Consider the following 144179-nt stretch of genomic DNA (forward strand, 5'->3'; position numbering starts at 1 on the left):
GCCCACAAACCAACCCATAAGCCCAGAGGGCTAGAAGAAGTGAGCCCTGCCCTCCATAACTCTATGGAAAGCGGACTCTTCATTGTTTGGAGGATTGCACAGGTCATTGGAGATGTGACGACACCAAACGTGTTTTTTTTATTTTTTATAAGCAAAGAGAGGGAAGTGCACAAAAAAGTTTTTTTATTACTATATTTATGGGTTTTTTAATGTCCCTGTAAGGAACTTGAACCTGTGAAGTTATGATCACTATGATAATACATTGCAGTACTTATGTACTGCAATGTATTATCAGTATTATTTGCAGTTATAGGCTATGGCAGACCCGGAAGCCATTAGAATGCATCAGCCCTCCGCGATTACATCACATAGGAAGCGCCTTTACACTACACAATCAACATTGATTGTGGCAGGTAAGGAGTTAAGAGCAATTATTGGTGTTCTCACCTATCTCTGCTATTGCCTGATGTAATGCTTTATTTCCCCTGTGGTGGTGCTGTAAAGGAATTAAACACTTGTTACCAAATAGTATATCTTGACTTTAGTAAAGCATTTGACAAACTATCTCATACCATCCTTACTGAAAAAAGTGACCAAATCTGGGATTGACAAGGAAACTGTTAGGTGGATTCACAACTGGCTGAGTGATCGTACTCAAAGAGCGGTCATAAATGGCTGCACATCCAAGTGGAAGAATGTATCATGTGTGGTACCACAAGGCGCTGTCCTAGGCCCAGTGTTGTTCAATGTCTTCATAAATGCCCTAGAGGGGGAAATTGAAGGGAAACTGATCTAGTTTGTTGATGACACAATGGCTAACTCTGGAGAAGAGAGAGGATTCAAAAAGATCTGGGCAAACCTGAACAGTTGGCAGCGATTAACAGAATGGTATTTAACAAGGAGAAATGCAAAGTCCTACATCTGGGCAAGAAAAAAAGACTTAGGTATACTAATAGATCATAGACTGAACATGAGTCAACAATGTGATGCAGCAGCCAAAAAGCCAAACACAATTCTGGGATGTATTAAGAGAAGCATAGAGTCTAGATCACGTGAGGTCATTATCCTCCTCTACTCTTCCTTAGTCAGACCTCATCTGGAATACTGTGTCCAGTTCTTAGCATCCCACTTTAAAAAAAGACAGACAAACTGGAGCAAGTTCAGAGTAAAGTTACCAAGATGGTGAGCGGTCTGCAAATCATGTCCTATGAAGAACGGTTAAAGGATCTGGGAATATTTAGCTTGCAAAAAGGAAGGCTGAGAAAAGACCTAATAGCTGTCTACAAATATCTGAAGGGCTGTCACAGTGCAGAGGGATCAGTCCTATTCTCATCTGCACAAGGAAAGACTAGAAGCATGGGATGAAACTGAAAGGGAGGAGACACAGATTACATTTTTCTGACAGTGAGGGTGATGAATGTGTGGAACAGGTTGTCACAGGAGGTGGCGAGTTCTCCTTCAATGGAAGTCTTCAAACAGAGGCTGGGATGATTTAGTGAATCCTGCATTGAGCAGGGGGTTTGACCAGATAGTCTCTTCCAACTCTACCATTCTATGAAGTTCTCCTATAGAAAACAGCTGAGCATCAGCAGTCCCAGTGGTGGGACTCCCAATGAGTGGACATTTTTCCTCCCCCCCCCCCCCCCACATATAGTGTTATTAGTGGGAAACCACTTGTAAGATAATACACAGAGGATGTATTAAGCTGTCAGAACTTGAATCCGGGACCTCTTGCACGCCAGTCAGAAGCTCCCTTCCCTGGGCTAGCCAGGATTTGGACAGTTCCTTGCTGAAAACCAGCCTTGTTCTACGTTTCCTTGCTCCTTATAAATCCACTTCCTGTCTCCCTGTTCTGGCTTCACCCTGCTACTAATTAAGACTTTCTATAAAAGCCTGACCATGCCTCAGATACAGTGTGTGATTATTGTGCTCCACCACCTTGATCAAGCTCCTCTTCCTTCTGCTGCTCTGCGATTGTACTGATACCTACTGTTGCTGACCTCTGGCTTCCATTTGACTATACTCCATCTCATTCCATTGTACTGCATACTGTGACTTCCCGATAATGACTCCTGGCTATCTTGACTACTCTCCAGTGACTGGCACGGCTACGATATCTGCAGCTCCAATCCAGCATCGGTAAGGCATAACAAACTATAATCACCATATTCATGAAACATGGAGCCACTGTGTACATGCATTAGTTTTCCTGCACTGCTCCTGAGTTACATCCTGTATTATACTCCAGAGCTGCACTCACTATTCTGCTGCTGGTGGAGTCACTGTGTACATACATTACTTATCCTGTACTGATCCTGAGTTACATCCTGTATTATACTCCAGAGCAGCACTCACTATTCTGCTGCTGGTGGAGTCACTGTGTACATACATTACTTATCCTATATTATACTCCAGAGCTGCACTCACTATTCTGCTGGCAGATACACAGCGAGATGTACAAAACCAGGACAACATCCCTGAAAAAGAGTAAAGGAAAGACAAAAAAGTGGGAACAGACTCACCTAGGTGTGGTGAAATCGCTCCCAAGATGTGGGGGCGTATCACATCACCTAAACACCTGGGTAGCCTTGTGTATATGCCTCAATAGGCTGAAGGAGGATCCTCATCGAATGTAGACATCCACTGCGGAGAGCGTTTGTCATGTCTGTCCAAACCAATGGTCCGGGGTTAGCAAAATTCAGAAAAGAGGAAGCATTTGTCAGAGAGCGCTCGAGGGCGCCGACTGTGCTGTAACTGGGTGAAGAAATGAATAAAAACTAGTAAACTTACAGGGAGGTGCGTCGGCCCTCTATGTCCAGATGTGCGCAGATCCACATGAGTGTTTCACAAGGCAGAAAGCTGGATGGGGTATCATACACGTGGACTGTATAGTAGAAGGGTAGAGTCACAATTATGTCAATTTGTAAAAAGGTATTAAAAATACTAGCATAAAAGAAAAGAAAATATAAAACCATAAAAAAAAATAAAAAGAAGCATAAACCATATAGATATAAGGACAATAATACAACGTGATTTCACGGTAAACCGTTCCACCTTTATCAAGCATTATATATGTGACAAGTATATATAGAGATAGGGAGCCATCTGAATTGATGCCAAAATTGGCGGGAAAATGGCGTGTTGATCTGACGTGACTCGTGGCCTGAAGCAATGCGTGCTCCGAAGCCGCGATGGCAAACTTGAACGTGGGCCTTTCATTAGTGGGAGAAAGTCCCGCTGATGCGTTCTAATTAACGGAAAAGCCAATATTCCTTTTGGCCGGACCCAAACGACTGTCCAGTAAAATGCTGCATATCCCTGTGTATTAGCACGTTTTTGCCTTCGCATGAACAGCGTATGCTATACAATACAGGAGTGGTCAATATATATACACATGCATTAACAATAATGATTAGTCCGGAAAGCTGCTAACAAAAATATTCAGCAAGCTAATATACATAAAGAACAAAAAGAAATACAGAAGTGAAAAGAAGAATAAAAAAATGTAAAATAAAACAATAGTGTTGCTTGTCCCAATTAATAACCCAATATAAAACAAAAATTTAAAAAAAAGTGGGAGGGGAGGAGTTTGTGTGTTAAAACGGAGAGAAATACAATTGATAGTCTAAAAATAACACTTACTTTCCTCGATGTCCAATTATTATAGAGGCACCGATTAGGATTAAAAAAACTTTAGTAAAATGGCTTGCCAGATGGCCGAATGCTACTCATAAAATTAATATATTTATATCAGAATAAGGGAACCCAACAGGAACAGAAAAAAGGTAATATAAATTAAAAAAATAATATACGTATATTTTTCTTTTATTTTATATTTATTATATATATATATATATATAATTTTTAAATACATACTAAACTATAGGACAGAAAAACTGCAAAAAAAGACAAAATGATAAAAAAGATGTTAAAATATAGATAACATTATAACATAAAGTATATATATAACATATTAAACATATTATAAAATAAAAATATGTATACCGTGTATATATATATATATAATTAAAATACAATAAAAAGATAGACATAAAAAATAGATAATATAATAACATAATATTAAAAAGCAGATACAATGGAGGAGGCCCCAGGCAAGTCATAGATATTCTCTAATGTTTAATTCAGGCCATATGGGTCAGGTTGTTTAGTTGGTAGATCCGATGCTCTTTTATCCCTCATTTCTTTATTTCCCCCACCAGGATTTGTTCTATAGGGCTGATCTGCATGTCAGATGGATTTCTATTTTGTTTGTCATAGCCGTTCATGATATTCGATTGATGTTTGTTTACCCTCGCCCGTAAAGTATTTCTGGTCCAGCCAACGTACCTCATATTACACAGATTCCAGGAGATATATTACATAGTTTGATCCACTATGTAGATGTCGTTGGATCTTGAAGGCGGCCTCCTCCTCATAATAACAACTGACCTCTTCCCATGATAAATCCCATATGGCCTGGATGATACATTAGAGAATATCTGTTAAACGCCTGCCGCCTCTCTGTTTTATCTACTTTCCATTTTAGTTTTATATCTATTTTTATTCTTTTATTATGTTTTCATTTTATACTTTTGCATTATAAATATTTTAAATATAAATTATATATAGATTTTTTTTTAGAACTCTTTTTTTTTAGCGTTTCAAAGACGATATACAGAAGTAGGCAGTAATTGTTACGTAAAACTATGACCACATAATACACATTTCTATTACAGAGGCGTTTGGCTTTTCTCGCCTGATCTGGCAATTGGTAAAGTCCAAAAATTTGTTAACTGTAGGTGCTGACTAGAGATGAGCGAGCACCCAAATGCTCAGGTCCGCGTTATTCGAGCCGAGCTTTCGTAAAATTCGAGAGCTCTACTCGAGTAACGAACCCTATTGACTACAATAGGAGACTCGAGCATTTTTGTATGTGGGATGCCGGGGGCTGAGCTTTTTTCCCCCTAGGTCTCTGTCTCTCTCTCTCTCCTCTCTCCCCGCCAAAAGATTTTCCATTGAAGTGTGCGCTGCGTCGCGGCGGGGAGGGGCCAAAACAGGCACGTCACAGAAAGGAGGGGCCAAAAACTGGGGTGGGGTCGAACACGGCTTGATGCTCGTTTGAGTAACGAGCACCATCGAGTACGCTAATACTCGAACCAGCATCAAGCTCGGCAGAGTATGTTCGCTCAACTCTAGTGCCGACCTCCCATGTCTTGTATCAATTTTTGGGTTCTCACCCAGTAGTTTTTAATCTTAGCACAATGCCAGATACCATGTAGGAATATATAATATTTTTATTGTCTTTTCTAATTTTTTAAATATTTTTTTCCTATTTTAACATGCGTTTTTAATCATCTTTATAATTTTTTTCGCCTTTCGCCAGTTTTTTTGTCCTAAATTTTAGTATGTATACATTTTTTCATATTTCCTTTATTTTTATCTTTTTTAATGCCTGGTATAATTATATTACAATTTTTTCATGAATATTATTGGGTAATCTTACAAGCCGTCCTACCAATGTTTTAAAAAAAAAGCAAAAAACAACCTCCCCTTAGGGCTAATGCCCACGGCCGGATTTCTGCCGCGTTGTACACAGCGGAAATCCGCGGCATTATGCCGCAGCTATTAGGTTCTATTGAACCCAATAGCTCAATGTTTATAGTGCGGAATTCAACAGCGTAAAATAAACCGTGGCATGTTTTAAATGCCGCGGGAATACACACGGCCAGCTTGAATTGTAGTCAATGTCCACAGCCGTGACGGACTCAACCAGCGGAATATCCACCATGGCGTACCCCTAGCCCAAAACCCCCATACTTACCACTCTGGATCCTCCGTACACGTCCCTATAGAACCTAATAGCTGCGGTGCAATGCCACGGATTTTTGCCGCTTGCAACACGGCAGAAATCCGTCCGTGGGCATTAGCCTTATATTGTTGTTTTATATTGGGTTAATAATCGGTACGAGCAACACTATTGTTTTATTTTCCGTTTCCTATTTTTATTCTCACCTATGTATTGATATTTGTTCGTTATGTACTTTGGCTTGTGGAATATGCTTATAGATTTTTGTCACTAATCACTATTGTAAATCTCTATTGCCAGCTCCAGTATTGCACCATCACAGATGGTTGTTGAGGTCTGTTGGCTCTTCCGGTAATTGGAATGCATTGGAGAGTTTCTGCCGTTGATGCAAAGACCATCTCCGGGCATGCGGGGCGGCTTCGGGAGCGTGGGTTGCTTCAGGCCACTTCGGCACGCCACTTTCCTGCCAATTTAGATGGCTCCCTATCTTTATATATACTTGTCACATATATAATTTGTGTTAACGCTTGATAAAGGTGGATCGGTTTACTCCCGACATGTGTTACATTGCTGCCCCTATATCTATTTGGTTTTTGTACCAGTTTAGGTTGTTTTCATGCTTTTATATTTTATTTCACACTAGTATTTTTTAATACTGTTTTACAAGTTGACATCATTGTGAATAAACCGTTCTACTATACAGACCACTTGCATCGTGTATTCCTGCCTTGTGAAACGCCCACATGGATCAGGGAGCCGACGTTACCTAGTAGAATGAGTTCACTGGTTTTTATTCATTTCTTCACCCGGTTACAGCACAGACGTTGTCCCCGAGCGTACTCTGCAAATTGCTTCTTCTTTTTCAGAATTTCGCTGACCCCAGACCATTGGTTTAGATGGACAGATGTGACTGACATTCTCTGTAGTCACATCCCCCCCCCCCCCCCCCCCCCCCACACACACATACACACATACCTCTTGGGGGTAATTCCACCACACCTAGGGAAGTCTGTTCCCATTTTTTTCACTTCCATTTACTCTTTTTCGGGGACATTGTCCTGATTTTGTACGTCTCAAAGTGTTTCCGCCAGCAGAATAGTGAGTGCAGCTCTGGGGTATAATACAGGATGTAACTCAGGATCAGTACAGGATAACTAATGTATGTACACAGTGACTCCACCAGCAGAATAGTGAGTGCATCTCTGGAGTATAATACAGGATGTAACTCTGGATCAGTACAGGATAAGTAATGTATGTACACAGTGACTCCACCAGCAGAATAGTGAGTGCAGCTCTGGAGTATAATACAAGATGTAACTCAGGAGCAGTACAGGATAAGTATTGTAATATATGCACACAGTGACTTTACCAGCAGAATAGTGAGTGCAGCTCTGGAGTATAATACAGGATGTAACTCAGGGTCAGTACAGGATAAGTAATGTATGTACACAGTGACTCCACCAGCAGAATCGTGAGTACAGCTCTGGAGTATAATATAGGATGTAACACAGGAGCAGTACAGGATAAATAATGTATGTACACAGTGACTCCACCAGCAGAATAGTGAGTGCAGCTCTGGAGTATAATACAGGATGTGACTCAGGATCAGTACAGGATAAGTAATGTATGTACACAGTGACTCCACTAGCAGAATAGTGAGTGCAGCTCTGGAGTATAATACAGGATGTAACTCAGGATCAGTACAGGATAAGTAATGTATGTACACAGAGACTCCACCAGCAGAATAGTGAGTGCAGCTCTGGAGTATAATACAGGATGTAACTCAGGATCAGTACAGGATAAGTAATGTATGTACTCAGTGACTCCACTAGCAGAATAGTGAGTGCATCTCTGGAGTATAATACAGGATGTAACTCAGGATCAGTACAGGATAAGTAATGTATGTACACAGTGACTCCACTAGCAGAATAGTGAGTGCAGCTCTGGAGTATAATACAGGATGTGACTCAGGATCAGTACAGGATAAGTAATGTATGTACACAGTGACTCCACCAGCAGAATAGTGAGTGCATCTCTGGAGTATAATACAGGATGTAACTCAGGATCAGTACAGGATAAGTAATGTATGTACACAGTGACTCCACCAGCAGAATAGTGAGTGCAGCTCTGGGGTATAATACAGGATGTAACTCAGGATCAGTACAGGATAAGTAATGTATGTACACAGTGACTCCACCAGCAGAATAGTGAGTGCATCTCTGGAGTATAATACAGGATGTAACTCAGGATCAGTACAGGATAAGTAATGTATGTACACAGAGACTCCACCAGCAGAATAGTGAGTGCAGCTCTGGAGTATAATACAGGATGTAACTCAGGATTAGTACAAGATAAGTAATGTATGTACACAGTGACTCCACCAGCAGAATAGTGAGTGCAGCTCTGGAGTATAATACAGGATGTGACTCAGGATCAGTACAGGATAAGTAATGTATGTACACAGTGACTCCACCAGCAGAATAGTGAGTGCAGCTCTGGAGTCTAAAACTGGATGTAACTCAGGATCAGTACAGGATAAGTAATGTATGTACACAGTGACTCCACCAGCAGAATAGTGAGTGCAGCTCTGGAGTATAATACAGGATGTAACTCAGGATCAGTACAGGATAAGTAACAGAATTGTAATTCTTTAAAAAACACACTTTACATTTTGGATCATACAAATGGAATTTATTTCAATTTTTAGGCCATATTGCACATGAATTATATATAGTAATATTTAAGTGACTTTCTACAAAATTTACTTTGTGACCTGTATTATGTTATTTATGCAGATTGGACAACTATATAAAAGTAAAGCTCTGCTCTTCAGGACATGTAAAGGTCATAGATGGATGTAATCAACTATTTCTTCTAAATACTAACCAATTCTCCTACTGAACCTGACTTAGATCTCCATACGGTTCTATGTAGATATAAGTTCAGTCCAGTAGAGTCAGGAGGCTGCTGTGCCTGAAATGTGACCCTAAAGCGCGGCCATCTGATACCAGCCTTACAACGTGTGCTTTCACTGTGGCATCTAGTAACCTTTACATCACTAATCTTCACTCATATCTTGACGGAACTTCATTTCTGAGAACTTAAGGGAGTATTGAACATTCTTAAAGGTTGACCAAACGACACCTCCCTTTTTATTGTGCGCTCCTCGTAGGTATTCGCCATTTAAGGAGGAGTCATAGCAAGATGTGTGCCACCAGGCAGCAGAATAAATGGCGGCACAATTCGCCTGGTTAGCGGAATCATTATCACTGTCGATGGTCGAAAACTTTTGGTTTTTGTGAAGAGACAGAGAATCATCTGTGAAGAGATGGAAAAATTGAGTGTGGGTATCAATACTTCCCAAAAGGAGTTATTCAGTCGGGAGACGTCTTGTGATTGACTCGCTCCACTTCTGGTCTTACGGATTTTCATTACAAGAGACAAGTAAAAGGACATTACCTGCAGTACCTCCAGTGTAACCCCCCAAATGTAAAGTATATTTCTCGGAGTCTCCACCAAGTCGGAAGTTGCTGTACGTGGCATAGACACGATTGTTATCAAAGTCTTCCAAGTCGATTCGAAGATCAAAGTTACCTGCGGGGTCACATACATATGTATTACGAAAGAGTGATAAAACTTTATAGCAAATTGACTGTCCGTAAAATGTCATATCCTCGGCCCAGAGCCTACGCAGAGGCATTGAGCCAAGGTTGACTATGTAGTTGAGTGGATGTGCAAACATTATGACAGTGTTTACAGGGAAGAATGGCGGCAGGGGTGGAAGAGTAAATACCTTTACTTTCCTGGAAAACCCCTTATAATAGATGTCTGGATTGTGGGGGTCTGGGTGGGGGCTTACCAGTATGGAGATCAGTATTATGGAATGGCCAGTGCACTCCGACCGCTGTTGCTTGGAAGCCTCCACCAACCTGCTTCCTCGTAAATTTGCATCATGGTGATGACTCTGGTGTTTTATTAGGTACTCGATAGCATTATTATTTGAGCACTACATAGCAACATTATTCCAGCTGCTAAAGTTTGCAGCCGCCTACTTACCACCTATGGCGGTTGTGTCACATGGTACTTCAGATGTCACCTCTAGAATTGTCCCTAAACCCAACCAGTATGTGGCATAGTAGATCTAAGTTTGCTGATTCTGACACCAGCAAAGCATGGGATTGCTAGGTGTTCACTGTATGGTCATATGATTGTAAGAGGTTAACCCTATTGATTACTGTCTTTGCATGGTTGTGTGTTTAGGGACATTAAAAGAGCATAATAGTCTTTCTTTAACTGATGACCTATCCCCTGGACAAGTCAGAAGTTGATGGATGCAGCGGGATGGACATGGTCATCAATGGTCAGAGGAAGCAGGGGGAGCACCGGCTTCACTCCCATTGGAATAAATAGGAGTGCAGCGCTCTCTTATACTTCCTGCTCAGGACAGGAAGTGAAGCAGGAAGCAGCACAGCGCTCCCAATGATTTTAATGGGAGTAGAGGCAGAGCTCCTCCTGCTTCCTCTGACCATTGATGACCACTTCCAGCTTACTTACTGCAGAGTGTAGTTGGCTGGACGATGAGCTGATGCACTGGGGTTCCGATGACCTATACATGGAATAGGGTGGGGAGCCGTACCTGTAGACGTCAATAAATGGATATTTTCATTTCCCAGCCAAAATTCACTCCACTGATTCCCAAATCCTCTCTTGAAGGAGTCCCAGTTTTGATTAAAGTCTACAGAACCGTCCGAGCGTCTCTGGAAGACCTGCAAAGACATGACTTAGATGTGATGAGCTTATAACAGCCATCAATACTAAGAACACGGACTCTACTGGGTTACGTAGAAAAGTGACCAGCATTAGAAAGGGCATGCGACTGAGTGCCCCGGACTGACGGGCGTCCTAGTAGTAGTCCTACTCTCTTGCTTTAATCCTTTGGCACTTCCCTTTGGAGGGATTCAGATGGTGACCTCCACTCCTTTTTTTTCCCCCAGGGGTGGGGCCTCAATAATTTGGTGGTGGCCCCCTTCAGGGGTCTAGGAGCTTTACTCCTCTCCCAGAACCACCTCGTGTGGTTTAGGAAGAAGCTGGGCTGAGATTGGAAGGTGGACTTGCCCAGGCTTTAGATTCTGGTTGGTATTTTGCTTCCGAGAAAATGGAAGTTTACACAATTGTACGTAAGTTGTGTTCATGCTCGGGTATAAAAGTTAATGAATGCTGTGGCCAACTCCCAGCCAGCAAAAGAATAATGGTTGTATTCATGGCACTTATGGGCACAGGTAAACAGGGGTTTAGATGGGCGCTGACATCCCATCAGTGTGCTAACACGCTGAATGACTTACTCTACATTACATTGTAATGCATTTGGCAACATCAGTAACAACATGGGGTGCATTGCATTTGCAGTGCGGTTCAGGGGCGTAACTAAAGGCTCAGGGGCCCTGATGCAAAATGTGAGCTGGGGCCCCCCCTCTATCTGTTTCTGTACCCGTACCCATACCTAAACCATGCTGCACAGAGACATAACTTGAAGCTTCTGGGCCCCAATGCAAAACCTGTAACAGGGCCCCCAACTATAATGCTTTATTCATAGTACTGGGCTCTCTTAATGGAGAAGAGAGGCCTTATGGGCCCCCTGGGCCCGGGTGCAACCGCATCCCCTGCCCCCTCTATAGTAACGCCCCTGGTGCGGTTGCATATTGTGCTCCCACCCAGTCCCAGTTCACAGTTCATAGCCTGAGACTTACGATCCATCCGCCGCCGTCAGTTTCCATGTCACACATGACTCTCATAGGATTTCCATCTGGATATATGTAATACCATCCAGTAAGGGTCAGTCCTAGATCTTGTAGGTCTCTACAGTTCCTGGCAGCTATGACCAAACAGAAATCCATCATCTTTAACCTTGATAGATTGTTATAGATTAAGTGGGCAACAATAGTAATAGTCACTAAGCAGTAAAGTTTTAAAGAGGTTTTCCCACTTTTAGCTGTTTTACTGCAGGAAGCATACAGCGCCATACATCATGCAGTGGCCGGGTTTGGTACTGCATGCTCAGTCCCATTCGCTTCAATAGGACTCAGTCTGCAGTACCAACCCAGGCCACCATGCAATGTACAGAGCTGTATGCTTCCTGCAGTGAAACAGCTAGAACTGGGGAACTCTTTTAATAGGGTCCAAAATGCATATAAATGTAGAGATTTCAGCCACAAAGAACTCTTTACGGGGTGATATTTGAGCAGCATGTTGCGACTAAAAGGGAAGTGGCCTTTCCAAGCAGTGTGGCTTATAATAAAAGTTAGCATTATATATATACAGAGCCGTTACAATAATTTAGAACCCAAGACCAAACCTATAACTTTAATATTTAGAGCCTAGAGAAGCCCAAAAAATACTATTCAGTACCCAAGACCAGACCTTATACTTACCGTCTTCTCTCTGGGCAGTGCTACACTGGATCCTGACACCGTCCAGCATAAAGATGTTGTTGCATCTCCACATGCTGGATGCTGGTTGACGTCAGGACCCAATGCAGTAGTGCCATAAGCTGAACAAGAGCTGGGAGCGAGGAGGGTGAGTCTACAGGCCGCTACTGGACTAATCCAATAGATAATGGCCGATTTTGTTTTCTGTCTTTCTCTTGCTGCTCCTATGATCTAGTTTGAGCTTCCCTCCCCAGCAACAGTATGAAGACCTTATATCACAGGGTGACTTGGTGATGGAGGCTAAAATTAGGGCGACTCCCTGTAAACCCGGGTGAGCTGACACTTCTGTACATATGAGATTCAAAACACGTCCCCTTTTTTCGACATTTTTCTAAACTGGTGGACAGAAGTGTAAACCAGCAAAAAGTTGTGCACCAAATGTGACATTTTTTTGACACCACATTTCTGGCACAGGTGAGTTCTTAACTTCCCCCTTCCCCTCCACCAAGGGGTTTTAGTTAAGTTGTTTACCTTTACCTTCTGCGGGGTCACCTCGTTTTCCTATAGAGATCAGATAAAAAATACATGCAGTTAATAAGTTGTGAACAAAATGTGATGGAAGAATATATGCACTCCTCACATGTCTATAAGTAAAGCCGAGCATTACATATCATACATATAGGCTAGGGGTAGACCAGATTAGGCCCATTGTCTTACCTTTTGGCCCCAGTGGCCCATTTTCTCCTATTTCTCCTATGAAGACACAAGCCGTATTTCAGATAACTACAATAGATAAAAGAGTAAGGCTGCTGTCACACCTGCGTTGGGGTCAGGTCAGGGTTTTCATCTCTCTGCTCCGTTTTTGGAGGAGAGCAATGGATATAAAAATGGAAAAAACGGATCAGTTTTTTTCCCCATTGATTTCAATAGGGTTTCAAAAAATGGAAAGCAAACAGAAAGGCTTCCATTCCGTCAGGTTTCTGATTTTTGGGGGCAGAAAAATAACACTGCACACTGCGCAATTTTTTAGTTAAGAAAAGGAAATCTGACGGAATGCAAGCAAACGGAAGCCTTTTTTTTTTTTTTTGAAACCCCATTGAAATAAATCGTGAAAAAAGATCAGTTTTTTCAGTTTTATTTCAGTTTCTCTCCTCTAAAAATGGAGCAGAGAGCTGGAAACCCAAACTGACCCTAACGCAGGTGTGAAAGCAGCCTAAGATAGTTACCCATCCAGTAGACGTTACCTTGTGTCCCGGGTGGCCCTGGTTCCCCAGGACTTCTAACCTCACCAGAATCTCCTAAAAGAAAAGAAAAATGAGCCTCAAAAATCAACATCCATGGATATTAGACATAATGGGAACACAATAAGCAGGGAAAAGCTCTGTGGGCCCCTAACGAAGTCCAAAAGCTGCCACTACGCTGTTTCAAGTCTTGCCAGCTTGCTAATGCCACAGCCACCAGCTTGTCCATCTAGTCTGCGCCTTTCACAGCCTGAATTGCCCACCATCATCCGCATCTTTCCTTATTTCCATACTCTGTGCCATAGATGCCCCAAGAACAAATCCAAAAGACTGATATTGGTACTTGAGTATGAGCAAGTTTAGCATCGGGTTCTCCGTTCTATTGGTCCCCATATAATTGCCTTTGTGGACCATACCATATGGACCCATCAATCACCAGCATTGAAGGATTTAGCAAAACTTTATTTCTTACATTTTATTTCAAACCTGACGGTTTTTCAACAAATGACTCCTAAGTGAACCAATACAATGACATACAACACCTAAAGACCTTCTTCAGTGACAAGAAAGACGCATTCAACAGTACCCAAAGCGCCGTCTTCATGGACCAGACTAATGAAGAGGCACCCCTTCCTGATTGTGGCTGACACAATTTAAGAAAATCTCTCTACGCACAAATAAAAATGTATATTTTATGTCTTTCATTATTGTTTCACTTTAGCTGTAAATATCGCACTCCTCTCAGCCAATCATTAAAGTCATCTTTCTTGATAGATATACCCAAAGGTAGGAAAACGCGACTCCCATGGTGAATCGTAAATGATTTGAGTCCCAAGCCTCACTTACCTTTTTGACCCATGGGGCCTTTTTCTCCTGGACTCCCATGATCCCCTATGATAAATGAATGGAGAAGATGATTTGTTTAAAGCCCGAAACCCCAGGGTAACAATGACAACCATTGGGCCATCATTTCACTTTTGCTAACTCAACTTGTTCTAAATAATGAGGAAGAGTCTGAAAGTTCTTTGAGAAAACCAAATATATATATATATATATATATATATATATACATACATACATACCTCTTCAGATCTTTTTTATTATGCCTGAGGAAGAACCTTGAGAGGTTCTAAAGCTCGCTATAACATCATGTATTTTGTTAGCCACTAAAAGGTATCATATCTACAAGATTACGTGGTTCCTCTTGCTGGGAACAGTCACACTTTGCTCTACTGGCTAACACCGTACCAAACTTTTTTGATATGAAGATGAAACACATCTTTATAAATGGTACCATCTAATCCGGGCTCTCCTGGTTCTCCATCTGGTCCCTGTTCTCCATCAATGCCTGGACATCCTTGCAGAAGGTTTAGACTACTTTTCCATCTGTCTGCAATGGCCGTTACATCTAGACCTATAAACAAGAAAAACTCCAATGGGCTCCTGGTAAATATACATTTCTACGAGTCTGACAACCACCATGTTTAAAGGAAAGAATGGTTGTCACAGCACCCATTAATAGAGAATAGCATGAAATGAGCTGACCTGAACAGGAGTCGTCAGTAGCGTACACCGCAGCAATGGACCAGAGAAGAGAATAAAGTGTGATCCGGACAGACGTCCTCATGACTGCTGCAGCACTCTTACAGTCCGTCCAACAAACTTTGTCCCGTTACTCAATATTCTACAGCGCTGGATGTGATTGAGAGGTCGTACGTCTCAGTTAAATTTTTTGCTCTAGCATATGAACCATTGAACCAGGAAGTCGCAGAGCGGGCCATTTACCGGAGACTCCAAAATAAATATTTCCCCATTGCTTGTAGCCCAGGTTTACCCGCGCGGTCATTATAGATTTACGCTTTCAGAAGATGCGCACAGCTACTACTACCTCTCCTATGCAATAATTATCATCGACGGTTTAATATCATCTCTGAATAACTTGTTGCTTTAAATCCTGACAGCAAGAATATATGTAAAATTATAGGGCAATTCCTACTGACACAAGGCCTTAGAACAGGGGTGTCAAACTCATTTTCACCAAGGGCCACATCAGGCTTATGGTGACCTTCAAAGGGCCGATTGTAAGGCTGCCTGCAGACGTCTGGGTCGGATCCTGCTGTGAGAATTTTCACAGCGGGACCCGACCCGAGCCCCTGCAGGGACCAGCGGGTCACTCACCTGCTCCCGCGGCTCCAGCTCTTTCATGTGCTGGCTCCTGGGCAGCTGGCGCATGCGCAGAGCGGAACCAGCGGCCAGGGAGTGACATTTCTGTGCGGACCTCTGCGAGCCCCACACAGAAAGAGAGCATGCCGCGAGATTTCACATGGAAATTCTGCAGGAAATCCCGCCGCCGAATTTCCGCCCGTGTGCAGGGGGCCTAAGACGGTATAGTGAGGACTTGATCACACAAGCGTATTTGCGTACATAACATGCAGTGAACAGAAGCCATTGATTTCAATGAGTTCATTCACATGATGTATATTTTCACACTGCATGACGTATTTGTTGCGTACTGCGCACCCCAATAGGCCATTGAAGTGAATGGGCCACGCAAATACGTGGTGAATGCGCAGGAGACCTCTGTATTCACTGCATATTTGCACCCCATTTCAATGGGCCCATCTGCGTTCTTTTTTGCGTACGCAAATATACAGGCATAAGCGATTTTCAATTGCGCAAATACGCAGCGTATTTGTGTGACCGAAATACAATTACTCCCGTGTGAATGAGCCCTAATAGTGACCCTGATAGTGGCCCCAGTAAAAATAACAACTCCCACAGTGGCCCAATTAGTAATATTAACCCCCTCAGTAGTTATACCCCCAAAGCAACATTAACCCCCCTCAGTAATAAGCCCCCCTCCAGTAATAATAAGCCCTCATCAGTAATAAGCCCCCCTCAATAATAAGCCCTCCCCTCAGTAATAAGTCCGACTCAGTAATAAGCCCCTCTCAGTAATAATAAGCCCCCCTCAGTAATAAGACCCCCCCTCAGTGATAAGCCCTCCCCCTCAGTAATAATAAGCCCCCCTCAGTAATAATAAGCCCCCCATAGTAATAATAATAAGCCCTCACCCTCAGTAATAATAATTCTCCCCCAACCCATATACTTATCTCCTCGTTGCTGTCAGTGCCACTCCCCCTCTGCTCACGCTGAGCCCGGATGCACACTGACATCAGTGTGTAGCCAGGAACACTTCCTCCCCGAGTCCTCTCCTGTGGAACTAATGAGCAGGACTCTGTAAGGCCATATCATCACTTCCAGGACTGCTTGTTCTTCCTTCCGCTGATGAAAGCTCTTAATGACATTGGCTGGATGGATGTTTGGGGTCGCCAATCAGATGGTATTGTATGATGGATAAGTATTTGCCGGTATTGCTCAGCATTGAGGACACAATTAATCCTGACCAAATCCACACCTCCATTTACTGAAATGCAGCCCCAAACTTGCAAGGAGCCTCCACCATGCTTTACTGCTACCTGCAGACACTCATTATTGTACCGCTCTCCACCAAGCTTCACTGCTGCCTGCAGACACTCATTATTGTACCGCTCTCCACCATTCTTTACTGCTGCCTGCAGACACTCATTATTGTACCGCTCTCCACCATGCTTCACTGCTTGCTGCAGACACTCATTGTACAATTCTCCATCATGCTTCACTGCTGCCTGCAGACACTCATTATTCTACAGCTCTCCACCATGCTTCACTGCTGCCTGCAGACACTCATTATTGTACTGCTCTCCCCCATGCTTCACTGCTGGCTGCAGAACCATTATTCTACAGCTCTCCCCATGCTTCACTGCTGCCCGCAGACACTCATTATTGTATCGCTCTCCCCCATGCTTCACTGCTGCCTGCAGACACTCATTGTACAATTCTCCATCATGCTTTACTGCTGCCTGCAGACACTCATTATTCTACAGCTCTCCACCATGCTTCACTGCTGCCTGCAGACACTCATTATTCTACAGCTCTCCCCCATGCTTCACTGCTGCCTGCAGACACTCATTATTGTACTGATCTCCACCATGCTTCACTGCTGCCTGCAGACACTCATTATTGTACCGCTCTCCACCATGCTTCCTTGCTGCCTGCAGACATTCATTATTCTACAGCTCTCCACCATGCTTCACTGCTGCCTGCAGACACTCATTATTATATCACTCTCCACCATGCTTCACTGCTGCCTGCAGACACTCATTATTGTACCTCTCTCCACCATGCTTCATTGCTGCCTGCAGACACTCATTGTACAATTCTCCACCATGCTTCACTGCTGCCTGCAGACACTCATTATTGTACCGCTCTGCCCCATGCTTCACTGCTGCCTGCAAACACTCATTGTACAATTCTCCACCATGCTTCACTGCTCATTATTCTACAAGCTCTCCACCATGCTTCACTGTTGCATGCAGACACTCATTATTGTATCGCTCTCCACCATGCTTCACTGCTGCCTGCAGACACTCATTGTACAATTCTCCACCATGCTTCACTGCTGCCTGCAGACACTCATTATTGTACCGCTCTGCCCCATGCTTCACTGCTGCCTGCAAACACTCATTGTACAATTCTCCACCATGCTTCACTGCTCATTATTCTACAAGCTCTCCACCATGCTTCACTGTTGCATGCAGACACTCATTATTGTATCGCTCTCCCCCATGCTTCACTGCTGCCTGCACTGATTATTCTACAGCTCTCCCCCATGCTTCACTGCTGCCTGCAGACACTCATTATTCTACAGCTCTCCATCATGCTTCACTGCTGCCTGCAAACACTTCTTATTGTACCACTCTCCACCATGCTTCACTGCTGCCTGCAGACACTCATTATTGTATCGCTCTCCACCATGCTTCACTGCTGCCTGCAGACACTCATTATTCTACAGCTCTGACCCAAGCTTCACTGCTGCCTGCAGACACTCATTATTGTACCGCTCTCCACTATGCTTCACTGCTGCCTGCAGACACTCATTGTACAATTCTCCATCATTTTTACTGCTGCCTGCAGACACTCATTATTCTACAGCTCTCCATTATGCTTCACTGCTGCCTGCAGACACTCCTTATTGTACCACTCTCCACCATGCTTCACTGCTGCCTGCAGACACTCATTATTGTAGCGCTCTCCACTATGCTTCACTGCTGCCTGCAGACACTCATTATTGACCGCTCTCCCCCATGCTTCACTGCTGCCTGCAGACACTCATTGTACAATTCTCCATCATTCTTTACTGCTGCCTGCAGACAATCATTCTACAGCTCTCCACCATGCTTTACTGCTGCCTGTAGACACTGATTATTCTACCACTCTCTATCATGCTTCACTGCTGCCTGCAGACACTCATTATTCTACAGCTCTCCATCATGCTTCACTGCTGCCTGCAGACACTCCTTATTGTACCACTCTCCACCATGCTTCACTGCTGCCTGCAGACACTCATTATTGTAGCGCTCTCCACTATGCTTCACTGCTGCCTGCAGACACTCATTGTACAATTCTCCATCATTCTTTACTGCTGCCTGCAGTCACCCATTCTACAGCTCTCCCCCATGCTTCACTGATGCCTGCAGACACTCATTATTGTACTGCTCTCCACCATGCTTCACTGCTGCCTGCAGACACTCATTATTGTACCACTCTCCACCATGCTTCACTGCTGCCTGCAGACACTCATTATTCTACAGCTCTCCATCATGCTTCACTGCTGCCTGCAGACACTCCTTATTGTACCACTCTCCACCATGCTTCACTGCTGCCTGCAGACACTCATTATTGTAGCGCTCTCCACCATTCTTTACTGCTGCCTGCAGACACTCATTATTGTACCGCTCTCCACCATGCTTCACTGCTTGCTGCAGACACTCATTGTACAATTCTCCATCATGCTTCACTGCTGCCTGCAGACACTCATTATTCTACAGCTCTCCACCATGCTTCACTGCTGCCTGCAGACACTCATTATTGTACTGCTCTCCCCCATGCTTCACTGCTGGCTGCAGAACCATTATTCTACAGCTCTCCCCCATGCTTCACTGCTGCCCGCAGACACTCATTATTGTATCGCTCTCCCCCATGCTTCACTGCTGCCTGCAGACACTCATTGTACAATTCTCCATCATGCTTTACTGCTGCCTGCAGACACTCATTATTCTACAGCTCTCCACCATGCTTCACTGCTGCCTGCAGACACTCATTATTCTACAGCTCTCCCCCATGCTTCACTGCTGCCTGCAGACACTCATTATTGTACTGATCTCCACCATGCTTCACTGCTGCCTGCAGACACTCATTATTGTACCGCTCTCCACCATGCTTCCTTGCTGCCTGCAGACATTCATTATTCTACAGCTCTCCACCATGCTTCACTGCTGCCTGCAGACACTCATTATTATATCACTCTCCACCATGCTTCACTGCTGCCTGCAGACACTCATTATTGTACCTCTCTCCACCATGCTTCATTGCTGCCTGCAGACACTCATTGGACAATTCTCCACCATGCTTCACTGCTGCCTGCAGACACTCATTATTGTACCGCTCTGCCCCATGCTTCACTGCTGCCTGCAAACACTCATTGTACAATTCTCCACCATGCTTCACTGCTCATTATTCTACAAGCTCTCCACCATGCTTCACTGTTGCATGCAGACACTCATTATTGTATCGCTCTCCCCCATGCTTCACTGCTGCCTGCACTGATTATTCTACAGCTCTCCCCCATGCTTCACTGCTGCCTGCAGACACTCATTATTCTACAGCTCTCCATCATGCTTCACTGCTGCCTGCAAACACTTCTTATTGTACCACTCTCCACCATGCTTCACTGCTGCCTGCAGACACTCATTATTGTATCGCTCTCCACCATGCTTCACTGCTGCCTGCAGACACTCATTATTCTACAGCTCTGACCCAAGCTTCACTGCTGCCTGCAGACACTCATTATTGTACCGCTCTCCACTATGCTTCACTGCTGCCTGCAGACACTCATTGTACAATTCTCCATCATTTTTACTGCTGCCTGCAGACACTCATTATTCTACAGCTCTCCATTATGCTTCACTGCTGCCTGCAGCCACTCCTTATTGTACCACTCTCCACCATGCTTCACTGCTGCCTGCAGACACTCATTATTGTAGCGCTCTCCACTATGCTTCACTGCTGCCTGCAGACACTCATTATTGACCGCTCTCCCCCATGCTTCACTGCTGCCTGCAGACACTCATTGTACAATTCTCCATCATTCTTTACTGCTGCCTGCAGACAATCATTCTACAGCTCTCCACCATGCTTTACTGCTGCCTGTAGACACTGATTATTCTACCACTCTCTATCATGCTTCACTGCTGCCTGCAGACACTCATTATTCTACAGCTCTCCATCATGCTTCACTGCTGCCTGCAGACACTCCTTATTGTACCACTCTCCACCATGCTTCACTGCTGCCTGCAGACACTCATTATTGTAGCGCTCTCCACTATGCTTCACTGCTGCCTGCAGACACTCATTGTACAATTCTCCATCATTCTTTACTGCTGCCTGCAGTCACCCATTCTACAGCTCTCCCCCATGCTTCACTGATGCCTGCAGACACTCATTATTGTACTGCTCTCCACCATGCTTCACTGCTGCCTGCAGACACTCATTATTGTACCACTCTCCACCATGCTTCACTGCTGCCTGCAGACACTCATTATTCTACAGCTCTCCATCATGCTTCACTGCTGCCTGCAGACACTCCTTATTGTACCACTCTCCACCATGCTTCACTGCTGCCTGCAGACACTCATTATTGTAGCGCTCTCCACTATGCTTCACTGCTGCCTGCAGACACTCGTTGTACAATTCTCCATCATTCTTTACTGCTGCCTGCAGACACCCATTCTACAGCTCTCCCCCATGCTTCACTGCTGCCTGCAGACACTCATTATTGTACTGCTCTCCACCATGCTTCACTGCTGCCTGCAGACACTCATTATTGTACCACTCTCCACCATGCTTCACTGCTGCCTGCAGACACTCATTATTGTACGGCTCTCCACCATGCTTCACTGCTACCTGCAGACACTCATTATTGTAACGCTCTCCACCATGCTTCACTGCTGCCTGCAGACACTCCTTATTGTAACGCTCTCCACCATGCTTCACTGCTGCCTGCAGACACTCCTTATTGTAACGCTCTCCACCATGCTTCACTGCTACCTGCAGACACTCATTATTGTAACGCTCTCCACCATGCTTCACTGCTGCCCGCAGATACTCATTATTGTACCGCTCTCCAGCCCTTCACCAAACAAACTGCCTTCTGTTACAGTTAGTATTTTACATTTTGACTCATCAGTCCAGAGCACCTGCTGCCATTTTTCTGTAACCCAGTCCTTATGTTTTTATGCATAGTTGAGTCACTTGTTTTATATTGAACGTATAGATTTTTGGACGCAATTCTTCCATGAATACCACGTCTGACCAGATTAACCCGAACAATAGATGGGTGTACCTGGGTCTACTGCTTTCTGCCAGTTCTAAGCTGCTGGCATTTCTGAACATCTTTTGATTTCATTCAAAAAGCTTTATTGTGACAAAGGAGTCAATGCATAGATGACAATAATAAACATCTGAACAATGAGAGAATTGTAACCCAGAAACCGTGTAAACATCATACATCTTATATCATAGAACCTTGATGGACAGCTTCCGATTTCAAAGGGAAGTAAGCATGATGTGTCTTTCATCTGCTGCACTAAGTTTTCTTGGCCGACCGCTGCATCTAAAGTCGTCAACGTTGCTGGTTTCTTTGTGCTTCTTCAAAAGGAGCTTAAGCAGCACATTCTAAAACCCTAGTGAGCTCTGAAATATTTGCCCAGGAGAAACCGTGATGATGCAGTAACCTTGCTGCTGTTTTCAATCTTGCCATGTTGTATGACTGTGAAATAAAACTGTCTTCCACAACCTCACCCTTGTAGCAGAGTTTGGCTGTTCCTCAAGCAGTTTTCAATCTCTTACACAGCTGTTTCTGTTTCAGTTAATGACTGTGTTTCAACCTATATATGAAAAAAATGTTCTTTATTCTTTCCTGCTTAGTATAATTGGTTAATCATACAGCTGACTATAATCCTGCAAAATACCCGATTTTGTACAAGAGTACCTAAAAGAATTGACGTTGTTTTGAAGGCAAAGGATGGTGATGAAGGCAGCCCCTGGGTTTCATCAGGGCTATGATCAGGTTCTGACCTACGGCTTGCCTTGGGTAAGTCTTGCTCAGCAGGGGGGGCGGCTTCAGCGATGATGCAGGACCACTTTCTATCTAAGCGGTCGTCTGAAGGGCTACTGTTTGAGCAGGAACCTCTTGTTCATACCAGAGATCATCGGCATGATCACACAACTGAAGGACTGCAGCCCAAGTTTTCAGCAAAAGACAGGAACTCAGCCATTGGGCTGGTAAGCCTTAATGAACGGCCGGCAGTCATCAATGGGCTGGAAAAACAAGTTCGGGATAGAAACTGAACACTGGATGATGTTGCACAGAGTTCAGTGAGGTTGTGGAACCACATGACAAGGCGGAACCACCAGGAACGGAGGCCACAAAGTGACTGTCGTAAATTTCATCTCTCATCTCTGATCTTGGTCCAACAGTCCAGCATTCCTTCATTGAAATTTAAAGAATACCGGCTGTTTTTGGCTCCTTATGGCAGCTGACAACGGCCCCATATAGTGCTATATGGAGAAGTTATATGGACTAGTCATCAGCTGATGGATGGAACTGAAAATGGCCCAAGATAAAAGTGCAGGTACTCTTTACCTTTGTATATCCAAATCCGGGGACCGAATACTGTGGTGCTGGTGAAATGTACATCCGAAACCTTTCTGCATTAATAAGTCTCCATCTGATGCACCTAGCATAACCTTTCTGTATACAGTGTAACACAACCTGCGTTCCCACGCTCAAATCACGACTCCTCTGAACCAATGAATAGAAAATTGTTGCATTATAAAAACACAGAAGATTATGGTTGATGTCTGTATTTCTAGCATTCTTCCACCAGAGGTCAGTATTGTCCAGACACATCAAATTAGTTGACGCTACAATATAATAATGATATAAGTAATTACAATATCAGAGCAAAAGGATCATTTATTATGGAGAACCTACCCCTAGTAGGAAGGCTCTGGTACCCTGTTCTACCGCGTCTAGCCTGGATACAAGATGTGATACAGGGGGCATGGAGGCTCTAGTACCCTGTTGTACCACCTCTAGCTTGGATACAAGATGTGATATGGGAGGCATGGAGGCTCTAGTACCCTGTTGTACCACGTCTAGCTTAGATACAAGATGTGATACAGTGGGCATGGAGGCTCTAGTACCCTGTTGTACTGCCTCTAGCTTGGATAAAAGATGTGATAGGGCAGGCATGGAGGCTCTAGTACCCTGTTGTACCGCCTTTAGCTTAGATACAAGATGTAATACGGACGGGTATGGAGGCTCTAGTACCCTGTTGTACCGCCTTTAGCTTGGATACAAGATGTGATACGGGCAGGCATGGTGGCTCTAGTACCCTGTTGTACCGCCTTTAGCTTGGATACAAGATGTGATATAGGTGGGCATGAATGTTCTACTACCCTGTTGGGCCACCTCAAGCTTGGATACAAGATATGATATGGACGGGCATGGAGGCTCTAGTACCTTGTTGTACCGCCTCTAGCTTAGACACAAGATGTGACATGGGCAGGCATGAATGTTCTAGTACCGTTGGGCCACCTCTAGCTTGGCTACAAGATGTGATATGGGCAGACATTGAGGCTCTAGTACCCTGCTGTACTACCACTAGCTTGGATGCAAGATGTGATAAGGTGGTCACGGAGGCTCTAGCACCCTGTTTTACCGCCTCTAGCTTGGATACAAGATGTGATACGGGCAGGCATGGAGGCTGTAGTACCCTGCTATACTACCACTAGCTTGGATACAAGATGTGATACGGGTGGGCATGGAGGCTCTAGAACGCTGTTGTACCGCCTCTAGCTTGGATACAAAATGCGATACGGGCAGGCATGGAGGCTCTAGTACCCTGTTGTACCGCCTCTAGCTTGGATACAAGATGTGATACGGGCGGGCATGGAGGTTCTAGAACGCTGTTGTACCGCCTCTAGCTTGGATACAAAATGCGATACGGGCAGGCATGGAGGCTCTAGTACCCTGTTGTACCGCCTCTAGCTTGGATACAATATGTGATACGGGCGGGCATGGAGGTTCTAGAACGCTGTTGTACCGCCTCTAGCTTGGATACAAAATGCGATACGGGCAGGCATGGAGGTTCTAGTACCCTGTTGTACCGCCTCTAGCTTAGATACAGGATGTGATACTGGTGGGCATGGAGGCTCTAGTACCCTGTTGTACCGCCTCTAGCTCGGATTTAAGATGTGATATTGGTGGTCATGGAGGCTTTAGTACGCTATTGTATCCTGCAGCATATCGCTCTATATTTGTTGTGCAAATTCGTAGACTGTTAAAGTTGGCGCCCCAGATGTTCCCATAAATGTTCTATTGGTAAAAAAATCTGGTGACCGGGCAGCCACAGAAGTGTGACAATGTTGTGCGGGCTCCTGTGACCCCCTGTGTGCGGCCGAGCTCCACAGTAAAGGCAGGATTGAGGCGCTCACCCTGAGTTCTCCAGACACAAACACAGCCGCCATCAGCGCCCAAACTAAACCTGGATTCATCGCTGAAGACAACCCGGTTCCCCACCGTAGCGCCTAGTTTCATCATTTATGACACCACTGCAAATGGAAGCAACACTGGGTGTCAAAGGCCAAACACATAATAGGCGCTGTGAGACTAAATGTCCTTCAACCAAGCGTCTGGAAATGGTTCAGACAGACATGGGTGTAATGATGGCGCCACCTGTCTCGGGATGGCGGACAACAAAACAGTTGGAGCTTCTTATGCTTGTTGGATGATGAGATGCTTTCTACTGGCGGTCTGTAGGGGGCGTCCTGAGCCCGCTCACCATGTGTGCCCTCACACATCCACCGGACCCAACACCCCCTAACAGTCTGTTCGGATGCTCTTCTCTAGTGGTGGTCTGTAGGGGGCGTCCCGAGCCCGGTCACCCTTGTGCCCTCACACATCCACTGGTTTCAACACCTCCTAACAGTCTGGTCAGAACAGCCGGTGGGGGATAATTCATGGATACGACCATCCAGCTTCTCACATCCTAATAATGCGCCCCCATTAAAGAATGGGGAACCCAAAACAGAACCTTATACTCTACAGGTGGTTTCACAAGGAATTTAGGTGGCGGTTACATAGAGATCAGCGTTTCTCTGTTATGCACCCTAAAATCTTATTTGCTTTTGCAGTTGCTGCCTGACATTAAGTGCTGCCACATAGTGTACTTGTAACAGGAATATCCAAGTTCTTCTCTTCCTCTGCCATCCGGCTCGGAAACAGAAGGTGGTAAAACAGTAAAACAGCAGGGTTGTCGGCATCGGACCACTGTGGACCTACCAGGTTTAAAAAGAAAATTTAAAAAAGGGGGTGGTTGAGCTCCGAGTCATTCTAATTCGGATCTCTGAGACACGGGGGCAAACCACACCGGTTGTCCCTGCCCACTGCATGAAAACTTTTGCGGTCACTGTATATTCTGCAGACAGGGAATCCCTTTAAAGCCAGTGTTAAGGTAAAAGGTAACCAGTCAGATAACACCTCTGGTTGGTTTCAATGGGCACCATCTTGCCCAATATCACGGCAGCCTAAGAGGCGTTTGCTAGGAGCGCTCTGGGGTCCAGTTCACCATAAGCAGGTCTTCTCCATTCAGGACACGAACGCCATTTAATTGACTGAATATGTTTATTCAGAAAGAAACAAAATTTTATTTCCAACAAGATGAAATCATTTCAGCAACAGAATGGAAAGTGTAGCCCCCCTGACCTGTGATGCATCACCCAATAAATTATAATAACCCCCCCATATTAATAAATCTCCAATCAAGAGGACAGACCAGCTTCTATAGAAGCTCCATCATATTATAGTACAAGATACCTGCAGCGAAAATGCTGCGGAGGTCCAGCGTCTGATCCAGGAATATACAAAATGTTACACTCATACATTATGTACAGGAACTGCTTCCATGTTCAAGTCAGGAAGAGATGTAGGAACTTCTACCATGTCCGCCCCCCCCCCCCCCCCAACCCAGGTAACTTGTGCAAAAGAAACACCCACCAGGGCGAGAAGATTGCCATGCGGAGGCTCCTTCTCCTGTGCTACAGGATGCGGCGGCCTCTTGCAGCACAGAGTCATGAAGAAATACTGTAAACCTCCTGGCCATAGACTCATCGGATTCAACGTCATGTAGAGTAATGGGACTCGGGATCATCATCGTGTTCATAGCACAGCCTCAAAAAGTGCTCAAACTTGTCTGTATATAAGGATAGAAAACGCTGTTGAGTATAAACCAGACACAAACCGTTATATCCAAAAGGAGCCAAATGTAAGAAGGACCCATAATAAAGCCATCATGTCGCCAATAACCATGAACGGACATCGCGTGCCTCCATGTGAAACTAGTTTGTAGTAAGCCAATAAACTGTATAGAGTCCCAGCATGGCTGCATATATTGGAGATAGGCTGGGTACATCTTAAAGAGGTATTCCCATCTCGGCAAGTTATCCTCTATTCATAGGGGATAACAGGATAGGGGATAACGTACCGATCAGTCGAGTCCGATAGCTGAGACCCTCATCGAACCAGAGAAATCACAACCGGCGAGTTTGGAAGTTTTGACAGCAGTGGCTATGACTCTGCGCAACCGTGCTATTCACTTCGATGAGACCACCGATGAGAACAAAGTTCAAGCAATCACTGGTAGTCCTAGGAAGGTGAAAAGGACAGCTAGAAATCGCCGAGCGCTTGAACTCTGCCATCTCTAGCAGTTCTCATTAAAGCGTATGGCACAATGGGGCACATGTGAGGCCACTGCTTTAAGGGATGCGCTGGGGGTGATTTCTCAAGTTGGGAATATTCCTTTAAATCCCTCCTGAAAAATCTGATTAATAATGCAGAAGTGACGGCTGTCGATCCGCTGCAGCACTGTTGTGGGAGACAGACTGGTTGCTAGCGTCAGGAAAATCTGATTACTAATGCAGGCAGAGATGGAAAGCACACAATGTGATCGCTGCCAAGCTACTGCCGCTCCTCTGCTGCTAGCACAGCGCCAATCCAGCTTTATCGTGAGACAGACTGGGTGCCGGGGATATACTGCCTGACTACCGCAGCTTTACTTAAGTGTTGTCACGCAGGGAATCCTTAGCAACAGGTGTCTCAGAAAACTGAAGGCCAAAGTGGCACAGAGCAGGCCAGGAGCCCATGCTGTATTAATCAGATTTTTTTTAATATTAAAGTGGAGGATTTTCTTGAAAATCTAAAATGTATCATTTGTAAGTGTCTGATAAACTATATATTCTGCAATGAAAAGTTGTGGCGCGACATTAAAAGGGGTTTTGTCACAACCACTGGGCTTGATGTAAAATACTAAATAGACTGTACTCCAATCTCTTCTGCTTCCCTGGGACACAGCTGATAGTCTCCCACAGCCATGCCTCATGGTATGTACATCCAGTGGAAGTCAGGTGACCACTGTAGCCAATCAGAAGCTCCAGTGTCACAGTCCTGAACTCCTGGCATCACGGAGACCAGGATGTGAGCGCTGATGCCAGGAGTTTGAACCGTGCCGCTACGGCCTCTGATTGACTGCATGCTCACCTGACGTCTACCGGATGTCTACAGCGGCGCCAGGGATGTGGGAGCTGAGCAGCTGTGTCATGGGGTAGACGATAGTAAATATAGTCCATTCTTTAATTTTACGCAGGGCCCAGCCATTAGAACTTTTTAGTGGTAGTGACAACCCCTGTAAACCAAACCTCCTTCTAGAACAGTATTACAACTTCAAAAAAGGAACAGATTCCATCAGAGCTAGAAAGTGAACCCCAAGAGGAAAACCTACAATGTGTCCTTTATTTCATATGCTGTAATGTGACTAAGCAACCGGGACCCTGTTAAAACTCTTATCTAAAACCTTTATATACCTGGTCTACTGCATGGCCGCCAAAGACGGTAAACGTAGCGCACTGCACGGAACACACTACTCGGGTGCCACCACGTTTCGTTGGCATTGACGAGATTTTTGGACATTTACCGGGCGGTGCTCATAAGTTTTAGTCAACACTGCATAACATCTTCACTATCCTTAATTGTTCACCTTCCGACTAGCCCCTCTGTGCCCTTTGGTAGCCAGTCTTTATCCTTCTGCGCCCGTAAAACCACCATAGTGTCAGTTTCTCTCCTTCATTCTTGATCATTTCAGGTCTATTTCACATTAAACATTAGTATTAGGGCGGTTTAGAAAAAAAAAAAAAAGGGAGGCAGCGGTATATTATTGGCAAAGATTAATTTACCTAACCCCAATGAGCTTAAGAAAACAAAGCAGTGTGTAGTAATCTAGTAGCCCGGGCTACATGCCTTCTGGGTGGACTGCCTTGGACAATGCCATTTCAAACTGATAACATCCCTCCATCATTATTGCAGATACAAACCCGTCCCTCCTTAATGCCGCAGCTCAGACAATAAGGTAGACATTGTCCCAGCCCGTTACAATCCCCAGCAGCTGAAGACCCAACCGTCCCATCCCCAAGTGACCGCATCTCCTGTGCACGTGGAGACCATCAGTCACAGTCCAGAGAGGAGAAGGAAAGGAAGTGGTGGATTGGATAAAAGGGACTGTCCATCTCAGACTACCATAATCCGGACCTCATCATTCTCATCCACTCGGTAGAAGAAAGGGATGCAGGGATTGTGGAGTAAGGAACCGGGACGTTCTTGGGGGTTCTGAATTTCACGTAGAAGCTGCATGATCTGCTTGGCCGTGGGGTCTTCGGAACTTGGGGCAGCGTTTAACCCTTCTTGAACAGAAGACAATGGAGAAACTCTCTGAGCTTTCTCCTCTTCTGCATCCTCTAATAGACTAACTTCCTCCAGTGCTGTGAAGAGAAGACGGGCCATTAGGAGTTACAACACGACAATCAACTGCATTAGAAATCTAATGCTTCAATACTTGGCATGTGTTCATTATTAAATGGGGTTTTCAGGACTAAACCTCTTCCTGTCATCTATTTGGCTATACATGTCCCAAGTGAACACGTGCCATGCAGTTAGGATGTATATAGACATCAACAGCCGAGCCGGCTCCATACACAGCAGATAGCAGCTGTCTGACAGCTGGAAACTGGCCATGACTGGACATCACACAGATCGCAGCTGTTTAACGTTTAAATGCCGCCGTCAATGCCAATAAGGGCATGTCTACCGCAATAAGATCACGGGGGTGCCGTCTGGGTGTCATGGCAGATCCCTGGGATGCCGCGATTGTTTGCTTATTTAGACATGCCTGTGGTACGTATTTAATAGGAAGCCTGTTAATATACAATATAATGCAATACTATAGTATTGCATTATACTGTATTACCGATCCAAACAGTGAAAGTGAGAATACCAGAATTGCATAATGTGACCTGGACACGGGCACATCAGCGACCCTTGGTCATGAAAGGGTGAGCCTAGCCGTGTCACTTACCTTCCCCGGTAATCATATCCAACTCCATTGGCCTATGTGCACTCTGTGCCATCTGCCCCAGCTCCTTGGAATCCCTCGTAACCTCCACGTACTTCTTGTACCATTCATTCCTCTCAGCCACCAGTCTCATGACCAAGACCTGCAGTTCCAACAACTTGGCCTGGGCAGAGAGAAGACAAACAGTTACTGGGACTCTGTTCTTACAGTCAGGGCTTCTCACTGAGCCCAACACTTGTGTTCTTACCAACCTTCATCTCTTCTTTGTCCTGGGCCAGCCGACTGATGTACTCCTCCTTCTCACTGTGTCGCTGCTTCAAGATGGCTCTCTGACTCTGATAAAGTGCGATATATTCCCCTGTGAGCAGAAGTGAGAAGAGCGTCATTCAATGCCTTGTAGATGCGCTAGGACACACTTTATAGATAGAACACACTTAGGATCCTTTCAGACGGGACGCTAAAGAGCCAGACAGTCGTTCCAGCGATAATCGCTCCTGTGCTTTCCCACAGTGGCGATGATCGATCACTGAATGGAGGTGAAGAGGGCTGCAGAACACTCTGGCTGACCGCCTCCATTCAGTAAGCTAGGAGTCATTCATAGTTTACATGGGCCTGCTTCTTTACACGACCGATTTTATTTTTTCTGCCTGCAGAAACTGAACGACGAATGGTAAGCCAACAAATAATCATTAGTCGTTCAGTCACTGGCAGCAGTTAGACTGAACAACTCATTCAGGTTCCTGCCATCCAGTGAGAATCTGAATTAGCCCATGTAAAAGGGATCTTAGTCTTAAAGGGGTTGTCTCACAAATAGACATGCATCACCTACTCACAGGAAAGGTATTAAGTATCCAATTGCAGGAGGCGCCACCACTGGGAGCCGCACAATCATTACAAGAGAGATCCCCCTATTTCTCCTCACTGCGTCCCGCCATTCTATTCAGAGTGTACAGGGGATTGATGTATAGCACCTCAGAAGGGTCAGAAACGGGGAGACGCATGTCCTCCATTTTAGTGATCAGTATGGGTTCCAGCAGTGGGGTCTCTGGCAATAGGATCACATATTCTGTGACCAGGTAAGAAATGACGACTGTGAAACAAGTTACTATATAAAAAGGTTCTGCATGTAAAGTGTCTTAGAAAAAGGTCATTAACACGGTGGCCAGATGCCATGACTGCTGCCAAGCTGCCGCCCTCTTTCTGTGCCGGCAACAAAGGGCCAATGGGTATACTGCTTAGGCCTCATGTCCACTGGGAAATGTTTATTTTAAATCCACAGCGCTTCTCCCGCATGCGGATCCGCGCCCCATAGGGATGCATTGGACACCCGCAGGTAGTTAAATACCTGCGGATGTCATTTTTCCCGTCAGGCGCGGATCCGCGTGCAGGAAAAAAAATGGACATGCTCCATTTTCTTGCGGGTCTCCCGCGGGCTTCTTTTGAAGCCTATGGAAGCCGTCCGGATCTGCGGGAGACCTAAAATCAGAATAAACTCACCTGCTGCGGGCCGTGCATGTCTTCGCTTCTTCGCTGCCGGATCTGCTTTCTTCGGCCCGGCGCCGGCGTGTCGAGCACATCCGCCGGGCCCAAGAAAGAAGATCCGGCCGCAAAGAAGGGAAGACATGCACGGCCCGGAGCAGGTGCGTTTATTCTAATTTCAGCCCTCATGTCCGCGGGGAAGGAGGGACCCGCTGCGGATTCTCCATGGAGAATCCGCAGCGGGCCTGATTTTCCCCGTGGACATGAGGCCTAAAGGGCGTTTTCCCAAGTGGCGTATTCTGGTGCCAATTTAGGCCACAGGTGTAGGTATTGAATCCATGACCACAAACCTATAGTATCAGTTTCCCCAGAAAGCTGTATACACCGGTGCTCCAACTCCTCCACCCGATCCTTCAGCTCCACTCTCTCCTGCATCAGGTCAGTGAAGCGGAACTAAGACCCGATAACAAAGGAGAAAAGAAAGACTATTAGGAATCGTTATACAACCTACAAGAGTAACATCACTGGACACGGTAATACAACTTACCTGCAGCTTCTCCATAGCACTCTGCAAGGCATCATAGACTTCTCTGGGAACACTGTCCATACCGAGTTCTGTCAGCAAGACACACAGGGGACATCAGCGAGTACTAAGCAAGTAGCAATGTTCATAAGTTGTACTACAATGATATTAGAGGCACCGTGGGATTATAGGGGTACCTACATGTCAACATATACTGAATGGCCACTTTATTAGGGACTAACACCTAGTACCGCAGTGGGCCTCCTTCAGAGGCACAGTAATTTGTCATGGCATGGATCCCACTAGGTGTTGAGATTGTTCTACAGAAATATCGGCCCCTGCGGACAGGAAGCTTCTTGTAGTTGCTGATAATTAGATGGAGGTGCTGACATGTTCAGCTAATCCCACCTCGTCTTAGAGATGCTCTATAGGATTATGATTTGGGGACAGTGACAGCTGTGGAAGGAAAACTTGCCACCATGTTCCCAGAACCAATCCATGGCTATAACAGCCTAGTGCATTGTCCTACTAAAGGTGTCCTTCTGCCATAGGCTAAACAGCTGCCAAGAAGGCATTAACTTGGTCGGCCACATTGCTCAGGTAAGCCCTAGTGTTCAAATGTCCATCAGCAGGCATCAGAGGACAGGGGTGTGCCAAGAAAACATCCCCCACACCCCTACTGCACCTCCACCAGTCCGACAGAATGGGGGTCATTGGTTCATGCTGCTTGCAACAAATTCTGACCTGCCATCAACACGGGGCAACAAATCTGGATTCATCTGACCAGGCGATGCTTTTCCACTGCTCAGCAATACAATTTTTGCTCTCTTTTGCCCACCTTTGTTCCTCTTACAGTGCCCAGACATGTTAGTTGGAGCACTAGTGTTGTATTTTGGCTGCCGTTTGCATGACTGTGCTGCGCCTGTTCAGAGCAATTCTTGACATCTTCCTCTGATCCCTTTTCGGTGACTAGTGATTTCTGTCCAAAGGATCCCCTTTTGCCGGATGTTTCCCTCAATCATGCTGTTCTAGATATACTCTCCACAGTTCTGCATGAGACTGTGGAGAGTTCCCCACAAGGTTGGCAGTGAGGCCCCGGCTAGTCTAGCACCGATGACCCGGCCTCGTTGGAAGTCACTCAGATCGCTGGATTTTCCCATCTAATGTGGATTCACCTTGAAACTGATCCATGGAGAACTTGCCGCGCGATTTTCTGCTGCACTGCGGGGTCACAGGCATAATTTCTGTACAGGGAAGCACCAATCGTGAAAGGGCTGGAGGTCTAATAAAGTGGCCAGTCAATGTATATAAAGCAGCAGTTAGAAATTCACAAAGTGCCCCCTAAGGGAGCTGAATGCCCCCCTGTACATGTGAAGCATGTAGTGTTTTAACAATTAGAAGTATACCATTTGGGAACACTACTTTTTGTAGTTCCCTGAAGGATCTTAACCCTTATGTAATACTTTACTATACAAGTGTGGACTGGGATATCAGACGCATCCTCTACCTGCGGAGCGATGGGGAGGCATGGACATTTGCTGCTGTCTCAGCTCCGATATCTCCTGCAGGAGCCGCTTACAATTCCTCTTCTGCTCGGTGAGCTGCCTCTCCACTTCATCTCGCTCTCCCTGTAACTTAGAGAGGGCAGAAGACAGGAATGCCATCTGCATGAGAAAAAGCAAAAGCATGGCATGGTCAGTGGCACAGATCTAAAAGCTGGGCATGTCTGATCACTAACGAGAGGCCAGTCTGAGCTGCAGCCATAAACACCAACCATTTCTTCTCTACTTTCAAAATCTTCAGGAATAACCAGTGACGATTTAGGGATTTCATCTTCATATTCTTTGCTCTCCACGCCGTCCCCTGAGGAACACAGATATGCAGTTGGTTCCAACTCTAGCACCACAAAGAGTAACAAGAATACTACATGACACCCATTACCTTCCATGCGGCTCAGAACTCTGCTTTCTGGCTCGTTGCGAATCTGCATCATCTGCGCTTTTAGCTCTTGGTTTTCTTTGGTAAGAAGCTCCAGGTTTACCTGGAAAGTAAAGCAAAAGGTCAAAATAGGCTTCAAAAGAAAGAAAGACATTGGTTTCTCTTGCTGGGAACAATCACATTTTGCTCTACCAGCTAACGCGGTTGCACGTTTTTCGTTTTACTGCATACATCATGACCGGGTATAGTAATATTTAACGGGTGCACAACCTTTTCTGATTTGAGTGCCACATTGTCAGATTTAAGAATTATTGCAACCCTTGAGGATGCTTCGAAGGGGTATTACCATCCAAGACATTTATGGCATATGGTAAGTATACCTGATAGGATAGTGTTCTGTGAGTAGGACAGTGGCAGACCCCCTCTTCCCAAAGAGGCAGTAATCGTCCATGCGGCTCTCTACTGTAGCTTAGGAGACTTGCTAGGGAAGTCAAGTGTTTCACTACTCTTGCAAACTAGAATGAAGGTAGCTGCACTCACACATGACCACCTATATAAATCTACTCTTTGTGGTGTGTCAGAGGGGTCAGGAGACCTCTATTCTGGCAAGATATAGGGGTCCCAAAAATGGCCACAGTGCACAATTGGCACCAATCTGTCTGTTCCCACACTACTCGTCACTCTTCTTCAATAAAGCCTCCAGACAGACAAGCATGGAGGTCAGGCACACAGAATGATATGGCAGGCAGTGCACCCCTGACTTAAAGAGATGTCACCTCCTCAGACATACTGGTTTTGATAAAAGGGGTTGTACTACAGTTTACGTCTTACAGATATAGGCTAGATAAAAAAAAAAAAAAAAATCTGATCAGTGGGTGCTCACCCACTGAGGACCCCCCCCCCCCCCCCCGCCCCCCCCAACTGTTCCGGATTATGGGAACCCATGTCTCCCCCCTCCGCCCCTTCTCTTCATTGCACCAAACAGCAGTGACCTGGAGATTAAATGAATTGGCGGTCTAGCATCGGCAGGCACCGCTTCATTCATTTAATTGGGGTTGATGGAAACAGCCAAGTCAGCTACCTCCGACACCCCAAGTGAAGATGAATGGAGCAGCACCATGCATGCATAAATGCCACTCCAGTTAATCTGCCTCTTGATGGGGGACGATGGGGTGCAGTGAGCCCACAGCAATGAGGAGGAGACGGGACACTTGCTGTAAAAATTGCCGAGGGTCTCAGGAGAGAGACCCCTACTGATCAGACTTATTTACCCGTTTATTCCTACAATCAATGCAATGTTCTGACCCCAATGGTCCTTGCCAAGCATAGATGAAAGACCATTTGGTTGCATTGAAAGAAGAACACGTATATTTTCCCGCACCCATGCTGCTGTCACAAATATGTTGAATTCCAAGCTCTGGTGACTATTTAAGCGCCCACATAGCGAGTCCTGTTTTAAATATACAGACACACATACATATTTTTTTCCTCAGATTGACTAAGCAGTGCTGCTGTAATATCAATTTGTCAATTTCTGAACTCTTTTCCGGGGAGAGTAACAGGACTGGCACAACATACAAGCTCAGAGATAAGGTTGTCCACCATTGTTATATTATGAAGAATGCAAATATAATGTTTAAGAGGTCAGGAATCATGTAAAGAAAAGGTTAAGAGCAAGAACTAAATCTGAGATGACTGCGCCTTGGTGATAGAATAGTACTTAGCAGTTTTTATAGTATTTTTCCCGCAGCTCACCCTGCTTTGCTGTAGCTCCTTCAGGTGCAGTTCTGCACTGACTTTGCCCTGCACCTCGTCGTGCTGCAGCCTGTCCATCAGCTGGGCCTGCAGCAGGTACTGCCTCTGGAATTCCTCCCTCTCAATGGTTACTTGTTGGTACGCTGCAGCGTATTGCTGGAGGTGAGCAGAGATCTCATCCCGCTGACTTTGCAGTAGTTGCACGTCCTGTTCTCTTGCTGCAAGCTGGGAGACAGAACTCAGGTCAATGATACAATGCTGAAAACACTGGGGGATCTACTAGTCACCCCCAAACTGTAGGCTCACCTGCTCTTTGAAGTCCCCGATGCTCTCCTGCAGCTGACCCAGCTTCTTGGCTAGTTCTTTCTTCACGTGCTGCTCGCTCTGAAGCCCATTTGTGAGCTCCAAATTTTCGTTTGTCTGCAGGACAATCGCAGTAAAATAATTAACACGAACCTCCCGTGCTCCGTGATCCGCAGCGCCACTGGCCCGCATAAACGTACTGCAAACATGTGACATACCAGTTTGACAAATCCATTCTGAAGTTCAGCAAGGTGTTCCTTCAGCTGTCGGTTCTGGGTCAGCGCCCGGCTGATGGTGGCTTTGTCGCTCTGCATGTTTTCCAGGATCTGCTGTTTATCCACATTATCCTCGCTGTGCCTCTGCAACGTCTTCTCCAGCTCGAGGATCCGCTCCTCCTGCTCCTGGTTCAGGCGGCTCAGCTGGCTGTTGTCCTGCACTTGGGCCTGATACCTGGATTGCAGCTCCAGGAATTCCTGATGTAGTTTTTCAACCTCTTGCTGAAGTGCCACCTCCACTTCTGAAGGGTCTTGGGGTGCGGAAGGTTCCGAGTCAGCCGGTTCTACTGCTGTAAGACAGAAGGATTTCAGATATAGGATGGTTAGGCGGGAGGGAAGGAAATGGTTGGTACATCAAAGCATGCATTTACCTAGATGTAAACAATCTGTATAGTAAGTCAAGTGCTGCATTCAGAAATTCAGTGGACTATAGCGAGTGCAGCTCTGGAGTATAATACAGGATGTAACTCAGGATCAGCACAGCATTAGTAATGCTAATTAGATCTATATACACACACAATGGTAAATGGTAATTTAAGGCTTAGGTACATTTTAACTCTACATACCTGATGCCAGAAGTAGCTCTGTCACTCTGGTCTCCAACTGCTCAACCTGTACCAGGGCGCTCTCTTTTTCTTGACTAACAGTTTGAATCTACAAAGAGAAAAGATAATCAGTTTTGCATATCTGAATGTAAATTAGGGCAAAATAACAGAGGCGACTCCCCAAAACAATTTACAATCTGAAGTAATACAGCCAAGTGTTAGTGGGCCCTGCGCACCCCTTCTGAGTGCTCCATTTACAGGATACAGTTGCTGCAATCTCCTATATAGTGAAAAGGCATTGCATACTCCACAGATTATATGCATTCCGCTCCTATATGCCATTTTACAGTTTGCCAATTCATAAGGAATCTTACTTGCTCGGACAGCTGGCGGACTCTTTCTTGCCAAACTGCCCCTTCTTCCTTCAATTTCTGAACATACTGGTCCCGTTCTGCCTTCAGTTGCTGGAGAGAATCCGACATCTGAAACATGAAATAAAATAAAATGCCCCAAGATGAATGGCTTGTGGTCTTTGTGAGCCGGTATTCCCACAGCTGATCTACTCACACGAGTTCTGTCCGAGAGACCAAACTTGCACAAAAAATGAACTCAATTCGTTTGAATGGGTTTATTCACGCTCGTGTCCCCCCATCGCACAACACACGGACAGAACACCCAAGTGTTGTGTGATGCAAGTTGCGCCAAGTCGCTTTTGGCCATGCTGCGGCCATCTTTAAAGTTTCTGCTGTTTCATCTATATTTGGATCGCTTTTGGCCATGTAAATACAGCCTTGCATGGCGTTTTGAAGACAGTGAAAAACCCAGGACGCACCATTCACGTCATCAATGGACATAGTATCACATATCTAGAATATGAGCGCATATTATATCATGATAATTAATCCCGCAAAGACCTCACAAGCCCTTTTAACATTGGCAGTCCAAGGTCCCAAGCCCAGGGCGACATGTTTTAGGGGGTCAGTTGACTAGGACCCCCGCTGAACTGTTCGCTAGTTCAGCGTGCTTGTGCACAGAGTTGATTTCAGCAGGAAGCAGACAGCCCTGTTCTTACTGCAGTGGCCAAGCTTGGTATTGCAGATTAAGTTTCCATTCATTTCAATAGTAAATTAGCTTGCAATACTAAACCTGGCCTCTATCATAAGAAAGGAGATCTCTGCTTTCTGCACAAATCAGCTAGGCATACAAGTACACTGGCTCCATCTACTATTGATAGGATATCCTTAGGAATAGGTTAACAACTGGACAATCCCTTTAAGGCCAAAGCACTGTGAAATTACCTGTGTTAGCTGAGTGCCAAGTTGGTCTCGCTCTTCAATGACCATCTGTAGCTGCTTGTTCATATCAGGAGCGCCTGTCTGATTGGAAAACTGGGAAGAAACAAGACATTTAGTTAAAACAAATTATATATATCTCAAGAAGTAAAGAAACAAGATCTATAGCAACTAAAGAACGACAACTGGCTTGGAAAAGATGTACAGATTTTTCCGCTGGGGGCTTACCCTGCCAAGCCTTGATCAGCACTTGGCATCTACCTATGGCTTCCAATGTAAGTGTATGGCTTGCATTTTTGACTACAGCCTTCCTACCTGTTGTATCATGAGTTCAGCCATTTCAAGTTTCTTATGCAGATCTCCAAGATCCAGTCTCATGGAGGCATTCTCAGATAGAAGTGCGTTTAGTTTCTCCGACAGTTCAGAGTTCTGCTGCTTCAACTCATCGCTACTCTTACTGCAGAAAAAAAGATGGAGAGAGTGGCATCGGTACTGAAGGACATATCAGAGCTTGAGCGGGTACAAAGGGGGGCAACTAAAGTAATAAACGGAACGGGCGGACTACAATACCCAGAAAAGGTAGTAAAATTGGGATTATTTAGTTTAGAAAAAAAAAGACATCTGAGGGGCGACCGAATAACTATGTATAAATATATCAGGGGACAATCCCATCATCTATTTATACCCAGGACTGTGACAAGGAGGCGCCCTCTACCTCTAGAGGAAAGAAGGTTTCTACACCGACATAGAAGGGGGTTCTTTACTGTAAGAGCAGTGAGACTATGGAACTCTCTGCCTGAGGACGAGGTGATGGAGAACTCGATAAGAGTTCAAGAAGGGCCTGGACGTGTTTCTTGAGCGATACAATATTATATGATATCAAGAAGGAATTTTTTTTCCTAAAAATTGGGAAAATTGGCTTCTACCTCAGTTTTTTTTCCTTCCTCTGGATCAACATTGGGGAATAGGCTGAACTGGATGGACAGATGTCTTTTTTCGGCCTTACATACTATGTTACTATATTAGTGTTACCTATGGAAGGTCAGAGAACTCCATCAAACAAAATCAACTCCCACCTGTTTTTTAAGGATTCCAGACGAAGGCTGTCCCTCTCTTTCTCCAGTTCTTTGTTCAGCTAGTAAAGAAAGTCAAGAGTTTATGACCAGTATGAGGAGGAAACAGATTAAAGTTTTGTAGCACCAGTATGGCAGATTGTTCACCCCAACATAATGTGTTCCTTTTCATGTCTTTCCTAAAGCAAGGAATGGTTTTAATCCGGCATTAATTTCTTAATAAAATCTTTATAAGGATCACAGCTCAGTTTTTCTGATATGGCGCTCCAAAGGCCCTGTATAGACAGAGTTAAAAGATAAAATTCTGGCTGCCTCCAGCTACCACTAGGGGGAACTTTATACAGTGAACTCAATATGCATTAAGAGTATTCTACAAGGCCCAGGGCTCCCTCTAGTGGTGGCTGCAACCAGTCATGTTGTCTTACAATTACACCTTTACACCAATCCATAGAATTGGTGATGTGTTTGATTGGTAGGGCCCGACCGTTTAACACACAACCGCCTCAAACAACTCCTGGAGGAAAAAGAAGGTCCTTTTACATGCAAAAGATGATGATTAAAGTGTTAATGGACATTAACACTTTATGCAAATACATTGCTAAATCTATCAATCTTTCGGACATCTAAAAGATTATCTTTGCGTGTAAAAGGACCTTAAGTCTGTTTAGGAGGAGGGGGTTCTCTATTAACCCATTTCAATTCAATTTCCCTGCCACCCGCACACTCCCTGAATAGAGTATGTAGGACAGCGCAGCTCTGTCAGAGGCTGTTCTGTAAATGTAGATTACATATGTACAACCGCCTCCGAAATCAGAAAACTGTCCAGCCTTGAGCTAGAAATGGGTGTCTGGTCTCGCCCGACATCAGGGCTATGCAGGGAAATCTGAACGTCAAACGACATCCGACACTGGATTTGAAGTGATCCTCCGGATCTAGACAAACAAAGATGGCTGCACCAGCTTCTCCGACTACCTGAAGCACACTGTGCACTAGTATGCATCATTAGTCCAAGACATTATGTGTTGCTCTAAACTGGCCTCTGCTGGTAAGATGGGCAGTACTGACCAATCAAAAAGCAGTCTGTCGTGTCTTAAAATACCGATACATACCAATGTACATCAGGTAATTGGAGAAGCAATGCGGCTTTCTTTGTATGTTCCGGAACAGAGTGCTTTTAAGGGGTTAACCATTTCTATGCAGGCGGATAGACATTAACAAAATTAACTGGCACAGAATTTTGTAACAAAAACTGATATGCTCATACAGCGGCTTCCAAGGCATCCTTTTCTGCGTGGAGTCCACCTCTAAAACAGCGGCTATTCTGACACTTCTTTTGCAGCGAATTCACAGGCGGATTTAGCTCTTTCAACAGGCAAAATCCACATGCGGAGCCTCCGACATGGTTCCGCATGAAGAGACATGAGACGTCTTCACGTGGAAACGCTTTAGCGATGCCGCACGCGGATTTTGCCTATTGACAGAGCTAAATTTCGCAATGAAATATGTGGCTTGGCCCCAGATCTCTGCCGTGGTTTTAGAGGTGAAATTAGTTCAGAAAAGTCTCTGTCGTATTCCGCTGTGTGAACATACATACCCCAAGGGTAAAACACACCATTATAAGGGTGACTACCCACTACAGTTTTTTTTTTCCTGTGAAATTCGCATATTTTTTTTCTGCAGGGGTCTATGGGACTTGTAATGTTACCGCGAAATCGCAATTTTGCGTGATCGCGATTTTAACATTACAAGTCCCATAGACCCCTGCAGAAAAAAAATGCTGCAAATTTCGCAGGGAAAAAAAACAAACTGTAGTGGGTAGTCACCCTAATACCCCAAAAATGGAACTTTAATCAACCCCAAGGTTTGTTCACATGCTGCTGATGGTAAATACTTGAAGTAAGAGGAATAAGTGCATACAGGTGATGAGGAATGGACCTTACCTTTTCTAGCTGCTTCTGCTGAGTAGAAATAGAGGAAAGGGTGCGCTCCAGCTCGGTTACTCTCTGTCGGGTTGACTGTAGACGCATGACCAGATCCTCCACCTCCGCTGCAGCAACACAAAAAAAGGTCAGTGCGCTATAAGGGTTTGCAAGGACTACAAGAAGCTTATACGTATGGTTGGAATTCAATCACTGCCCGGGCGAGAAAAGATTTGATTTGTGGGTTGTCCATCATGTTTGCTGCACTTCTTGCACAGACAGTATATATACACAATGAGATGAAGGGAGAAGATATACCTCCTTTCTGCCGCGCTGCTTGCTGGGTGTAAGACAGGGCAGTCTGAAGTTCTGATTTTTCCGATACCAAAATCCCAATTGTCTGGATGTGAACCTGGATACAAAGCATAAGCGGGTTGAACATTAATGGGAAGGGGTAGCGTTACATATTGGGTGTCCCAACAATCACTGCTGCGCTTTCACATAGGAGTGATGATCCCTCACTGAATGAAGGAAGAGCGCCGGAGCTCTTGCTCACTTGTCCTGTTGGGTCTGGTGTTTACAAGGGATGACAGTTGCCCATAATTACCCTTTTGAACAACTAATTAGACGCTTATCAGCCCGTGTAACCAATAAGATTATAGCTTTAATGAAGTTGCCAATTTTGGATAATCTCTTAGTGAGATTTGCCCCCCTGTGTGTCTCTGAGGCTGGGGTAATTGGTTATTAGCTGGAATCTGTGGAGGGATATGGGTGGACCAAGCAGCAAGTGTTCAATACAACTGTAGGACCAAGTGCCATAGTTGTACCTGTGTTGTCCTGGGCTTTAAACCCTTGCCATTGTAAATGTACAGGGCAGGTTTAAAACGGAACGGGTCACTGGGTTCATGCGGCCCAAACCACGCACAGCATGAACCGGGGACAGATCTGCACGCTGCCCTCATAGAAGCGTCATTCTGAAACGCTGCAGGGTTTCCAAATAAACACACTTTGAAGTTTGCCTTAATCAAACAGGCAAACCTCAAAGTGTGTTGATTTGGAAACCCTGCAGTGTTTCAGACCAGCACATGCGGGCACCGTGCAGATCTGTCCTGATTTATGCTGCCCGTGGTTCAGGGAGCATGAACCCAGTGATTGACTTCCTCCCACTATATTGCAGGACCCTCAAAAGGAAACTTAATATCTGGCTGAGACGAGGAAAGAAAGAAGTAGTTTTGTAACTACTCCCGCCTTCGCTTTTCCAGCCTACATAATTCCAAGTTAGCTCTATGTAGTAAATGATGGACTAGGCGATAACGCGATGGTCATGTGTCCCCTGGCAATGCAGTGATGCTGGGTCTTAGCAGACCAGGATCAGCTCCATTAGCGATTATGTAACACCTATGAATGCCCCCACTACAGTGGGAACTGTAAAATAAAATAGCGAATGCTGTCTGGAGGTTGTTTATAACCTCAGAGGACAATTAAAGTAAAAAAAATAAATACAATTAAAACCCCCCATTGCCCATACCAACCCAAACAGTCATCACGGCGCCATTTACCTGAGACTACACATTATCAAAAATGACGAAAACCAATACTAAGAAGACAAGCCCCGCCGGGTCCTCCAGAGTGATAAATGCTGTTTGCACCCGCTCTTGGGTCATGAACGGTGGATTCCCATCTAAGTGACTGCTAGGAACACAAGGCCAGTATTCTTGGCATGGAGTCTTTCTAGAAGGCCACTCACCTGCAGCTGTTCTCTAAGCGAGCCCTGCTCCTTAGAAAGTTTCTGTTCAAAGTCTTTCCTCTCCTGGGGAGAAAAATAAATGCGGGGAGGACAGGTGAGACAACCTGGATAACCTCATGAGGCCGCCTTCACACAGGCTGTAAGTGCTGCAGAGATTCCACAGCACTTACGGTCCAACCAGCCATGTGGTCAAGTCTTAAGGTACGTTCGTCTGTGCCCAATTTACAGTACATGTTGGTGCAGATCTGCAGCAGATTTAACCCTTTTCAATCTAAATTCAATTGAATCCGAAATCTGCACCAAAATCCGCAACAATTCAGCCATGTGTGAACGCAGCCTCAAACTTTAATCCACATGGTGCGGAAAATGTGCACACTGAATCTGCAGCGTATCTGAAATACGCTGCAGATTTAGGATCCGCAGCACGTCGGCTTCTGCTCAGCATTCTGGAAGCGGATTTCAACTTCTGAAAGGCAAAAAGCTTGAAACCCTCAGCAAAATCCACATCAGTCAGACGTAGATCTGCTGTATATTCGCTGTAGAAAGACCGCAGCGAATACTGCAGCAACTAATGGTTATTTCCACACCTGTCTATAGGATAAAGAACCTTACCTTGTCAAGTTGATCCAGAACATCCTGGTTCTGCTGTTTCTATTAGGAGGGAGAAATGTAGACATGGATCAAATCAGAACACCAAACCACCACTTGTCGGATAAAGAGATGGAAATTCTGTCAGTTTCTGCCTTACGTTTTCACATCCTGCTAGTAATGACAGATATTCCCAGCCTCCCAAAAGTTATGGAGCTTAAAGGGTTAACATCCCTTGCTTGAAGACTTAAAGCGACCCTCTGGTTTTGGGACAAACTTCTGCTCCAGGCCCGGAGGAGGGGTGTATATTGCCGGCAGCTGTCGTCCTTCCGATCTGCCAGTTGAGAGTCCTGTTTTTTTTTTTGGACCATCCACAATGGTCGACTCCTTCAGACTACCTAAGCCACGGAGTGCATCGCTAGTGATAGAGTACTAATGTACCTGCTTTCTAATTGGCCACATGATGAGCAATGGCCAATCAAAGAGCAGTGCATAGTGCGCAGTAGACAGACAGTTGCTGCTGCCATCATGGAAGGCTGAAAATGGGGTCTGAAACTATTGAATTAGAGGGCCGGCAAAGATGGACAACTGCAAGCAATATACACCCCAATATACACCCGTGCCCAGAGACAGAATGTGGTCCTGAAACTGGGAGGGTCAATTTAAGGCCGCATTTACACGGGCGAGTGCGATATTGGTCCGAGAACCTCAGATTGAGATCACCCTTGCAAACCTGCAATTTTGCCTACGAGTGTGGCGCGTTTTGAAACCTGATTTTTTACGTGCGTGAAACTTCCATGTTTCAATACGGAAAATACTTTTTTAAAAATTGCACATGAAAAATCCCGTCTCCATGACAGCGCACCACATTTTTTAAAATGCTCAAATAACAGGCAATATTGTTGAAAATAATAGGGCATGCTGCTTTTTTCCCATCTCTCTGCCCGAGCGAAATATTGCCCAAGTGTATAAGGGCTTACTCAGATGATATACGGCGTCCCTCTCTGCAGGGGGAGGAGGCTGGAAGAGCCAGGAGCAGTGCTCTGAGCTTCCGCCCTCTCACTGCCCCTCTGCACTATTTGCAATGAGGGGAGACGGGATGGGGGGGGGGGGGGGGGGGTAGCTAATTCCCGACACTTAGACCCGCCCCGCCTCCTCTCATTGCTAATAGTGCAGAGGGGCGGAGAGGGGGTGGAGAGGAGGCAGAGAGGGGGGGGGGGGCTCAGAGCACTGCTCCTGGCTCTTCCAGCCTCCTCCCCCTGCAGAGAGAGACACGTATATCAGCCGGCGTGAATACCCGGCCGATATACAGTTGTCTCAATAAGCCCTAAAATAGACAAAAAATATTAAGTCATTTTCTCGTGCGAGTCCCATCCACATCGCTATCAGATGGAAATCGCCCGTACAAATAAAGCCTTCAGGGATATTTTCATCTGAGACATTCGCGTCCCGAGGATCTGTCATAAAAGTGACAAGAGTAGGTACCACCTATTGGGAGAAAAGGGGCCCTATGGCCCCAATTCACCAATTCTGCGCAGACGACTGCTCCCATGGAGTTTAACGCTAAGGATTTCTGGGTCTACAGGAGACGTCTTTGGAAAAAACAACTCCCTACATTGTTAACTGCAGAAAGCTGCACACAGCAAAGGGCTAAATGCAAGATTACAGAAGAGACTGAAGTAGAGGGGGCTGCATGCATGTAGGGGGGCAGCAGCCGGCGCAGCATGCACAGCCTGACATACACATCCCGGGCCATGCCATTATAGAGATCGCAGCACTCGGCCTCTTACCAGTTCCTCTAGCTTTGTGCTGAGCTGCTTGTTTGTTAGGTTACTGGAGTCCAAGGCTGCAGCCAGATCCTGGGAACGAGCCTGCGGCGCATGCATTCAGAGGAGGGGAATAGAGAAGAGGCCGGAGGAGAGTCATACAAAAAAGGAGACACATTCAGATATTAGTGACGGTCTACTATACAGCGAGAGCTGCAGCCTTAATATATATGGCACTACATAGCAGCATTTACCATAGGAGTATAAGTCGGCGTATGTTTCAAAGTTCTCTAAGACTGATGTTTTATCTGTAGGATAGGTCATCAGTACTAGAATGGTGGAGATCTGACTTCCTACCCCCCCCCCCCCCCCGCCCCCCGCCAAACAGCTCTAAAAAGGGGCTGTGGCGCTTTAGGAAGTGCCGCATCCTCTTAGTAACGGTGGTGCCTAGCATGTAGGTACAGCCGTTGGTCTACAATGAACGGATAAGTGCTGATTTTGAGGGGGGGTAGGGGGGGGGGGGTGATATTGAGAGTTGGACACCCACCAATCTAATGTGGATGGCTTATCCCAAAAACTAGCCATCAATTTTAAAAGCAGCAGAAAAATCTTTGACATTAATTATTCTGCTTAAGGCCCAATGCCCACGGCCGTATTTGAACTGCAGGGTCCAGAGCGAGCGTTCACCTCCGGATCCCGCAGTGCAAATAGTGCCCACGAGCGGAAGTCAACTGTTTCCACTCGTAGGGGGGGGGGGGGAGATCTATTTTTTTTTTTAAATCAGAGCATGTCCTATTCTGGTGCGGGCCTTGCACAGACGGCTTCCATTGCAGTCAACAAAAGCTGCCCGTCCCACTGCGAGTTGCGGCGGATGTGGCGCGCCAGTCAGCACATCTGCAGAGCAGGAAGAGAAGAGGAGCCAAGTAAGCCGGGAGTCAATACTGGGGTACAAGGTCTGATTCCGCTGCGAGATTTTGCAGACTGAATCCACGTGGCCGTGTGCACTCAGCCTTAAAGGGACTTTCTGCACAAATTACTATTGACAACGATCTATCCTGAGGATTGGTCATCCATGGTTGGTAGGCAGGGGTCCACCACTCTGGATCACCAATGATCAGCTGATTCTTAGGGCTGCTGTCTGTGCAGCTGAGCCAGAAGACATCCACATTGGGGTCGGAGCTGAAAGTGTACCAGAAGGCTGCGCTCCTACCAACTGTAAATACCCATAAAACACCTTTAAAAGGGTAAATAAATTTTGACATGTCAGAGGTTTTGATCAGTGGATTTCCGGGTGCTGATACTCTCAAGATTGCTTAAAATAAATGGTCAAAAGTGCTCAGCTGAGCCCTGTGCCTGTACAGGCATCACAGAACAGCACTGCCTTCGTCCATAGGGTTGTGTGTGGTATTACAGCTGAGCTCCATTGAAGGGAATGGGAGATGAGCTGCAGTACCAGACACAACCTACAGACAAGGGCGGCTCTGTGTTTGGAAGAAAGGAGCCATGTTATTCTATCTCTGGACAAGACCTTTAAGAAATTTGACCGGCTTTACATTTGTTGCAGCGATGACAGTTTTCCCCATCAAGTACACCGCACACCATACACCTTCCATAGAGGCGCACAGGCATGGCTGTGTATGTCTACCACTGAGTATAAAGTAGTCTGGAATGATCGATGTCCAATCATGCATTCGTTTTTCTTCCAGGTAACGTCACTCACCTCCAGTTCTGGGCTTGCGGATGAGATTATGTTTTCCCCGTTTACATAAGAGTTGCCCTAAAATGAGAAGATCATCATGTGACTTGGAACATTAATGGGGTATTCCGATATCATAAAATAATGGCATCACACTTGGATCAGAGGGGGTCCAACCTCTGGGATTCCCATGAATCCAGAAAACTAAGGGAGAGGGGGGGGGGGGGTGCAGGGTAGATTTAGCAACGGCTCTCCTGCACTGGTTTTTCTCGCTACCCCAATGTCAGCTAATCAAAGTGTTGCAGTCCCCAATGCTGCGACCCCTTCATTTTCAGGATCAATGGTGGTCCCAGAGGTCAGGTTATCCCGACGACTTTGTAAGATGGTAATAACCTACTTATCACTCAAGAGGTTTCCATACACATACATATAGCAATGGAGAGAGCAAGGAAGAAGCCACGGCCAAACATCACTCCAATCTCAGGAACATATCTAACATGCCTGGGTCTTCTCCCAGACATCTGCTCAGGGTTTCCCAAACTGAACCCGATCTGTATAAATCGCTACCTACCTGCGACACCAGGCCATTGAGTTGCTCAGACAGCTGCCGGAGACTGTCGGTGGAGGAGACAAACCTACAACACAGAGTCACATGTTATATGCTAAGGGGATATCCGGCATGCATTATTCTGAATATTGCACCCACCTGCCCATATACTTCCAACATTTACCCTTCTGTATAGCACAAGGCCCCAAATCCTAAATATATACCTGATCCACAAGCCAAGGATGCAGCGGTCTCCACAATAGGGCAATAAGCAGTGCAGATACCTCCCGACAAAGCACCAGCCACGTGGAAACCCGGCCTACTCGATCCTTCTCCTCCAGCATCTGCCATGAGGGGCGAGCCGTAACCCCCCATACACATTAGATAGTCAACATTTTCTAAAAGCTTTGCTCTTACGTGCACGGGCATCTTAAAAAGGGAATCTGCTCCGGTGGAGGCTTACCTAAACACCTAAGTGACCGGCCTATTTGTGTGTTTTATGGACCAAGAAATTATCACTCAGGCACTGCAAGAGCCATAAGTCATTTACATAACCGTACATCGGCTTGTTTTTGTGGGGAAAGCTGTATTTTTTAATGGCACCACTCTGAAGTACATATGTGCTGTATACCCTATTGGCCCAATGTCCAATGCGCGTGGCCCCCACATGGGAGATCCGTGTGTCTTGCTGCCCATAGGGATGCATTAGCATCTGTATGGCAGCTAAAAGCATGCGGATGGGATTTCTTCCTGGCGTGCAGGTCGCCACACGGAAAGAAATCGCAGCATGCTCCATTTATCTGCGGGTCAGCCGCATGGACGGCTCCCGTGGCTTCCATTGAAGCCGTCCGTATCCGCGGCACATCTGCAGCTGAATTTCTGCTCTGCCGCGGAACAGCAGGATTTTAAAAAAATTTTAAAAAAATGTGCTTGGCACGCCGACCATTGGGCCGAAGAAAGAAGATCCAGCCGCGACGTAGGGGAGATCCACAGCGTCCGGACAGGTAAGCAATAAGGATTTTCTGGCCTCATGTCTTGGGATCCGCGGCGGGATTCAGCATGGAGAATCCACGCGGGACCGAATTTTCCCGTGGACATTAGGCCTTACACGGGGGCTCGAAATTAGATGATGGCTTGTTTGTTTTTACGGCATTCATCACATGATAACGTTCTCACCTGGACCGACACGATGACCGCGATGCCGGGTTTATAGAAAGGCTTTTATTTACTAGTTCAGCGCAAAACAAACACGTTTATAAGGAAGAAACAATCGCGTCTCCATCGCTGCATCCTGAGACCCAGAACATTGGGATTTTTCTGGCAACGGAGTGCTGTGAGGGCGGGTTTTGTTTTTTTGCGGGAAGTGTTTTTAAATCGATACCAATTTTTGGGGAAGGCAAAAAAAAGTAGAAAAGCAAAATCAGGCGTTAGTTTTTTTTAAAATTATTTTTACGATGTTCACTGTGCGAGAACAACAACTAAATATTTTCATTGCCTGCCTGGTAACAGGGGGCGTAATATCCTTTAACCGGCTTACAAACAGATTTTTGGCATTTCATTTAATAAATTTAAAAAAAAAACAAAAAAAAAAATCCACAACAACAATCTATTTGCCTTTTTGAACTTTGACACAATTTCTTTTGTCCCAAAAGAATGTAAAGATGCGATTATTAGATGGCTAGCATAGTACACTGCATTACTTGTGTCATGCGTTCTACCAAGCCTATGACAGCGGCCTACTAGACCCCATCTCTGGTAGAGTCCGAGTTACATGGCAGACAAGGAGGCCTTTGTCAGACCTCTGGCTGCCATGGGAACCCATTGGTACCCTGCGATCGCACTGTGGGGTGCCGATGGGTGACAGGAGGAGCCCCCTCCCCCTGTAATCTGCTTATGTACTGCAGTTGCTATTGATTGTGGCATGTAAGGGGTTAAACTCCCGGGTGAGATTTCTCCGTTCCTGGCAGTTAGAGCAGGAGCCTGGCTGTCAGTACTCCGCCAAACCACCGCCATAAAACAATGCATGTTCAGCCCATTAGTGAGGTCAGTAAAGAGGCGAATTGGCTGTCAGCAAGGAGTTAAGCTAAAGGAGAGGTTCTAAGACAAGTCCAGACAGAACACTATTAAAGGGGTTGTCCTAGGAATAACTACCATCACCCATCCCCTCTCCTCACTGAGATCCAGCACGCTGCCCACCATTCATCGCATTGCCGCACGTAGATCGCACTCACCTCTTGCCATCCGCTGCCATCTTTGTACCATCGTATTCATTTTGCTGAAGAACAAAAAGGAGATGAGCGTGAGCAGAGATAATACAGGGGCAACAATGGGAGGAGATCAGCGTGGCATCTAGGCGGCATACAGACAGGGCAACATGAAAGCCACTACAGGGAGGCCAACACCAAGACGTGAGGTGGGGGGGGGGGGAATGGTTAAATATCATGTATTTCTTATAAACTATATCCATGGCAAACACCGGAAATATTTGTCTCATGAAATGGACTTATCCCCCATCCACAATATCTGATCATTAGGGGTCCGACCACCAGGACCTCCACCAATCATCGGACGTCTGGAAATGGCCAAGTTCAAGCGCTCTGCTGCCTCCAGCAGTCCCACTGATCCATTCACCTGGGATCCCCCATGAGTGGTGGGGTCCCAGCGGTTGGACCTCAGCAGTCAGATAGTTATGTCCCATCCTGAGGAAATAACTCCATTTTGAGGGACAACCCCTTTAAGCAAATCACATACTGAATGCAGAAGAGCGACTATACCTCCGGCAGACCTCGCTCATCCATGCATCACATGGTCCCCCATTCATTAGTGGGAGGGGGCTGGACCCTCAGTGATGAACTGATCATCAGCCCGGCTTCAATTTACCAAGAGGTCATCTTAAAGAATCAACCCCTTCACTTTATAAGGACCTCACAAGGAGCTGAGAAATACATGATATTGTATGTATCTTAGATCTACCAAGAGTGCGGAAGCAAGTGAGAACCAGAAACCTCAAGTATCACCCTTCATTAAAATCAGCACCTATAATATATAACTTCATTAGGTTTCTTTTTTTATTGTTTTTATACAATTTTTAGTTTTAACCCTGCGGCTACCATGAAAATCATCAACAAGCAGGTTAATGGCTGCTGTTGGCAGATCTTACTTGTATTCCAGTCATAGGTTGTGTACACAGGCTGACGTGCCAAAAGTCATGGGATAGGAATTAGAGGTGCAGCAACTTGACATGGTATTGACAAAAGGCGTCTGGAGGGATGTTGAGCCGTCTGGGTAATTACCCACAGGATCTCCGATATGAATGGATCTCTCCACCCCATCCCACAAATGCTCGGTTGGCCTTATGTCCGGTAAATGTGCAGACTACACAATTCATAGGAACTCTCCAGAATGTTCCTTGAACGAGTTCTGGACAACGTGGGCCCGATGGCACAGTGCATCATCCTGCTCGAATATCCCATCATTGTGGGGTACATGAAGTCCATGAAGGGCTACAAATGGCCACCAAGCAGTGAAACATATTGGGCTTCGGTCAATGACAGGTTTAGGTGGACCCAGCCCATGCCATGAGAACGCACCCTACACCAGTATGGAACCACCATCAGCCCGCACAGTGCCTTGTTGACAACCGGGGTCCATGTCCTCATGGGATCTGCGCCAAACACGAACCTGACAGTCAGCAACTAGTAACGTGACTCATCAGACCACGCCACACGTTGCCAGTCCTCTAGGGTCCGGTTACAACCTCACAAGCCCAGGTGAGGCACTGTGTCTGGTCTTATGGGGGTAATAGAGGGGTCTTCTGTTCCAATATGCCATGGAAGGTAAAGAACGCTGCACTGACCTGCGGGCTACCCGCGTGTGGGTCCTCCCGCACTGAATGTACTGATTTCTATCGGAGTATCTTGCCTGTTTGCAGACAATTCTAATTAGACACCAACTGTCACGATCACTAAGCACCTGTGGGCAGCAATGCCTTCTATGACGTACTCCCGATACACAGGTGACACAATGAATCGAGGAATGATTAATGCCCGCACAACTTTAGAAAGGGAACGCCCTATCCATCTGGCGCCCACTATCACGCCTCGTTCCAAGTCCGATAATTCACGTTGCCTTCCCATGAGCATGTGGCCGGCGTTCAACCTCACACCTTTTACAGGTGGGGGCGCTCCTGAGCATCACCTGCGGTAACACCGTTTCATAACCAATTTACATATTGCCATCCCATGACTTCTGGCACGTCCGTGTACTCAGGGCAGACCACACACTACTGCAGTCAGACCCTGTGCACTCAGGATGCTAAATACTGATGACGGGAGAATCAGATCTGACAACAGCAGACTGCTGACTATTTCCATATTATCCAAGCAGAAGATTTCACCCAAGAGTTTTTGGGGAGAGATTTCGTCAGGGAAGACAAGAGAGAGATTAGCAGAGAGCGCCTATATAATCTATAGTGTGCGGCGGCACACACCTCGGACAGGGGGTTAATAAACTGGGTGTCTGTTGGGGTTATAGAATCATCTAAGACATCTTCTGTTAGGATTTCAGCGTCAGGATCGTCTCTCTCCAAGAGGACCTGTTAGAGCACACAACACGGGGTTAGCGGGACGCACGGGGGCACACGGTTATAAAGGGCATCGGTCACCAGACTCACCATATAATATCAGAGCATCGACCCTCCTAAGGTGCTACTAGCTGGCTGAGGGGTCGGGAACACTTAGGGGCTGCTGAAAAGTTTTGATCGGAGATCAAGTAGAAAAAAGTTGCCCCAACAGTTTAGTCCGTGATCTTGGTTCAGTTTCATCCCCCGATTTTGGTGGATCAGACTAGCTGAACTTAGCTTAGCAGCTGAAATCCAAGATGGCGGACTGGACCGATAGGCTTTTCCTGGCTGGTGAAATTAGACCCACTTTTGCTGCTGGTTGCGGCCATGTTTTTAGCAGCAGTATGAATGCTGACTACAGCCACCACCGTGCGCGATACATTTCTTCTAGGTTCAACCTCTGATCGCAGATGAAGTGAACTTGCTTTCGCACATCTTAAGTCAAAAAGTGATGGTGCATCGAGTTTTCCTTAAACCACGTTCAACAGCCGATCGCAGTTTAACGAAGGCTCGTTCGTACGGCTGCACGCGGGTAGTGGTTGCGTAACAATGCTGTATGTTTAGGGGATCGAAAAATCACATACCTTACATTTTTCGGCATTTCTTGCGGGTTTTTGTGAGCATAGACAAGCAGCGCATTTACACGTGTAAAAATGACGGCGAAGGCCCCGTTGTGGTGGTGTTTGAATACGCAGGTTTCCGGTGTATTCTTACTGCTCCATTTATGCACCAAAATAGGAAATTCTACATATTTTTTTCATTTGACCAAAAGACGCATGAAAAATACACATGTGAATGAACCCGCTGAAATCAATGGCTTCCATTTTTGCGCGGTCTATATACGGCCGTGTGGACGAGCCATAAACCTGAATCCGCATCATGGCCGGTGCAACCAGCCCCAAATCATATTTTGGCCTTCACTTAGAAGATGGTTTATTGGCTACAGAAGCATCATGAATTCTATTGCGGCAAAAAAGTTCTTTTAATTAAAAGGGGTTGTCGAGTCCTACTAAAGCGAATGAGGCTTAGGCTAACTTAACACGGGCGAGTGTGATATGGGGGTGTGAATCCCACCCCCATATCACGCTCGCCATCTATGTGAAATGCCGGAGGATGCGAGGCGTTTTCAAGTGAAACCAGCTTCGCACCACTTCAGGTATGAAGGGTACCTCCGCTGCGGTGGAGGCTTGCAGGGTTTCTCCCGTTGTTTTCAATGGGAGACATCACATCAGTGGAGGTCCGACCTTTGGGACCCCCTATCGATCCCAAGGATGAAGTTCGCCTTGCATAATGGTGCTCCCAGCCATGTGGCCGTGCAGGGTACTGCAGCTGGATCTCTGCAGTCGAGGAGCGCGGTTATGCAGGTAAAAAACTTGCAAAGTGGATGCAGTATTAAAGGGGTTGTCAGAGTCATGTAAAGTGCATCTTAAGGAGTCCAAATGGTATAAAAGAAAGTAGCCGATACTCACCGCTCCCTGCTGGCAGCTCCAGTTCTCCCGGCTGGCGTCATCTTTACTGGTTGCAGTCAACCTGGGACGTCTCCAAACAAGCTGCTGCAGCCAACGACAGTCTCATTGATAATCTCTCAGCTCTGTCATTGGCTGCAGCAGCAGGTTTATGAGACGTTAGCCTATAAACAAACACAGTGGAGACTCGGAGCTGCCGGCGGGAGACAAGCGGAGAGTATCAGCTGCTTTGTTATTTTATACCATGGGGGACCTATTAACATGCACTTTACACAACCCCTTTAAACCAAAACTGCAGCCTCTCCATTTTCAGGGCTGATGGGAAACGCAGAGGCCGGACCCCCACTGATCATAGAGCGATGGCATACCCTAGCGATAGTCCATCATTTTAAAGGAGTCACCTACTTTTAGCCCTATAAACTACTTTAAGCTGAAAGAAGGTGATCAGAGGAATTCAGGGATGTAGGTGTTGTGCTTACCTCCCCCATCATTCCCCCAGTGCGAGCGCTGAAAGCATATAGCGGCTCTGCCAAGTAGTCCGCCCATTATAAAATTAGAACGGGCGGACAATACACTGAACTGCGGCTTTGAGCGCTGACAGCAAGGGATTGACGGGGAGGTAAGTATAACACATCTGCAGACTCAGCAGATCACCTTTCAGCCCATAAGCTTAGCTTGTAAAGCTAAAAGTAGGCGAAAGGAAATGCCCCTTTAAAGGGCGAGTCTGGTTATAAATGTCTTTAAAGCACAAAGCAAAACAAACAACAGAATAGAACATTAATCACCAACTCTAAAAATTAATACAAATGCAACGAAAATTGCAAACAAACCAAAATAATCAGATGAACACGAGGGATGAAGACGAGCCGTCCGCTGGATTTATACTCTGAATACATTGATGATGTGACGAGTCTCCGTGAATATCTACGACTCTCCTGCCGGGACGACCGACGCTCCACTTGACCAACCATAAGTCGGCATTATTGTATCTTGACGCCACCGGAAGCTAGGAGTTTGACAGGGCTTGGATGGAGGAATGCCCTTGTCACACCCCTAGCTCCCGATTGGCTGAATTCAGTAAGGTCCTCGCAGCAGCGTGTGTAGTGAGTTTTGCCAGGGCTAGAGGGTTAGGGATTAGTTTTCCTGTTAGGCTTACATTATTAGCTCTAAATGCAGAAGTCTTTACAGCTATAAATCTAAGCCCAATAGGAAAACAAACCCGAACCCTAATCCTCCAGGGCAGGCAAAATTCACAGCACACACTGCAGCTGTCCCAACACTCCCTCAGTGGTCCGTGCGGCCACTTTTTTTTGCAGAAGCTGTGTCGGCCGTCAGCTCCGTCCTGGCCAGCAATTGCTCCCCTCACAAGGCTGCCTGTGCACGGGCGTTGCGATACTCCGCGGCGGATCTCAGCCGCCGCCGGGGAGCAGGAGCCTGCTGACAGATCTCCGCAGTGAGCCTATCGGATACAGAATCATCCAGCCAATAAGCTACGTTTCGTTTGGGAACTGGTATCAATAATGTAGTCACTTGGTTAAGATTAAAGGGGTATTCTTGTGGCTAATATATGGCATCACTTTATTATGCGTGGCGGTCCAACTTCTGGGACCCCACCATTCCTGAAAACGAAGCGGCGGAACTGCTGGTATAATTTTCTCTGCATGGCAACGCTTCTGGCCGCCCGACTGTGCAAAGAAAAATAATGAAGGGCACGATGTGTGACAGCAGCGCAGTTCCCAATATCCGCAGAGGTCCCTGAAGTCGGACCCCACGATCATAAACAGATAGCGTAACAGATAACGATAAGCGGCCTATTAATCTGTACGGTGTATACCCATGTGACTGCATCAGCGACTCATCACCCACATTTGCCCTACTGGGTGCCCAGCAGTAGATGGAGGTAATATTTAGGCCCATTCTATTTAATGTAAACAAGCTGGACGCTCCTGTAATTATGACGTCCAGTAACGTTAATTGCTTAGATTGCAGTCACATGACCAACGTCGCACATCCCACGTATTTCAAGTGTTCTTTACCCGGCTCTGCACACTTGGAGTGTTAGCTCCACGGCCGAGCCCGAGCACAAGCCCAGACACAGCAGATAGGCGGCATCTCGCCGTGACTCATCTTCCTGATGAGAGCTTCCAGTTCGGCTAGTTACAGAGGAGTGGAAATGCAGGACGGCAAGGGCGGAGGGAAGGGACGCCTATGAGAGTCACGTTGGCCTTATCACTTCCTGCACAGCTCTGTACTGCAGCCTCACTGCAGAGGAATGGCCGATAATGACCCCTCACTGTGGTGCCGTCCAGGTCTAAGGGAAGCTTAGAAATGCCCTACTGAGGCTTCCGAATAGCCAGAACTACTCTATGAGGTGTTACATACATGTACAGCAGGATTCTAATCCCCCCCCCCCAGTGTTATAGCACTACGGATATCATAGAAAGGGGGTCCCACACCAAGAAGCCCCCCTATGGAGTGCAGAGCAGCTAACTATAAGCAGCTCTGGCAGACTCGGCACGTCCGTGTATCATGGCACCCCGCGAAAATCAATCGGTCGTATGAAAGCAGGTTTACTGTAATTCTATGCAAAGAAATAAAGCCCCGCAGTCAGCAGCTGCGCCCATTGACTGACACGTGATAAAGTGGAAATAACTCCACGGCGCTGCCGCCTGCCCAGGGGAATGCCAGCAGCTGCCGGGACAAATGCCTCGAGACAAGCGACACCGATATGCTTGATGTCAGACAGGCTTCATATCCTGCCGGACAGCTCAGAGCCAGGAAGCAACAAATGGCTGGAACGGAGCCCGATGATACCCGCCCGTGCAAAGTGCGTGCAGCAGGAGGCGCCAGGGAGCCCACAAAACGGACACTTATAGACCGGTCTGTTGACGAATCCCTTTGCATCATCGATCCAACTCTTATATGACAGCGGAGTAAGTCGTCGGCTCTACATAAATACAGGACTGGATGCCCACGGGAGGCTTGCCCAATTAATGCATCTTCCGGAGGGCCAGCAGTCCGCACTCATGTAGTGCCGGTAGCTTCCCACCTGCATGAGTACTAGTAGTTGTCCTACCGCAGCAGGGTACACCGCAGTAAGGTACACTAGCTCAATCAAAAGACCATTAAAAGGGTTTCTCAAGCACTAAACTATTGATGAGCTATCCTCAGGCTGGGTCGCCAATAGTTAATCATGGAGGGTCCGTTGCTCAGGATCCCCACTGATCAGCTGATTGCAGTGACAACGGCACTTAGGTGAGAGTCGCTGTCACTTCAATACATACCAAGCACAGCGCCGTTCATTATATAGTGGCTGTGCCTGGTATCACAGCTCCGCCACCCTTTAATGGGATGTAGTTGCTCTCAGGCCACATGTTGTCACTGGTCTGAGAAGAGGCTGCGGCACCAGTGTCTCTTCAGTCAGTGATCAGCAGGGACCACAAGTGCCGGACCCCCATGATCAACTATTGATGACCCATCCTAAGGCCAGGACAAGTCATCAAAAGTTTAGCATACCCCAAAAGTCATCCGTTGGGATTCCTTGATGTTGTCTGTTGCTAATAAATATAAATATATTATTTTTTTTATATACAGATTGACCAAGAATTCATAAAAAATATGGTTAACACAAGAGTGTCCCCTTCTGGTGACCCCTTTCCTTTAATGCACCTTACAGATGTTTGATGTGGGCACCGCTGGTGACGAGGCAGTTGTCACGCCGGTAGTCCAGTTCTGCCCAGAAGCGTCCAGCTATATTCTCTGTTATCAATCCCTCTGCAGCGGAGTTGTATTGTTTAGTGTCGCCCGCATTGAACATCTGTAAGGCACAACTTTTTTTTCATTCTAGTGACTGTTCACAACTAAGGGGGCGGCCATCTTGCCTGAACTGTTGTTAACAGCATTTAGAGTTTTGCTTTTTGGTGGAAACCATGGCCCAGTCCCACAGTGGACAAGTAATGACCCGCTGACGTCTATGGGAGACTGTTCTAAGCATGTTCTGCGACTTGTGCAGGGGAGGGGAAGAGGAGAGCTGTGACCAGCTCCTACTGTGAATGGTGGATCCCGATGTGTATATTGTAACCCCGCCTGTGATAATCAGATGACTGCTGAAAATTTCTCTCTGCAGGACAGCAAGTATCACACTATTAGGCCTGGTGGGGAATGTGAAAACCGCAACATTTTAGAAGGTCCCCCCCCTTTAAATAAATATAGATCCGGACACTGAAAAGTAAAAAAAAAAAAAAATTCTTTAAAAAGTAGGTGTGATATAACTTGATTCATAGACTAGATTTTCACTCAAAGGGAAAGTACTGCTTAGTTCACTCTTTTTGTTATTTTCGCCCCTTTCTGGTCCTTACAAACGTTTTGAAAACTTCTGGAAAATGCAGTTAACATTTAAAGGAGTTGCCTTATTAGGACAACCCCCCCTCTCCACGGGTCATAATGAGGCACATGGAAGTTGCTCTTATTAGTCAAGGTGGAGACATGCTCATGTAAGAGAACTGTACGATTGCAAAGTGAAAAATATCCTTCAAAATGTCGAGAGTCCCATCATGCAGGAGTGATGCAGAGTAACAACATAACAGCATGCGGATACAGCAAGACGACACTATGCGATACCCCGTAACATTGAGGGGGCTCATTCATCTTTCGAAGGGATAGCACGTGGCTAGGATCTGCCATCACCTTCTGATCTGTGTGAGCAGGACCTCTAGAGCGTCCACTGATCCACAGAATGATCGGTTCAGATTTAGCGCTGGATCCCCTTCAGGGGCTGCAACCGACCTACTTCACTAGACTGGAGCGGTGTTGCAGCTCCCAGGACAGTGAATGGCTGGGCAAGAACCAGTAGGGGGTGCAGCACCCTTAGGGTACGTTCACACTTGGCAGAACTAGTACTGATCTTCCGCAGCGTACAATCCACCAATCGGTGCGGATCGGCAGCCGACTTCATCCCTTCTATTGAATGGTTGACATCAGCTGCAGAACTGCAGCCAAATCCGTGCCAAAATCTACACCAACAGTGCGCATTCTGATGTGGATTTGGGTGCGGAACAGCCCCACCATCTCGGCTCCACATGAACGTCCCCGTAAACACAACTGCACTCAGTCCTCTGTGCATTCTAGTAGTCGCGGTTTATCACAATAGTTAAAGCAGTGCGATCCTCTATGTAGATGTAAAAATCAGGAGCGCCGCATCCGGTCTGATGAAGAATGAACTACGACAAGGGGGGACAATGAGAGCACAAGCGGCAAGCATCGGGGGGCACAGAGAGGAGAAGCACAGATAAAGCCAGCAGCGTCCTGTATAGCTCACCTTCATGTCTCCCAAACCAGGGATGGACACCCCATTGGATCTATGGAGATCTGATACCAGCCCCTTCAAAATGGCCTCAATCTGAAGACAGTGAGAAAAACAGAGAAGGAAGGGGAAAAGGCAGATAAGCAGAAAGAGGGGAGCATGTACCCAGCACCTCGGTGACCCCCACCGCCCGCCGCTTACCCCCGTTCCCAATCCGGTGATAAGACTCCTATAAGACCGAACGAAGCTTCAAAGTGGAAGCGATACATCCGAGCCGCAACAGGCGTGTACCCATCTAGTTATAAAGGAGTCCAGGAAGCTGAGATCTGGGGGGCTGTTTTGTTGAGGTCCTTCAGCTGTCTGTGTACATTGAGGAGGGGGCGCTTATTAAAAGGGGTTCTCAGGAACTTTTCCTATTGACGACTTATCAGGTTAGGTCACCAATAGATGATCAGCTGGGGTCCACTGCTGGGGATCCCCGACAATCAGCTGATCCTCAGGCCCGCTGTCAATGTGGACAGCGCTGGAAGCAGATAGCTCCCAATGAACTGAATGAGAGCTGTGCCTGTAGTAACAAAGCAGGCCACTGCAATGTAGACAGCGCTATTGCTTATAGCCAGCAATCAGCAAATTGGTGGAGATCCTGAGCGGCAGACACCTGCTGAGCATCTGTTGATGAACTATCCTCAAGTTCCAGAGAACCCCTTTAATTTTCATTCCTTGACTAATGATATAGCAGGTCTGCAGGGTTAACAAGTCAAAAGTTAAAGGGATTTTCCAGTTGTGAAATGCTGTTTGCCTATCCTCAGGATAGATCATCAATAGTAGATCAACAGGGGTCCGTCACCCAGGACCCACCAATCAGTTGTTGTTTGGGTTAGTGCACTCGTGTATGGAGCACCAAGCATGTGGTGCAGGAAGCAGACAGCTCCGTTTCCACTGCAGAGGCCAGGCTTGGTGTTGCGGGTTAAGTTCTTATTCACTTCAATGAAAAAAAAACAAAACGTTGCCTGTAATACCAAGCCTGACCACTGCCATAGGAGAGGAGCAGCCCGCTTCCTACAGAAATCCACTGGTGCGAAGAACAGCTAATTGGTGGGTTCCTGCGCAACTGACTCACTCTGATCTACTATTGGTGACCTAGTGGACCACCCCTTTAACTTGTATTTCTCTATGCAGAGAGACACCAAACAGCTCCTCATATCTCAGCTTCTAAATGCTTATGACTGTGACACAGGGGAAGTATGAACGCTACCATGTCCTAAACTTTTAGAGAAAGGGAGGAAGGCTTGGACGATTATTTTTATTGTTTGCAATCGCCTAATACAGTGTCATTAGCTGAAGTGCAAAGCGTTCCTGCAGAGAATTCCACACTTCCCATTGTCCAGCAGGTGCCACTGCAGCGTAGGCTTATACATATAGGGGGCACTGCAATGCCCGTCAGCACAGTTGGACACAGTCCAATGACAGAAAACAGACCGCCATGAACAGTGCCGGTATTCTGTATAGCACGACAACCGTGGAGATTCCTCACAGCGTTATTATTGGAACCTCGCTGCTGGCAGTAATAACATTCTGTCTGGGGTAATCGCTTCTTATAGGAGTCATTAAAGGGGTTCCAAGGTACCGTATCACTTTAGTACCCCCCCCCCCCCCCCGCGCCCTACACTTGCAGTAAGTAAGGAGCATCCAGAACCCGCAGAATGGAGTTTGTTGCAGGAGCCGCTGCTGAAGTATTCAGCATGTCCGGTTCTCATGACTACCCCAGGGTGTAGCTGCAGAGAGACGTTTGGCATTTCTACAGTAGGTGGCAGTAGTCGTCAGTTCTACAATACAGTAGATTCAAGCAGAAGGAAGGAATTCTACATAGAGGTTTATGGAGCCAGGTAAATTCCAAGGACTACTTATTCTTACCTACTGATATCAATGGATGCTCATTTAAAGTATAAACAAACTTTAAAAAAAACTTTTTGGACATTTCAGAAGTTTTGATCGGTGGAGGTCCGCGTGCCGAGACCCCCCACCCATCGTTAAAACACACAGGCAGAAAGCTTCATTTGCTTCCCATTGCAGGCAGTGTATGGATTCCATGCGCCACTCTTAGCGGTGATTGGATCACTACTGCTGATATGTCACTACGACAGGGCAAAAAAGTTTTTAAAAAGTTTAGTTACACTTTAAAGTACGGCTATTGGAGTTCTGTCCATTGCATATTCTTTGCTTCCTCCTGACCTCCTCAGAACCTCCTGCACATCTCTAGACCTGGAGCAGGGGAACATGTCTACAGCTACCAGAAAAGAGGTCATGCAGCAGTAGATCCTACGCTGACCCCCGAGCACGGTATTCGGAGTCGTTATTGCTGTATCCCAGCTTTGGGAAATTGGCGTCTCAAGATCAGCAAATCTCACCCCTCCTGGTTTTGAAATCTGTCAGCAGAGCACAAGTGTCATTTATGGCAGCTTGCATCCTGAGGTCTCTTGGGTACAACTCACTTAAGTAAGGACCCTGTAGGAAAACGCTACAGATCTGGTTAATTTTTGGCCAATCAGGATTTTCAGGTTGCGTTGGTTCAGCATGTAAAAAAAACATGCATTTTGTGAAAAGGTAAGCAGACGAGTCCGAGAAGCATCTTGTCATTCAGAAGAGCTGAAGGATTGGGCAGGGTCACACTAAGCAATAGGAGAAAAGTAAAAAAAAAAAGAAGGTTGTTCCCAACTTACGACATTTATGGCATAAACAAAGATCCAAAAGGATCCAGGTGGAGCGTGAATGGAGAGGGGGGCTGTACATGTCCTTGGCTCTCTCCATCCACTTCTAACGATAATACGGCTGCGGGGAACGCAGTGCACGCTTTCCATAGCGTTGCTGAGGGAAAGCGCAGCCCCCCCCCCCTGTCCACGAGCAGAGAATCATAGCGATTCTCCACTGGGGGCAACAAATAGCAGCATGCTGCGAATTGGCGCGACTCTCCGCGGTGAGCCTATCTGTCAGATAGGCTTACCGCTGAGATCCGTCAGCTGACTTCTGCTCCCCGGCGGCCTGCAACGCGTGTGGACAGGCAGCCTAAACGGCTTAGCCTTCCCCAGAACGGATATATCCCTTGTTCCTACATCACTGCACAACAAGGCAGATTTACCATTCTGGAGTCTAGGAAAGCTGGGTGGTAACCTTTAGTGGAATGTAGTTTTAATACCTGCAGGAACAGATCTAACCGAGAAAGGATTAAATATCTGGAGCCTGAGTCTACGAAGTTTAGGAAACACTTGAAGACACAATGAAATGCCTGCAGAGCTGTAATCAAGATGCGATCCTACAAAAGGCTTCATTCACGTTGGCGTTTTTGTTTCAATTTTCCTGCTGGCCAAACACATCCATCTTATGACAGAACCGAACAGCGCTGAACAGACCCCAATGACCATAAGGCGGGGTTCCCACGGGGCGTAATTGCCGCGGAATTTTCATGCAAACATTCGGCATGGACATACCACCAGCGGGGATAAAGCAGCAAAGTGGACGAGATTTTCAAAAATCTCATCCACAGGCTGTGGCTTATCCGGTGTGACCAAGCCACGCTGAAATTGACGTGCCGTGGCATGTCAATTCCATCGGCGTTACCACGGCAGCCGCTCCGTTCTCTATGGGGAAGAGATGGCCGTAGCAGAATGCAGGCGTCCAATCTCACAGTATTTCTGTGCGGTCATTCCGCTGGATTTCGGTCCCGTGTGACCCCAGCCTTAAGGGGTCGGTTCGGTTTCCGTTCAGCAGTCTGGCGGTTTACAGGTAGACGTAGCGCAGCACGCCGCACTACTCAGTCCTGTATGTTTAAGGAAATCAGCGATGAAGGCTTGAAACGTAACCTGCAACGCTGATCTAAACGAGCCATTACATGTATTATGACTATACGGCCCATGAGCTCACGCGATTCTGTGACTTACGGGGTCTGGAGAGAGGCGATTGGGGGTGTCAGGATGGCTGTTCGACTCTTTTCCCTTTTTCTTCTTCTTGCCGCTTACAGGAGCCAGAGGAGTCTTCTGTTGAAATTCCTTTAACTACAATGAAAGGGTTAAGATCAGCTTATTATTACCGGCTGCAGTTGTGCCAACCAGAGGATTACTTCTGTATCTTTACATGCAAACAGAACAAAGTCTGTACTATATCAGTTTACTGTTCTCTGTTATCAGCCGTTCTTCAAGGGGGATGACTGACAGGAAGTGAAGAAGAGTCTCTGCCGCCCTTATCTGCACTTCTGGGGAGCTCCACAGATCCTTACAGACAGATGCGACTGATGGCAGCAGCTCCTCTTTACAACCATCATCCAAGTAATTGCTCAATGATCTCTGGATCACGGCAATCCCAGTACTTGCTCCGTGTGAGCGCCGCCGGCGGGGACTGACCGGTGAGCGGTTCCAGCCTGTCATTGTCCGTCGCTCAGTATGCATAGAAATCAAACAACGATCAACTTGTGTAAAGCGCGTTATGAACGACGGCCTGTTAACGGTGAATGGGGGCGAGCGGGCGGAGCGATCCCAACCGCTCTGCCTCATCGGGTGATGACCCCCCCTGTGTGAAAGTACAATAGCCATTATTACAGGGACGACAATCACTCCGTCTAAAAGGTCCCAAAGCGATAGTTTCGTGTAAACACAGCCACCAACTGGGTGACGAGTGAGAATTCATTGACCAATCGTTAGTCGTTTCAGCTCACCTACAAATAGTCACTGGATAACGATCGTCTGATATAAAACATATAATTGTTGTCTTTCAAGGACTAGCCAATGAGATGTGACTGAACACGTGTAAAGACACACGGCCATCCGTACGCCGAGGACTCGCTGCGCCAATTATTTCCAGCAGTTTAGGTAATCCCACCTTAACACGGTTCTGTAGTATAAGTTTAAAGGGGGTTGGTTGACCAGGAAAACATGGCTGCTGTCTTCCAGCGCCGCACCTGTCCATTGGTTGCGTCTGGTACTGCAACTTGGCTCCATTGAACTGAATTAAGCTGGGCTGCAATACCACACACAACCTGTAAACAGGTGTGGTGCTGTTTTAAGGTACCTTTACATGGGACTGCCCAGGTATCTCTCTGGTATTCTACACAGGAGCGGTAGTCGTTCAAGTGAATGGAGATGAGCGGGTTTGGTTGTGTGTGTGTGGGGGGGGGGGGGGGCGTTTCGTCCGCCTCCATTCACAGTAAACAGGGGTCGCTCTAACATTGAGCGGCTCCTGTTTCCGCGGCCCGACAGCCGCTTTAGTACCGCTAAAAGCCAAGCAACCCGACTTTGCCGTTTCCAGGATGGTGGCCCCGTGCAGAGGTACCTCTAGGAAGAAAGCAGCCATGTTCCTCTAGTCCTGGCCATTATCTTCAAGGGTCCTTCTCAATCTGTACATGAATCAGAAATTTTGGGGCAGAAACAAGACCGATCCCATCAGGGGATCATCGGAAAGAAAAGCCCCCGCGCTCCTCCTCCGCTGATGGGATCCTTTACTCCTCCCAGAAGGTAATACCCCCAAATATCGCCACCGCCGAGTCGTTAGCGCTCATGCAGAGACGCCGCTGGATGCGAGGCGCTGAGCGGTTACACGCAGCGAGGAGTCAGCGGCCATTTATATACAGGTTACATGTCAGCGATAACAGACAGTAAACGCCGCCGTGCGTTCAGACGGGACCATTAGCGCACGGTCGTGTTTGTTTGGACACATTTTGTGCGATAATCACCCGTGTAAACGGCCCTTCAGATATCGATGGTCTGTCCTTTCGATAAGTCATCATCATCAGATTGGTGGAGGTCTGCCTCCCGGCTCCCCCGCCGATCAGCTGATTGAAGGGGCATGGCGCTTGGCGGTCCCATCGTTAGCGGCGCGCAGTGTATTCCGTAGCGACTGTCGTGTCCCGCAGAGATCTCTACCCCTCATTACTCCTACAAGCGGACTGAGCTGTGAAACCAAGGACTGGCACCAGCGAGGAGGTCTGGTAAAGAACGAAGGGACGCTGCGCCTTCCATCAGAGGACTCCTGGTACCCCGCCGCTTAGCAAGACGGGCCATTAAAGTCCCAGAGAGCCCCTTTATTATATCTTAAAGGGGCACAACTTACGCAGTATGCATCCCAATGCAAAGCCTACAAATATGGCGACCGCTCTGGATGAAACGGCTCGTCCAAAGGCAACATCGATGTCCACAGGTTGGTAGCCGGGCAGTTACAATAGGTAGGTAGGTACAGGAGTCACATGACCAACTCCGGCATTTTCTAAAGCCTCTGCCTTCCCTTCTCCACAGAAGAGACATTGTGTTCTTCCCCAAGACAATAGGCCGATTGTAGCGAGCCGGCTTACCAAAACGTGACCGCGATAATCCAGCAAACTACAACTTGTACATGGAACGCACCCCGCAGGTGTCTGCACCCTATGGCGTCCGTCCGCAGCGCACCCCGACGACACCATCCACAGCCCCAACTTCCTCCCCTGCCCATAGCCTCCAACATCCTGTGAGCAGTGCATGATGGGAGGACGGTCTGGTCTCCCTCCTTCAGCGGCTTTCTCTGGCTCAGAGTGGGAGGGAGGTTGGTGCTGGTAAGTTGTAGGACCTGTAAGCTGGGGGCGGAGCTACAGCGCTGGTCAGTATACAAGCTCTGTGCATGCTGGGAGTTATAGGTTGCAGTCTGTTGTGCTGCGGCAGCATAAGGCCAGAGCAGCAGATAAAGTTGCAGGTTGCCACTTCTTATCCGGACCTCTTGGACTTCACCATTTTAATTATTTACCCGGAAAACCCCTTTAAGGCGCTAATTGTCAAGTTAAGCTTTGCTACATCTGTAAGTCACACTTATATCATCTTTATACTTCGAGATCAGCTGCACTTTCGAAAAAAACTTCTGACACGTCAGAGCAACACATCAAAAGTTCTGATCAGTGGGGGTCCGAGCGCTGAGAAGGAGGGGCTGCAGTACTTATCCGAGCGCCGTGCCCCTTGGCAGCTAAAGACGAGCGCACGGACTTCTATAGACATTGATGCGTCTGTCTTCAGCTGCCGAGCGGCGCAAACAATGGGCACAGCACTGCAATCAGTGGGGGTCTCAGCACCCGGACCCCCACTGAGCAAAACGTTTGACATATCACTCCGACACGTGAAAAGTTTTTTAAAAGTTCCTATTTAAAGGGATCTGTCAACACGGAAACCAGGCCCAGAGCAACCGGGGGGCCGCAGATTCCAGAGAGGGCATGCTTATCTCTGAACTCGCTTTCACTCCTCTGCACTTTAGATGGCAGCTCGGTTGCCCATATAAGTGGCGAATGCCAAGATAACAGTCGATTGGCGCCCCTATAAGATTTACACACAGAATGAAGATCGCTCAACCATCCGCACCAACAATCGGTACCATCTGTGTGCTCATTTGTTTCCATGTCCGCCGGGGCCGACTGCTCATTTCAATAACTATCTCCGCATCGACCCTCACATAGAAGGGGGCTGCTAAGGGTGGTCTTACACAGCAGCAATAGTCGTTCAGTGAATGGAGGCGCAGTGCGCCAGAGATCTCTCCCGGCCGCCTCCATTCACTGCAGACGGGCCAACACTTAAAGATGAAGGACTGCAATGTGTATACAGAGCGGGGAGTCTCTCACAAGACGATCCGTTTCAGTGACTACCGGGCGCCTTCTCGCTCATCGCCCTGTTGGGTGACATCTTTAGGCGGTCCAACAGTCGGCCGTAATCGCTTGAGTGATTATTCGGGCAGCTAACGTCCCGCAAAAAAGTAAGCTTAGTTGTTATTGAAAGGAGCCGCACAGCCATCCGCTTGTGATGACATCACAGACAACGACCTGATGGAGGCACCGCCAGCCCCTTGTGATGACATCACCGACAAAGAAAGGTTCGTACCACATGACCTGGTGTGGGCACAGAGCTTCTTGTGAGGTCATCGCCGACAACGACCCGATGCGGGCAGAGCCAGCCCCGTACTGTATCAGGTGAGCATTTCCCTCCCTGGATCATCCCTTTAAATTTCCGGGTGTTCTGGTCCTGGAAGCGCCATCACATGACTTTTATAAAGGCAGGACGGCTGAGGCCCACTGATTGGCTGCAACGATCGGCACATGACTGCTGCAGTAGCTTCAGGGAGCGACGGGGTGTTTAAATGGCAAGTACAGCTTTTCATTTTTCTTCCTTTTATACAGTGGTCTGCCCCTGGTAAACAAAACTGGAAACACCCTTTTTAAAGGGGAAGAGTTACCCGCAGCACATTAGACGGTCGCCCGCTGCCGCCAACATCAATGGGTTCAGCTGACAACGTGTAGGGCCGCTCAGAGGGACAATGCTTCTCCAGGGACTGGAGCGAGGATAGATCACATACAGCAGCGCCGGCCAATCAAAGCAGCCCGTAGAATCGTAGCGCACATTTACATCTGCGACGGAGGTCGTGCATAGAGGAGGACTACTTAAGGTAGTCCTGTATATGCATGAGCTGCAGACTAGCCACACCCACCCCGCACTCCAGCCAATGATTGACAGCTGTCAGCCTGTTACTGTGCCTTGGAGTGAGCGCTGCCAGTCATTGGCTGGAGGGCGGGTGGGTGTGGCCAGCCTGCAGCTCATGAATATACAGGACTATTTCTGGCTTAGGCTGATAATAAAAGGCAAGTTTCTCCCAAACTCCTGCACAGATCCCCCCGGCAAACGCTACATAATGGCGCTGTCAGAGATGGCGACGGTCCCTGTAAGTGCCTGACAGTCGTCCGCTGTAAAGGGACCCCCAGCCTACTGCTGCACCACCGGGGGGCAGTGTCCATTGGGTCGTCTAAGAATCGCCCCGCCATCTTTGAACCCTGCAGGCCGCAGGAAGAGGAGGAGAGAGGACGGCGCCCGCCCGGGTGTAGCATCCCTCCTCAGGTCCTCGGACGGGCTCTGGCCCCGGGCGGCTTTATAACGTACCCTGCGGGAAATTGTCGCGGTTTTGCCATAAACTCCATCTTGGATTGTCGCGGTTTCCAGCCGATGTTATTTTTTTTCCCCCGTGGATGATAAACGCTGCAGATTAAGCCCCGGCGCTGCGAATCACTTTCACAGATCGCCCTCCGCGCACCGAGTACATTTGGCGCCGCTGCGGACTTCCTGCCGCCAAACCGAACAAAACGACACAGAAGTCACGGACAACCGAATCCACGGACAACCCCGCCAGTATCGCCCCGAGCGCCTCGCCAACCGCAGGGCGTCACCTCTGTCACTGGCTAAGACCTCCTACAGGATCACACAGCGCCCTCTTCAGGAGGCGGGGCCTAACACATCTACAGCGGCCGCCATCACATAGGCTCTGATCGCGAAGAGCGACGCAGCGTGGAAACGGCGTCCGCCGACCTGCGTACAGAGGCCGCGGCTCCAGCGTTACCACCTGATGGCGAGTTACGTGTAACTATAATACGCTGCAGTGCGCCCCCCGCTGGTCACATGTGGCACCAATGTACGTGCCAATCGCTCTCCGGAGATAAGGGGGCGCCGGACGCGGTTACGGGACACTCACTGCGCAAAAAAATAAAATCGCAGTTAAAGTTGCACGACGGCGCCGCATTCAACGCAACTGGTGCAAGATGGCGGCCAACATGTCACCCGTTAACCGTATAATACACCTTGTCATCCCACAGATGGCCCTGGCAATGCCAAGATGCCCCCACCCACATAACCTGCGCCCTACATCCCACCCTGCCAGCCGGACAACTTGTCACGCCCACATCCTGCTGCTGACACCCGCCCCGCCCCCTCGCCAGTCTCCATGACAACGGCGAGCTGACACCCCGTAGTCCGTGTCCCGGTGCTATCCGTTACCTTCCGCCGGGCCGCCGCCAGCTTGTGTTGTCTGTCGTCTGCCATCCTGGGTCCGGCCGGGGGGAACACGTCACCGCGTACCCACAATGCACCGCGCCGCGCGCTCCCGAGCAGGAGAGCGCGGCCTCCGTGACGTCATTGCCAGCTGTACCATCCCAAGAGGCTAGGGGGGGGGGGGGGAGTGGGCGGTACCAATGCGCTGTCAGGCAGTGGGGCGTGTATGTGGGAGCTGGATAGCAACTGACAGTCCAGAGGGGACTGAAGAAGTCTTCTAGCTCATTCCAAATGTCTGGGGAACTACAAATCCCAGCATGCACTGCGAGGAGTAATTAGAATGCACTTGCAGGGCGAACTTTGGTCCGCGAATGCGCAGTTACGTGCGAAAAAAAGGACGCATAAAGTCGCATTGATTTCATGTGAAATAGCAGGTTTCCTACGTATTTTGCAAGTATTTGCACACGCCCATCCGGCCTTCCGCGATACGTAATGTGCACCAAGATGGGACGCGCCGCGTTTTTTATCGCATCGTTTTAAAAAAAACACTCAAGTGAACGAACCCAATGAAATCAAGGCGTTCTAGTCACTGCGTAGGACGCACGCAAAAACTGCGCGTAATACGCTGCGATAATATGTGTCAATGAGCCCCAAGGCCGGCGGCACACGGCGTGATATAGAACTCATTAGTTTCAATAAGTTCACATTTCGGTTGCGCCAAACAAAATATAAAACATGTTCTATTTTTTTGAGTATTTGTGCGCCAAAGGTAGATACGGGAAACATGGCGTAATTCAGCTGGAAAAAGAACACACCTGGAACTAATTAGCTATTTCAATTGATGCGTGTTCGCTTGCTGCGCGCAAATGAATACGCCCCGCGAGCGGAAAATAATACAGTGAAAGGTGACGGGAAAAAAGAGCCTTATTCATAGCGCAAAAACACGGCTCAGGCGTGAGCAAACGCGTTCCGCACGTATGAAGCCGGCCTCAGGGCTTAAACACATGACTGCGATTTTAGATTGTTTTGCGGGTGTGAACACCTGCCGCCAAACGTGAAGAAACAAAACCATTGGCTTCGATGGTTTGTTTTCACTAGCGTGAATCTTGCGCAATATTAGTACGCGCGATAATAGATCGGCCTCGCCCTATTTTTTCATGCATAGTTTTCACGTGTGAAAATCGTCTGTGCGGCGACGCGATGCGAAGCGTTCTTCTGCGAAAAGGCCGGAAAATCGCAGGTTTACAACAGCGATATCAGCCTGAGTCCGGCCGCCTGCGCACCGGCGGCGATCTGCGTTGTGACATCCGGAGCGGGATTCCACCTCCGGATTTCAGAGCAAATCTAGCCCATAGCATGCTATGGCAAAACGCGATTTCCTGCCCACAAGCGGAAATCTTTGTCGCGGCCTACGCATTGCCGGCTTCCATTGCCGCAGCCATTCCGCAATCATCATTGCAAATGGCCGCAGGAGCCACGTCATTGCTATGGTGACGGTGTGGCATCCTCACAACTGCGCATGCTCCAGCCGGCACATTGGCAGCAGAGAAGGCCGTTTCATCGCCATAGCGACGGTGCCGCGTCCTCTGTATTGCGCATGCTCCAGCCGGCACATTGGCAGCAGAGGAGGCTGCGTCATCACCATAGCGACGGTGCGGCGTCCTCTGTATTGCGCATGCTCCAGCCGGCACATTGGCAGCAGAGGAGGCTGCGTCATCACCATAGCGACGGTGCGGCGTCCTCTGTATTGCACATGCTCCAGCCGGCACATTGGCAGCAGAAGAGGCCGTGTCATCGCCATAGCGACGGTGCGGCGTCCTCTGTATTGCCCATGTGCCGCTCAGATGAATGAATTTTAGATGTGTGAAAAACATCTGAACGTTCCCATAAAAACCATTGGTTTTGTTAGCCGCCATCTTTTACGCACATTTTGGTCCCCGTGTGAAAGAGACCTTACAGTAAAACACGCACACACAAATATGCCAGTAAATGCGCTTATGTTCGTGTGACATCAGCCTTAAAGGAGTATTTCGGGACTTTGTTAGGTTTTTCTATTGTTGGCGACCCACTGCTCAGATCTCTTCCGATCATCTGATTCCCAAGACTGCTATCCATACGATCAGAGAAGGAAGCAGAAAGTGCTGACCATAGCGCAGTGGCCAGGGGTGGTATTGCAGAGCAGGTCCTGTTAAATTCAATGGAAACAGCTCTGAAATATCAACCTGGACCACTGCGCTATGGTCAGCACTTTCTGCTTCCTCTGCTGTCCGTATCAGTAGCGGCCCTAGGCATTAGATGATCGGTAGGGATCCTAGCTCCATTCAGGGAGCAAGAAAAGGGAAGCCCCGTGACCGAGCAGCTCCGTCTCTGGAGGAAATTGAACAACGCCGGACGGACCCCACTGACTATAATGGGGTCCATCCGCTTTCCGCCCAGCTGCCTGGCTTTTGGATGGAAGCAAAAGCCCTGCGTTCTTTTACTCCCCCAATAGAACAGGGGAGATCAGCTGATGTTACATCTACTTTCTGAGAGAAAACAGATACAAAATAGGAATTTTAAAGTTCAGCCTTCCCAACATCATTCTTAACCAATTCACCATTTTCATCTTGTAAACATCTGATAGCATCTTTGACTTTTCTTCTGCTTTTGACATACCCCCAAATCCTTTTTTATTGCTTTTGGCCTCTGTTGAAAGCCTCAATCCATTATTAACTTTAGTTTTCTGACACTTGCCCTACGGTTTGTGCAGACTACATTTTTACCATCCTGGTAGCTCTTCTCTGAACTTGCTCCAGTTTGTCCATGTCTTTTTTAAAGTGGGGTGCCCAGAACTGGACACAGTATTCCAGATGAGGTCTGACTAAGGAAGAGTAGAGGGGGATAATGACCTCACGTGATCTAGACTCTATGCTTCTCTTAATACATCCCAGAATTGTGTTTGCCTTTTTGGCTGCTGCATCACATTGTTGACTCATGTTCAGTCTATGATCTATTAGTGTACCTTTTTCACATGTGCTGCTGCTTAGCCCAGTTCCTCCCATTCTGTATGTGCTTTCTTCATTTTTCTTGCCCAGATGTAGGACTTTGCATTTCTCCTTGTTAAACACCATTCTGTTAGTCAACGACCACTATGCAAGCTTTTCTAGATCTTTTTGAATACTCTCTCGCTTCCCTAGTGTTAGCCATCCCTCCTAGCTTTGTGTCATCAGCAAACTTGATCAGTTTCCAACCAATTCCCTCCTCTAGATGATTTATAAAAATGTTGACCACCACTGGGCCCAGGACAGAGCCTTGTGGTTCCCCACTTGATACATTCTCCCACTTGGATGTGCAGCCATTTATGACCACTCTTTGAGTACGATCACTCAGCCAGTTGTGAATCCACCTTGTCCATCCCATATCTAGCGCTTACATCTGGAACTTTCCTAATGTACGCACTAAACAGTCCAAAAACACGACAAAAAGTCGTGGTGTTTTCCACATTTTTTAGGAGGAATTTGCAGTGTAAATCCACTGTGATTCCGCAGTGTGAACGCACCCTGAGAACAGCCTTGTGATGGAACCCCGAAACGGAGATGAACGCAGCCATCCACTGTCATTAGGGAAGTGAGCTCCGCTTCACAAAGCTAACAAAGTTTTAATTTCTTACCATTATATTTGAACTATAGAATAATGACTACAGCATAGTAAATGCCCCCCTAACACTAGGGGGCGTACATGTATGTCCTGGGTTCATACATACAAGGAAGGTGTCGGCTGTCTGTGATAGCAGACACCCGCCGATAACGGCCAGTGCTGATCACTGCTGTTAACCCTTTAAATGTCTTGGTCAATTCTGACAGCGGCATTTAAATGCCCCAATCTTTCTTTAGGGTTCCCAAATGGCCCTGGTGATGCCGTCATGGGGTGCCGTTCAGCTGCCATGGCAGTCGGGGGCCCACTGAAGGCCCTCAGGTGTGCCACGAATAAATGCCTGTCAGAATAGAGTATAATGTAATATTGTAGTATTACGTTATACTGTATGAGGATCGCAAGTTCAAGTCCCCTGTAGGGACTAAAAAAGAAAACATCAGTTAAAAAAAATTTTTTTTTTTTTAATTATTGGAAAAAAATAAGGGATGTAAAAAATTAGGAAACATTTCCCATATTAGTAATAAAAAATAAAATCATGTTTGGCATCGCTGCGTCCATAAATGTCCAATCTGTCAAAGTAACACATTATTTACCCCGCATGGTGAACAGCGTCAGAAAAAAAAATGCATTTTTGGTCACGCCATCTCCAAGAAAAAAATGCAATAAAAAGCGCTAAAAAAAAAAATCACTCAAATCCCAAAATAGAAACTACAGGACGTCCCACAAAAAATGAGCCTTCACACAACCAGATCAATGGAAAAATAAAAGTATACAAGTTTGGTAGCGGCGTAATCGTACCGACCCACAGAATAAAGATATTATGTCATTTTTGCCACAATCTGTACACCATAGAAACAAGACCCTCCAAAAATGGCGGAATTTACTTTTTTAAATTTCACTCCACGAGGAAATTTTTTAAAGTTTTCCAGTAAATTATGCGGTATATTAACCCTTTGCAATCCAATTTTGGATTTAGGGTTCTCTAGGGGGCTTCCTCCTTCTGTCATTATACAATGGCGCCATCCATTGGCTAGAGCCAGTACTGCGGTATGGGACACGCTGGAGAGGCCCCTGACAACAGAGCGACCTGTAATCTACAGTAAGAATACCCTGCCAGACGTCTTCCGACATCAGAAGCTGTACAGCCTTCAATCAGAATGTCTTCAGACGTCAGACAGTGGATTGGAAAGGGTTAAATGTTACCATTAAAAAAACACAACTCGTCCCGCAAAAAACGAGCCGTTATGTAAATAGAATAAAAAGTTGCAATTTTTCAAAAGTGAGGAGGAAAAACCGAAAATGGATTAAAAAAGGGCCGCATTCTTCAGGGGTTAATGCCCAGTTCTCATCTATTGACAGCATGGCATCATAGAAATCCATGCTAAGCTTCTGTCTGCAGCCTCCACCAGGGGGAGCGCTCATTGAGACTTATAGAAATTGACGTGCAGTTAGCTCCCTCTAGCGGTGGCAAATAAATAGGACTCAGGCTGGTAGTGACGACACGCGTTATGTGGCAGGGGGCGTGTCCTAGAGTCTTTTAGACTGAGAACGTAGGCAGCTTAGTCATGTGACTGTGACCATGTGACCTGTCAGCTGACAGAACCTTTCAACGCCTTACAAGTGCCCGGCTCTGTGACCATGTGACTTGGGATGCTCGGTGGCGGCGGCACAGTGGAGTCCCCCAGCGGCGCAGGGGTTCCCCTGGCGGTCGGCTGTGTAGGTGCACAGTGTCCATCCTCCTCCCTGACCCCCAGACCCAGGAGCGCCCTCCGCAGGTATACAGCTTCCCTATGTACTCTGTGCTCCACTTTCCACAGGGGCTCCTGAGAGATGGAGCGCAGCTCTGAAGCACAAACCACTGGCTTCCTAACTGCCCCAGGTCTACAGAGGTGGAAGCTTCTAGAAAAGGCCGCCCTCCTCCACAGGTGCCTGAATCCCTTCACACCCCATGACTTACATATCGGGAGGGAGCCGGCTGACTGCTGGACTCCTGCTGCAACAGTGGGGATCAGGGAGACTCTGATCCCAGCTGTTAACCCCTTACATACTCATCATGGCATGAACGAGTGGGCGCTCCATCTGTGAGGTCATCGGCCCTTCGCCACATAACTGCGGAGGGCTGATTGTCCGCTAGGGTAACCGGATGCCAGTCAATGCCGTCCGGGTCTGCCATGGTCTGTGATTACTATATGTGATAATGCACTGCAGTACAGAAGTAGTGCAGTGTGTTATCTGACCAATCATAGCATCGCAGACCAAGTCCCCTACAGGGGCATCAATGTTATGGAAGTTGCAATTACCAGCATCGGCCACTACAGGGAGTCGGAGCAGTGGCTTCCGCTCCAATCCCGGCGCTGACAGTTGGCGCCGCCTGGAAGCAGAATCTGCCCCTGTGCCGGCTGGTTACCCCCGCGCACCTATCCGCAGTCTTCATCCTGTATGCGGATGTGCGAGCCGGCGCACACACGCAGTACATATTATGACGCGGATCCCGCGGGCTCTCTACAATGATGATTGCGGACGGGCCGCGGGTCGGACGGCTTCCATTGACTTCGATGGAAGCCGTCCGCACGAAATCCGGCTCAAAATAGAATATGCTGCAACGTTTCCACTGCCAGCGGAAATTCGCAATTGATTTCCGCTCGTGGGCGGAAAAATCTATTTTCCATAGCGTGTTATTGGCGGTAATTCCGGCACTGCAGCCATCGCACAACCGTTCCATTTAGTTGGGGGGGGGTCACTATTTTTGATGATGTCATCTGTTCTGCTCTCTTCTTCCTAGAACCCCCCTGGGAATTAGAGGAAGATGCAACAGCGGGTTTAAGTCCCCGGTAAGTATGATGATTCGCGCACCGCTATGATGGCCGCCGCTTTCTGTTGCAGTAGATATATTTTAAACCAAAGAGGTAACCAGAAATGTTCCTACTTGGGGTATGAATTATGGCTGCCTGCACACGGGTGGAGTGGCATTGCTGAATCTGGAGTGGGCGCCCGCCTCTGGATTCCGCAGCCAATACTGCCCATAGCATGCTATGGCAGAACGCTTTTTTCTCTCCACGAGCGGAAGTCAATTCCGCTCATGGAGAATCAGTCGCAGGGTGCTCTATTTCTGTGCGGGTGACTCAAGGACCACCTGCATTGAAGTCCATGGAAGCCGTCCGACCCGCGGCCCTTCTGCAATGACATTGTGGAGAGGTCACCGATTCTGCATCATTGCCTAGCGACGGGGTGGGAGAAACGGGAGATTTAACCCCCCCTGTACTGCACAGGTCTGACGGCGAGCCAGGCGGTCCATCCGCTGTACAGAAAGAGAAGAAGAAAAGCAGGTACACTTATCTTATTTTTTCTGACCTTGTCCCAGTCAGTAAGGTTAACCCTTTCCAATCCACTGTCTGACGTCTGAAGACATTATCATTTAAGGCTGTACAGTTCCCATGTTAGAAGACATCCGTCGGGGTTCTCTTACTGTATATTGCCAGCGTCTCTGCTGTTGGAGCCTATCCAATGTGTCCCCTCATGCAGTACTGGCTTTAGCCAGCAGATAGCGCCGTTGTATAACGGCAGAAAAAAGTAAGCTCCCTAGGAAAACCAGGATACAAATTGGATTGGAAAGGGTTAAGCGCACGAGATCTGAGACCAGAATCTCCATATCCAGTATATATACATTTTCACTTTCCCTGTCAGGTGATTTAGTGACTCCGTGGAAGAGTTTTCATGTAAAGTAAGCCTGAGAGAGATGAGATCCGCCACGGGGATCAGCCTTCCAGCTAATGTTTTTGGAGACTGGCTGATAATTCCCCTTTATCTCCCATCATGGGAAAGGTTGGCTTTCAAGCTTTTGCAGAATGAGTTCGTCTTTAGGAGATAAGCGGCGCCCTGTTGTTTGACAGCTGCTCATTTCTCCTGTATTGAAATAACCTGTTTCCTCGAGTTGAACATACAGAGGGCTAATAGATAGAAAGCGACATGTATGATACATGTAACCACAGCTCTTACACGCTGATGTATCTACAGGTCCAGTCTCCGAGCGTTGGTGAATCATCTGCCGCTCATGACGGCAGCCTGCAAAGAGAGATCCTGGATCTGAAAGACAAGGAAGTCTCATTGAACAACGAGATTGAGCAACTGGAAGCCGAGTAAGTATGGAAGACAAAAATACATGATGTTAATGCGAGCTTTCAAACCTCTCGGGGTTCTTCTTCAGGCTTAAATGGATTAGATCTGAAGAGGCAGAATGTACCGTACATGAGTGGAGCTCAAACATCTTCTAAACCTCTTGAGATATATCCCATTATACCGGAAGAAGAACCCTGAGAGGTTTGAAAGCTCGCCGTAACATCATGTATTTTTGTTAGTCATTAAAAGGTATCATATCTACGAGATTACTTGGTTTTTGCTTACTGAGGACAATCACACTTTGCTCTACTGGCGACACCAGACCAAACCTTTTTTTATTTTATGAATGAGGTTATTAATGGTTGTCTGAGGAACCTTCTGCCACACTGAATGCACTTGGGCTCACAGATCATCAATATGCTCTCAGGCAGCTCCCTTTACAGTTGCCGACCATTGACATCCCAGATGTGCTCGATGGCAGACAAGTCCGGATACCACGCCGGCCATTATAGTAGGTTTAGGCTATGCAGGCTACTCACAGTTGCATGAGCGACATGCGGCCTGATGTTGTCGTGTTGAAAAACGGCTCCTTTGGAGAAATGGCCGTACTGCTGGTTATACGACCCAATCAATATAACACTGAGCTGTTAGCGTATCTGGAATGAAGACTCGAGGGGTCCGGCCACCGTACATTATGCTACCCCAGACCCTAATCCTGGGAGTAGGACCAATGTGATGTTCCCTCATGAAGGCCTCTTCATGGTGCTACCCATGTGGTCTCCAGACCAATCTCCGGCTATCACTGTGTCCGAGGCAAAAGCGGGACTCCTCACTGAAGAGGACAGACCTCCATTCCAGCCTCTACTGCCATCTTGCTCTGCGCCACGATGGCCTCTGGAAGCGATGATGTGTTGGTCAGTGGAGCGCCTGTCGCAGGACGTCTGCTGATATCTAATACGTCTGTGCGAGGCGTCCTGTTCAATCATAAGACTTGAATCAATTTTTTTAGGTTTCGTGTATCTGAAAAAGCCCACTTTTAACCAATGAAGCCCCTCCCCTCCCTAGTAGGAAATATTAGGGGTTGATCCAGGGATTAGTCTGATTGCCATTAGGGAGTCGGGAAGGAATTTTCCCCCAAAAGGGCTAATTTGCTTCTGCTCTTGTTTTTTTTTTTCCTTCCTCTGGATCAACAACACAGGAGGCTAGACAGGCTGGACTAGATGGACATTGTCTTCATTCGGCCTCACATACTATGTTACTATGCCACGAATTGGAGCGAAGTGCTTAAAATTTAGCGTACTTGCATATCTTAGTGACCCCTTCAGCTTCCTCGATTTGCATAACCTTACAGTTTGTCCTTCTTGGTGTTGCAGTTCAATGCTCATTCACATGACGGTGTTTTTTCACATAATGTGACCTATTTTGTGCGCATTTGCAGACCATAAGAGCCCATTGAAGTCAACGGGCTTGTGTAAATACAACATATGCAGAAAATTTTCATATTACAGGGGTGTGTAGACTTTAGCTATCCACTGTATATAGAGGTAGTACGACCCCATTAGCCCTGTGCCATATACCTGTCACAGCTTCTGCCTCCACCGGATGCTGTATGAGGGTCTCCGCTGGTGATCACCGCAGGTGTAGGGCCTGGACAGCGGGACGCGAGCGCCATGTTGCATCGTATGGTATGATAGATCAGTGGTGGCGTTATGATTTATGAAGCCGTCTCTTATATTCTTTTCTCCAGAGGTTACTGTGTAGAAGAATTGGACAAGCACATCTCCCTTCTTCATGAATACAACGAGCTGAAGGATACAGGACAGATGCTACTAGGCCGGCTAGGTAAGGATTCCCCCGGACATGACACTCTACTTACATTAGTGGGCCCCCTGTCGCCCCCTAATCAGCCATTCACCGCAGTGATAGAGCGTCTCTGTATTTGATGGCTGCATTCAATGGGCCAAGTTTGCATGTCTTAGATGAAGACAACTGGAGAAGAAGTGCTCTGAAGAGCTCCACGGCCTCTTTTAGGTGTGCTCACATATGGCGGAATTTGGTGCACCGCAATCCGCAGCATAATTTGCGCTGTAAATTTTGATACGGATCCACAGCAGATTTAACCCTTTAAATTAAAGGGGTGACGTCTACTGCAGAGCCGAGGCAAAATCCACACAAAATTCCGTTTTGTGTGAAGGACCATTGTGGCGCTTTTACATATATTGGAATGTTCCGCCATGGAAATGTGCACAAATTCCACTGTCTGATATGCGGATTCTGCCGGGGGTTTGCAGCAGAATTTATCACTTTCAAATGCGTGTTAGACGTGTGGATTGTCGTGCAGAATATTCTGCTGTGTTTTGTGGATTATTCCAAGGGGGCTTTCATACGCATGTTCACACAGCGGAATCTGATGTGGCTTCTGCCTCTAAAAACAGGAAATCGTAGCTGAACTGTGGATTTTTGCCGCAGCTGTGCATGTACCCTGTTTCCCTGAAAATAAGACCTAGCATGATTTTCCAGAATTTTTGAGGATGCAATATGATTTTTCAGGCTTTTTGAGGATTCTTGAAATATAAGCCCTACTCCAAAATTAAGCCCTGTTAACAGTTAATGAAAAAAGTCAATTTAAATAGTGTCCAGGCAGCTATACATGTAAAAAAGTTAAACCTTTTTGAACAAAAAATAATATAAGACACTGTCTTATTTTCGGGGAAACACAGTATTTAGCCGCTGATCCTCATGTGGATTTAGCCCTTCTCAATGGATGAATCCCCATGCGGATTTCACAACACCTGACAGACTCGGCACAGAAACAGGCTTAAAATCCACGTCAGGTGACATCAGTACTTCTTATACTCTTCAGATTCCCATTGAATGTAATGGGACGCGGATTTGGCTTGGAATTTGGTGTGGATTCTGTGGCAGAAATCCGCTGTGTGAACAGACAGTCCCAGGGTTCCAGGAGTCGGGTCTTCACAGATTAGACCATTGAAGAGACCCTGCTATCTTTCTTGACATGTTGGTTATAGTAAAGGAAACAATTTGGGGATGCTTTTTCTCAGCATGGTGCTGTTCCTCCTGTTATTCCCCCTGGAAATGTATGGATAAATTGACTACTGGGTGTTACGATTTCTCTTGTCCATAGTGGCTGCTTGTCTCTATACATTCTAAAGCTGTCAAAACCGGTCAGTAATATTACCTTCCGCTCTCAACTTATGCTGTAGTCCCCCAGTCTTCCAAGATGGTCACACCACTTCTCTGACTACCTGATGCACATCGTATATTGCTGGTGCCTCTAGTCTGTGGCACTCCACGCTGCTCATACGGGCAGCACTGGCCAGTCAGAGCAATCATGACATGCCACCATGTGCACAGAGTAATGAAAGGAGCCGTGTAGCCACCTTGGAAGACTGAAGAAGAGCTCAAGATCTGTCAAATCAGGGGAAACGACAGTATGAAGCGAAAGCAGCAGGTAATATTACTTCCTCTTCACTCCTGGGACAAACTTTGTCTTTGGGACTGGAGAGTCTCTTTCAGTTCTTGTCCATTGACAGCCTGATCTCTCATCCATCAAAACCTCTCTTGGGTTTGGTCTCACACTGCTGAGATCTTGGGGCATTCTCCTTGTTTTCTCTAATTCACGGCCCAGCGTGATGTCATGATCCTTACGTTATATCCACAAGAGAGGGGATAACGTAAGACCCAATGTCCACGGACAGATCGGATTCCGCATATGGGAGCCCACAGTGGAATCCGACCCTCCCCGCAGCCGAGGACAGTGCGTACCTGTCGTGGTCTTCTATTTCCTGGTCTGCGGATGCGTGTGGAAGTGGCGGCCAGCGCGCATGCGCTGTACAATTTGTGCACCGCCAGTGATATGACTGGGGCGTCGGCAGCGCATGCGCAGCCATCCTTCCATTGATGTGACACTATGGAGTGGGAGAAGTGTTCCTGCAGTGACGAGAGAGTGGGACGCTGGACCCCCATTCTCAGCATCAGTGGGGGGTCTCGGCAAGTTATCCGCTATCCTGTGGATAGGGGATAACCTGTAATTCTGGTAAAACCCCTTTAATATGTGACGTCCTTTTCTATATGGCACATTTTGTGTTTCGGACAGTAATAACCCTGTCATCTGCATTGTAATAACATCTGAAGATGAGGCGACTGGGTCAGAAGCCATCGCTATTAGGAGTCGTTGACCTGTGACTAATGCCGCTTGTTGTGATGTTTCGTCATCAGCTGTTCTTCGAGGAGTCACCACCAAAGACCTCTATGCAGAGTTTGGCCTGGACTTGGACGACTGAGAACAGATGATGGATTTCCTCTTTACCCCAGTGACCGCGGATCGTCTGTACAGAGGCTCCTAGACGAGGACTCTACATACTTGCATCTGTTGCCAAAGGTTGTTATACCTTTCACCATATGAACAGTTTGCCCTCCGCCAAGAATGGAGGCGCCCGTATTACATTGAAGAGAATTGCAGTGGTTATGTAACGCTCACCTTTCAGTTCTAACAGATTTTGACTCTCCAATTTGTGTTTAATTGTTCAGAAGGTGAAGTGTCATGTACAAAAATTTGCGAGCCTCAGTGTATCATTATGGGAGGGACGTATGCCACCCGTCGCTGCACGGACTCATTACGCCATGTAATATGCAGTGAATAGAACACACTGATTTCAATGGGTTAATTCACATGTGTGTATTTCGCAGTATGTCCTATTATTGGTCCGTATTACGCACCAAAATAGGCCATAGAAGCGAATGGTTCCGTACAAATACGCATTGAATACGCAGGAAACTCGTGTATTCTCTGCATATTTGCGCATCACAACAATGGGCCCTTCTGCGTAATACTCTGCAAGCATAAAAAAGGCAGGAGGGCCGAAATACGTAGCGACCAAGCGATTTTCAGTCTGCGAATACGCTGCATATTCCTGAAATACGTATACACCAGTATGAGCTAGCCTGAAAAGTGGCTTTCCATGGGACAGCCACCACCTGCATAGTCGATGAAGCGAATGAATGTTTGTTGTGTACGTTTACAGAGCGATTGTTGTGCATTGGTTCGGTTTTGCAATCGCGGATCGAATTGTTGGGAGCGTTTACATCGGGAGACCGCAACAGTGAGCGTATCTTCGGAGGCCGCAGCATGTAGTGTTTTTTTAAGACGAGCAGGGACTGTTCTACTGAGGATCACTCGCATTTATTTGTGCTTTTGGGAACCAATGAGCGTTAGAGGGAATCCATCATCAAGTCTTTACAATGTAATCAACACTGTTAAAGGTTTATCATGGACTGCATTGTAAAAATGTGATGGATTCCCTTTAAGTGCGGGGAATAATGTTCCACAAAGGCAGAAGCCAATCAATGCTGGTGGTAGACGCACGGAGAACAGGCGCTTACCTCCCTGCAAAGTTGTTGGCTAGTTGTTTGAAAGGCCACAGTTGCCTGTTTACACCGGACAATAATCAACCAGTGACTATTTTTAGGTGACCTAAAACAAAGCGACTACTGAACGAATTCTTGCTAGTCACCCGGTTGATGACCCTGTTTACATGAAACGCTGTTGCTTATCTTCTCTCTGCCGAGAGCGACTATTTGGACGGCAGGTCTAAATCTTGCTGAGTAAGCATGTATACCTTGTTTTTCTTGTTTGATCTAGTTGGTTGTCCGTGTTTGAACCTATAGGATAGATGCTGCTGGTTGGCACATCTTATCTGGAGGCGGGCCGTATGATTAATCAGTTGTTATTGTATATATTTGAATAATTAAAATACAATATATATAAATCATTAGTGTCGGCTGATTGATTAAAACGAGATAATACATCTGCAGTAATAAGAAATTCGGTTGGACGTGTTCTTCCTCTCTTCAGCCGCTGGGAGCGGATCATGGTTATGGACAGTGCTAAGGATTATTGGAGACGTCGGAGACCCAAAATCTTCTCCGTCACTTTCAATTTCTACTTCCAGGGATCTCGGGCAGAGAGTCGTCTCGCCATATTTTTCCAATGCAGCATTTTAGCTGAGCAGCCCAGTTATCATTCGACTTGGCTAAAAAGTTGCACATCATGAGGGGAGGGTGAAGGACTGCTTTCTGCTTGAGACTCCTGCAACTCTGGATTGACTTGGTATACGCTGTGTGAATGCAGCCATAGGGCTTTTACCCACTAGTGTTTGTTTTTCGCTGCGATTTCGCAGTGTTAAAATCGCATCGCACAAAAATCACAGAAGCGCAAACTTGCAAATTTTGTGCGATGCGATCTTAGCATTAGAAAGTCCCATTGACATTTGGAAAATAAATCGAAATCGCAGCGAAAAAAAAAAAACGTTATTGGGTAAAAGCCCTTAGGCCACCCGCATGCAGCAGAGCCGAATTCTGCATGCGGGTTCCCGCAGCGGATTCCGGCTTTGACCACAGCCGGCGCGCCTATTTTGTTCATAGGGCTGCAACGATTTTTGGGGGGGATTTTCATCTCCACTTTTCAAAAGGCATAACTTTCATTTCTCCTCGTCATCATAACCGCACACGTTGGAGGTTTTCCGCTGGACTTCTGTAGGGACAGGAAGCGGAAGAGCATAAAAGCACCCCCCCCCCTACACACACACACACACACACACACACCTAATCACCAATGTCTTTCTGTCCCTGCAGGACAGCCATGCGGAAGACCTCCAACAGTTGCTGCCTGACTGACGTCAGACACTGCACGGGGGCGGAGCCTCAGAGCACAACCTGATGGAGAAGGCGTGGCCTATCCATAGATTTAAAACTGGTGCAAGGAGAAGCTCGTCAGGCTCTGCTGGATTGCCACTGGGATGTCCGCCAGAGAGGAATCTGAGAGCCCACAAACATTGAGTGGTCCTCTGGGCTGACCAATGCACACTACCACCATGTCACACACTATAACATCTGCACTCCATGTCTTACAGGACAAGGATACACAGAAGCTTAAGGAGGCTGGAAAGAAAAGTAAAAAATATCCGGTGTGCCTAAACGTCTGGACGACACAAACACAATCGCTTTGTAAGTTGTGTACTTCAAAAATTTACCAGGGAAGGAAAAAACCTCGGTAATGGTGAATATTCGCGCCATAGTACGTGAGGAAGTTCAATCCTCTATTTCCAGCCTCCAGCAGCCTGTCCCTTCTGCTTCTGCAAAAAAAGACAAGGCTCGCAACTTCGGACTCAGAGTCCAAGTTAGGGGACAATCTCTTAGTAGGGAAAGTATTGGGGTTCAGTCAAGAAGTGCAGGAGGAGGAAAAAAATATCTGTTTTCCTCCACAAACATGGACCAACTCCTCCGTGTGGTTTGCAAAACCATGAAGGTGGAGGAAGAGACACAGCAGCCTTGTTCCATACCAGACGAAATGTTTGCTGGTTTTATACCCCGGCGCAAACCAATGTTCCCGGTAAATACAACGCTGAATGGCAGTATACAGAACATAGTCCGGTACTATCAAAGGACTTTAAAGATAGCCTCTTATTCTCTGAGGACGACATAGCAGCATTCGAAGATATCCCCAAAATAGATACATCCATTTCCAAAATTGCCAGAAGATCGGCCTTACCCTTTGAGAATGTTTCCCATTTAAGGGGTTCTATGGATAACAAAATTGATAGGGCTGACGTAGTCCAGGCCTTCCGCATTACACTATCAATTTAATCTAACATTACAGCCACGTCGGTTGCTAGGTCTATGTCAATATGGCTGGACCAACTCACCATGCTGATAGACCAGAAGGCTACAAGTGAAGAAATCTCCATTTGTCCCATTTGTCTCCCTCTTTTTTACAAATGGTCACTGGTTTTCTAGTGGATGCCTCTATGGAGTCGGTCTGCTTTGAGGCCCATACTATGGTTCTCGCTAATACCTCCAGGAGAGCCGTTTGGGTAAAAGCCTGGTCCCGAGATATTCCACCCAAAAACAGACTTGGCGCCCTGCTATTCTGAGGCCACTACATATTTGGCACACACTTGGAACGCCTGCTGGAGAAAGCACTGGATAGAAAACAGGGGTTACAGGTCGATATACCCCCCCCCCCCCCCAAGAGGTCACACCTACCCCCTCCCTCATCTAGGGAATACAAAGGAAAGGGGAAAACTGGATGATAATCTTACTCTAAAGCAGGAAGGGGTAAGATTCCATCCAAGTGTCCCTCTACTTCTACCACCCAAGATTGTCCCCGTTTCATAGTGTATTGGAGAACATTACGTCTAATGAGTGGATTTTGCGTCTAATAACAGAAGGTTATAGGATCGAATTCTCTCTGCCTCCTAGGAGATTCGGGGTCACCTCCCTCCAACAGGCCCTGTGTTCAGGGAATCAAAATCTGTTAATGCTAGGGGCCATCATCCCCGTTCCCAAAGAGGACTGCCAGAAAGGGTTTTATTTCCCGTTATTTTTGGTAAAGAAACCGGATAGTGCTTATCGAACCATAAAAAATTTAAAGCTCCTAAATGAGTTTATCATTTACAAAAAATTTGAGATGGGAACTATTAAAACTACACCCCCCCCCCCCCCCAATTAAGGCAAACAGTGTTCTGGCCACCATCGACTTAAAGGATGCCTATTATCACATTCCCATCCATCCCAACTCTCAAAACTTTGAGGTTTGCATTACAAATAGGCGGTTTTATCCGCCACTTCTAGTTCGTTTGTCTGCCCTTTGGGATCTCCCGCCCCTCGAATACTTTCTTAAGTAGTTTTAGAGATAGTGGCACATTTACGCGGATTAGGTATAATCATTATCCCCTATCTGGACGACTTCCTCCTTGAGGCAGAATCCCTGGCAGGCCTAAATTCACATTTAGAAGTTACACTAGCTTTACTGCAGAAACTGGGCTGGCTCATCAACACGCAGAAATCCAGCCTAGAACCTGAGCTTAGGAAGAAATTTTTAGGGGTCATGCTGGATTCCCACCTCCAGTGCTTTTCCCTGCCCCTTTCCAAAAGGCAACATATTTTACACAAACCTGTGTAATCCTCTACAAGGGCCCACGGGTCTCTATTAGAGAGGCCATGAGAGTCTTGGACCTTATGACCTCCTGCATCGGTATTGTACCTTGGGCCCAATTCCATAGCAGAGAACTGCAAGCCTTTATCCTCAAAAAGTGGGATAAGACCGAGGCTTCATTAAGGCCGCCTGCAGACGAGCGGAAATCCGGCCGCGGGATTTCCGCCGCTGAAAGTGCATAGAAGTGCATTACAATACGCACTCCTATGCAGACGGCCGCGGTTTGGCCGCGCGAAATCTCGCGTGGCAAACAAACCGCGGCATGTTCTAATTTCCTGCGGGGCACGCACTCACCTGGCCGCCGGCTCCGGTCTGCGCATGCGCCGGCTGCGCGGCAGCCGGCACATCAAAGAGCCGGGGCCGCCAGGCGCGGGTGAGTACGCGCTCGTCCCTGCAGCCTCTGGGGTCGGATCGCGCGGCGAGATTTCTCGCTGCCGGATTTGACCCGCTCGTCTGCAGGCGGCCTAAATTAGATAATCTCCAAATCGCCTAAGGTCAAGGACTCCCTTCGTTGGTGGATGTCGATAGATAACCTTGCCAGAGCCACTGAGGGGAATCAAGATGCTTTGGTCGTTATTACGACTGACGTCATCTCCACGGGCTAGGTGGCCCACCTGCATGAGAAGTATATACAGGGGACTTGGGGTCCTCACGAAGTAACCCAGAACTCTGACTTTAAAGAATTACACACTGTCTGGGAATCTCTACGCAACTTTAATACAGAGATAACCTGTTAAAATCTTCTCAGATAATGGAACCGTGGTATCGCTTATTCGCCACAAGGGTTCCACCAAGAATCCTCACCTTCAGCAGTTGGCAGTGAAGATCTTACGCTGGGCGGCACAACTGACTTAATTTCCACCCTCACTTATAAAGTAGCCCTGTTAGTAGCAATTACATCAGCTAGACGAGTGGGGGAGATACAGGCCCTCTCCCATAAGGCTCCCTATATGATGATCCATCCCAACAAAATAATATTTACGCTAGATCCCTTCTTTCAACCAAAGGTCCTAACTGACTTCCACAGGGACAATCAATAACTCTCCCTTCCTTCTGTCAAGACCCCCGGAATGAGAAGGAACAGAAGTTCCATAATTTGGATGTGAGGAGGGCAGTATTAGCATACCTTCAGGAATTCTGATAAGCCGGTTCTAAGGACATGATTGCCCGATGGGTCAGATGAGCCATTCAGGAGGCCTACAAATCCCAGTGCGTTTTTTCCCCCTGAAGGACTGAAAGCCCACTCCACCAGTGCCATAGCTGGCTCCTGGGCAGAAAAAGCTCATGCCACCACTGACCAAATTTGCAGAGCCACCACATGGTGCAACAACCACACTTTCGTGAAACACTGTAGACTAGATCTGGAGGCCGGTCGAGATATGCCTACTGAAGGAAGGTGTTACAGGCTGTAGTCCAACCCCAAGCTCTCCTTTTGATCTGGTATTCCTCCAATGTATGCTGTCATGATGACGAGGGGAACATAAGAATTTAGTTTACCGTTAATTCCCCTTCTTGAAGTCATCATGACAGCATATGGGCTTTCCCTCCCTGCCTGTATAGTTCCAGATCTCCTCACGTGAAACTGACCTGTTTTTGTGATTTTCTGTTGCAGGAGTGGTGAGCACAATAAAGAACACTTCCTTGTTAAGGACATAGCCACTGTAGTTATTTGGGGCGCAGTGGTGATCAGGTGGGGGGAGGTGCTTTTATGCTTTTCTGCTTCCTGTCCCTACAAGAGTCCAAGACTTCAAGAAGGGAAATTAATGGTACATGTTTAGTATCGCTGCGTCCGTAAAAGTCTGATCTATCAAAGCAATGCATTATTTACTCCGCATGATGAATGTCATGCCAAAAAAAATGTAAAACTGCCAGAAATGCGCTTTTTTTGGTCATTCTGTCTCCAAGAAAAAATCCACTAAAAAGTGATCAAAAAGTCATATGTATTCCAAAATGGGACTAATGCAAACTACGGGACATCTCCCAAGAAATGAGCCCTCGCACAACTGTGTGGAGGGAAAAATAAGTTATTGTGCGCAGAAAATATTTAAACAAAAATTAAATGTCTTTGCAAAAAAATAAAAGTAGTACAACAACAAGAAAAAATCTACATACGCTTAGTATCGTAGTAATCATACTGACCCATAGATTAAAGTTATCAGGTCATTTTTGTTGCAGTTTGTGCGCCGTAGAAACAAGACGCACCGAAAGATGGTGGAATGTCGTTTTTTTTTCATTCTACTCCACTTCGAACTTTTTAAAAGTTTTTCAGTACCTTTATATGTACATTAAATAGTACCGTTGAAAAATACAACTCGTCCTGCAAAAAACAAGCCCTCATACAGCGACGTCGATGGATAAATAAAGGGGTTACGATTTTTTAAAACGGAAAAAAAAAATGCTTTATCCTCAAGGGGTTAAATAACTTAAAAATTAGACGTGCTGCTATTATTCAGTGTTACCAGTGTAATCAGGTTTTGATTTTACAGAAAAATATCAATCGCTTTCTGTTACGAAAATTTTTACAAAATTTGTAGCGCAGTGTAATTTTTCGGATATAGCGGGCCCTTTGACTGACTTGACAAAACATTCAAGGTTTATAAAATGGAGTCCGGAGGCTGAAACTGCCTAAACCGGTACTGAAGACTTTAGTGCAAATGGAAGCCTCCAGCATCGGACTGGGAGCCATCTTATCCCAAGGCAGTGATGGGGCTGTCTTATCCCAAGCCAATGATGGGGCCGTCTTATCCCAAGCCAATGATGGGGCCGTCTTATCCCAAGCCAATGATGGGGCCGTCTTATCCCAAGCCAATGATGGGGCCGCCTTATCCCAAGCCAGCGATGGGGCCGCCTTATCCCAAGCCAGCGATGGGGCCGCCTTATCCCAAGCCAGCGATGGGGCCGCCTTATCCCAAGCCAGCGATGGGGCCGCCTTATCCCAAGCCAGCGATGGGGCCGCCTTATCCCAAGCCAGCGATGGGGCCGCCTTATCCCAAGCCAGCGATGGGGCCGCCTTATCCCAAGGCAGCGATGGGGCCGCCTTATCCCAAGCCGGTGATGGGGCCGCCTTATCCCAAGCCGGTGATGGGGCCGCCTTATCCCAAGCCGGTGATGGGGCCGCCTTATCCCAAGCCGGTGATGGGGCCGCCTTATCCCAAGCCGGTGACGGGGCCGCCTTATCCCAAGCCGGCGACGGGGCCGGTTCATCCCAAGCCGGCGACGGGGCCGGTTCATCCCAAGCCGGCGACGGGGCCGCCTCATCCCAAGCCGGCGACGGAGCAGAGCACACAGTAAACTAAACAGACACGAGACGAATTACGCCATTATGGAGAAAGACTGCCTAACTATTAAATGGTCTCTCGCGGCCTTGAATTATCATCTGTTGGGCAGATAAAGTAAGCGGATTACAGATCATGCGTTTCTACGTGGATGTGCAAAAATAATGAAAATAACAGTCGTGTAACGAGGTGGTTCTTAGCTCTTCAACCTTCTCGGTGAAATACGGACCCGGAAGGTCGCAAGGGAACGTAGATGTCCTGTCTCGAGCCTAGGAGTGTGCTGTGGTAAGTGCTCACTCCGACTGACCTGAGCAGAGGGAGGGAAGTGTGACAGGATGATAGGAGTGGTAGTGGATGGGAGTTACATTTCTCCCAGACTCCTATCATCCTGTCAGGCAGCAGGTAATAGGCTCCCCTGCTAGCTAACTAATTAGTTGGTGCAGTAATGGATGTAAAAGGGCAGAAGAACCCTAGAAGTCTATGGGAGGCGCGCAATATGCTGAGCAGTCCAGTGAAAAAGAGATGGATACATGCGAGATACATTACAGAATGGTTAGATATGAGAGAGAGATTGACAGGTAGACATGAGATAAATAAATCGGGGGGGGGGGGGGTGCACACGTGAACAGGTCCTGCGTGTGCAGAAAGCAACGCACTATGCACTAATATGTATGCAAATTAACATTGTTCACTGCCCAAACGCGTTGTGCTGATGTGAGCGGATTTGCACACGTTTGAAGAAGCCCTTAAAGGCAGACAGGCAGACCTTTTATTTGCATCTTTACATGAAGCTACTAATGTCTGTATTGCTGCAACTCAACCCAAGGAGAAATAAGCGTCATCTTGAGTTTGGGAGACGCCTTGTTCAGCCCGCTTGCATTAAAGGTGTGACCTGTGATGTATATTCTGGGCGATCCCAAGCTAATCTCCACAATGTGTGTGTAATATATATATATATTGATTTATATGTATGCTTGTATATATCTATGGTGCTATATAGGCATTATATTTCATTTTAACAATTTTTTTTGTCCTTTTTTATTTCTTTTAAACCTATTTTTTATTTTCCTTGTCAAAATGTTTTTTGTTTTTTTTTAAGCTTTAAAAATTACACAATTACGCAACTACCATGAATGTCACAATTAGCCTCTGTGCGAGAGCATTCAGGAGCCTGTATCCTCTGGGGGTGCTCAAGCTGTCAAGTATGTTCATCTCAGCATCTCTGAAGCTCTGACCTCAGGGGTGATCAAGCAGAGACTTGCAACACTCCAGTTTTAGGATCACCAAGTCTATGGCCTTGATGGTGCTCAGGCTGTTATGTATGACATCTCAGTGTGGGCATCCCCAAAGCTGTGGCCTCAGGGGTGCTCAGGATATCATATATGGTGTCTCAGTCTGAGCATTCCCAAGGCTGCGGCTGCTGCCTCGGTAGTGCCCAGGCTGTCATCTATGACATCACACTGTGGGCATCCCCAAGGCTATGGCTGCTGCCTCGGTAGTGGCCATGCTGTCGCGTATGACCTCACAGTGTAGGCATCCCCAGGACTACAGCTGCTGCCTCTGTAGTGCCCAGGCTGTCATCTATGACATCACACTGTGGTGGCCATGCTGTCGCATATGACATCACAGTGTAGGCATCCCCAGACCTACAGCCTCTGGGTGCTCAGGCAGAGACTTACGGCACACAAGAATGAACAATCCCGTAGGCTAGGGGTGCTCGGACTGCAACGTACACCCTGTCAGCGAGAGCCCCCCCTTGACAGATGCCTTGGGTGTGCTCATGTGTTCATGTACGCCATCTTGGCGCTGTGATGTAAAACTTGTTCAGATTCTTAGGATATCAAGTTCAAGAAAGTTTACATAAACTCTGCAGCTTGTTGTAAGAAATAAGATGTTGTTGAGGAGTGTCACCCATCCCTGATTTCTAGAGGATTGCTTAGTTACTACTGCCCTTTTGTATACTTGCCTCTCCTTCCTCAGCCCGCCAATCTGCAGCTGACAGTCTACAAAGGGGCCGGTGCCAACTTCCAGGAAGATAGCCCGGCAGATGATTGGTGACCACTGAGGCCAATCGGAGACCGTAACATTTGCCTACTCACAGCATCAACGATTGCATTCCTGGGCACCATGTTTGATTCGACGCAGTAGTCACCTGCCCTCCACCTGGAAACGAGCAACGAACCCTTTGTAGATTAGGAGTTGCGCTTTGGGGGGCCAAGAAGAGGCAACTATGCAATTTATTTTAGGCCGGGCACAGTTTTTCATTCTAATGACAAAACCTCATTAACAGTGCGTGGTGCTAATTGTCACATTACAGAACTGAAATCCTAATGTTGCCCCCTTGTTCTGACAACTGATGCTCCTAAGCAACACCTCTGCCCTCCCGATGAAATAATTATTTAACATCTTCGCAGCAAATCCATCAGTTCCCTAAAACCAGCAACTCGTATCTGGCATTCGGTTCCTCTCAGTTTTAGCATAGTATGTAATATTAAATTATAGGTGATGTTATTACATGGCTCTCAAGATCTTCTGTCTAGAATACGTGAGGAAATAAATGGGGGAAACCGACTGAATCCATGGTGTTTTCAAAATGACCCCCAATGGGGCGAGGGGGAAGGAAGACTACAAGCCTTCCTTCTGTGTCTTCCACGGGAAGTGAACACCAACTGGTGTGAATGTGGACACTGTTGGGTAATGCCGGGTTTCGAGGAGAGCTTGTGTTGCCACGAATACGCATTGATGGAGCGCTCTCTAGCAGGGTTGTGTGTTACCGAAAATTAAATGATTGCCAAAGTTTCTCGTGAAGATTTTTTTTTTTAATGAAATTGATGGCATTCGATGGCAGAATTCACAACGTCAACCTCTACGGCATGAAAATAGGTAAGATTACTTTTGATACTTTGACAGTATTGAATTTTAGTTTACGCAGTAACGTTGTGCATGATATTTGTGCCGTGTGCACAGCAAGAAATATGTGAGTAAAAGACGCAGTATAGTTAAATTGTACTAACTGGGTCCCAGACGCTGAGCATGCAGCTTTGTCATAATTAACCTTTGTAATCACATATAATGTAGACTTTGAATTGTTTAACCTTGTGGGATACGTGGAGGTTGTTAAACTATATAACTCTTCTTCGATATATTGTGTGTGATTTTATATAAAACAACATTATCAAACGGTTTGCAACATCACTACAATGTGTATAGTGCGTACGTTGCCCCAAGAGACCCAAAGTTCCCGTACAAAGGATAAGTCCAAGGAAATTTTTTAAGACAAAATTTCATATGTTGATCTTTAATTGGAACTGAGCCCGATGTAGGGAGGTAAAGCAAATCCACACAGGCTGTTTAATGCATTATTACTGTCCATCTCTTGGAATAAACTGCTACCCTTCTCCATCTTCGTACACAGATGTCTATGTCTCCTGGCCTACAGAAGAGCCACAAATCTTGTCTATGGGACCCTTGGCAGCGGTCGTAGGGTGCCGATCCCTTCTTGTGCAGTTTCTGAAGTAAGGGACACTTTCCCAGAAGCTGAAGGAGGTGATATAGGATTCATGTAGGATACAGAAGAGGCCTCCTATTGACTTCCTACAAATGTCAACTTTAGGTTGAAGAGGACCATCTCAGTTTTGTGCAGGCGGCTCATCTATTGTTCTGAAGGACATGAGCGTGGAAGATCTGACTTTTTCCTCTTTTTCTTTATAGTTCTTATTGTGTACTTGCTTTTCTAGTTGTAATGTTTAAGGTGTTTTAATATAATCTAAAAGTGTTAACTGTCTGGGTCTGTGTAAACCCTCTTATTACACAATAGTAACTTCTCTTAAGCAAACTAGAGATCAGCTGAGCAGCTGCATTCGCCCTGGCGCTGACGCTCGGTGTGTACGTTCCGCTGAAGTCAGGTCTGTGGATTGGTCAATCTGAGACCACATTATCACTATTGTAAATGTGTTCTGTGACTTGTGTGCTATGAAGCTCGTGTTCTTGCAACTCAATCAGGGGTCACCTAAGGCTTCTTTCACACAGGCGACATCGCATCGGTGTTCTTAGCGATATCGCTGCATTTTCTTGCGGCGATATTGTGATTTTGTGTGTGTGATTTTTGAGGTGCTTGAAGAATAAACCCTACCCTAAAAATAAGCCCTAGCTGCTTAAAAAAAAAATAAAATATATATATATAATATCTAACAGCTGCTGTCTGCTCTGCCACACATCATCTCTGCAGGTCCCTGGTTTGAAAAACTCTGCCTCCAGGAAGCGCTGGCTCTGGTTGGCTGAGCTGCAGTGCTCGAGAACCAATAGGAGCCAGCGCTAGATGAACCAATCACAGCCATTCAATGCAATTCAATGGCTGTGATTGCTTCATCGAGGGCTGGCTCTGATTGGCTGAGCCTCGGCACTTGAGAACCAATCAGAGCCAACACTTCCTAGAGGCGGGCTTTTTGAACCTCCAATCCACGAAGCGCTGACAGATGACTTCAAACAAGTGCTGGGGAGCTGCAAGGAGAAGTGCGGCGGAGCGGACAGCGGCTGTTAGGTGATGTACTGTTTTTTTTATGCAGATAGAGCTCAGTTTAGGGACAAACAGTAGGACTTCCTACTGCAAAAATTGCATTGCACCGCACGAAAACCGTGTTTTCATGCAATGCAAAAGAAAGGAAGGTTCCATAGACTACAAAACCTTGCAAATTGTGGGTTGGAAATATTGCGCGATTTTGTCAACCGTGTGAAACTGGCCTAAATAAAAACATAACACTCAGCGCTGAGCAGGCAAACGGGTGACTGGTTCTTCCGTCATAACAATGCAACGCCCACTCTGCGCTGAGTGTTAAGTAATTTTTGACGAAAAACGGCATGACCCCTTTGCCTCACCTCCGTATTCACCTGATCTCGCTCCGTGTGACTTTTTTTCTTTTCGAGTTCTGTGAGCCGTGAAAAAAGAAAACAAAATTTCACAGCTGCACATTCTAATATATCAGAAAATCACTGGAGCCGAACGCAACCTTCGCCAACAACATCGATTGGCACACCGCCCCAGAAGGGGTCCGCAGACCTTCACCTAATAACAGAAACTGGTACTAATAACGTCCCACCCACCAGAAGGAGATTCTGGTTTCTTTTGGGTAACCCTTGTTTGTGAATAGGAACTGTAATCACAATTCTCTTCAAAATTAGTGAGTTTTAAAGGGAACTCGTCCCCTCCGAGCAGCGCCATAAACTATGTTATTGTGCCGTTCGGAAAGATGACGAGCAGCCAGCGGATGTCTATGGGAAAGTGCGCACAACGGTCTGAAGAATCAGATTTTTGGATGACAGTCATGTGATCTCTAATGGCTCCTGTGGGTGGTGATACAACTACACGAGAGGCCTCATCAATTAGTCTTTATTGTAATCAGTGGAGCTTTGGCGCTCGTGTCATCTTACGTATTTACTCTCATTTAGCCATTAGAAGACCATTGCTGGTGGATGTTGGAGAGATTTCTGGTAACGCTTTTTGTTTTCGGACTTTTCCATCCTGGCTCGGTGTAATCAGGTCCTGAAAGTATACAGGGGAGAAGTATAGTAATTATATACGGACTGGCCACTTTATTAGAGACCCCGGCCCTCTCATAATAACTGGAACTTCTCTGTATGGAAAATACACCGCCAACCACGTGGGTTTTCTCGTGCAGCGATGGGAAGATCGAGGAAAAACATTTAGTGAAAGGGGATCCTGTGGGTGTACACCACTAGTCAGTGAAAGGGGTCAGAGGAGAAAGGCAAGAATGGTTCTAAAGAATAGGTGCTGCAAAGTCGCTGAATACAATGGTGGTGCTGCAGCTAACCTGTCTGAATGTACAGTTCATCATTCCTTCGCACAGATGGGCTATAACAGCAGATGACTAGTTCCAGCGCCATTGTACTCAAGAGAAACAGAAAGGCGAGAATCCGGTGGGCAAAAGAGCACAAAAAGTGTATCACTGAGCAGCGGAAAAACATCTTCTGGTCAGATGAATCACAGTTTTCTGTTCCACTGTGCCAATGGCAGGTCAGAATTTGGTGCAAGCGGCATGAATTGATGACCCCTTCCTGTCAGCTGGTCAGAACATGTTAGCACCTTCAACTAATTTGCGGAAGCTACAAGAAGCTTCCTGTCCGCAGGGGTCAAATGTCCTGTGGAACGATTTCATCACCAGGTGGGATCTACGCCATGATAAACTGCTGCAGTTCATAAAGTCAATCGCGCTACTAGATAGGGTATCTAGTAACATGGCCGTTTACTGTATAATACATGAGTGGAAGGGCTGAAAACATTCCCAACTCCCTACTGGACACTTACCTTTGCTAGGGCAGGGTTGGCTTGTATTGGACCAAGCTTTGTGGTTCTGGATAGCATTCTAATTTTGCTGGCCACAGCATTGGAGACATCTTGTCTAGGTACGAGTCCCAGATCCCCAATACGATAATGAGGGATCACACCAGGACCTTTCAAGGTAGCGGACACCGTCTGCCTAGAGAGGAAATCGCACAATTTTAATGTATTAACTGCATGCTGAATGATATGTGTGTGAAACTATATACTGAGCTGCGCTCAGGGGTCCCCTCTGAGTATTTTCAGACACCATCAGGATAGGTCATCAATAGTTGATTGGTGGGGACCTGCTGTTCAGGACCTCCACTAATCAGCTGATCCTGTCAGTGCAGCGGGTTGGACGTCATCATGAGTAGTCAGGGCCAGAAGTGTAATAGACAGCTTCACTCCCATTGGAATCACTGGGAGTGATGCCTTCTATTACACTTCCGCCCTTGACCACCGATAACCACATCTGGCCCTCCTGGACTGACAGCGGGCAAGAGGATCAGCTCATTGGTAGGAAACCCAAGTGGTGGACCTACGCTGATTAACTCTTGATGACCTATTCTGAGGATAGGTCATCAATAGTAACAGCCCAGAATACCACTTTAAAGGGGTATTCTGTTGATAGGACTTTTTAAAAAATTTTCACCCATCCACTGAATGGGTGAAAACTGATAGATCGTGGTGGCCTGACTGCTGGAACCCCCACTGATCTTGAGAATGGGAGCCCGTGTCCCCACTATTTGACAATTCAAGATAGTGTAATGGAGAATGGAGCCGGTGGTCACACATGCGCAGCAGCGGCTCCATTCATCTCAATGGCGCAGACAGATAGCTGAGCGCTGAACTCGGCTATGTGTCTTCCCAACTGAAATGAATGGAGTAGACAGATATAGTCCAGTGCTTGGCTAGCTACCTGTGGCATTGAGAGGAATGAAGCCGATGCTGCGGCACATGTGCTCCATTCCCCACTTCACTACAGAAAAGGAACAATGTATCTTGAATTGTGAAATGGGGGGAACACGGGTGCCCCATTCTCAGGATCAGTGAGGGTCCCAGCGGTTGGACCCACCAACTTATCAGTTTTCACTCATCCAGTAGATGGGTGAAAGCTGAAAAAAAGTCCCATGACTTTAAGTGCCTAGTTAAATGGGTTGCCTGCTTTGAACAGTCCCGGTTTCTTCAAAGGTTCCTCCGAAGATTAGTTTATCTAAAGCCCCCAATGATCAGCTGTTATCTGTGAAGAAACATAGTAGCAGCGGTTCAATATCCCTGCAGCACCCCCACAGGTAAAACAAGGCATTACACCGTTCCCACTGAAGTAACAGGTTGTCTTTGTAATGGATGAACGTACAATGTAAAAACGCACTTTGAGGCCAGTAAAGACACCCTGAAATACAGCATATTATGCACTTATTAATCATGCCATATACCTGCTGCCCTTGGGTGGTACTTGATGCTCCACATAGTGAGTGTCTGTGCTCTGGAATTCATTTAAATCTGGTCCCAGTCCGAGACTGGCCGCAGTGGTCAGTAGCGTCAGCAGACTGTGCAGCATCTCCTTCCATCTCGCAAGGAATTCAACTTGTTCTTCATCTTCCTCGTCATTTGACTTCTCCTGCAAATATACAAATAACCTCTCTATAAGGATATACTGTATCCTGGCCAACGCTTGTGGTACTCAGCCAAATCCTATGGGGTCACTCAGAATAATGATTTGTTCTTGAGAACGGGCCATGACTCAAGATTACGCGCTGGCGCCACAGGAGATCACATGCTACCTATTAAAGTCAATGGACGACTGCGTAATACATGCTCGCACTGAGTCCTCCAGAGCTATGACTAATGGAGGCGGATCCCAAACAGGTTGGTTTACAGAGCCGGACATCACAGCCCCTCTAATAACTGACTGCATGTAGGTACGGCATCGTGCCCGTCACTGCTACCTGCATAACGCATGTTTAGAACGGGAGCAATTTGGGGAAAAGGTTTATAGACTCTGGTGTGTACTTTGTATGACATTAAATGTTTCTGCAGCCCTTTTTTTTTAATTTTAAATTTTTCCTTGTACCCCCCCCCCCCCACAATTTTTTTATTAAATTTCCCCAGCGACTTAACCATGAGGGCTTATATTTTTGTGGGATGAGTTGTATGCCACAATTTGACGTACCGTATAATATATTGCAAAACTTTTTTAAAATTCTTCTAAGCGCAGTATAAATGGCGTAAAATGAAAAACCCAAAACTTTTTTTTTTTACGGTGTTTACTGTGCAGTAAAAGTGAAATGTTATCTGTGGGTCAGTACAATTTCGGAAGTACCAATTCATATAGTTTATTGTTCCAAAAATAAAATACCTTTTTTTTAACCCCTTAAGGACGCAGCCATTTTTTCCCCTTTTTTTTTCTCCCCAATTTCCAAAAATGACAACTTAATTTTTTGTCTATAAAGCTGTCCGAGGGTTGTTTTTTTAGGGGGTGTATTTTATTTTTCAAGGGTACGATTTAATGCACCATATAATGTTCTGAAAAACGTTAAACAATTTTCTAGGTTGAGTGAAATGGAAAAAAACCCACAATTACGCCATTTTTGAGTGGGTCTTGTTTTTACATGATAACTTTATTCTGTGGTCCAGTAAGATTACAACAACACCAAGTTTATATAATATTTTTTCTTTTCTTTTTATGGCTTTTCTGCACTACTTTTGAAAAAAGAAAATCTTTAAAAAAAATTCTGCCGCTTTTTTTTGACAATGTTCTTCATGCCGGATAAATAATTAGTTATTTTGATAGATCGGACCTTTACAGAAGCAAGTATTGAGAGGAACAGAAGCCGCTGTCTGCAGACCTGACATAACCTCACGAGAGGTGTGCTGTCATCCAGGTGCACAAATCAAGGATGTGTCTGATAGGCTGTCAAGACTCTTCAGTCCTACAGAACATCACCCATCCCTACTAATACATGTAGGGAAAAATGACAGCAAAAAAGGACCTTGCAAGTATCTGCAGAGGCTCTGAAGACCTTGGCAGGATAGTGAAAGAACTAGGAGCACAGGTGGTCTTCTCATCCATCCTCCCAGTGGATGGCCATGGAATAAGGAGATGGAACAGGATTGTAGAGGTGAACAACTGGCTACATCGATGGTGGCATCAGCAATGATTTGGATTCCTAGATCATGGAGGGAATTACCTATATGATGGACTGCTTCCTACAGACGGGTTGCACCTTACAAAAACAGATAAGCACATTATTGGTGGGCGCCTTGCTTCACTCATTAGGAGAGCTTTAAACTAGAACAATATGGGAAGGGAAGTGAATAGCCAGGTAAAAATTTACAGCTAATCAATACATTTGAGACCCTCGCTATTAGAATTGGAAAGAAAGACAAAAAATTCAGAAGGCAAGTAGAGGAGCAAGAGACACCGATCACAAACTAAAATGTTTTTACACAAATGCACAGAACATGGGAAACAAACAAGGAGAATTGGAGCTCCGAACACAGGAAGAGAAATATGATGTCATAGGCATCACGGAAACTTGGTGGAATGATACACATGATTGGAATACAAGGCTTGAAGAATACAACTTATTTATAAGAAACAGACCAAAAAAGGGGAAGAGGTATTGTGTTGTATGTTAGGAAAACATTAATCTCTACAGAGATTCAAGGTTCAGAGCATGGTAGTTCTGTAGAATCAGTTTGGGTAAGAATACAAGGAGAGAACAACAGAAAGGACACCATTGTAGGCATTTACTATAGGCCGCCCGGACAAGCAGAAGATATTGATGAACTCTTTCTACATCAGATGGCCAAGCTCTCCAAAAAGCATGACATAGTGATCATGGGAGATTTTAACTATCCAGATATTTGTTGGGAATCTGTCTCAGGTAAACGTAATGGATCCAACAACTTTATCTTCCAAAAGGTCAAAGAGAAAACAAGAGGATCAGCTATCTTGGACCTAATTCTTACCAACAGGGAGGTAATGGTTGAGGAAGTAAGGGTGGCTGGGACCTTAGGAGGCAGTGATCATGCTATCCTTGAATTTTGGATAAAAAGGGGAGGAAGACCTGAGAAAACTCAGACCTCAAGGTTGGATTTCAGGATTTCAGAAAGGCAGATTTCAACGAACTCAGAAAGAGGGTAGGAAGAATCCAATGGCTGGATGTTCTTAAGGACAGAAATGCCCAAGAAGGTTGGGAAATATTGCGAAATGAGATTCTCAAAGCACAATCGTTAACAATCCCTAAAAGAAGGAAGAATGGGAAGCATTTAACGAGACCAGGATGGATGAACACAGAACTTGCACACATGTTAAAAACGAAGAAAAATACGTTTATCAAATGGAAAGAGGGGGGAACATCTAAAGAACAATATAATGGGGTATGCAGAAACTGTAGGGCAAGTGTCAGAAAAGCCAAAGCTGATAATGAATTGAGGCTTACAACAGAGGCCAAAAGCAATAAAAAAGGATTTGGGGGGGATGTCAAAAGCTAAAGAAAAGTCAAAGATGCTATTAGATGCTTACAAGATGAAAATGGTGAATTGGTTAAGAATGATGTTGAGAAGATCGAACTTTTAAATTCCTATTTTGTATCTGTTTTTGTTCAAAACGTAGATGGAACATCAACTGATCTTCCCTGTGATATTGGGGGAATAAAAGAATGCAGACTATCTATAAACAGAGAGATGGTGAGGGAACACTTAGCTAACTTAAATGAATTCAAGTCTCAAGGTCCAGATGAGTTACATCCTAGGATACTAAAGGAAGCAGCAGAGGTAATTGCTGAACCACTCGCCATAATCTTTGAAAATTCCTGGAGAACAGGCGAAGTCCCAGAAGATTGGAAAAGGGCATATGTTGTCCCTATTTTTAAAAAAGGGAAGAAGGTGGATCCAGGAAACTACAGGCCAGTGAGCCTGACTTCTATACCAGGAAAAATCTTTGAACAAATTATTAAACAGCATGTATGCAAGTACTTGGATGAAAATGGAGTAATTAACCAGAGCCAGCATGGGCTTGTAACAAGCAAGTCATGCCAGACTATTCTAATTTCCTTCTATGATAGTATCACTGAATGGGTTGATCAGGAAAATGCAGTGGATATAGTTTTTCTTGACCTTAGTAAAGCATTTGACAAAGTATCTCATACTATACTTATTAAAAAAATGACCAAATATGGGATTGACAAGGCAACCGTTAGGTGGATTCACAGCTGGCTGAGTGATCGTACCTAAAGAGTGGTCATAAATGGCTGCACATCCAAGAGGAAGAATGTATTAAAGGGGTTGTCCCGTGTCGAAACGGGTTTTTTTTTTTCAATAGCCCCCCCGTTCGGCGCGAGACAAACCCGATGCAGGGGTTTAAAAAAAACAAAAAACGGATAGTACTTACCCGAATCCCCGCGCTCCGGTGACTTCTTACTTACCTTGCGAAGATGGCCGCCGGGATCTTCACCCACGGTGGACCGCAGGTCTTCTCCCATGGTGCACCGTGGGCTCTGTGCGTTCCATTGCCGATTCCAGCCTTCTGATTGGCTGGAATCGGCACACGTGACGGGGCGGAGCTACGAGGAGCAGCTCTCCGGCACGAGCGGCCCCATTCAGAAGGGAGAAGACCGGACTGCGCAAGTGTGTCTAATCGGGCGATTAGACGCTGAAATTAGACGGCTCCATGGAGACGGGGACGCTAGCAACGGAACAGGTAAGTGAATAACTTCTGTATTGCTCATATTTAATGCACGATGTACATTACAAAGTGCATTAATATGGCCATACAGAAGTGCTGAACCCCACTTGCTTTCGCGGGACAACCCCTTTAAGTGTGGATCACAAGGCTCTGTCCTGGGACCAGTGTTGTTCAACATTTTTATAAATGATCTGGAGAAGGGAATTGATGGGAAACTGATCAAATTTGCTGATGAGGAGAAATGCAAAGTCCTACATCTGGGCAAGAAAAATGAAAAAAGCACATACAGCATGGGAGGAATTGGGCTAAACAGCAGCACATGTGAAAAAGACTTGGGTATACTAATAGATTATAGACTGAACATGCGTCAACAATGTAATGCAGCAGCCAAAAAGGCAAACACAATTCTGGGATGTATTAAGAGAAGCATAGAGTCTAGATCACGTGAGGTCATTATCTCCCTCTACTCTTCCTTAGTCAGACCTCATCTGGAATATTGTGTCCAGTTCTGGGCACCCCACTTTAAAAAAGAAATAGACAAACTGGATGAAGTTCAGAAAAGAGTTACCAAGATGGTGAGCGGTCTGCAAATCATGTCCTATGAGGAACGGTTAAAGGATCTGGGAATGTTTAGCTTGCAAAAAAGAAGGCTGAGAGGAGACTTAATAGCTGTCTACAAATATCTGAAGGGCTGTCACAGTGCAGAGGGATCAGCCCTATTCTCATTTGCACAAGAAAAGACTAGAAGCAATGGGATGAAACTGACAGGGAGGAGACACAAATTAGATATTAGAAAAAACTTTCTGACAGTGAGGGTGATCAATGAGTGGAACAGGTTACCACAGGAGGTGGGGAGTTCTCCTTCAATGGAAGTGTTCAAACAAAGGCTGAACAAATATCTGTCTGTGATGATTTAGTGATCCTGCACTGAGCAGGGGGTTGGACCCGATGACCCTGGAGGTCCCTTCCAACTCTAACATTCTATGATTCTAACAATACGTATATTTTTTCTTTTGATTTTCATTATAACCAACCAAACAGAACCTCGCAATCTCGTTGTGGGGGCCATTCAGGACCACTGATCGGGCCATATAAATGCTGCTGTAAGTTAAAGAGTTAACACCGATCAGTTATTAACTCTGATAGCAGCTGGGTTCAGCTGTCAAACACAAGCATCACTGGTTGTGTATAGCGCGTGGCTCTAGGACGTACCTCTATGTCCAGGGGTGCTAAGGGGTTAAAAAATTCATTATTTTTGTCACCTCTTTTTTTTATCCTCATAACTTTTTATTTTTTTCATCCATTGGCCGTTGTGGGCGCTCCCTTTTTGTGGGCCAACCCCTAGTTTTATCAATACTATTTTGGAGTAAATATGATGTATCTGATCACTTTTTATTCAATTTTACTTTTTGGAGCCTGGGTAACAAAAAAAGCAAAATTTCGTCATTCCATTTTTTTTTTGGCCGCGTTCACCCTGCAAGATAAATAATGTAATGAATCAAAAAAATGGATTTTATGGATGTGGCAATGACAGTTTTATTCTTTTTATCTTGTTGACGAGACGACTTGCAAAAGGGTTTTTTAAAAATGTAATATTTTTCAGTATTCCTAATTTCAAAAACTATTCTTATTTTTACTTTATTTTAGACTTGAACTGGCAATCATCTGATCACATCTTGGATTATGTACGGTGAACTTTCATACCACGAGTGTGTCCTTCAGCGCAAACGCTGCCTGACTTAAGACTTTCTCCACGGATTGCCTTTTCTTCGCCTCTTCTTCGAGCTGTCTGTTTGCTGTGCTCATCCCCTCCATCAGCCTTTTCCCCTCTTCCTCCAGGGATGTCGTTCTCTGCCTGGAAGACACACACACAGTACGCTGTTACCACTCATCCATGTAATATTACTGCTTGCTGCAGGATGCCTTGTTGTGTGACTTGGTGGCTGTGAACTACAAGACCCAGCATGTAAGGAAAGTGAATGATAATCGTTCATTCTAAACGTGGACCAGCGACTGATGGCGAAGGAGAATCGTTCATTTTACGCAGACGTAAAAATCATCATTGGCGCATCGTTAGGATTAAACAGCAGTCAGTCAGTCCCTGTATTCGCTTATACATGGACTGAACGATTCTCACTTGACCCAACCAACAATGCATTTGCCTGTCTCTACAGGCTGCCCGAGCGAACGAGTTAGCGGTGACGTTACTCGCTCGCTTAAAAAGGACCTTAATACAGAACTGCATGATCACACTGCACATGGGGTTTATTTGTAGTCTGTAACCATAGAGACACGCAAGTAGACATTTGAGCTGTTGACAAAAGTATTGGGACCTCCACCAATCCTGTGCTGTCAGGCGAAGGGTATATGCAGATTGCATGTGTCAGCATCTTTATATATAAAGGTGAAAGCCTCTATGTGTATATATTGAGGAGAATCTACCTGACCTCTATGTGTATATACTGAGGAGAATCTACCTCGCCGCTATGCGTATATACTGAGAAGAATCTACCTTGCCTCTATGTGTATTTACTGAGGAGAATCTACCTCGCCTCTATGTGTATATACTGAGGAGAATCTACCTCGCCTCTGTGTGTATATACTGAGGAGAATCTACCTCGCCTCTATGTGTATATACTGAGGAGAATCTACCTCACCTCTCTGTGTATATACTGAGGAGAATCTACCTCACCTCTCTGTGTATATACTGAGGAGAATCTACCCCATCTCTATGTGTATATACTGAGGAGAATCTACCTCGCCTCTATGTGTATATACTGAGGAGAATCTACCTCATCTCTATGTGTATATACTGAGGAGAATCTACCTCACCTCTATGTGTATATACTGAGGAGACACTACCTGACCTCTATGTGTATATACTGAGGAGACTCTAACTGACTTCTATGTGCATATATTGAAAGGCTGTAAAGTACATAAGAAAGCGGCCATGGACTGCAGGGATGGAGTGTGCCTTTAAGGCTAAGAAAGGGTTGCAACCTCCAGTCTGGGGTTAAATTTGAATAAAAAGGGGTATTACCTATAAGGGTAAAAAGTGAGGAGAGTGGGAGGGGTGGTACATTTTGGAGAGCGACATCGGTACATGCAGCCTGAGGAGAATCTTACGCTCCTCTGTGTGTATACATATTTTATTCCTCTATTCCTCTGAAGTGACCATGACTTCCTGAAAATTTTCTGTGCGAACAACATGTAAACACCTGTATCAAACTAACTCGGGCGAAGCCGGGTATATCATCTAGTTAAGTATAAAGGAGAGGATCACACAGGCATATTCCAGTACAGAAACCATCAGATGCCCTCAGGGGTAGAACTGACAATGAGGTCTGGTGGTGGGATGTCACTAACCAACGATCGCAGACCTTTAGGACCTTCCAAAGTCCACTGTTGGCAATAAGGCTTGGAAATGGAAAACCTCTGGTGTGTGCAGTGCGGCCACGTTCGCGGAGACCTTATAAACTGACAGAATGTGGAGTGCGAAGCCTTGTACGAGCTGTGAAGGCATCACACACGTTGTCTGCCAAAACACTCGCTCAGGAGGTCTCACAGACCAGTAGAACATCTGTTAGCAGCAGAACCATCCATAAGAAACTGCATGTGAAGAGTTACCATGGACGAGCGGCTGCACACAAGTCCAACATCACAGCGGTGAATTACAGAGGAGCCTGCGATGGTGCTTGTAGCATTGTTCTTCAACTGCAAATCAGTAGAAAAAAAGTTCTGTGGACATCTGAATCCCGGTACACCATCTTCCCATTGGCTGGCTGCACTTGGGTGTGACAGCTGCCTGGATAGCGGTTTCTACGCGACTGCATCGTCCAGCAGTGAGGTTTGGAGGAGATTCTGTTATGGTGGAGGTGTTTCTGCTGGGAATGACTAGGACCTTTGGTTGTAGTGTAGTCCACCCTCAATACCAATGGGTACAGAGACATTCCGGACAATGTGGCATCACTTACCCTATGGCAATACATTGGTACAGCTCTGTATCTCTACCAACATGACCGAGCGCCATGTCATACGGCACGCAGTGTTGTGACCCGGTCTGAGTAGCAGAACGTCTGAAAACTTCATTGGTGCCCAAAGTCCGAATCTCAATCCCATCAAGCATCTTTAAGATGAACTAGAACATCGTATCTGTGCATGCCCAACATGTCCATCATCCCCCGCATCACTATCTGAACCTCTTCTCTAGGAATGGAGGCAAATCCCTGCACACATCTATAGGAATTTGGTGGAAAATGCCTAGGAGGGTCACTGCCGTCACTGAGGCGACCAACACTGGATTAAAAAATGTGAATAAAATCAAATTTTATCCCCTTCTATGTGCATCCCAATACTTTTATCAACATAGTGTACATACACCGGTAGCAGACCAGAAGGCTTTAACCCTTTCCAATTCAATTGGTATTCTGGTTTTCCTAGGGGGGGGCTTACTCTTTTTCTGCCGTTATACAATGGTGCTATCTGCTGGCTAAAGTCAGTACTGCATGAGGTGACACATTGGATAGGCTCCGACAGCAAAGAGGCTGGCAATATACAGTAAGAGAACCCCGACGGACGTCTTCCAACATCGGAGTTGTACAGCCTTAAATCATAATGTCTTTAGATGTCAGACAGTGGATTGGAAAGGGTTAAACTAAACTATTTGTAAATTTGCTTCTTTTTTTTTTTTTAATGGACTGCAGCGATACAAAATACGTACTTCTTACTACTCGTACTTGTTTGCATTTTCATGGTCCTCACCTAAGTGCGTGTGCCTCTTCCTCAAGAGTCTGATGGTCCTTGTGCAGATGATTCAGGTCCTGCACCTTCTGGACAGCCAAGTCCAGCATCTCCTGCTGCTGATGACATTTCTCGGTCAGCATACGGATCACCTGCGATATAACAGGATATCGGTCATGTAACTGTTACTGCACTAACAGGACATTTTGAGGTTCTTCTTGATCCTAATGATCTCCATTCCATTTTATATTCCGTGCTGCAGTCAGTTTGAGCTCCTGTTTATCCCTAAGCCTACATGTAGACCGTTGTCATGCGGGAGCCACCCTGGATGTGGAGACGGCAGCACGGGTGCTATTTCACATAATGCATTGACAGTTATAGTAACTTACGGCAAATTGCATCTTCATGGTCACGTGGCAGTCTGATGGTGGTACCAAAATCCTTATTTTGGCTTCTTTTGATAAATAAGTCCCAGTGTCGTCTGCGAGGTTTTACACCCGGCAGGGTATTCTTACTGCAGATTACTGGCCAATCTGTTGTCGGAGGGACCTCTCCAGCATGTCACATACCACAGTACTGGCTCTAGCCAACAGATGGCGCCATTGTATAATTGCAGAAAGAGAAAGCCCGCTAGGAAACCCTGAATCCAAAATTGGATTGCAAAGGGTTAAATCTCTGCAAAAGTCTCTTTCTCATTTATCACCGTAAAAAAGGTAAGTCTTTGGCACAATGTCAGAAAGCCGCTAAGCAAGCAACGTTGAAACCCTACCGCATCACAACCGATTAGGATCTGCAGCCGCCTAAAATGGTGAAACACGTGAAATACAGAGAGCGATTCCAGCAAATGTTAGGCCAATGATTTGGAGGTCGGCCACTTTCAACATCTGCATTGACTCTGAGCTCACTAAGAACCAAGGTAGGCATCAGTATTCACTCTTGTGAGATATTACTGTAACATAGTACATAGTATGTTAGGCTGAAGGGAGACATTGTCCAGTTCAGCCTGTTTCCACCCCACCCTTCCCCCTTGTTGATCCAGAGGAAGGCAAAAGAAACCCAATGAGACAAAACCAATTACCCCCTTGGGGGAAAAAATTATTTCCCAACTCCATAATCAGTCAGAATAATCCCTGGATCAACGTTTGAGGGTTCCTACCTGACTCCAAGACCCGGATCAACAACCCCGCTGGTTATTTAATGTCTATATCCTGTAATGTCATAGCGCTCTAAGAAGACGTCTAGTCCCCTCTTAAACTTGTCTATGGATTTTGCCATCACCACGTCCTCAGGCAGAGAGTTCCACAGTCTCACTGCTCTTACAGTAAAGAACCCCCTTCTATGATGATGATGAAACCTGCTTTCTTCCAGACATAGCGGATGCCCTCTTGTTACTGTCACAGTCCTGGGTATAAACAGATCATGGGAGAGATCCTTGTATTGTCCCCTCATGTATTTATACATAGTTATTTGGTTGCCCCTTAACCGTCTTTTTCCAGGGTAAATAATCCCATTTTTGATGCCTCTCTGGGTATTCCAGTCCCGTCATTCTGTTTATTAGTTTAGTTGCCCTTCTTTGTACCCCCTCCAGTACTGTAACATCTTTCCTGAGCACCGGTGACCAGAACTGTACACAGTATTCCATGTGAGGCCTGACAAGTGCCTTATATAGTGGGAGGATAATGTTCTCGTCCCTCACCCCTATACCTCTTTTAATGCACCCCAAGACTTTATTAGCTTTTGCAGCAGCTGTCTGGCATTGGTTACTCCAGTTGAGTCTACAATCCACTAGTACCCCCAGGTCTTTTTTCATATCACTTTTCCCTAGCAGTACCCCATTTAGTGTATATTTGTGACATCCGTTACTCCTGCCCGTCTGCAGAACCTTACATTTATCAACATTGAACTTCATTTGCCATTTTTCTACCCAAGCCCCGAGCTTATCTAGGTCCGTTTGTAGCTGAACTGCGCTTCGAGTGAAACACTCTGTACTTTTGTAATTGTGTAGCACAATACATTGCCACTAATATATAACTAATAGCAGTCATTGCTGAAGCTCCTCCTACTCATATCGATCAGTGGTAAGAAATACTAGTACAACCCCTAAAGATCTGGGACATGGCCAATACTGGGTATCTGAGCAATGCTGTCCTTATTGTAGCCTGTTCTATAAGATAAAGGCCGCCATCATGTGGGGTACACTTCATTGAGCAGAGGTGGTAATGGGTAAAGTACTGGATGATCTGCAGCATTTCCCATTGTACATTTCGTATCGTTTCTCTCTTCAATCATAAGACCAGAAAAATAAATTGTTGTTGCTGTTAGCCATTTAGTCGTTCAGGACCCTCGGTGACCCTAAAGGTGAGCTCCCTTGGCGGTTTTCGGTTTTGCACTGCTTCTTTCAGTTGCGTAAAGGCATGCCAAGTTCATCATATGACAGAGAACAAGGCGCCGGGTGGAAGGTAAGAATAGTTTGCTACTACTCATTGTATAAAGCAAGTGAAGTATTGCGGTATATGGTAAAAGTGAGTTCAAGTACCCTATGGAGTCTAGAAAAAAGTCTAAACACAAACTGGCCTTTCTTAAATGTATATTAAAAAAAAAATCTAAACAAAAAAAATAAAAGACATAAAACAAAAACATTTTTTACTTGCCAAGATATCGCCATGTTCATAATAGCCTGACATTTCAAAATGATACATTATGTATCCCGCACAGTAAACATCATAAATAAAACTTGACACCATAATTGTGCTTTTTTGGTCACCCTGACTTCAAGAATTATTATTATTATTATTTTTTTATAAAAAGTGATTAAAAAGTCATAGGAGCTCCAAAAATAGCAGTAAAAGAAAACGTAAATCGTCCCACAAAAAAACCCAAACCACTGCATAACCCCAGAAATGGAAAGCTAAAAAAAGTTTTGGTGGTCAGAAGATGAAGACAGAAAAGACATAGTTTTTTTTCTAATCGTACTGACCCATTGAATGTCATTTTTGTCTATGCCATAACCCCCCCCCCCCACACACACACACACAAAAGTGGGGAAGAGAAGCCAAAAATGGGCCAAGGTTAAAGGGGCTACGCACAAAAGTCCTCTATGGCATATCAACTCAGGAGCTACCATGGACTTTAATGGCCAGTAAGCACACGTAATGTATACAGTCGCCACTCCTTTTCTAAAAAAGAGGGACCCTAGCTAGGTTCACTGCATTGCAGCAGATGGACCCCCATGTATGCAGCCTATACCATAAGTCAGTGGCCTGATTACTGGACCATTGAAGATCCGGTGGGTATTTACCTTTTGGTTGCTGAGGTTGTTCTTCACAAACTCTTTCTCGTTCTCCTCCAGCATCTCCAGCTGTTTTCTCAGTTTTGATTCGCGCTCTTTCAGCTCGTCGTTCTCTTGGATCAGCTCTAAGCTCTTTTCAGACATTTTGGCAAGCTGGGAACTGATGGCTACGTTCTCGCGGATTGCACGCTTTGTGGTCTCTGCCATCTGAGTCTTGGATACTTTGCGGAATTCACCTGCCACAGTGTTGACCTTTTGCACCATTTCCTTCTTCAACCTGAGGAGAAAATCGTAACAGGAAATGGATTAACCTATTGCATACCAGTACGCCTAAGTGTTTGGCCAATATTAGACAACTCAGATGACGTCTAAAATTGTGTTGCCCTAAAAAGGGAGTGGGCTCAGAACATCTAGCATAAGATAAGGACAAGAGCCATGGCCAGTGAAATTCTGGATCCTCGAGAAGTAATCAGTGGTCACCATGGACATCTTAGGCTGGCCACACACTTCAGATAGCTGTTGGCTGAACACTTGTTTGTCCGATAGCTATTCCTCCTGACACCCCTCTTACCCCACCATACACATGCATGCCCAAATCGGCTGAGTATGTGTTTTCAATAGGAAGAGTGGAGTACACCTTTGACAGCAGATTTTGTTTCTTAAGAAAAAAAGGATTGAGTATGTTGAAACCAATGCGCCTGACCGTACTTTTTTCTGACATCTCCTGTCTGGGGAAAATCGGGAGACCCTCATAGACTTTGGATGGTTGGATGGTCCCACTGAAACCATCGGGTTCGACCAACATTCATCTAATGTATATAACCAACTTTATGAAGACATGATAATTGTATGACCATTGGATTCCTGATCGCTAGCACCCCTAGGGATCATGAGAACCCCCAAGTCCCCTTTGTGAATGGAGCATCAGTGCGCATGTATGATGACCACTTCATTCACTATCTGTGAAGACAGCCAAACGCAACACTCAACAATCTCCATAGCTCTCATAGAAGTGAATGGAGTAGTGGTCATGCAGGTGCGCTGCTGCTCTATTCACTATGGGCACAGTGCAATGTTCTCGTGAACACTAAGAGTTCCAGCAATTGGATCCCCGGGGATCATACATTTATTATCTATACTGTAAACATTTTTGGCAGGATACCCCTTTTACAGGGAATATAATCTTAGGACAGAGTTGTGTTCATCTGTTCTAACTTCCTTTGCTGTGCCAAAGTATACCCTATATGACAGTGTGTGACTAGCTCTAGGCGAGTACCAGTGTGCAGCTAGCTCTAGGCGAGTACCAGTGTGTAGCTAGCTCTAGGCGAGTACCAGTGTGGAGGTAGCTCTAGGCGAGTACCAGTGTGGAGCTAGCTCTAGGCGAGTACCAGTGTGGAGCTAGCTCTAGGCGAGTACCAGTCTGTAGCTAGCTCTAGGCGAGTACCAGTGTGTAGCTAGCACTAGGCGAGTACCAGTGTGTAGCTAGCACTAGGCGAGTACCAGTGTGTAGCTAGCACTAGGCGAGTACCAGTGTGTAGCTAGCACTAGGCGAGTACCAGTGTGTAGCTAGCACAAGGCGAGTACCAGTGTGGAGCTAGCTCTAGGCGAGTACCAGTGTGGAGCTAGCACTAGGCGAGTACCAGTGTGGAGCTAGCACTAGGCGAGTACCAGTATGTAGCTAGCACTAGGCGAGTACCAGTGTGGAGCTAGCTCTAGGCGAGTACCAGTGTGTAGCTAGCACTAGGTGAGTACCAGTGTGTAGCTAGCTCTAGGCGAGTACCAGTGTGGAGGTAGCTCTAGGCGAGTACCAGTGTGGAGCTAGCTCTAGGCGAGTACCAGTCTGTAGCTAGCTCTAGGCGAGTACCAGTCTGTAGCTAGCTCTAGGCGAGTACCAGTGTGTAGCTAGCACTAGGCGAGTACCAGTGTGTAGCTAGCACTAGGCGAGTACCAGTGTGTAGCTAGCACTAGGCGAGTACCAGTGTGTAGCTAGCACTAGGCGAGTACCAGTGTGTAGCTAGCACAAGGCGAGTACCAGTGTGGAGCTAGCTCTAGGCGAGTACCAGTGTGGAGCTAGCTCTAGGCGAGTACCAGTGTGGAGCTAGCACTAGGCGAGTACCAGTATGTAGCTAGCACTAGGCGAGTACCAGTGTGTAGCTAGCACTAGGCGAGTACCAGTGTGTAGCTAGCTCTAGGCGAGTACCAGTGTGTACAGCTGGCTCTAGGCGAGTACCAGTGTGTACAGCTGGCTCTAGGCGAGCACCAGTGTGTACAGCTGGCTCTAGGCGAGCACCAGTGTGTACAGCTGGCTCTAGGCGAGCACCAGTGTGTACAGCTGGCTCTAGGCGAGCACCAGTGTTGTACAGCTGGCTCTAGGCGAGTACCAGTTTGTACAGCTAGCTCTAGGTGAGTACCAGTGAGTACAGCTAGCACTAAGCGAGTACCAGTGTGTAGCTAGCTCTAGGCGAGTACCAGTGTGTACAGCTGGCTCTAGACAAGTACCAGTGAGTACAGCTGGAACTAGGCGAGTACCAGTGTGTACAGCTGGCACTAGGCGAGCACCAGTGTGTACAGCTGGCACTAGGTGAGTACCATTGTGTACATCTGGCACTAGGCAAGTACCAGTGTGTAGCTGGCTCCAGATAAGTAATCAGGTCATTACAATTGCAAAGAGGCTTCATGTTTCAACACTATCTCCCTTTTGGAATCCGGAGATTCCAGATGAAGTTTTCCATATAAGTCCTGGTTAACAGGGCTAACTGAAAGGAGGAGAGACATACAAATAGGCAGTACACTTCCTTTTGTCTCCTGATTGGTACTGAGCTTTAAAATGGGTGCAATTGCCAATTGCATCTTGCCGATGTTATGGTAAGCACCATGTGCCGAAGCCTGCTAGCTAAGGATACACAGCTCTGACCTGTCCTTGTCCAGCACTGCCTTCTTCTCAAGTTTGTACATCGTGTTCCTGTGCTCTTCCTCCTGTTCTCTCAACGTCTCCTCCAGTGCGGCAAACTTGGCCATCAGGTCCTCTTTCTGCACCCTGAACTCCTCCAAGGCGGCCAGCCTGCCCGCTGACAATAAAGAGAAACAGAAGGTCATTGACGACATCCCCAGATTTACAGGGACCTTACGCTCTTTGGTAGATATTGGGACGAGCACAATCGGACTAGGGCTGCAATGTATATTGGATCAAGGGGCAAATTTAGTGATGTCACTGCACCCGTTTACAGCACAACTGCAATGATGAGAGTTTCTAACATACACTTGGTTAGAAAGCAAAAAGTATACGATAGAAACCGGTGCAAAGCCCTACGGCGGGGTTCATTTAGTATATTGAGACTTAGGGCACTCCCACCTGCTTTCTTATTTACTATCCAAAGGCCTTGTGGGAAGCAAGAGGTTTCCGTGAAATGCTGTATATTTACGACATGTTGATGGTGAGCCTGTGCCATATGCAGTGGGAGCCAGCTGTGACTGACAGCTGGGGTCCTGCTCCAACAGCAGGGATCGGAGAGAATACCATGTTACGATCAATGTTGATCGTGGCATGTATGAGGGATAGAGCGCCCTGTATGATGTCATCGGCCCTCCTCCATGTAATCGCAGAGGGCCAATGGGTCCCCGGGGCAACTGGACACCAGCTAATGGCAACAGAGTCTGTTATGAATTGTAATAGTAAAGAATATTGATAAAAAACTGCAGTTCAGAAGTACTACGGTGTATTATCTAAATGATCCTAAGATCACAGGTTCAAGTCCTGTACAGAGACATAAAAAAGTTTTTTTAAAAATACTAAGAATTACTCCTGTGTCCCTTCCTCCTGTTACTGCGGGGGTCGCTTCTCTGAATGGAGTGCTGACCAAGCATGCGCAGTCAGTGCTCCATTCATTTTAATGGGTCTGACGAAAATAGCCTAGTGTCACCCACCCGTCTATCTCGGCAGTCCCATTCAAAGTGAATGGAGCACTAGTGCGCATGCGCAACCAGCCCTCCATTTAGTCTCCTCCTTGCTGCCGGTGGATGCAGTAACCCCGCAGTGAGGAGGATGGGAACACAGGACCCCCATTCTCGATATTGGTGGGGGTCTCAGAGGTGAGACCCCCACTGATCAGCAAGTTATCCTCTATCCTGTGGATAGCTTATAATTTGCAATTGTGGTACAACCCCTTTAACTAGTATTCCTAACTGCCCTACAAAAATGAGAAGAACTGATTCCCATCTTTTAAGATCAAAGCGGAAATAATGATGCATTTTGCCCAATAAAGCACCACACAGTGTGCCAGCCTGCGGGTTATACAATAGCACGGCACATGTACCCGCTCTCATTCAGCATAGCTGTCGTCCTGCGGCTCCCAAGAAACAGGAGGCGTGCTCTCCCGTCTCTCGTGAACCTCCATAGTGTGCGCTCATTATCTTGCCGTCCGTTACCTAACAGCATGTTCTCCGATGTGAATCTTTCCTTCGTCTCCTGGAACTCGTGCCTCATCTGTGCCAGCTGCGCCTCATAAGATTCCTTCTCGGCATCCTTGGCCTGCTGCAGACCGGACAGCTGGTCATTGAGGTCGGCTATTTCATCCACGCGTTGGTTCAGGGTGCGCTTGAGAAATGACACAATTTCCTTCTTGTCACTAGTAAGTTGGTCAAACTGCGCCTGGAAGAAGCTTTCTTTGGCGCAAATCTCATCCCATTTATTTTGATACCTGAAGGAGACATTAAAAAAATAAATAAAGTTCATCACCACAGTCGAATGTGTGTATAGGTAACGTTTTATATATATATGCCTTAAATATAGCCAATAGTAGACGGGCTTACCTTACTCGGGATTCCCCCTTCTATTAACTGGCAGCCACAGCTGTACCAGCGTAGCACTTGGCATACTAAGCCCCTTTTACACGCAACGATTATCGCTCAACATTTGTTCAAACGATGGCATATGAGCGATAATTGTTGCGTGTAAACGCTGCCATTGTTTACTTTTCAGCTGAATGATGATTTTAAGGTGAGCTTAAAATCCATTGTTCAGTCGGAGAGTAGATAACACAGACCGCATGCTGTATTCTCCACGGGAGTCAGAGATTACATTGTATTCAGCCGACAGCCCGTCCCAGAACAATGGAGCTGTGTGCAGAACAGCTCCTGGAGGCTCATTTACATGCAAATGAAGATTATAAAATGCTAATGGACATTAGTGTCCATTAAAGGGGTTGTCCCGCGGCAGCAAGTGGGTCTATACACTTCTGTATGGCCATATTAATGCACTTTGTAATGTACATTGTGCATTAATTATGAGCCATACAGAAGTTATAAAAAGTTTTTCACTTACCTGCTCCGTTGCTGGCGTCCTCGTTCCCATGGAGCCGACTAATTTTCGCCATCTAATGGCCAAATTAGCCGCGCTTGCGCAGTCCCGGTCTTCTTTTTTCAATGGGGCTGCTCGTGCTGGATGCCGCCTCCGTGTAGCTCCGCCCCGTCACGTGCCGATTCCAGCCAATCAGGAGGCTGGAATCGGCAATGGACCGCACAGAAGCCCTGCGGTCCACCGAGTGAGAAGATCCCCACGGCCATCTTCATCAGGTAAGTAAGAAGTCACCGGAGCGCAGGGATTCAGGTAAGCACTCTCCGGTGTTCTTTTTTAACCCCTGCATCGGGGTTGTCTCGCGGCGAACGGGGGGGGGAGGGGGGGTTTGAAAAAAAACAACCCGTTTCGGCGCGGGACACCCCCTTTAACACTTTATGCAAAACGATCACTAAAACCGTCAATCTTTCAATCGTTTGAGAGTTTCCAGGAGACCATATTTAGTCATTGCATCCGCATTCCCCAGGGATTCACAGAAGAGGCAGAGTGGAAGTCTCCAAATTTAACTAGAATTGCCCTATCACAGTGGTGACTAAGAGTAAAAGGTTTATTTTTATTCAAACGATTAAAATATACACATAGGGGCACAACACATAAAACAAAACAAAAGTGATTTAAAGGACGTGGTGTGGACCATCCACCCACACCATAGGTAGTCACTCAAGGTAAGTGTTTATTCACACTCTTATACGTGTGGGTGTCAGAGAAATTTTGGCTCGCAATGGCCGTAGGTCCTGTTTTATAGCTAAATGGATAGATTCGCGCACCGGATATATAGATGGAATGTCTCCGGTTATTATTTCTCCTTATTGTATAACCCACACGCCAAATTCAATTATAGTGACTCAGATGTGTGTTTCTTCACATTCGTTACGAGAGAGGAGGGTTAGGAATACTCGTCTAACTCAAAATAGAGAGACGAGCAGAATACTCGTCTGACTCGAAAATAGGGGGACGAGATTTGATCTATGCCAAGGGAGACATCTCTCAAAGATTCTGAGGATGTAAGATATATTGCAAAATTGCCAGTGAGTAAGCCTCCCAAAGATAGAATGCGACCTCCCTTCTATTGATAGGGGTCGTATTTAAAACATACTCAACCCCAGGAATCCAAGATCCCTTTACGTATTGAATTTCTCAATGGTTTATTACCCAGAGGTTTGTTGCTCAGTTTTTTGCTCGACGCGTTTCACCGCTCAAATTTGAGTGGATCATCAGGAGCAGTATGAGTTGGGATTAGATATTGCTAACGATATTGGAGGGTCTAAATAGACCAGTTCGTAAAGAAACTAATGTCCCAATCTTTGGAGGACCAGCTGTTACAGCAGAGACAATGAGGGGTAATTACCACTTGGAGTGAGGTCCTGAATCGCTAAGTGTCTCGTATTTAGTTAGACACAATATAGGATATCAGAGATGTCTCACCTCAACGTCCAAAAGTGACATTGAGTACAATTGTATCTCGTGCGATTCTTTTAAAGAAACGGGATGAATAGAGCCTCAAAACTCAAATCCTCACATAAACATGAAGATGCTTGTTGGAGTGAGTAGAGTATGTGGCAAGTCTCCGTTTTAAGATTAGTCACCCAACTGGTCGGCGTCCCATACAATATGCGTAGTGGGGCGTCGTGCCAGTGCTATAGAGGTGTTTGTCTCCGTTTCTCTCGGGGTATGCGCTTCCCAAAGAGGGAGATGCACACACCTCGCTCCTTTGTGGTATTCCCCCAATTCAAGTCTGCTTTCCCTATTACAAATGTGAAAGTGAGCTAGTCAATTTTCTGGCTCTTTTGTATAGGAAAAGTCTAAAGATACCCGCCCGAGTTTCTTTGCCCAAAGTGTCAAAATTGACAGAAGAGAAGGATGGATACAAGAAAAAATAACAAAGCTGGTGTCCGTAGCCCGGATGGTAGGCTAGGGAAGGAAGTTTCCAGGAGACCATATTTAGTCATTGCATCCGCATTCCGTACTCTTATCAATGTAGATAATGAATGTATACGTCACATTATGTATTCAATCGTCGATACTGAACTTTTCTACTGCAATAAGGTGTTCCTTAGGGCTCCTACACACTGGCGATCGCGATTTTGCCAGGTGAATGATCCGCCATGGAGACAGCGGTACTGGGTCGGAGATATGTGATAACGTTTCCCTGGACATCCATGATCCATTTTGGAAGTAATGGTGTGCTTTGTCTTTGTGGTTATCTCGCCAATGTTGAAATATCCCTTTCTCCATACCCGGGGGGAAGCCCGGATTACCCAGGAAAAGGGGGGAAGGTGCCGAGATTCCTCCAATCTTAGAAAGGTCTTCAATATCACTTTCAATGTGGGTCCTACTGTGATGTGATGAAGAGTTTTTAGGTGTTTGAAGAAGAAGAGCCTGGGAATAGAGATGGGTAGTGCCTGAATGACATAAGGGATACGTGGGAAGACGTTCATTTTGGAAATGGAACATCTGCCCAGCCAGGAGAATAGGCCGGTTATAATTCTGCGTTTTTACTCTAGCATCGCGCAATTTTCTCGCCAGGGTGAAGGCGCCTTAGGGTGTTGTCTCCTGTGATTGGACAACTACACATTTCTTTGTTCTACCTGGGAGCCTTATTGCCGAATCTAGATTTAAAGGAGTATTCCAACAGACATGCTGCGACTTCCTTAACACCGACTATTAGTCTGCGGAAAAACAAGCAAACAGCGCCTCTGCATGACTGCATTTGCTTAAACAGGTCCCATTTCTGTCAGATGTAAACTCATACAGAACTCGGACATGTTTGTTCTAAAAGGACTTAGTAATGATCAGTGAGGCATGGAGTGCAGACAGAGGTCCTCCGTGTGTGCCTCATCTTTTTTGTGTATCCACGAACTTGAATGGGTGACCGTTATCCAAAAAGTTGGACCAGAATAGGACACGCTACGATTTTTTTTACAGCCTATGTAAAAAAAAAAGGGGGGGGGGGGTCAGTAAGCGGTCTGTGCGCAGTTGTTTGCAAATAGGCGCAGCACACGGACGTGAAAACCACTTGTGTGACTAAGTCCTTACTGATGTATCCATGTTAGCTGCCCATAGATGTAGCGATGAAAGCTAAGGCGACTCTTCCATCCCGGACAAACCAAGATGGCCGTTCGCAAATTGTCGGCTGCACTGAACGATTATCATCAGATTCGCACAATCCAGCGATTCCCCCCCCCCCCCCCCACGATAATCGTTCCGTGTAAACAGGCCCTAGACACTATACACTGCTCTGATTGGCCAGTGCTGCTCACATGACTAGTTTCTGGCTAATCAGCGCAGCGTGTAGGGTCTCCAACCACCAATAAGGTACATCAGGTAATCCGGCACGTCACGTGGCCATCTTGGTTTCTGCGGACCAGAGAGTCACTTTAAAAGGGGGGTTCCAGTCAGAAACATAATATGGGTGATATTTGTTAAACCAATGGGGGACATCTGCTACTATGAAGCTCTGCTGCTTCTACCACTACATTCGTACTGCAGCCGGTCAGGGGTCCCAGCGTTTGGACCCCCAATGATCAGTGAATAGCTGATATTTATTTATGGCGCCTTTTTTTTTCATGATGTTAATGAATTTGATGTCTTTTATAAATAAAGTTATTGAAACCAGATGGGGGGTCCTCTGCTCCTTGCTGCCTCACAAGGCAGGTCACGTGCTTCTTTCAAATAACTTTATTGATAAAGTGGCAGAGAGATGACACCAGGCCACTGCTGATGTAAAACCTCTTGAGCAGTAGCGCTGGGAGTCTCTACAGGGTTGTAGTGCTGGGACTTGTAGTGCTCTGCTCACCGCGCCAGGCGGCCCTCCAGGTCCTGGATCTGAAGCACATAGAACTCCTTGCTCCCCTCAGTCAGCGGCTCCTCTTTGGGCTTCTCCACCGGCTTCTCCTTCTTGCCGGCGCCGCTTCCTCCCCCTTTCTTCTTCTTCGGCGGCATCTAGCAGATCGGTGGGAACCGTTACTGAGTGCGGCGTCCTGTTGCTAAGCAACCAAGACGGCCTGTCCCGCCTACCGGTACACCCACTGGGAGGACCAACGAGACCACGCCCACTTACTGGAGTGCCCACCTAAATGGGCGTGTCCTACCAAAATGGGCATGGTTACATGCTGCAGAATGCCGTGCTGGCAGTGGGATCGAATCCCCTCCTGAACCCACAAGTCGATGACTAAATACAGTTATATATGCACAGTAGTGACGTAATCACCATTAACTAATATTAGTAGAATGTATTAACATTATTTGGAAGTGTTCCTATAGCTATCCCAGTGCTGCTGCGGACAGTTGTGCTGTGCTCTCCCCATCCCGCCATTACACATCCCTCCCCTGCGCCATTCATCCCCTCCGCGGAGCAATCCGACTCTCTGCTGTCGGCTGCTCAGGTCTGGGGGACGCTTCCCGTCATGCCTAGCGCGCCAGGTATTCGGGCTGCACAGAAGGTAATAAGCTTCGGACTACAATTCCCAGCGGCTCCTGAGAGCGGTGTCACGTGCTCCTCCACGCAGGGGGCGGGGCTTGGTGTCTGAGCAGGACAGGGCTACTCCCGGAAGATCGTGCCGCACACCGGAGAAAGAGTGCGGGCCGTCCGACGGGGCCGAGGACCACTGCAGGTGGGTGCCGCACTACAACTCCCAGCATGCCCGCACACAGCGGGGCTGCACGTGTCCGGCACAGCCAGGCGGCACTGCTGAGCCCATTCAATGGCTACGCTCTCCTGTGTACCATGTGTGTGAGCAGCGTCTGCTAGGATACAGCCTGCCCTCTACTGTACTGTCCCTATGTATATACATTCTCCATATACAGCCTGCCCTCTACTGTACTACCCCTATGTATATACACCCCTATATACAGCCTGCCCTCTACTGTACTACCCCCTATGTATATACATTCCCCATATACAGCCTGCCCTCTACTGTACTACACCTAATGTATATACACCCCTATATACAGCCTGCCCTCTACTGTACTACCCCCTATGTATATACAGCCTGCCCTCTACTGTACTGTACTACCCCTATGTATATACAGCCTGCCCTCTACTGTACTACACCTAATGTATATACAGCCTGCCCTCTACTGTACTACCCCTATGTATATACAGCCTGCCCTCTACTGTACTACCCCTATGTATATACAGCCTGCCCTCTACTGTACTACCCCTATGTATATACATCCCCTATATACAGCCTGCCCTCTACTGTACTACCCCTATGTATATACAGCCTGCCCTCTACTGTACTACCCCTATGTATATACATCCCCTATATACAGCCTGCCCTCTACTGTACTGTACTACCCCCTCTGTATATACATCCCCTATATACAGCCTGCCCTCTACTGTACTACCCCTATGTATTGACAGCCTGCCCTCTACTGTACTACCCCCTATGTATATACAGCCTGCCCTCTACTGTACTACCCCTATGTATTGACAGCCTGCCCTCTACTGTACTACACCTATGTATATACAGCCTGCCCTCTACTGTACTACACCTATGTATATACAGCCTGCCCTCTACTGTACTACCCCTAATGTATATACAGCCTGCCCTCTACTGTACTACACCTAATGTATATACAGCCTGCCCTCTACTGTACTACACCTAATGTATATACACCCCTATATACAGCCTGCCCTCTACTGTACTACACCTAATGTATATACACCCCTATATACAGCCTGCCCTCTACTGTACTACACCTAATGTATATACACCCCTATATACAGCCTGCCCTCTACTGTACTACACCTAATGTATATACACCCCTATATACAGCCTGCCCTCTACTGTACTACACCTAATGTATATACAGCCTGCCCTCTACTGTACTACACCTAATGTATATACAGCCTGCCCTCTACTGTACTACACCTAATGTATATACAGCCTGCCCTCTACTGTACTACACCTAATGTATATACACCCCCTATATACAGTCTGCCCTCTACTGTACTACACCTAATGTATATACAGCCTGCCCTCTACTGTACTACCCCTATGTATATACAGCCTGCCCTCTACTGTACTGTCCCTATGTATATACAGCCTGCCCTCTACTGTACTACCCCTATGTATATACAGCCTGCCCTCTACTGTACTACCCCTATGTATATACAGCCTGCCCTCTACTGTACTGTCCCTATGTATATACAGCCTGCCCTCTACTGTACTACCCCTAATGTATATACAGCCTGCCCTCTACTGTACTACACCTAATGTATATACACCCCCTATATACAGCCTGCCCTCTACTGTACTGTCCCTATGTATATACAGCCTGCCCTCTACTGTACTACCCCTATGTATATACAGCCTGCCCTCTACTGTACTACCCCTATGTATATACAGCCTGCCCTCTACTGTACTACCCCTATGTATATACAGCCTGCCCTCTACTGTACTACCCCTATGTATATACAGCCTGCCCTCTACTGTACTACACCTAATGTATATACACCCCCTATATACAGTCTGTCCTCTACTGTACTACACCTAATGTATATACAGCCTGCCCTCTACTGTACTCCCCCTATGTATATACATCCCCTATATACAGCCTGCCCTCTACTGTACTACCACAATATATATCCCCTATATACAGCCTGTCCTCTACTGTACTACCCCTATGTATATACATCCCCTATATACAGCCTGCCCTCTACTGTACTACCACAATATATCTCCCCTATATACAGCCTGCCCTCTACTGTACTATCCCTAATAAATATATATATATATATATATATATAATAATCTCCTCTTTATACAGCCTGTCCTCTACTGAACTCCCCACTATATATCCCCTATATATAGCTTGTCCTTTAGTGTACTACCCCAATATATATATATATATATATATATATCTCCTCTATATACAGCCTGCCCTCTACTGTACTACACCTAATGTATATACACCCCCTATATACAGTCTGTTCTCTACTGTACTACCCCTATGTATATACATCCCCTATATACAGCCTGCCCTCTACTGTACTACACCTAATGTATATACACCCCCTATATACAGCCTGTCCTCTACTGTACTACCCCTATGTATATACATCCCTTATGTACAGCCTGCCCTGTACTACACCTAATGTATATACAGCCTGTCCTCTACTGTACTACCCCTATGTATATATATCCCCTATATACAGCCTCTCCTCTACTGTACTACCCCCTATGTATATACATCCCCTATATACAGCCTGTCCTCTACTGTACTGTACTACCCCTATGTGTATATACAGCCTGCCCTCTACTGTACTACCACAATATATATCCTCTATATACAGCCTGCCCTCTACTGTACTATCCCTAATATATATATATATATATATATATATATATATATATATATATATATATATCCTCTTTATACAGCCTGTCCTCTACTGAACTCCCCACTATATATCCCCTATATATCCTCTATATACAGCCTGTCCTCTACTGTACTGTACTATCCTTATATATCCCCTATATATAGCCTGTAACACACACATCCTGTCCTACTGTACTACCCTTATATATCCTCTATATACAGCATGTCCTCTACTGTACTAACCCTATATATATTCCCTATATATAGCTTGTCCTCTACTGTACTACCCCTATATATCCTCTATATACAGGATGTCTACTGTGATATATATGTAGTACAGTAGAGGACAGGCTGTATATAGGGGGATATACAGCCTGCCCTCTACTGTAATATATACACACACCCTGCGCTCTCCTGTGTACCATGTGTGCATCCCATCTGCCAGAATACAGACTGTCCTCTACTGTACAACATGTATATCTCCTCTATTTACAGGCTGTCCCCTACCTTAATATGGATATATACTACAGTGGAGGACAGTCTCTATATAGGGGATATACAGCCTGCCCCTACTGTGTGTATATGTGTGTATGTATATATATAAATATATATACACACACACCCCTGTACTCTCCTGTGTAACGTGTGCATCCTGTATGCTAGTATACAGCCTGTCCTCTACTGTACTATACATATATATTGCTCTCTTCTGTGTACTGTGCCCAGCATCTGCAGCAATACAGACTCTCCTCTACTCTCCTCTACTATGCCTGTATATCCTGTTCCATCTCTATGCTGCACTATCCATATATATATATATATACACACCTCCTACGATACAGCCTGTCCTCTACTGTACTGTCACATATATCTATCCTGTCCCATCCCTTTACTGCAGCACCTCTCTATATATACATCCTGTCCTGCCCTTGTATATGTCCTGTCTTATTACTATACTGTACCAACACACACATATATATCCCCTATATACATCTTATCCCATCACTATGCTGTAGCATATATATATATATTCTCCTAGAATGCATCCTGTCGTCTACAGCGCTACATGTCTACATACATCCTGTCCGATCACTATACCGTACTGCACTACCGCGCATATATATATATATATATATATATATATATATATATATATATCCATCCCTGCAATTCATCCTGCCCCATCACTATACTGTAATACCCCTATATATACTCTACAATGTATCCTGTGCTATACTGTACTACTCCCTATATAACCCTACAATGTATACTGTACTACTCCCTATATAACCCTACAATGTATCCTGTACTATACTGTACTACTCCCTATATATTTATACATTCCCTACAATGCATTCTGTCCCATCACTTTAATGTTCTGTAGTTTCCCGTATATAAATACATCATATCCTATCACTGTACTATAGTTACCCCATATATATATATATATATATATATATATATATATATATATATATATATCTCCATCCCCTATAACACATCCTGTCCCATCACTACACTATAATCTACTGTAGTACCCCACAAAACTATACATTCCCTGTCATACAGCCTTTCCCATCACTATGCTGTACTACCCTACATACGCGCATCCCCTGAACTCCATCCTGTGCCATCACTATACTCCACCATGGTACCTCATATATATATACATCCCCAAGAATGCCAGCTGACCTATCACAAGTCTACTGTAATACCGTATATAGCATCCTGTCCCATCACTATAGATTAGGACAGTATGGTGAGCTGTGACATGTATACAGTCCCTGGTTGTGTCAGCAGGTTTGCCTCTATGCCGGCTGTATATATAATGTATCCTCTAGATTGTGCTTGGCATGTAGCCCCCCGGCGTACATCTGATCCCCACATGTATTATAGAAGTATCTTTACTGCCAACGAGTGCTTGTAATGTGCTTCCCCAAGAGTCTCCACAACCAAAGCACGCACCTCTCCACTACTCCTCGTCATCATCATCTGTGGGGGTTATAGGGGGTCTCCAGCCTCCTGCGGGGGCCGCTGCTGCTCTTCTACCGACCTGCATGGTGACATCCCGCTAATAACATGTCGCTGGTCACATGGTGCCTATAGTCATGTCTGCTGAAGTCACTGGCGTGTTGGCACTATGGAGGCACAAGAACGCCAAAGTGGCAGCGATGCGAGGGAAAAACTGTATCCTGTCGGATTTTTCAGCAATTCTGTTGAAAAATCGCCTACTCTTCCCTATAGGAGGAAAAACCATCATTGCGCTCGCATGTACCGTACATGTGTGTGTCACGCGAGTGCAGTGCGGTCTTATCCTATAGGCAATAATGGGCGATTTTTTATTTTTTTAATTTTTTTTTTTTTAGTGTTTTCCATGCACGTGAAAATCGCAAGTGCAGCGATGTGAGTAATCTAGCAGTGCTATAGGGGAAGGGGGGAGCCGAAAACGGCCGCCGGAGCAGGAGCGCCCTGAAGCGAAGGCGCGGGTACGCTTTAACTTCCGTAGAAGTAATTTGGAGTTAAGAAGCATCGATGATGGCGCACTAGAGGACGCAGCCCGGATTTCTCCTTCAGCATTACACAGTGCCCATCTTAAAGCCCCCCTTACACAAGCGTACACATATTTGCGCAATTAATGATGGGGTTTTTTTTGTGCGACCATCAGCGTATTTTACTGTACTTTTTGAACCCGCAAGGCATGTTCGTTTGTGTGCGGCAAGCAAGCGACGCACCGATTGAAATAGCTAATTAGTCTAATGAGTTCCGGATGTGTTCTTTTTCCTGTGCAATTACGCAGCGTATCGCTCATCTCCTAGCGATTTTGCGTGCGTTTGCGTCTTCATTGACTTTTGGATTCGCAGGAAAATAGAGCACGCTGCATTGGGCGCACAAATACACCCATGAGAAGGGGGCCAAGCCCTCCAGAGGGGAGTCGCATTTTGCGGTGGTCTTCTAGCCTGGTCGACAGAAGGGTCGGCAGCCCCTTATAATATCCGTCCGTGTTCCATAGGCCCCCTGCACACAGCAGAGCCGGATTCCACATATGTAATCCGGGACCTTTCCACGATTACATTGTGGAAGGGTTGCGGATCAGACGGCTTCTATTGTCTTCAATGGAAGTCATTCGTGCAGAATCTGCGGAAAAATGGAGCATGCTGCGATCTTTCCTCCACAAGTGTGCAGGAAGAATCGATTTCCTGTAGCATTCTATGGACGCGATTTGCCGCGGATCCGTGGTGCAGACGCCCGCCGCTGAGTCCGCAGCAAATATTCGTCCGTGGGCAGGAGCCCATAATAAGATGTGCGGTTACAGGTCTTCTATTGAGCTTTTCTCCAAACTTTGAGTTTCAGCTGAGGCAAAGTTTCAACTCTCAGCCTGCAGTGGGAGGGTATGCTGGGAGTTGTAGTTCTGTAACCGACTCATCTCAAATCTCCCCTTCATCTCCAAACTATTGGAACACCTGGTTTACTCCCATCTTATAAGCTATTGCTATGGTAAAAATGGATGGCCGTTTAAGGAAAGCTGAGTGTAACCTGTGAATGACATCATATGACCCGTGACGTCATATGACCCGTGACGTCATATGACCCGTGACGTCATATGACGGAGCCCACACAGTGCTAGGTTCAGCAACGAATTCCTACCTGACCTGCGTTAGGCGGCTTTATCTATAGCCCCATTACATCGGGGTGTCACACATCATTGGACAGTTTACAATGTATCATTTCATTGGTTACTTTAGACATTACATGGCCGTCATTGGATACACGGTCACGTGGTTTGTCTAGTACATTCCATGATGATTCTGTGGCGTACATATATACCCACACATTCAGTCCATGATTGTTTCGTTATTCTATTGGTTGATAACGGCATCCATGTTGTTATATCTTCATATTCTTGCTAGAGCTTTTAAGCCGAATGTAGAACCTTCTTGATGCTCTTCTCTTATCTTGACATATGTCTCTTGGTACATACAGAAATGACATCTGGTCCAGATTTCTGCAGCGCCTGTAATGACCTTTCTGTCAGATAATTGTTAATTGTGTGGTTTAAATTCAAACAATCTATATAAATTGTCTATAATCAAATATCTTCCTTTAGACTATCTATCAGAGCACTCTCTCCTCGACCCCCTACAGTCCGGATTTCGCCTCCTACACTCGACAGAAACTGCCCTTACAAGGGTGTCAAACGACCTCCTAACAGCCAAATTGAGGGGCTATTACTCCCTACTGATCCTCCTCGACCTCTCCGCAGCATTTGACACTGTTGACCACAAACTCCTCCTCAGTATGCTTCACTCCATCGACCTAAAGGACACCGCTCTCTCCTGGGTCTCCTCCTACCTATCCGACCGCTCCTTCAGCGTCTCCTTTGCTGGCTCTACCTCCCCTCCTCTTCCCCTTGCTGTTGGGGTCCCCCAGGGCTCGGTCCTTGGCCCCCTTCTTTTCTCTATCTACACAGCCCCTATTGGACAAACCATCAGGAGATTTGGCCTCCAATACCACCTCTACATTGACGACACCCAGCTATACACCTCTGCCCGTAACATCTCTGCACCTTTCCTCCAAAACATCACCGACTGTCTGTCCGCTGTCTCTAACACCATGTTCTCTCTCTACCTAAAACTCACCTCCTGGTGTTTCCGCCCTCCACTAATCGACCTCATCCTGACACCTTCATCGCAGTGTGGGGCACCATAACTCCCAGCATGCCCGTTGCCTTGGGGTTTTATTCGACTCTGATCTCTCATTTACCCCCTTTATCTAATCTCTGTCCCGAACCTGTCATCTGCACCTCAAGATCATCGCAAGAATCCGCTCTTTTCTCACCATGGACACACTAAATACGCTTACTGTCGCCCTCATCCACTCACGGCTCGATTATTGCAACTCGTTGCTGATCGGCCTCCCCTGCTCCAGACTCTCCCCTCTCCAATCCGTCCTGAATGCGGCAGCCAGGCTCATCTTCCTGTCCAGCCACTACTCGGATGCCTCTGCCCTGTGCCGGTCACTGCACTGGCTGCCCGTTAAATACAGAATTCAATTTAAATTCACCACCTTCATCCACAAAGCCCTCCACAGTGCAGCGCCCCCCTATTGCACCTCCCTCATCTCAATCCATCACCCAGCCCGGGCTCACCGCTCTGCTAACGAAACTAGACTGCACGCCCCTTTAATTCGAACCTCTCACTCCCGCCTCCAAGACTTCTCCAGAGCAGCACCAGTCCTCTGGAACGCACTACCAAAGGCTACCTGGGCAATCCAGGACTCGCAGAACTTCAGGCGTGCTCTAAAAACGCACCTCTTCAGGGAGGCTTCCCGCATTCCCTAAACAAACCCCCTGTACTCCGCCTGATAACATGCTCCCTGACCTACTGACTGCAATCCCTGCTAGCCATCATAAACCGCTCCTGCAGTCATACTGTTTCTGCCGTCACACGGCTAAATGTCTGACCATTGTCTATGTGTATAGCATCGCTCACTCTCCACCTCGCCATACAGTGCACATCTCCAGCCCTTTACCTTCTGTATCACCCCATTATCTGTAGTATGTAAGCTCGTTGGAGCAGGCCCCTCACCCCTATTGTTTCCATCAACTGATTACTATATGTAACCGTGGTTCTGTAATGTTTGTATTGTCTTTCTGTATCCCCCCTGTCTATGTAAGCGCTGCGGGATATGTTGGCGCTATACAAATAGAGATTATTATAACTAGAGTACATGACCTGCCAGGCTGCAGAACTTGTAGGTAATGATGGGAGTTGTAGTATGAAGGCAACCGGGGCTGCGGCCGATATACTCAGGTCAGTCGTCTTTGACATTGCAGGAGTTAATCTGCTTTCTTTCGTCTCCCCTAGTTGTGTTCTGAGCTTAAACGGAGATTATCACTGCTGGTTGGTATGTCACCCAACTTTCCCAGAGCCCAGAATGACGCATATAACGGGAGATCCCCTGTACCTCACTGGCAGAAGAGAGGGGCGGGGGGATGATGAGGATGTCTGATCGCGGCGGAGCGCCCCCGCTGGCATCCTTAGATTTTGACCTTGTGTCTTCTCATCCTCTTGACGAGTCGTGCTAATAAGGTGCAATGAGCTTTCCATCTTAAGTCATTCCTCCATAGACTAATATGAGATTAACCTCTTAATAGCCAAAGCGCTCCCATACCTGCCCCGATGTAACCCGGGTGGCGACACGTGCCCGTCGGCTCTTACCTCTCACCTACTTCGCTGCCAAGACGAGAGTGTGCGGTGATAGATGTGACCCCGGGCTGCGAGTCATTAACCCCGCGTGTGTGTTTCACAATAGTGACCCCTCACCCAGATTCCGGAGAACACGCTGAGCGCTGCCTAAAAATAGTTACTTGTGACTCGTCGGTGTAACAAGAACCACCACAGAAAGTCGTGTTTGTCTGTGTAGAAGCCCCCCCCCCCCCCCCACACCTTCCCGGTTACAGTTTCCACCAGTCCTCGTCTTCTGACGAGTCGGTGCCCTTTTAGACTGAGAGCGACTGAACGAGCGCCATTTAAACGGAACCATTAATGAACGAGCCAACGGTGATTTTTAGGTCTGCGTAAAAAGCGAACAATTATCGTTGGGCCGCTGGTTCACGTTTAGACCGAACACTCATTTGAACGATAGTCGTTCCGTCTAAAAGCAGCTTTATTTGTTTCCAGGAAAGTTGGGTGACAACCAAAATGGCCGACGTTCCTGCCGATATAAACAGAGTATGTAGATTGTCCATTTACTGTTCAGGAATCTGGGAAAGCTGGGTGATATCCCAGCTGTCACGATACCCACGCTGGTTCTAGCAACTGGCGTAGTTTAGTCCCTGGCGGTCTAGTAGAGGTCGGTTCAAAGACTTATCGTTACTTGTAAGGGTGCAGTCACACAAGCGAAATTCTGATGCTGCGAGATGCACTGAAACCGGCTGCGTTATTTTCAGAGGATCCACGTAAACGCATGACCTTTTTTGTTTCGCAGTTAAGCTGCGAGGTGCGAATTTTGACTCTGTTTTGGAATGCGGAAATGCTGCGCAATTTGCTTCGGAAATTCCACAGCATTTCCGCTACGTGAAAACGTACTTTTATAGTGACATGTCAGAAGTTTGGATTGGTGGAGGTCTGGGTGCTGCGACCCCCATTAATTGCTAAAAAGACGAACACCGATCACGGCGAGCGGTCCGCAGTCTTCCTCACTCCAGGGAGAGCTGGGAAAAAAGACCCGGGCCTCGTACTCAGATGAGCGCTTTTGCGCCTTCGTTTTTGCGATTGTCGGGGGTCTCGCCATCCGGATCCTCACCAAACAAAAACTTCTGGCATATCAGAACTTTTCTGAAAGTTTACTCGTGTTTTAACATTCCAGTTTTCTTGATGTGATTGGATTTGGACAATGAGGTCACGACAGGAAAACACACACAGCTGGGTGGAAACTATCAGCAAGTAGGTAAAGGGTCCGGCGGATATGTGGGATCCCTGATGACACATAGCAGCATGTGAAGAACCACAACAGACACATGAGCTCAGCGAGGAGGAAGCACGTCAGGTCTGTCTGTGTAATAGAGCTTCCTGCACTTGGATTTAAGGCCGCGGCGTGCGGGGTCCGCCGGAGGACAGCTGACTGCAGGGGTCTTGTTGCAGCGTCCACTGGCAATGAGTTTGGGCCGGGACATTGAAGTGTTGTGTGCATTTCTGGACGGACCGGATGTATTCTGCTGGATGCGTTATCTTTACAGGTACGTGGGGGGGTTCACAGCAGATGACCCCCTGTATGTAGCCGCCATAGTTGTATATGTGGTTGGCCTTCAAATGAATGTCTGGTCACAGCATATTCCGCGCGGAATCCGCTGTACCGTAGGCTGCCATGCTGCCGATCACACATACTGCGCTCGATAAAGATCAAAGCATTCATCTATCATTGGTGCGTATTATACATGCATGCACGCCAAAATAGTGCATGGCGATTCGTAGCGCGCAGCATGTGCATAATTGCGTACTTGCTGTGCGACTGTTACGTGCGGGTAGCATGCAATGAATTCCGGTCGTGTGAAGCTGCCCTTAGGCTAGGCTGGCGGTTCACGAGTACAAGCATGATTGTGCACGCCGCGGCGCAACTTTTTTGCTCTATGAATGAGACTTATTTGCGCACATATGAACGCGTTTTTCTGTACTTTTTGCACACGCTCATATGTGAGCAGCATACGAACAATCCCCGATTTAAATCGCTATTTAGCCTGTTGAGTTTCAGATGTTTTTTTTTTTTTACTTGCATGGAATCGCGCATTTATTCGCATATTGCGCACCATCCATTGACTTCTATGGAGATCTTTGGTGCGCAAAATCTGCAGAAAGATAGAGCATGTCCTGTCTTGTTTTGCGTGGTGTGAAAATCTGCGTGCAAAATACGCCAATGTGAACAAACTCATTGAAATCAATTAATTCTAGTCACTGCGTATTGCGTGCGCAAATACATCCGTGCGAAGACTGTGTTAGTAAACCGTGGGGGGATATTACAAGTCTGGGATCCATAGGAATGCTTGGACCAATCATGTCTCAGCGTTACAGCTGTGGGCTAGGATGTTCCGAAACTTGGCACCGCTGGGTATAGGAAGGTTGGCGGGCATCACGGAGAGGTGGTAAAGGAGGCGGTGCCAGTAATTGTTGGGGTTGTTGGCTCATAAAGCAGGAATCTGCTCCTCTGACTCCATCTGAGCAGCTGTGAACGTCCATCACAGACCTCGGCGTTGATCTTCCCGTCCTGCCGGCGATATGATTGGCCGTCCGCTCGCTGCCGCTGTGACAATCACCGGAATTATTCGCTGTCGGTCCTTCCCAGTCGCCGCTGCGTATTTATCTGCTCATCGCCTGCTCTTCCTGGCGTGTTCCGCCGGCGGCACAGAGAGATCTTTGTTGTGGGGTGACGGCTGGCGTGCTCCGCACAAGCGTGTGTCTGCGTGTGCGCTGCTTAACCCTCTGCGTGCTGGTTTACATTTTTTTTGTGTGGAAAGTTATCATTGTGAGGCTCTTGGGATTCGTACGCGTCGCACGGGGCCCACGCGGTTTGTAGTATTTGCTGTTCTCTCCTTGACCTTTTGTGACGCGTTTCCTCTTCAGTGAAACAAAGCATGCGGATTTATGAATGATTTTTTATTTCCAGAAGTGCTTAGGTCCTCGCTTACCGCGGCATCTGAGGGGCCGCTGGGAGCCGCCGTCACGCATCCTGTCAGCAATATAAGGAAAATGCTTGGTGTTCGATTATTTATTTATTTCTAGTATAAGGCCGGCTTCACGTGAACAAAATTGCGCGCGCCCCAGCACATCGTATTTGCGCACTGAATGAGGCTTTTTCTGCCTGCTCATTGGCTTATTTTACTGAACTTTTTGCACCCCAAGGCATGTTCATTTGCGAGTGGCAAACGTACGCATCAATTAAAATAGCTAATTAGTCCCAGATGTGTTCTTTTTCCTGCACAATTACGCAGTGTTTTACGCATCTGCTTGCATATTGCGCACTCAAATTACAAAGCCTCATTGACTTCAGTGGGGACCTCTAGTGCGCAATTACGCAGATAGAACATGTTGTAATTTTTTTATTTATTTTTTTGTGCACAACCAACATGTGCGTGCAAAACACGAAATGGAAATTAATCCAAGGACAAGTACTAAGGGTGCCCTGTGTAGCCATGTCTGGGTCCCCCATATATTAGGACAAGTACTAAGGGTGCCCTGTGTAGCCATGTCTGGGTCCCTATATATTAGGACAAGTACTAAGGGTGTACTGTGTAGCCATGTCTGGGTCCCCTATATATTAAGTCAAGTACTGAGGGTGCCCTGTGTAGCCATGTCTGGGTCCACTATATATTAGGACAAGTACTAAGGGTGCACTGTGTAGTCATGTCTGGGCCCCCTGTATATTAGGACAAGTACTGAGGGTGCACTGTGTAGTCATGTCTGGGCCCCTATATATTAGAACAAGTACTAAGGGTGCCCTGTGTAGTCATGTCTGGGTCCCCTATATATTAGGACAAGTACTAAGGGTGCCCTGTGTAGTCATGTCTGGGTTCCCTATATATTAGGACAAGTACTAAGGGTGCACTGTGTAGCCATGTCTGGGTCCCTTATACATTAGGACAAGTACTAAGGGTGCCCTGTGTAGCCATGTCTGGGTTCTCCTCTATATTAGGACAAGTACTAAGGGTGCCCTGTGTAGCCATGTCTGGGTCCTTATATATTAGGACAAGTACTAAGGGTGCCCTGTGTAGCCATGTCTGGGTCCTCTATATATTAGGACAGGTACTAAGGGTGCACTGTGTAGCCATGTGTGGGCCCTCTATATTAGGACAAGTTCTAAGGGTGCACTGTGTAGCCATGTCTGGGCTCCCTATATATTAGAACAAGTACTAAGGGTGCACTGTGTAGTCATGTCTGGGTCCCCTATATATTAGGACAAGTACTAAGGGTGCACTGTGTAGTCATGTCTGGGTCCCCTATATATTAGGACAAGTACTAAGGGTGCACTGTGTAGTCATGTCTGGGCCCCTATATATTAGAACAAGTACTAAGGGTGCCCTGTGTAGTCATGTCTGGGTCCCCTATATATTAGGACAAGTACTAAGGGTGCACTGTGTAGTCATGTCTGGGTCCCCTATATATTAGGACAAGTACTAAGGGTGCACTGTGTAGTCATGTCTGGGTCCTCTGTATATTAGGACAAGTACTAAGGGTGCAATGTGTAGCCATGTCTGGGTCCCCTATATATTAGGACAAGTACTAAGGGTGCCCTGTGTAGCCATGTCTGGGTCCCTATATATTAGGACAAGTACTGAGGGTGCACTGTGTAGCCATGTCTGGGTCCCTATATATTAGGACAAGTACTGAGGGTGCACTGTGTAGCCATGTCTGGGTCCCTATATATTAGGACAAGTACTGAGGGTGCACTGTGTAGCCATGTCTGGGTCCCTATATATTAGGACAAGTACTAAGGGTGCACTGTGTAGCCATGTCTGGTCCTCTATATATTAGGACAATTACTAAGGGTGCACTGTGTAGTCATGTCTGGGTTCTCTGTATATTAGGACAAGTACTAAGGGTGCAATGTGTAGCCATGTCTGGGTCCTTATATATTAGGACAAGTACTAAGGGTGCCCTGTGTAGCCATGTCTGGGTCCTCTATATATTAGGACAGGTACTAAGGGTGCACTGTGTAGCCATGTGTGGGCCCTCTATATTAGGACAAGTTCTAAGGGTGCACTGTGTAGCCATGTCTGGGCTCCCTATATATTAGAACAAGTACTAAGGGTGCACTGTGTAGTCATGTCTGGGTCCCCTATATATTAGGACAAGTACTAAGGGTGCACTGTGTAGTCATGTCTGGGTCCCCTATATATTAGGACAAGTACTAAGGGTGCACTGTGTAGTCATGTCTGGGCCCCTATATATTAGAACAAGTACTAAGGGTGCCCTGTGTAGTCATGTCTGGGTCCCCTATATATTAGGACAAGTACTAAGGGTGCACTGTGTAGTCATGTCTGGGTCCCCTATATATTAGGACAAGTACTAAGGGTGCACTGTGTAGTCATGTCTGGGTCCTCTGTATATTAGGACAAGTACTAAGGGTGCAATGTGTAGCCATGTCTGGGTCCCCTATATATTAGGACAAGTACTAAGGGTGCCCTGTGTAGCCATGTCTGGGTCCCTATATATTAGGACAAGTACTGAGGGTGCACTGTGTAGCCATGTCTGGGTCCCTATATATTAGGACAAGTACTGAGGGTGCACTGTGTAGCCATGTCTGGGTCCCTATATATTAGGACAAGTACTGAGGGTGCACTGTGTAGCCATGTCTGGGTCCCTATATATTAGGACAAGTACTAAGGGTGCACTGTGTAGCCATGTCTGGTCCTCTATATATTAGGACAATTACTAAGGGTGCACTGTGTAGTCATGTCTGGGTTCTCTGTATATTAGGACAAGTACTAAGGGTGCAATGTGTAGCCATGTCTGGGCTCCCTATATGTTAGAACAAGTACTAAGGGTGCACTGTGTAGCCATGTCTGGGTCCCCAATATATTAGGACAAGTACTAAGGGTGCACTGTGTGGTCATGTCTGGTCTCCTATATGTTAGAACAAGTACTAAGGGTGCACTGTGTAGGCATGTCTGGTCTCCTATATGTTAGAACAAGTACTAAGGGTGCACTGTGTGGTCATGTCTGGTCTCCTATATATTAGGACAAGTACTAAGGGTGCACTGTGTAGCCATGTCTGGTCCCCTATATGTTAGGACAAGTACTAAGGGTGCCCTGTGTAGCCATATCTGGGTCCCCTATATGTTAGGACAAGTACTAAGGCTGCACTGTGTAGTCATGTCTGGGTCCCCTATATATTAGGACAAGTACTTAAAGTGCCCTGTGCAGCCATGTCTGGGTTCTCCTATATATTAGGACAAGTACTAAGGGTGCACTGTGTAGCCATGTCTGGGTCCCCTATATGTTAGGACAAGTACTAAGGCTGCACTGTGTAGTCATGTCTGGGTCCCCTATATATTAGGACAAGTACTTAAAGTGCCCTGTGCAGCCATGTCTGGGTTCTCCTATATATTAGGACAAGTACTAAGGGTGCACTGTGTAGGCATGTCTGGTCTCCTATATGTTAGAACAAGTACTAAGGGTGCACTGTGTGGTCATGTCTGGTCTCCTATATGTTAGAACAAGTACTAAGGGTGCACTGTGTAGCCATGTCTGGTCTCCTATATGTTAGAACAAGTACTAAGGGTGCACTGTGTGGTCATGTCTGGTCTCCTATATATTAGGACAAGTACTAAGGGTGCATTGTGTAGCCATGTCTGGGTCCCCTATATATTAGGACAAGTACTAAGGGTGCACTGTGTAGCCATGTCTGGTCCCCTATATATAAGGACAAGTACTAAGGGTGCATTGTGTAGCCATGTCTGGGTCCCCAATATATTAGGACAAGTACTAAGGGTGCACTGTGTAGTCCTGTCTGGGTCCTCTATATATTAGGACAATTACTAAGGGTGCACTGTGTAGTCATGTCTGGGTTCCTATATATTAGGACAAGTACTAAGGGTGCAATGTGTAGTCATGTCTGGGCTCCCTATATATTAGGACAAGTACTGACGGTGCACTGTGTAGCCATGTCTGGGCTCCCTATATGTTAGAACAAGTACTAAGGGTGCACTGTGTAGCCATGTCTGGGTCCCCTATATATTAGGACAAGTACTAAGGGTGCACTGTGTAGCCATATCTGGGTCCCCTATGTATTAGGACAAGTAGTAAGGGTGCACTGTGTAGCCATGTGTGGGTCCCCTATATATTAGGACAAGTACTAAGGCTGCACCATGTAGCCATGTCTGGGTCTCCTATATATTAGGACAAGTACTAAGGGTGCACTGTGTAGCCATGTCTCGGTCTCTATATATTAGGACAAGTACTAAGGGTGCCCTGTGTAGCCATGTCTGGGTCCCCTATATATTAGGACAAGTACTAAGGGTGCAATGTGTAGCCATGTCTGGGTCCCCTATATATTAGGACAAGTACTAAGGCTGCACTGTGTAGCCATGTCTGGGTCCTTATATATTAGGACAAGTACTAAGGGTGCACTGTGTAGCCATGTCTGGGTCCTTATATATTAGGACAAGTACTAAGGGTGCACTGTGTAGCCATGTCTGTGTCCCCTATACATTAGGACAAGTACTAAGGGTGCACTGTGTAGCCATGTCTGGTCTCCTATATGTTAGAACAAGTACTAAGGGTGCACTGTGTGGTCATGTCTGGTCTCCTATATATTAGGACAAGTACTAAGGGTGCATTGTGTAGCCATGTCTGGGTCCCCTATATATTAGGACAAGTACTGACGGTGCACTGTGTAGCCATGTCTGGGCTCCCTATATGTTAGAACAAGTACTAAGGGTGCACTGTGTAGCCATGTCTGGGTCCCCTATATATTAGGACAAGTACTAAGGCTGCACTGTGTAGCCATGTCTGGGTCCTTATATATTAGGACAAGTACTAAGGGTGCACTGTGTAGCCATGTCTGGGTCCTTATATATTAGGACAAGTACTAAGGGTGCACTGTGTAGCCATGTCTGTGTCCCCTATACATTAGGACAAGTACTAAGGGTGCACTGTGTAGCCATGTCTGGTCTCCTATATGTTAGAACAAGTACTAAGGGTGCACTGTGTGGTCATGTCTGGTCTCCTATATATTAGGACAAGTACTAAGGGTGCATTGTGTAGCCATGTCTGGGTCCCCTATATATTAGGACAAGTACTAAGGGTGCACTGTGTAGCCATGTCTGGTCCCCTATATATAAGGACAAGTACTAAGGGTGCATTGTGTAGCCATGTCTGGGTCCCCTATATATTAGGACAAGTACTAAGGGTGCACTGTGTAGTCCTGTCTGGGTCCTCTATATATTAGGACAATTACTAAGGGTGCACTGTGTAGTCCTGTCTGGGTCCTCTATATATTAGGACAATTACTAAGGGTGCACTGTGTAGTCATGTCTGGGTTCCTATATATTAGGACAAGTACTAAGGGTGCAATGTGTAGTCATGTCTGGGCTCCCTATATATTAGGACAAGTACTGACGGTGCACTGTGTAGCCATGTCTGGGCTCCCTATATGTTAGAACAAGTACTAAGGGTGCACTGTGTAGCCATGTCTGGGTCCCCTATATATTAGGACAAGTACTAAGGGTGCACTGTGTAGCCATATCTGGGTCCCCTATGTATTAGGACAAGTAGTAAGGGTGCACTGTGTAGCCATGTGTGGGTCCCCTATATATTAGGACAAGTACTAAGGCTGCACCATGTAGCCATGTCTGGGTCTCCTATATATTAGGACAAGTACTAAGGGTGCACTGTGTAGCCATGTCTCGGTCACTATATATTAGGACAAGTACTAAGGGTGCCCTGTGTAGCCATGTCTGGGTCCCCTATATATTAGGACAAGTACTAAGGGTGCAATGTGTAGCCATGTCTGGGTCCCCTATACATTAGGACAAGTACTAAGGGTGCACTGTGTAGCCATGTCTGGGTCCCCTATATATTAGGACAAGTACTAAGGGTGCACTGTGTAGGAAATGAAAATTCCAGTCTGGTTGCGCCGTGCCATGCATGTACGCAGCCACTACACCAGTGTGATGTCCCATTAATGTGAATGCCGTGATTCACCTGTGCCATTTATATATAATGGGTTTTTTTGGCCCAAATCTCCCATGAAAATCAATGGATGCGTGAAAAACTATGGTGTGTGCGCGCTCCCCCCCCCCCCCCCCCCCCCGCCCGCCCAAGCACCCACTGACTTTAATGGTTTGTGACGTAAGGCCCCCTCTGCACAGACCTGAGCGGGCATTGGCCCGTGTTACTGTACTTTTGTGCCTACTTTATATGCAAATGTGGAGCAAAATAGAGCATACTACTTTCTTTTTTTTTTATTGTGTAACTCAACACTCAGAAAAATCCGCACGTGTAAACGAGCCCATTGAAATCAATTATACTCCCTGCGTATTGCACGCGCAAATACGTCCAAGTGAAGGAGGCCTAATGCAAGAGAGAGGGATGTAAAACGCACACAGCACTCGTAGTGAAATCAGGCGTTTCTTCCCTTGACTAGAATTACATTCGCTCGTTTAAATGAGGCCTTGGGAACAGATAATGCTTCTCGCCTGCAGCAACCAATCAGATTCCAGCTTTCATTCTTCCTAGTTAGGTTGGAAAATGAAAGCAGTGATGTGATTGGTTGCTATGGGCAACGCCTCAGCTGCACAGGGCCAGTGTTAGACCATGGAGGTTTGTTCCATACACTCTTCAATAAACTTTATTTATAAAGACAGATTATGACGATTGCACCCATTTTGCTGTATAATCCCAATTACCCTTTAGACTTTGCTACCAATAAAACAGCTGGCAGCAACCCAGGAGAGCAGCGGCCGCCGGCGCTGACAGGCGGCATGTCCCTGCGTATTTCTCATGAATGGTAATGTTATGTATGGCGTGTCATCATCTCGCCCTTTGCTCCTCCGCTGGGCCTGCCCCCATGTCGGGCGGTATGGATGATACACGTGGGTGTGGTGATAATTATGTTGTCGCGCTGCCAGTATAAGAACAGGTATTGGAAGTTGTCTTTACTATTACAGGAAGATGCTGCGCCTGGCGTCCTGCTCGTCGCTGCTGCTGCTGCTCAAGGCCGTGGTGGGGCTGCCCTGGTTCCAGTCCGTCGGCGCCGTCTTCGTTTTCTACCTGGGCTCCGGAGGATGGAGGTTTATGAAGGTTTTCTACAAGACCATTGGGCGAGATTTGAGGTAACCAAAAAAACCAAAAACCAACAGTTTTTATTATGGTGGGTGCGTTTTTTGGGGGGCTTTGTACTTGAAAGTTCAGAACGGGAGTTGTGGAGGCCAGAAGTCATCTGCGGGCGTCCATGTTTGAAGCACAGAGGGTTGGGATGGAGGAAGGTTAACGCATTCAGGTAAGTGTTGTCGCTGCTTTTGATTGGGAGGATCTCCGTAATTCGTTCTCTTCCGTGAGGTAACCAGCGCTGCGGGGCGCCACCATGTCTGTCAGAATCAGATGTCTGTTGGTTGGCGCCTCCGAAACAAGACGCTTCTTTTTAGCTGTCCACTCCACTACTGGACGGCTGCAGCGAGAGCAGATCCGGTCACAGGCCTAAGGCGCCATTTACACGGGACTAGTATCACTCAAACTGCGTTCAAACAAACTGAATTGAGCGATAATCGTCCTGTGCAAGAGCAACAAAAATAGTTTACTGTTCGTTCGCTTCTCATTATCGCTCAGTCAGCATGAAAAACATCGCTGGATCGCGGGATTCTCGCTCAGTGTAAATACTCCTTGATCAGCGCTTCATATAGAAGGGGAAGCGCTGAGCGAAAAGCCCGCAATCCGGCGATATTCTCTGCACGAGCGCTAACGACCTTAGCGGTAACGCCGGCATTCATGCAGTCGTTTAGACGAGTCTCATCCCGTCTAGATAGGGCATACGGGTAGGTTTATACCAAAAGCTTACCACTTGAACGAGCGAATGACGCCAGAATTCGCTCATTCATTCACACAGCCTATTTACACAGCAGATGCATCGTTGGCTCATTCAAACGATAAGTCGTTCACATTCGCTGTATAAGTGACCGACAACGACTGAACGAGTGCTTTTTAAACTGGACGCTTAGTGAACGAGCCAACGATGTTTAATGCTTGCATAAAATGGACGACAAATGAAAAGTGAACCGTTATTGTTCGGTCGTTGGCTCACGTTCAGACTAAATGATTATCATTCACGTTTGCTTGCAATTTTTTTGTTTTTTTTTTTGAACGATCTCATTTAGTCTAAAAGGGCCTTCAGTCACAAAAGTGGTGATGAAGGTGCTGCCGCGGATATGGCCTGCCTGGATGTCCGTAAAGCCTCTGATACAGTCCTACGTACAGCATTTATTGATAAGTTAGGGAAAACTGGACTTAACCCTTTGATAGTCCGCTGCAGCAGATAACGCTGAAGGTCAGGGCTGTAAATTCCTATCACTGGCATACCTGCCCCCGGGGTGCAGGTTCTCCTCTGTATACACAGGGCCAAGGAAAAGATGATCAAAGGTTTTGCAGTAGCAGATGTCATACCCATGTAAGCAGAAATCCACTACTACATTTATGTGGGGATGTAGTGTTCAGTATGCCAGCTGCAGGTGTGTGCATGTAGCAGAGCTCTGTGTGTACGTGCATGTAGCAGAGCTCTGTGTGTGCGTGCATGTTGCAGAGCTCTGTGTGTGTGTGCATGTTGCAGAGCTCTGTGTGTACGTGCATGTAGCAGAGCTGTGTGTGTGCGTGCATGTAACAGCTCTGTGCGTGCATGTAGCAGAGCTCTGTGTGTGCGTGCATGTAGCAGAGCTCTGTGTGTGCGTGCATGTTGCAGAGCTCTGTGTGTGTGTGTGCATGTTGCAGAGCTCTGTGTGTACGTGCATGTAGCAGAGCTGTGTGTGTGCGTGCATGTAACAGCTCTGTGCGTGCATGTAGCAGAGCTCTGTGTGTACGTGCATGTAGCAGAGCTCTGTGTGTGCGTGCATGTTGCAGAGCTCTGTGTGTGTGTGCATGTTGCAGAGCTCTGTGTGTACGTGCATGTAGCAGAGCTGTGTGTGTGCGTGCATGTAACAGCTCTGTGCGTGCATGTAGCAGAGCTCTGTGTGTGCGTGCATGTAGCAGAGCTCTGTGTGTGCGTGCGTGTAGCAGAGCTCTGTGTGTGCGTGCGTGTAGCAGAGCTCTGTGTGTGCGTGCGTGTAGCAGAGCTCTGTGTGTGCGTGCGTGTAGCAGAGCTCTGTGTGTGCGTGCGTGTAGCAGAGCTCTGTGTGTGCGTGCGTGTAGCAGAGCTCTGTGTGTGCGTGCGTGTAGCAGAGCTCTGTGTGTGCGTGCGTGTAGCAGAGCTCTGTGTGTGCGTGCGTGTAGCAGAGCTCTGTGTGTGCGTGCGTGTAGCAGAGCTCTGTGTGTGCGTGCGTGTAGCAGAGCTCTGTGTGTGCGTGCGTGTAGCAGAGCTCTGTGTGTGCGTGCGTGTAGCAGAGCTCTGTGTGTGCGTGCGTGTAGCAGAGCTCTGTGCGTGCGTGTAGCAGAGCTCTGTGCGCGCGTGTAGCAGAGCTCTGTGCGCGCGTGTAGCAGAGCTCTGTGCGCGCGTGTAGCAGAGCTCTGTGCGCGCGTGTAGCAGAGCTCTGTGCGCGCGTGTAGCAGAGCTCTGTGCGCGCGTGTAGCAGAGCTCTGTGCGTGCGCGCGTGTAGCAGAGCTCTGTGCGCGCGCGCGTGTAGCAGAGCTCTGTGCGCGCGCGCGTGTAGCAGAGCTCTGTGCGCGCGCGCGTGTAGCAGAGCTCTGTGCGCGCGCGCGTGTAGCAGAGCTCTGTGCGCGCGCGCGTGTAGCAGAGCTCTGTGCGCGCGCGCGTGTAGCAGAGCTCTGTGCGCGCGCAGCAGAGCTCTGTGCGCGTGCGCGTGTAGCAGAGCTCTGGTGTGTGCACAATATACAGTATACAATGTGTGTATAATGTGAACTTGCGTGCTTGCGCCATTGTTTGAATAGAAACACTAAGTTTAATAGCAGCTGACTGTTCACTGTTAACCCCCTTTTCTATACTAGAACCCCAAAAATAAAAGCGGTACCCCCTCCACTTTGTTAGATCAGTGACGTTTAAATTAGTATGAGATATTTTTTTTCTGTTGTCTAAATCTGGGGTGTGAGGGCCGAGTCCCGCATGGTGACCAGAGGCGGTTTAGTCTTTCTGTTACGTTGGTAGGTGACCTAGGAGATGGTTAATAGGTAAGGTCTGTCTGTTTGCTGATGGCACACAATTGTGTGATGGGAGATTTAGCCTTACAGGATAAATGGTTGAAACAATGGAGACTGTGCATAGCGGATTGCTTCAGAATATACCGCACCTCCCTGGAATTTTAATTAATGCGTTGAACCACCATTATGTTTTACCCTGATGTACTCAGCATGTGCCTAAACAGCAGTTTTCAGCCACGTATGGGGCCGTTCTAAAAACTGCAGAATCACAAGCGGATCTGATTTGTGGAATTTGCGCGTGTCACACCCACGGAAGATCTACAAATCAGGCCGCCCATAGGGATACATGGGCGTCTGCAAATGAAATAAAGCATGCAGATTTGATTTGTGGACCTTTTGGTCCGGAAAAAAAAAAATCGCAGCATGCTCCATTTCAGTGCGGATCCCACATGGACTGCTTCCATTGAAGTCGATGGAGCCGTCTGATCCATAATTGACATTGCGAATAAGCCGGGGATGCTGTGAGAAAACGGGAGTTTAAAAAAAAAAAAATTTAAAAGGCTTCACTGTGCATGAAGAAAAAGGAGACCCGCACAGGATCCGGATAGGTATCGCAGTGTCCTCGGCCGCGGGCAGGGTCGGAATCCACTGCGGGCTCCCACGTGCGGAATCCGATCCGCCCTTGGACAGGAGGCCTAATGCTTTTCACTATTGAAGTCTATGGCATGAATCCACAAATGTCTGCACTATATATGCTGCAAAAATGTACATACTGCAGATTTATTTTCCGCCCTGTCAGTTAATTTCCACATTGATTTAGGCCTCCTATCCACGGGCATAATTGTATTGCGGTATCTGTGTGGTTCTCCCGCGCAGATGATCCCCAACTCAATATGCCCAAAGACTATCATTGGGCATCCGCAAGTATTTAAATACCTGCGGATGCCATTTATTTCCCAGCGTGTGGATCACACATGCGGGAAAAAACGCAGCATGCTGCATTTTCTGTATTTTTCCCGCACGGACGACTTCTGCAGGCTTCCATTGAAGTCAATGGAAGCTGTCCAGATCTGCCGCATGTCCGCAGCTGACACTGCGGATGTGCAGCGGGAAAGCAGTAGTTTAAAAAAATTAGGCGCGGCGCATTACAGCATGGCCACCGTTGCTATTCCCAAAGGTGTTTCCTGGCTACACAAGTCCTCTTAGTTGTATAGTGATCAGTATGATGGGTTACCATTCAGGGCTGTAGGAAAGATGAGTGGCAATCAATATGGGCTAATTGAAAGATTTCAAACCGCTTGACAAAATACGATGGAGAAATGTTCTCTGAATGACGCGCAAAACCTTCAGCAATAAGCGATTGTAGAGGGATCATCAGACAAGCGGCGCTTTGTGTCCGTGGATGTAAAGCCTTCTGTGACAGGCTGAATTCTAATGTCTCATCCATAAAAAGGAGGAAGAATCCGGATCCTCAGAACAAAGTCTTCCTTCTTTACAACACTTAGACCGTTCTGTTTCTTGACTCCCTGCGCTTAGACAATGTTCATGTTCCTCTGGTGGTTGCGCTGCCTCCCACATGCACTGAGCGTTGGCATTGTCCTGCAGGGGGTATGAGATTGCTGAATGCAAGAAACTGACATCACGCTGCACAAAGGGGGTTGAAGGGCGTTTCCCACCAAAAAAAATCACCCAACTCTCCACAGACCCTGAAAGGCAAATCCCTGCACCTTTTTCTGTAGGTATGTTCCCCGCCAGTACAAGATAGACACACTTAACATTCTGGAAACAAATCAGCTGCAGAGCGCACTCAAATAACTAGGGGAAAAAAATAAAAGTGCTTAAAATTAATTAAAAAATGAATACCCACCGCTCCTGGCGACTCCTCGTCCAGCACTGCCCACCCCGGAAGCAGCCGGTAGTTACGTTCTGTTCGTTGTGAATGGCTGAGCGGTTACGCACACAATGAATGGCACGTGACCGCCGGCTGCTTCTTCTGGGTTCCGTGTGGCGGGTACCGGAGCTGCAGTGCTGGACATAGCAACGGCGCGGATAAACGCCTTGTAATTGCACGTGGACACCATTGATTATGCGCCCGTAGAGAACATTGGGCTCCGTTGCATGTAATATGCAGCAAAATAGAACATGCTGCGTCCTTTTTTGCGCTTGTGTCATACTCAATGTATACACGCAGACAGAGTAAGTCAGTGTATTGGATTGCCCACAAATTACCGCGTATCATACGCACGTACATCTCGCGCATAATTCGCTATTCAAATACGTTCGCGTGAGCCCGGCCAAAGGCTGCATTCACACCTAGCTGATATGATGGTGATTTTCCGTAGCTGAACAAAACTGAAGCGAATTCTCACCAAAATCGGAGTAAAACCTCACAGATTTTACCCTTTCAGTTGAATTCAAACTAAATGGGTGAAATCTGCGACAAATTCACGCCAAATGGTGCAGATGTTTATAAAGTTGTGCAAAATCTGATGGATTTTGGTGCATCTGCTTCAATATGCGCTCTATTTTGTGTGGACGTTGATACGGATCCGCAGCACATTTCACCCATTTAGTTGAGCGAGGGATGACTGCTGCAGATCCGTGTCAAAATCTGCACCAAATTTGTGAATGCCCCCCTAGGCACATTATAGATAAAGGTACCTTTTAGGCAAGGTGATGATCACTCAAACTGTTGCTGGGGGCAGCGAATTTGGGCGAACATCACCCGACAGTGGTTCTGTGTAAAGGGACCTTTAGCAGTATGGATGACCGCGTGCCATGGGGTGATTTCGCCCAGCGCACTCTTCAGCTTGCCTAGTGATGCGGCTATTTCATCTGCCTGCCTATCACAAGTGCTATACTTTGTACCCGCAGTAAATCCGTGCCGTTTGCTCTTCGTCCTTGAACGTGGTTTTCCTGTGTAGATCTGCGATAAGCCCTGGACTCTGATCCGGCCCCAATGTTTAATGTTTTATAGTTGTGGAGCGCAAAGGAAGCGATCAGCAGGGCAGACACACATGCATTTATTACACCAGTAGTAATAGTGCTGAGCATGTGCAATGGTGCCAACGTGACCGCCATTCTGGAGGCTGCGAGATAACTCGCCATATCTGTCCCATCAGCTGTAAATAAGGACTTTGCACACTTTCCCGCCATCCTGATCGCACTTTGGAATGGCGGGGGCATAGAGAGGGCTCATGCACTAACTTGTCTTTGGGCATGCAAAAGGTGCTCTAATTTAAAGTGTCTAGTCTGTATCTCAATTGGGCACCTTGTAGCCACTCATGTGATGGAAATGATGATGACAGCAGAAGATGAATGTGCTGATGATGTCAGAGGCGCTGACTTGGGATGAAATCCACATAAAACTTT

General features: G+C 46.6%; 5 protein-coding genes across 10 annotated transcripts in view; 2 read left to right on the top strand and 3 right to left on the bottom strand.

Moving 5' to 3' along the window:
- Positions 1-8518: 8518 nt before the first annotated feature.
- Positions 8519-15148, bottom strand: LOC136579697 (ficolin-1-B-like). 2 transcript variants are annotated; one of them, XM_066579754.1, is made up of 10 exons: positions 15018-15148; positions 14767-14886; positions 14319-14363; positions 13476-13529; positions 12949-12984; positions 12769-12792; positions 11554-11678; positions 10443-10572; positions 9266-9400; positions 8519-9124 (listed from the first exon to the last, which is right to left on the bottom strand). In XM_066579754.1, the coding sequence occupies exons 1-10, from the start codon at positions 15097-15099 to the stop codon at positions 8865-8867; spliced, it is 1011 nt and encodes a 336-aa protein (XP_066435851.1). In that variant the 5' UTR covers positions 15100-15148; the 3' UTR covers positions 8519-8864. The 2 variants fall into 2 exon arrangements, with proteins under 2 accessions (XP_066435851.1, XP_066435850.1); XM_066579753.1 differs by having other exon boundaries at positions 12763-12792.
- An 11155-nt stretch (positions 15149-26303) lies between these two features.
- On the bottom strand, positions 26304-68886 carry GOLGA2 (golgin A2). 4 transcript variants are annotated; one of them, XM_066580479.1, is made up of 27 exons: positions 68745-68886; positions 62868-62981; positions 52033-52137; positions 49775-49818; positions 47568-47631; positions 47021-47077; positions 45325-45405; positions 43559-43597; positions 42947-43009; positions 41518-41611; positions 41221-41327; positions 39284-39342; positions 38523-38664; positions 38214-38303; positions 37290-37397; positions 36937-37024; positions 36314-36660; positions 36099-36212; positions 35793-36017; positions 34041-34140; positions 33874-33962; positions 33607-33763; positions 32124-32191; positions 31927-32029; positions 30349-30455; positions 30101-30260; positions 26304-29507 (listed from the first exon to the last, which is right to left on the bottom strand). In XM_066580479.1, the coding sequence occupies exons 1-27, from the start codon at positions 68787-68789 to the stop codon at positions 29257-29259; spliced, it is 3021 nt and encodes a 1006-aa protein (XP_066436576.1). In that variant the 5' UTR covers positions 68790-68886; the 3' UTR covers positions 26304-29256. The 4 variants fall into 4 exon arrangements, with proteins under 4 accessions (XP_066436576.1, XP_066436577.1, XP_066436579.1 ...); XM_066580480.1 differs by lacking the exon at positions 52033-52137 and adding an exon at positions 58948-59028; XM_066580482.1 differs by lacking the exon at positions 52033-52137.
- A 5069-nt stretch (positions 68887-73955) lies between these two features.
- Positions 73956-82253, top strand: SWI5 (SWI5 homologous recombination repair protein). Its single transcript, XM_066580483.1, has 5 exons — positions 73956-74146; positions 75154-75202; positions 76386-76507; positions 78235-78329; positions 80727-82253. Exons 1-5 carry the CDS (start codon positions 74022-74024, stop codon positions 80789-80791), a joined length of 456 nt encoding a protein of 151 aa, XP_066436580.1. The 5' UTR covers positions 73956-74021; the 3' UTR covers positions 80792-82253.
- An 11895-nt stretch (positions 82254-94148) lies between these two features.
- CFAP157 (cilia and flagella associated protein 157) lies at positions 94149-118202 on the bottom strand. Its single transcript, XM_066579755.1, has 9 exons — positions 117986-118202; positions 113262-113533; positions 111751-111904; positions 108846-109113; positions 105569-105699; positions 102512-102662; positions 96552-96736; positions 95101-95272; positions 94149-94317 (listed from the first exon to the last, which is right to left on the bottom strand). Exons 1-9 carry the CDS (start codon positions 118129-118131, stop codon positions 94216-94218), a joined length of 1581 nt encoding a protein of 526 aa, XP_066435852.1. The 5' UTR covers positions 118132-118202; the 3' UTR covers positions 94149-94215.
- A 437-nt stretch (positions 118203-118639) lies between these two features.
- Positions 118640-144179, top strand: part of SLC27A4 (solute carrier family 27 member 4) — a 43282-nt gene continuing 17742 nt past the window's right edge. The window contains exons 1-2 of one of the 2 annotated variants that reach the window (XM_066580485.1): positions 118640-118802; positions 137678-137842. In XM_066580485.1, coding sequence (XP_066436582.1) covers positions 137682-137842 — 161 coding nt within the window. In that variant the 5' untranslated portion in view covers positions 118640-118802; positions 137678-137681. Of the gene's footprint in view, positions 118803-129221; positions 129254-137677; positions 137843-144179 lie in introns of those variants that run through there. The other variant, XM_066580484.1, reaches the window with a different exon arrangement.

This window comes from Eleutherodactylus coqui, chromosome 10 (assembly GCF_035609145.1).
Source record: "Eleutherodactylus coqui strain aEleCoq1 chromosome 10, aEleCoq1.hap1, whole genome shotgun sequence".
NCBI lineage: Eukaryota > Metazoa > Chordata > Amphibia > Anura > Eleutherodactylidae > Eleutherodactylus > Eleutherodactylus coqui.

Coding starts and splice junctions, on each gene's coding strand:
- LOC136579697 (XM_066579753.1), bottom strand. CDS start 15,099: ATGAGGACGTCTGTCCGGATCACACTTTATTCTCTTCTCTGGTCCATT. Junction 14,364..14,766: donor AGGAGAGCCCGGATTAGATG/GTACCATTTATA, acceptor CATTTATCATAG/GGGATCATGGGAGTCCAGGA. Junction 12,985..13,475: donor AGGGCCACCCGGGACACAAG/GTAACGTCTACT, acceptor GTGTCTTCATAG/GAGAAATAGGAGAAAATGGG.
- GOLGA2 (XM_066580479.1), bottom strand. CDS start 68,789: ATGGCAGACGACAGACAACACAAGCTGGCGGCGGCCCGGCGGAAG. Junction 38,665..39,283: donor CTGGAATCCTTAAAAAACAG/GTGGGAGTTGAT, acceptor TTTTTTCTGCAG/TAAGAGTAGCGATGAGTTGA. Junction 33,764..33,873: donor TTGAAAGTAGAGAAGAAATG/GTTGGTGTTTAT, acceptor TTTCTCATGCAG/ATGGCATTCCTGTCTTCTGC.
- SWI5 (XM_066580483.1), top strand. CDS start 74,022: ATGCTCGGTGGCGGCGGCACAGTGGAGTCCCCCAGCGGCGCAGGGGTT. Junction 76,508..78,234: donor ATTGAGCAACTGGAAGCCGA/GTAAGTATGGAA, acceptor TCTTTTCTCCAG/AGGTTACTGTGTAGAAGAAT. Junction 78,330..80,726: donor GATGCTACTAGGCCGGCTAG/GTAAGGATTCCC, acceptor TTTCGTCATCAG/CTGTTCTTCGAGGAGTCACC.
- CFAP157 (XM_066579755.1), bottom strand. CDS start 118,131: ATGCCGCCGAAGAAGAAGAAAGGGGGAGGAAGCGGCGCCGGCAAGAAG. Junction 111,905..113,261: donor ATCGGAGAACATGCTGTTAG/GTAACGGACGGC, acceptor CTTTATTGTCAG/CGGGCAGGCTGGCCGCCTTG. Junction 96,737..102,511: donor CGCTGAAGGACACACTCGTG/GTATGAAAGTTC, acceptor GTATATTTGCAG/GAGAAGTCAAATGACGAGGA.